The sequence below is a fragment of the Pavona decussata genome, unplaced genomic scaffold (assembly GCF_977016875.1).
Source record: "Pavona decussata unplaced genomic scaffold, jaPavDecu1.1 SCAFFOLD_5, whole genome shotgun sequence".
NCBI lineage: Eukaryota > Metazoa > Cnidaria > Anthozoa > Scleractinia > Agariciidae > Pavona > Pavona decussata.
This window is the reverse complement of record NW_028145429.1, coordinates 234,370-377,017: the sequence shown is the minus strand read 5'-3', so window position 1 is coordinate 377,017 and position 142,648 is coordinate 234,370. Positions and strand designations below refer to the sequence as shown.

The 142,648-nt window shown below is 37.9% G+C and overlaps 8 protein-coding genes and 2 long non-coding RNA genes across 22 annotated transcripts in view; 5 read left to right on the top strand and 5 right to left on the bottom strand.

The window, feature by feature from the left end:
* LOC146489589 (uncharacterized) overlaps window positions 1–7,604 on the top strand; it is a 14,677-nt gene extending 7,073 nt beyond the window's left edge. The window contains exons 2-4 of the long non-coding RNA XR_014863704.1: window positions 5,340–5,484; window positions 6,488–6,656; window positions 7,497–7,604. This is a non-coding gene — a long non-coding RNA (uncharacterized LOC146489589). The remainder of the gene's footprint in view (window positions 1–5,339; window positions 5,485–6,487; window positions 6,657–7,496) is intronic.
* LOC146489588 (zygotic DNA replication licensing factor mcm6-B-like) overlaps window positions 1–16,525 on the bottom strand; it is a 28,095-nt gene extending 11,570 nt beyond the window's left edge. Inside the window, exons 1-18 of the mRNA XM_085105219.1 lie at window positions 16,371–16,525; window positions 14,680–14,823; window positions 14,078–14,188; window positions 13,837–13,999; window positions 11,771–11,910; window positions 11,542–11,654; window positions 10,730–10,793; window positions 10,138–10,219; window positions 9,893–10,043; window positions 7,406–7,547; window positions 6,551–6,692; window positions 5,921–6,028; window positions 5,334–5,414; window positions 4,749–4,823; window positions 1,666–1,746; window positions 1,352–1,399; window positions 657–723; window positions 150–244 (exon numbers count right to left, since the gene is read on the bottom strand). Of these exons, the coding sequence (XP_084961345.1) occupies window positions 150–244; window positions 657–723; window positions 1,352–1,399; window positions 1,666–1,746; window positions 4,749–4,823; window positions 5,334–5,414; window positions 5,921–6,028; window positions 6,551–6,692; window positions 7,406–7,547; window positions 9,893–10,043; window positions 10,138–10,219; window positions 10,730–10,793; window positions 11,542–11,654; window positions 11,771–11,910; window positions 13,837–13,999; window positions 14,078–14,188; window positions 14,680–14,823; window positions 16,371–16,462 (1,899 nt within the window). The 5' untranslated portion in view covers window positions 16,463–16,525. The remainder of the gene's footprint in view (window positions 1–149; window positions 245–656; window positions 724–1,351; window positions 1,400–1,665; window positions 1,747–4,748; window positions 4,824–5,333; window positions 5,415–5,920; window positions 6,029–6,550; window positions 6,693–7,405; window positions 7,548–9,892; window positions 10,044–10,137; window positions 10,220–10,729; window positions 10,794–11,541; window positions 11,655–11,770; window positions 11,911–13,836; window positions 14,000–14,077; window positions 14,189–14,679; window positions 14,824–16,370) is intronic.
* Window positions 16,526–22,677: 6,152 nt separating this feature from the next.
* Window positions 22,678–46,686, bottom strand: LOC146489587 (beta-lactamase-like protein 3). 2 transcript variants are annotated; one of them, XM_085105206.1, is made up of 12 exons: window positions 46,532–46,686; window positions 38,537–38,901; window positions 37,655–37,792; window positions 36,892–37,035; window positions 36,192–36,313; window positions 35,632–35,784; window positions 33,192–33,326; window positions 32,611–32,728; window positions 32,061–32,136; window positions 31,078–31,218; window positions 30,555–30,667; window positions 22,678–25,152 (listed from the first exon to the last, which is right to left on the bottom strand). In XM_085105206.1, the coding sequence occupies exons 2-12, from the start codon at window positions 38,864–38,866 to the stop codon at window positions 24,814–24,816; spliced, it is 1,809 nt and encodes a 602-aa protein (XP_084961332.1). In that variant the 5' UTR covers window positions 38,867–38,901; window positions 46,532–46,686; the 3' UTR covers window positions 22,678–24,813. The 2 variants fall into 2 exon arrangements, with proteins under 2 accessions (XP_084961332.1, XP_084961323.1); XM_085105197.1 differs by lacking the exon at window positions 46,532–46,686 and adding an exon at window positions 40,994–41,161.
* A 3,016-nt stretch (window positions 46,687–49,702) lies between these two features.
* LOC146489586 (beta-lactamase-like protein 1) lies at window positions 49,703–61,083 on the bottom strand. 3 transcript variants are annotated; one of them, XM_085105318.1, is made up of 11 exons: window positions 60,831–61,083; window positions 58,095–58,229; window positions 57,255–57,398; window positions 56,778–56,899; window positions 55,921–56,076; window positions 55,448–55,576; window positions 54,339–54,453; window positions 54,135–54,216; window positions 53,137–53,274; window positions 51,539–51,639; window positions 49,703–50,765 (listed from the first exon to the last, which is right to left on the bottom strand). In XM_085105318.1, exons 1-11 carry the CDS (start codon window positions 60,984–60,986, stop codon window positions 50,421–50,423), a joined length of 1,623 nt encoding a protein of 540 aa, XP_084961444.1. In that variant the 5' UTR covers window positions 60,987–61,083; the 3' UTR covers window positions 49,703–50,420. The 3 variants fall into 3 exon arrangements, with proteins under 3 accessions (XP_084961444.1, XP_084961452.1, XP_084961461.1); XM_085105326.1 differs by having other exon boundaries at window positions 49,704–50,765; window positions 60,855–61,067; XM_085105335.1 differs by lacking the exons at window positions 58,095–58,229; window positions 60,831–61,083 and adding an exon at window positions 57,477–57,752 and having other exon boundaries at window positions 49,704–50,765.
* Window positions 61,084–64,810: 3,727 nt separating this feature from the next.
* Window positions 64,811–70,708, bottom strand: LOC146489585 (uncharacterized). The gene is made up of 3 exons (XR_014863715.1): window positions 70,638–70,708; window positions 65,299–65,486; window positions 64,811–65,111 (listed from the first exon to the last, which is right to left on the bottom strand). It is a non-coding gene; the product is annotated as an uncharacterized LOC146489585 (long non-coding RNA).
* A 3,826-nt stretch (window positions 70,709–74,534) lies between these two features.
* Window positions 74,535–106,030, top strand: LOC146489583 (uncharacterized). 3 transcript variants are annotated; one of them, XM_085105147.1, is made up of 2 exons: window positions 74,535–74,652; window positions 105,002–106,030. In XM_085105147.1, exons 1-2 carry the CDS (start codon window positions 74,549–74,551, stop codon window positions 105,726–105,728), a joined length of 831 nt encoding a protein of 276 aa, XP_084961273.1. In that variant the 5' UTR covers window positions 74,535–74,548; the 3' UTR covers window positions 105,729–106,030. The 3 variants fall into 3 exon arrangements, with proteins under 3 accessions (XP_084961273.1, XP_084961295.1, XP_084961284.1); XM_085105169.1 differs by lacking the exon at window positions 74,535–74,652 and adding an exon at window positions 77,895–78,007; XM_085105158.1 differs by lacking the exon at window positions 74,535–74,652 and adding an exon at window positions 102,290–102,424.
* On the bottom strand, window positions 78,573–89,026 carry LOC146489584 (uncharacterized). The gene is made up of 4 exons (XM_085105295.1): window positions 88,889–89,026; window positions 83,223–83,521; window positions 81,646–81,957; window positions 78,573–79,963 (listed from the first exon to the last, which is right to left on the bottom strand). Exons 3-4 carry the CDS (start codon window positions 81,911–81,913, stop codon window positions 79,929–79,931), a joined length of 303 nt encoding a protein of 100 aa, XP_084961421.1. The 5' UTR covers window positions 81,914–81,957; window positions 83,223–83,521; window positions 88,889–89,026; the 3' UTR covers window positions 78,573–79,928.
* A 262-nt stretch (window positions 106,031–106,292) lies between the features above and the next one.
* Window positions 106,293–121,523, top strand: LOC146489582 (gamma-aminobutyric acid receptor subunit rho-1-like). 7 transcript variants are annotated; one of them, XM_085105113.1, is made up of 9 exons: window positions 106,293–107,320; window positions 111,851–111,971; window positions 112,668–112,759; window positions 112,901–112,968; window positions 114,411–114,637; window positions 115,202–115,284; window positions 115,832–115,963; window positions 118,119–118,438; window positions 120,278–121,523. In XM_085105113.1, exons 2-9 carry the CDS (start codon window positions 111,889–111,891, stop codon window positions 120,569–120,571), a joined length of 1,299 nt encoding a protein of 432 aa, XP_084961239.1. In that variant the 5' UTR covers window positions 106,293–107,320; window positions 111,851–111,888; the 3' UTR covers window positions 120,572–121,523. The 7 variants fall into 7 exon arrangements, with proteins under 7 accessions (XP_084961239.1, XP_084961248.1, XP_084961250.1 ...); XM_085105122.1 differs by lacking the exon at window positions 111,851–111,971 and having other exon boundaries at window positions 112,671–112,759; XM_085105124.1 differs by lacking the exon at window positions 111,851–111,971.
* A 1,087-nt stretch (window positions 121,524–122,610) lies between these two features.
* On the top strand, window positions 122,611–135,833 carry LOC146489581 (uncharacterized). 2 transcript variants are annotated; one of them, XM_085105089.1, is made up of 6 exons: window positions 122,639–122,670; window positions 123,949–124,043; window positions 127,993–128,562; window positions 129,326–129,579; window positions 131,038–131,103; window positions 132,913–135,833. In XM_085105089.1, exons 3-6 carry the CDS (start codon window positions 128,075–128,077, stop codon window positions 133,230–133,232), a joined length of 1,128 nt encoding a protein of 375 aa, XP_084961215.1. In that variant the 5' UTR covers window positions 122,639–122,670; window positions 123,949–124,043; window positions 127,993–128,074; the 3' UTR covers window positions 133,233–135,833. The 2 variants fall into 2 exon arrangements, with proteins under 2 accessions (XP_084961221.1, XP_084961215.1); XM_085105095.1 differs by lacking the exon at window positions 123,949–124,043 and having other exon boundaries at window positions 122,611–122,670.
* A 3,833-nt stretch (window positions 135,834–139,666) lies between these two features.
* LOC146489580 (MICAL-like protein 1) overlaps window positions 139,667–142,648 on the top strand; it is a 6,508-nt gene continuing 3,526 nt past the window's right edge. The window contains exons 1-3 of the mRNA XM_085105077.1: window positions 139,667–140,066; window positions 141,588–141,636; window positions 142,019–142,163. Coding sequence (XP_084961203.1) covers window positions 139,894–140,066; window positions 141,588–141,636; window positions 142,019–142,163 — 367 coding nt within the window. The 5' untranslated portion in view covers window positions 139,667–139,893. The remainder of the gene's footprint in view (window positions 140,067–141,587; window positions 141,637–142,018; window positions 142,164–142,648) is intronic.

Sequence of the window (142,648 nt, the reverse complement as noted above, 5' to 3'; positions counted from 1 at the left end):
ATGGAAGTCCAAAGTGACTGTTTATATGAAAGCCATTGAGTAATATTTCCAATATAATGTTGTTTGTTTCAATTTCTGCCAAACAGAAATTTTTGATAAAATTTGCATCCACAATTTAATAATGAACAATTAAATGAGATTTCTTTTACCTCATCTTGACAGTATAGTCTGGCCATTGCCTCTGAGAGACGAATCATGCTCTCCAATTGACGCACTGTAATCCGCCAAGCTGACCTTGCCATGCCTAGGAAAAACAAACATAGAAGTATGCCTTTAAATGCAAACAATATATTAAGTGCTTTAATATCAGAGCATTGGTGCCTTCCTGACTAAGTCATTCAAATTCACAACACATGACAGATGCTGCCCTATGGCAGGGGGTGTTTGTACAGGGGACATTTTTTGGCACTGGTCAGGTACTTTTTAAACACATTGTAGACAGTTGCAGAGAAGAGTAGAGCAGAGTAAGTTACATGTGACATCTGTTGCCCATTCTTTGTGCAAAGACATAAGGCATATTTTGTTGACTTGGCAGGCATGTAATTTAATGGAATACACCTTTTCATGGTTTCGTATGCCATCTTGGTTATTTTTTTTAAAATATGTTGTTTTAAACCATTGAAAAAATCTGCGACAGGCTTAAGCCTTAAGCTTACTGGAAGAGTCTCTTTCTCGTAAATGCTTGTATTGTTCAACAATGAAATCCTGTGCTTCTTTATTAATCTGAAAGAGAAAAATGCATATAACTGTCATGATTAAATTCATTTGAGCTCCCATGCTGCTACATGTAGTTTGGTTCTAGGTGGTCTAGTAAGCAGGGCACTAGTTATCAGGAGAAGGGTACTTACTTTGTAAAACATTTTTTACCGTTGTAGTGTAAAAATCTAGTGCTACTAATAAACTAGGCAGTAGCAGAAGTGTGTAATGAGAACTGAACCATATAAGCCAATTAGTGAAGGTGATACAAGAAGTTTTGTTCAGACTGGGGGGATGGTTGCTTTTCGCAAGCAAATGTGAAAAAAGGGGCCAGTAATATTAGGGGCAGGAAATAGCAAATGAGAGACTGTCAAACTGGCATTCATATACGTGAGTCTTAGAATTTCTTAAACTTGCAAAAGAAATAGAGACTTCAAGACAGTTTCACAAAAAAGGGACTGTGAGATCAACAAATTTTAGTCGTGTTTTATAAGGAACATAATTATTATTTTCTAATGGACACTTAGTTAATTTTTTTGTGTGTGTAACAGGTGCATTTATCAAACAGAGAGATATGAAAGACAGTGGCTGAATTTAGCCAGTGTTATAAGTAACTAAGGATTATAACACTTAATTCATCCCAAGAACAACATACCGTAGGTTTGAACTGCCTGGCAAATGTGATGTACCTCTGCACCTCATCCTGTAGAAAAGTTAATACCGTTACTTCCATTACAGGGACTGTTTAGCAAGTGTCTTAGAACACTAATAAACTAAAGAATTCATTACAAGAATTTGGAAGAGATTGAGGTGGACTGCTTGAAAGGTTCAAGACAATAAGAAAAATTGACAGACTTACGTAGCCTTGAGCTACCAAATATGATCGCACTCTTGGATTTCACAAGACTTAACATTTAATGCCATTAATCTGATAAATAAGTGGGCAATAAAAATCTGTGCAATACTGACCACACTGTAAATTCTCTCCACTGCCTCTCCAAGCCTACTATGCAAATCAACAATTCTTCGTGCAATTGCATAATCTGTTACCTGCAAGGAAAAGGAAAACCAATATATTGAAAACAGAGTTCTTAGAAACAGTTAACAAAGTCTAAACTACTGCTCTTACATTGAAATACTGATTCAATTTCTGATTCCATGCATTGAGGTATATTTGTACAGTTGCATACCCAACCCATGGAAGGTCCCTGAAAATTCCTAGGGGGAGGGGGGTCTTAAAAGCCAAAATGTTTGAAGCAAAGTTTAAAGCTAAACTGGAATTTCCTGGGGGAGGGAGTGCAAAACAAAAAACCTTTCATGGGCGGAGTATGGATATTTTCTGGAACTGCAAATTTGGCCATCCCATGAAATAACTCACCAGATATAAATGGGAGAAAACTCTCAACACAGCATTCATTTCTACATTTGTTTCCATGGTTATAATGTTGTTATACAAAATATTAGCTTTAATTCTCTTTTAATAGAGTATGTACTTTTTTTCTAGTTTAACATTATTTTCTAGCTGTATTATTTTAGTAAAGTGTAACTGCCATCAAGCTATTCTTGCCAAAAATCCCCACTACCTTGACACTATTTTACAACTATTTTTAACCTGTTTACATCATATCTTTTGAGACTACTTTTATTTTTAATTTTTTTAAAAAAGTTTTATTATAGCACTGCTCAGTCTTGAAAAATGTGACCGTGCACGGGAAACGTACCTTAACGCTTATCCGTTAAACAGTCGCTAACGGACGGATAGATAACGGATAGTTAACGGCCTGCACAGCATTCTAACGTTTTATCCTAACGTTCTAACGGTTATCTAATTGTGCCTAACGGATGATCAAAGCATGCTAACGCTTTGTTCTAACGTTCTGACGGCTAACTAAGTATGCCTAACGGATGAAGAGAAAGTTCTAACGGTTGCCCAATTTGTTCTAACGGATGACTGGAGCCGTTTAACGGTTGTCTGACGGTTTACAACTAAGGACTTTTAACGAACGAATAGCTTAGCTTTCAGTCCGATGCTATAAACACATAATCAGGCCAAACCATTAGTAGTCTTACACTCACGTTTGTTTTTTTAAAAAAAGAATCGCAAAGTGCCGATTTCGTCAGTCGTCGATGAGACAAACATAAGTATACTTATTTCCACAGAAAGCAAAACTCAGTGATATAAACTATCACTTCCTCATCGAGATAAACAAACGCAGAATTCAAGTCCTTCGATGATGATTATCGTGTGAGATGAGAAGTTAGTCCGCGGCTAACGTCGCTAAACGAGCGTGTAAACAATTTCACTTGCCAGTCGGGGTGAACATTTTTTATTGTTTTACTCAAATGGTTTTGTCGGTTATACTTATTTTACACAATGACTTTGTCTAGAGTTTTTTAAAGTAACTGTTTAATCCAGCTGTGGATTCGCGAAAGATCACGCTTTCAATTTCTTGATAAAATGCGAAAAGCGGTACCTTTAGATTCATGAGTCTCGAAGCGACAGGCGTTTTGTTGGCGCTGGTTTCATCAGATAAAGTTGTTTTTGTCACATACATCTTGTTTAGAATTGGTTTCTTCTGATTCAAAGTCAGACACAACGAGACAACAGGCTATCAAAATATTCATCAAACTTCCCACCGGAATATGGCCGTTTCTCACATCTTGGAAAATGTAAACAGCTTTATGCAAATTTTTGAACCCACATTTTGTGAATTGAAACCTGCCGAATGTACCTTGATACATGTGAAGGAATTTGGATGCCTAGCACGTGACCAAAATCTTGCCAGTGTTTTCAGCGTGGCAATTCCTTTCTACGTCCGAAGGACGGCTTTTGTCAGTATTTTATAACGTTAATAGGAGCTTTAAATCTTGTAAAAGATGGTATTTTGGCTTTATCCAAGCGAACGTACTGAATATAGAAATGCGTCAAGCGTTAATTTGCGGTACTCAGTAGACTCGCAGTGTTTACGTTTGTTCCGGGTAATCGATCTTATCGCTCACACTGGACCCGAATGAAATTTTGCAAAATTGAAGTTTCCTATTTTACCCCAAGCCCTTAACCAACGGAATTGCCTTGCATCTTTAAAGTCAACTAAACGATTACATTTTGCGGCCGGAGACAGTAAATGCTAGAGGTAGAGTGAGGGAAAGTTCATGGTAAGTCAACAAATATGCAAATCGGAACCGAAGCGCGCTGGAGGAGAGAAGTCTGTTGAATTTACTGATTTTATTCCGGGTCGTAATTTATTTTTGTGACTTAATTTCATGGATCCGGAGCTACGATATCTTCCGTTCCTGGTTTACAAAACTGTCTGATTTCGCGGTAGAGATAGTTCCCGCGTTCCTAGCTACATCTCATGATTGTTTTGAACTAAATGGAAGCCAACTACAAGAGCCACTCTCATTTTACACTGTGTTTAGGCGACCACATTCTACTTCAACGCGTGTCATGCCATTCTAACCGAATCGTTACCCGTTTAACGGGTGCTGGTTTATTCTAACGGATCCTAACGGCTTCTCTAGCCGTGCTAACGGATACAGATTGTTTGCTAACGGTTATGCTGTCCAGTCTAACGGTCTGATGCTAACGGCTAACGGATACATGTCTTTTGCTAACGGCTGCACTATCCGCTCTAACGGCCCGATGCTAACGTCTAACGGTTGGGCTTACGCCTCTAACGTTCTTAAGAAAACTTTCTAACGGATGACTAACGGATGCTTAACGCTTTTGCCCGTTTAACGGATAAGCGTTAAGGTACGTTTTCCCGTGCACGGTCACAAATAGTAAAACAAAATAGATTATATATCCACTATTTGCATAAAGGCTATCATAAGTTTGTTGTAGAAAAGATCAATCAAATGCTCCAATGAAATGGGTTTTTGAACCTCCCACCATACTTTCCTACAAAAAATTGGGCTTTTGAGATTCTTCCCCCCCCCCCTCCCCTCCCCCCACCCAATCCCTTCAAATGTCCAATGTGACCTAACATGGAGTAAAAGGAATTTTCTGGAACCGTAAATTAAAAAAGATGGCTGACAAAAATTGGCAGTACCTCATTGCAGTCATCTACAAGGATGAAGAAAAGATCAAATCTGGACATAATAGGAGCAGACATATTGAGATTGTGCTGCAAAGAAAATAAATCAGTTATTAAAAAATTAAGTGAACAAACCTTCAAACACCAACAAACCCAGTGTCAAAATTATATTTATGATTCTCCTGTCTAAAATGTGTCTGGAAATACATTTTTCTTTTTTAATTTTCAAAGTAGGTCAGTTGAAGAATATCTGTCTGACTGTCTGTCTGTCTGTCTGTCTGACTGACTGACTGGCTGGCTGGCTGGCTGACTGACTGACTGACTGACTGACTGACTGACTGACTGACTGACTGACTGACTGACTGACTGGCTGGCTGGCTGGCTGGCTGACTGACTGACTGGCTGGCTGGCTGGCTGACTGACGGACGGACGGACTGACTGACTGACTGACTGACTGACTGACTGACTGGCTGGCTGGCTGGCTGGCTGACTGACTGACTGACTGACTGACTGACTGACGGACTGACTGACGGACTGACTAACTGGCTGAAGCATTACACAAAATTCAATAACCAAAGTAGCAAGTTATAAATAACTCACTTTCAGTGATTTTGTTCTGTCATATCGACCACCCAATGGGTTTGCTGCAGCTAAAATGGATGTTCTTGCATTCAGTGAGGCCTGAGAAAGAAAGATAAACCTCCAACTGACAATCATAATTTTGCATGTCACAACAAAGTTACACAGTAAGGTAGGTAGCATTGCACATAAGTCACAGGCAGACCACTCAACAAGTAGCTTTTCAGTTAACTTCTGAAGCATGAAGCATTTACAACACACTTCCCCTGGATAGAATGCTGTTCCATCACAGGAAAACTCCTGTATTTTGTTAGGTTTCTTTTCTTGGAAAAAAACAAAGCAATACAGAAACCAACACAGATTGACAGGTCTTCCTGCCAAATATCCAATTATTAGTCCTCATCACACATCTAACTACAGTACAGTCGACTCCCAAAAACTCGAACCTCCAAGGGAAATTGAAAAAGGTTCGAGTTATCGGGAGTTCGAGTTATCAAGGGTAAAATTATATAGGAAATGACCTGAAAGGAAAGGAAAATTGAGTTATCGGGAGTCGACTGTACATGGTGCAACTGTCTGAGAAAATGACCAAGGTCATCAAATTTTACCTTGACTCCTGCTTTTGTAATTGAAATAGTTTGTTGCTCCATAGCTTCATGAATGGCAACCTGATCCTTTGGATCCATCTTGTCAAATTCATCAATGCAGCAAACACCCTGTAAACAATCCAGGAGTTGTGAAAACAATTGTAGAACTCACTGTCGCTTCTCAAGAACTTGAACAAATATTAACACTATGGAAATCATTTGAAGTAATTTCAAAGACTTGACTGTGCTTTGGGTTTCATTATGTTCCTAAACACTAGAGAACAATAAAAACACTCAGCCTGCTCAACCTCCTGCTTTCCTCTGTTTTCTTGTTTTTTGAAACCCAATGAAACAAGAGCATCTTGACATTTTTATGTAAAGTGCCAGAAATATTTTATTATTATTACTATTATTATTATTATTATTATTATTATTGTTATTGTTATTACTATTACTATTACTATTACTATTACTATTACTATTACTATTACTATTATTATTATTATTATTATTATTATTATTATTTATCATTATTAAGACTTGCACTCATTTTTGAAATATTGCTTCAAGTACTTGTGTTATCTTTAGAAGATGCGTGTCATACATCTAAGACGCCACGCAAGTCTTCTGTCATTAATGAAGTTAACTCACATTATCAGCCAACATCAAAGCTCCAGCTTCAATGACGAACTCTGAAGACTCTTCATCCTTAACAACAGCAGCTGTCAGACCTGCAGCACTAGAAGCCTTTCCAGAGGTATACACTGCTCTGACGCTAAATTCCTCTATGTGCCTACAAACAGAATTAAAACGTAGTCACATATTGAAGACAATATTCCCAAGCTGATAACTTTCTATTTTCTCATTAGTTGTCAAGCTTACAATGTACTGGTAATGTAAGGAGAAACCAGTTTTTTGTCACCTGTCCAAAGTCCAAGGGTCATTAATGCCTATGTCGCAAAAGGAGGTTGGGTGCCCAGGAGCCACCAACCAAAACCCAGGTAGGTAGAACACCCCATAAGCCTGGCCGCCTGCCCTACCCACAACCCAGTAAGTAATAAGACTAATGCCAATCCCAAACAATAACAAAGTAACACTACCGGGAGGGATGGGAGGGAAAGAAAAGCCCTACAAAATGCGATAAACCAACCACACCACAAAAAATGCTGAGAAGAGTAAAATTCAGAGCATGTGTAAAGGAGCACACCTAAACCGCAAGAGAATACCGCTGGCCACGCATTTACCTGCGGACCTGAACCAGGCCCAAACAGTAATGGAACAACAAACACCCAAATGTTAACGCACCACCAGCACCCAAACTATACGCTAATAAACGCTAACGCCACGCTACTCCACGTTACCAGGGAGCAAACTTGCTCCAAGTCGTTAACTAAGTTAAATTACATTTAACCCTATACAAAACACTATTTGAAGAGCTGAAAGGCTGTATAAAAGTATGCACCTTATGTCATCCATTCCACAGCCTGAAAAGTGTATATATCTTACTTGAGAATTTGGCTTTTGGCAGTGCTGGGGTCTCCCACAATACAAATATTGATGTCCCCTCTGAGGTTAGTTTTCTCTGTTGTGACTTTAGGAACTCCACCAAACAACATCAGGAGCACTCCACGTTTGACCTCATCATTTCCTGGTGAAAGGAAATTGTTTGCAAGTAAGACAAAATACAAAAAAAAGAAATTAACAAGTTTTACTATTTGCAACTGTCAATTCAAAGGTGATCAGCAAATGGATGATGGCACCTGGGATGTCCTGACCCTCAAATCCCAGCCAGCTAATTAACTGTCATCCCTAATAACAACAACCGTTAAGATGGAATGATTGAGAACTTGGTTATTAATTAATTAGTAAATCAACTAAGCTCAGAATCTCATGTTGCTCTATTATATATAAGCCTAGACCAGGTATGTACACAAGGATCATATGCTTACTACTTAAGACTTCAAGTATACAGCATGATGGTCATAAGACTTAACAAGCCAATCGGATGGCTATCTGCACAGGTTACCTAACAACAAATTAGCATTCGGCACTATGCACTAAGTAGTTCAAACTTCAACACCCTCTTGGCACCCTCCCCCCGCACAAAATTCTCTGTCATCATCATCATCACCATCATATTCTTTATTTAAATATGATCTCATATCATTAAAAACAAATGGTCCTCCCAAAAGCCATGTAAAAAGAAAAAAGCACTCAGTGTCTCTCCTGAATGACAAATTTTCCAGTTTTTAACTCGTGAATGCGCGTAGCGCAATGAACGAGTTATAGCGATAGCTGGCTTTTGACTTGGTCGATCAGTCGGTCGGTTTTGTCGTTAACTTTCGGGCGTGCGCAGTGAGTGAGTTTCAAATTCAATTAGTGGGAAAAACACGCGAACATTTATTGTTCACGGCGCATCAGGAAATTCTTATTCAATATGTAGAGACTAATTTGACGATCATTTAGTGCAAGAATGGAGAGTTTCCGTTCAATCTGAGCAAAGTTACAAGTTTTTTCAGTTTTTCAGAAAGTCCGGGGTCGTAAACTCAGTGAAAAAAAAAACGTGAACATTTTTTTTCACGACGCGTCAGAATTCTCTCATTCATTCTGTAGAGAATAATTTGACAATCATTTCAGTGTAAGAATGGAGATTTTTGGTTGAATCTGAGCAAAGTTATAGGTTTTTTTCCGGTTTTTTCTACAAAGTGCGGTTTCTTTTAAGAATTAAAAATAATTTAATTTAGAAATAATTTAATTAAAAAATAATTTAATTTGTCAGTTTTCACGCGAAAGCGGAACGTGCCATGTCACGCATCATTGACGTCGTAAACAAAATTATGCAAATTTCTGGTGAAATGAACACTTTAAGATCTTGTCAGCTTTCATAGAGGTTTCACAGGGAAAAAATGTTTCATTTTCGAAATTTACAACTGGAAATTTATGGGAAAGCAAAAGGACGCGGTCGATAAATAATTCTTATTTAGCAAGAGCTTGTCATAGTTCATTATTTTTACTTGAGGATTGCGTGGACTGAACTCCAAAGGAAAAATTTCACGCATTTATGTCGGGCATGAAATGTAATGCGATACTTTGTTGAACATATTTCCCTTTGTGAGATCGGCTTGCCCTACAGTAATTTTGTAATTTTAATTCCCAAAAAAACTTCACTTGCCCATCAGGCAAGTGATGGTTAGAATCCACTAGCCCGATCGCGAAATCCAGTAGCCCCGGACTATCGGGGACACGAATTTGCATGACGTAGCTGCACATGGCGTGCTCCTATGAACTTTGAATAAAAAAAACACGTGATTTTTTTTAATCGGCGCATCAGAATAATCGGTTTATTCAATCTGTACAGAATAATTTGACAATCATTTTAATAGTACAAGAATGGTCATTTTTCGTTACATAATCGAGCAAAGATATAATTTCTTTTAGCTTTTGAGGAAGTTTCCGTAGCCGTCTAAATTTCAATTACTATGTGTCATCTGCATTCACGAGTTGGCTCACAGGAGCCTTTGATCTTAGACCAATTAAAAATCCATGCATACTCTGTCAGACCAAAAGATTAATCAAACTTCCCACCCCTCAATTAGTTTTAGTCACTTTCCATCTTATCTGTCCTCTCCCCCATCCCTAGCCTAGTAGCTGGCGCAGTCTTGTATACAATAATAGTGTCACTGATGTGAGTTATCAATTCTACAAAACTGTTTGTGTCCCCATTGTGAGCTAATTGGATTGATTTAACATAAACTAGTTATTTTATTGTGTTTCTATTACTGGTGCCAAACATTGGGGAATGCAAAACTTAACAATTGAACCAAAGGGTATACCAGATGCCAAACGTAAGTATTATTTTGTACTTGTTCAGTACAAATTCATTACAGACAAACAAACAGCGGTTGCATTGAAATAAGAGTGAAAAGGGAAAAGGTTGGTTGACAGGAGGGAGGGTACAATTCCCCTACAATGTTTGCTGCCATGTTTACCAACCATGGATTGTAGGAAAGATGCTGTTGATCATATTCTGGTAGAGGTTCTTGTCTTTGCTCATCTGGTAGATTTTTTGCCACTCCTGGTCAGTCATCTGTTTTTTAATTGTCTCTGCTGTGACATCATCACCATCAAGATCTTTCCCTCCAAACTAAATGGCAGAAAAAATAGAAGAAGTCAAGTTAAAACAACATTACATGCATCATCAGATTAAAAAAAAAAGAAACAAAAAGAATCTTTCCTACCCTTGGATTTGTTGCTTGGACACTGCACGCCAAGAAAGCCAGTCGATAGGTCAAGTCACGTACTCCAAGGGCCTTGAGACCCCTGAAATATGAGAATACATTATTAACAAAAAGTAATTGGGAACTGTTCATCAGAGTCAAGACTTAATGAGACTTTAGTACAAGGTATGTACAGTCAAACCCCCACTAAGTGGCCACCTCAGGGAATTGCGAAGCAGTCAGGAAAGTGGCCACATGCGCTCAATATCTAGGCCACCATTTGTTTACAGTATTGAACTGACAATAATTCCAGGACTCTGACAACTGGCCCCTAAAAGGAGGGTGGCCACTTATGGAAAGCTGTTAGAGGTTTAACTGTAAACTGAAAACATTATCCATGACTATCATGACACTGATGACCATGATGAAGCGTAAGCCAAAAACGTCAGCCAAAAGTAAAAAGATTTGTTTTTAATAGCATCAAAGCTTTTCCCAGCTTGTTCACAGACATGCATTGAAAATTATTTCTGAAGTTGAAGAACTTCCTTTAGTATTGTGTTAGATGTCGACTTGTTGAAAACAATTAACATGTTGACACTCATTGATGATGTACCTGACACCTTCTGATTTGTAACCTTCACCAGATGTCTGTCTTCCAGAAGACTCGGCTCTCTGACCTAAACAATGAAACATGGGCATCAGTTTACTGAAAACATTAACAAGTATAAAAGTATGTTAACACTATCTGAGGTTATCCCTATCTGTAATATCCCCCCAACAATGTCAATGAAAATGAACTATCCATTTATCTGCAATTTTTTTATTTTGTGCATATTGAAGAGCGTGGGGACTCAGTAGGAGTCATCAATTCAGGTACTGGCTAACTACTCAGTCAATGAGAAAAATGGCAGATAACCAAAACATAACAAATTATTCTGATGCCCCAATATCAAAGCAGGTGAAGAGAAAAGAAGAACACACCGTGGCAAATGGAATTTGACTTCATCTTCAAGGACAACTAGATTTGAGTTTAGAAAAGTAAAACCAGAACTGCACTTGTCCACTGGATGTCAATATTTTTTTCTACCATGACAAGGTACTCAGAATGAAGTGACTTAAGGGGCATTAGTTATCCCCACTTCTGTGGATGGGATGGTAGTCCATCACAGGACTAAGCATAAATTGCCTCGGAGTATTACTATGTCCTCTTCCACAAAAAAAAACCCTGTCTGTCAAAAATTTGTTGCCACGGTAACATCAAAGTCAATAAACACCAACCCACCGCATTAAATACTTTCCCAGATAAATTTCTGAAAAGGCATGAAGGTTCATGGTATTCGCAAGAATATTTAATAAGTTATTCAGGTCAAAAGTCGCCACAGGCAGAATCCACCCCTATTTAAGAGACAATTAAATATTCAATACCTGGTGTGGACAACTGGGCTACATCTGGAACGACAATCAGTGTTCCAGTAAAGTCACATTTATCTCCAGCCTGTGCCTGTTCCACAGCTTCTGCTCTCAGAATTATCTCCACACTAATTAAAAACACATCAATGTTAAACACTGTTATGACAAATTATGCATGGCAGCCATTAATAAATAATTAATAAAGTCACAAGAAGGAAAAGGCTGATTAAAAATTGTGACAAACCTTCTAGGAATGCTCCCTCTGGGCAACTCTGCTTGTGTTTCCTGTATACGAACTTTCTGGAAATCCACATAGCGTGATTTGTTGATGTCAAGCATAAATCTTGCCCTGTTTTGACATACCGGGTTGCGGCACACTGTGGGCTGTCAACCACAATACAGAAGTTACTATACTTAACTGGGCAAAATTAATAGATAGAAGGTATAACAGATTTACAGACAATACATTTTGGGTTGTCATTAAAATCTGAGCAAGATATTGTAAGGATAACGAGAAACATAATTTATATCATGATAGTGTAAATAATCTTATACATGTCAAAATCAACTTGAAGTATTCTATATAATCACTTAAATTGAACAAATTTCAATGAGATGACCATCACTAGGCATTGCTCATTTTATGAAAATCTGCAGCCAATAAAAGTTATCAGTAACTGGTTGTCAACAATGTATTGTATCATAAATCATATTGTGAAAGTTCCACGATTGGACAAATAACTCTTCCTAACTTACAGCACTCAAAGTCTGGGCAGGTAACTTCAAGAACGCACTCGCACTAATAAATTATTGGTAACCCCCCCCCCCCCCCCCTACAAAAAAATTCTTAAATCAAGTATTGCAGCCCTACATTTTCTGAGCTTCTTCACTGGCAGAAAATCTCTTTGCATTCCAGACTTGTAAACTGGAGTTAAGTTTAACCCTTATCGGACTGACTTTAAGATCCGGTTACAATCCCTCAGAAGGACTTTATTTACAATAGTACTCTTGTACCAAACCGTGGCACCTTTCACCAGCGACGAAATCTTAACTTTTCTTCAAACCCCAACAAGCTATATATCAAATTAAAGCTTAATAAATTGCCTTACCGATTATAGTGATAAAAACGAATTTTGCTGAAAAACTGCTTTCAAAATCCAACTGTGGAATAATATTTGTGTAAATAATTGACAAAAATTATAGAATTACATAAAATAATCAAACGAGTTTCTTCCAAAAATTATCTACACAACTCTAAAATGGCAACCAGAGTTGATCACCAGTTCCATCGGCTTAATGAAACAATTATTGGCCAGCTACGCAGGCTATTCACCAGGCAATAATCGTGGCAAGAAAAGCTTTCATCTCGCCTAATGTCACGCCACGCAATTCTATTAAAAGCGCGAGTGCTGTGGCAAGCGATCTCTTCGCTGTAAAGATGCGATCGTTTCCCTGGCATATTTATTAGTTTGGTTTGCTACCTCATCTACAAGGTTATCGGGGAAAAGGAGATAAAAGTAGTCAGAGAATGAAGGATTGTCTGGAAGCTGCACGTTCAGTCATCGATCAGCTGTGAAGTCAAACCTTCGCGGGACACGTGCTGGCGTCTTCGCTTTCTTCGTCGCTTTCTTCTTCGCTATCGCTCTCTTGCTCACTCCTGTCATCTTCCTCTCCGCTGCTTTCAAAATCACTCGTGTCTTGATCTTCATCGCTATCCTCTCCGCCAACAACTTCAACTATATTTCCTTCGATTCGTCTACAAACAGAATCCTTGCCGCCATCTTTGTTTATTTTGTCGGCAGGCAAAATATATTTTTATGCTAATTAATTCTATTATTGAATTCGGGTCTTCGGAACTCTGTCGGGTACTTTACTTATGTTCCTTGGTTGGGCCCAGAACAGTAACCGACAAAGGTCCGAGGTTTGCCGAGCTTAGCCGTCAGTAAAACAATAGTATTCGGAAACCCGGAATATTCCGGGATCCGTCCACGCGGACGTACACGCGCGTCCGGAATATTCCGGGACCCGCACGACAAGGGTTAAGCTTAATTGATTGTTTATCACCTGCACTAGCTTCACTCAATGTCACTTTCTGCCAAAAATTGTATTTCTAATATCAGTTTACTTGAGAAACAGCTGTTAATGAAAGGGTGCAAGTTAATTATTCAGTCCAAACTCATGGTAAAACTCATACCTGCCACATGATACAAGGGATCTATGAATTGTACGCGTTAAGGGATGAGTAGTACGTATGATTTACTTCCAATCCTTTCAGGTTTATACTGGTGATGTAATGAAATAAGCACATACCTGGGTATATTTGAACTGCTGTTCTACATCCTTGATGACTGTCTGACAGTCGAGGCAGATAAATGTGCCAGACACTAACTCAGGGTGTACTGGATGTGTGCGAACGACTTGTCCACTTATTCTTAACAAACTACCAATCTTCTGACTGGTAAGCTCTCGAATCCTAGGAGAAAGTTATTGTTAAGTAGAAATGGCTCTTGAAATAAAAACAAACTCTATACAAATGCAGAAAGTAACTTACTTGTGTCTGGTAGGCAGGTCTGTGAAGCTGACATAAAATTCTTTGGTAGGGGGGACCTGTCCTCTGTCTCTTGCAAAGTTTCTGACTGCTCGGCACAGAAATGGAAAAACTCTAAAAAAGAGAACATGTGTGACCTTCAGGGAAATATCCATATCCACCAGTTGAAGAGTTATAAGGATTCCAAGGGGAGTAGGGGGAGGAGAGTCGGAGCAGAGTCGAAAGGTAAAGTATGAGGCTAAACTGAAATCTCTGGAGGGGGAAGGGTTTAAATAAAGAAAAAAACATCCGTGGGTCAAGTTCAGATATTTTCTGGAATGTTTTAATTGAATTGTAAGAATAACAATATATAATGACTTGTTTTCTTCCACCTATATATTCTGAAACAATAAAAAAATCACCTCTGTGGTTGATCACATAAGCCCCTTCCCAAAAAAAACTCAAAAAAAGCTTTCCAAGTTTTACAGCATGCTATTGGTTATACATGTGCAATATCCTTTATTTAATCTGCAGCTGCATGAAATGGACAAAATAATCTTACAGACACACAAAATCAATTCTACAGGTAAAAGTGATATTTTAGGGTTGTCCAATTTTGATCTCACCGGTAATACTCCTCCTGGATGAGGGTTGACAACTGAGCATTGTAAGACTCCACATCTTGATAACTAACACTTAATGTATTGCGTTCAGGTCGGATAAGCTCTTGAACTTCTGGAAGGTACTTTTCTTCTCCATCAACTTGAAACCTTGATGGATATATTTATAAATATTATTATAAGAGTTACAATATTAAAAATATGTCAATAACTTCAAAAAATCACAAGTCCAGCTTGCTTATTCCAGCAACTTCATTACATAACCTCATCACTGACTGTAAAAGCTGTGACCCAGTTTGAAAAAGCATGAGGCTTTAGGCTTTTAAAAGCTTGCACAGATACAGTCATATAGGTCTTAAAAAAGCTTACATAAAACTATAACTTTATTACTAGTAGTAATCCAAGATTATAGTGTGTCGACTTAGGCCCCTAGGCTTCTAAGTGGGTTGCATAAATCATGTTAAGATTACAGGAACCTGTAAATTAAATTGTTATAAAAATATATATCAAAAGGTGTCAAAAATGGTTTTAAAAAACATAGACGTTTCTTCAGTGTGGTCATGTCATTTATCTCCGAGGAACTTTCCTTTCACCGTTTATTATGAAAACGTCACAATAGCATCTTGACGTCCCGCGCGCGTTTCGTACCGTTCCTCGTGGTTTGGCTGCGAAAAGTACAAAACGAAAAGTACAAGACAAAGTAAGATCCTTTTCTTTCTGAAATATCTGCCGCATCCTTGGTAAGATGCCCTATAAACACCTGGGACAGGCAGCATAAAACGTTTCTAACGGCTGTTGACAACTGTTCCCAGACAATAACCTAATGTTTTACGACTATACTTACAGGCTCCTGTAATCTTAACATGATTTATGTAACCCTGTTAGAAGCCTAGGAGCCTAAGTCGACGCACTATAATCTTGGATTACTACTAGTTAATATCTATTTTTATATCAATCCCATCCGAAATACAATCCTATCCAATAACCAACCTCTTTTCTTGATTACTCGCGCTCAGGAACATTTACAGCGGTAGGCTGCTGCCGCTGAACATTCACAGTGGTAGGCACTGGGTACGAAACGCGCTGGGCATGATGGACTGTCATATTCATTATGCTATTGTGACGGTGCGATTTTGCACCGACATATTTTCTCGTTTTTTTGCGCTAAGGAACACGCGCGCTGGGCATGATGGACAGTATTGGGACGACTCGATTAGGAAGCGTCTCCTTCGTCGACGCAAAAATGTATTCTACAGCCTCAAAAAATGAAAAGAAACTAAAACAACGACTGAAATTTACAGGTACTCTTCACTACACAAACAATACGCTTCAGAAAGGCGAGAAAGTCTTTGTTGGTAAGCTTAAATATGTACATTGCCGTGCAAAATTTGAACTGTTGTTTAGTTGTGCAGTGCACGTCCGAGCCGAGAAGGTTTGGAAGACTCGCATTTGCAAATCAGTCATAAGGCGACAAAGAAATTAGATCAAAGTTCGCTCCAGGGAACGTGAAAAGCTGAGAGCGATCGATCTTCCACAAACAATTTAAACAGACACCAGAAAACTTACAAAGGGCTTTTGCCTCGAACCATGTGTAATGTCGGCAAATTATTCATGCTGAATGAAATGTACAAGATTGGGCATATTTCTTCCAAAGATGAGAGCATTTTTCGATCTGATTTGATAAAAATATTACTTACTCTTCGAGAAAGTCTTGAAATAGCTTTTGGCATCGTTCTGCAAGGTCATCGCGGACATGAGCCGTGCCAGTTGTGCGATCAGCGACGTCCATCTTGTTCGAGGTTGAATCAGTTGACTCACGTGAAGGGATTTGGCGGGAAAATTTCGTAAAAACAAGATCCCGGATGGCTTAGTAACTAATGGAAACGGAACGTGGAAGAATGGGACAGAAAAAGAGCTATGTGAAAAGGGAAATTATTTAAAACATGGAAAGATAAAAGAAAAAGGAGAGGAAAAGTGGGTAAGTGTGAGAAGACAGAGTTGAGAAAGAAACAAGGATGTGCTACCATGGCCACCCAGGGCCACCAGAGGTTTTTCCTCGCGCTCCGAGGACTCGGGATCGGTCGGAGGCCGACGCCATGAGCGGCGAAGCTTTTCTCGCGGCTCATAAAAATTGTGGCACCGGAACTGGGAACCGCGCAAGTAAAGCCTCTGGCAAGTTGAACGTCTGTCGAAACGTTTGGTTTCAGGCTTGAAATTTTGTTCAGTCGAATAAACTCTTGAGTTGTAAGAGCAAACAGTATTTATTAATTATTTATGTTTTACATGTATGCCATCCGGTTTGGCAGGGCACTGAACTGGCGTGTTAGAATTAAAACCAAGTCGTGCTTTGGCCATATAGCCGCGATGATAGAGCTTCCAGTCTGACGCGGCAGTAGTTTTGAGTGTCATTTTAGTTTAGTCCAGGACGGCAATAACACGATACTGAACGGGCTTAGCTATAATGAGTACACTCTGAGATTAACCAAAATTTTAAGGACGTATTAAGAACATTCCTCAGGCTGAGAGTCGATTCGTTTTTACTTTGCTAATCTGTATATAAAATAGGGCACGTTTTGTATAACATTAACAATGGCGACACACTTCTCGGTTTGTCAGAATCAGCAGACAATGCACGTTGATAGGTTTCCTGGTCACGTCGGCATTGATAGACTGAAATACATGTAGCGTATACCATGTTATTTCAGAACATCTTAAGAACATTTTTAGCCTCAAATCGCAATAAAATATAAGAACGTTCAGCCTCAGCTCCAAAATAAGACGTTCTTATAAAAAAGACAGAGTGTAGTAGACCCCCGGTACTGGCCAAGTAAAGTAAAGTAAATTATTCCCCGAGTCAGTCCGAACTGCGGTTGACCTTCCATGCTCTGAGCTGAAACCTTATTCAATACTTGAAACGAGATATTTGCCTCTTTGAAAAAAAGGTTTAGTATTTTTCTTTTCTTACGAAAGTTTGAGGTGACATCTCTCCATTGAAAAGCTAGTTTTTCTTTACAGTTTGATCTGAATTTCTTAGGTGAGAATTGTCCTTGGAACAGATATTCATCAAAACTAACCGTTGTGCGGTCCTGTTGCGTACATCCAAAATGGCGTCTAAAAAACGTGACTAAGCTGATGCTACAAAAACAGGCGTGAGTCGGTCTGTTGATCAAACATAAGTGTGAATTATGAAGTGACGCCTTGTAGCGCCTTTTTTAAATGCTTGACACTATTATGTACACATGGACATTTTTAATAACTTTTACCTATTATTCGTACTCACGTGTTAAGCATTTTTGGTATACTTTTTGTGATGGTCACTTGTGCTGGCAAACACCCAATCACGTACGAAGCTTTCTTAACATCACTGGCCAAGATCATAACAAGAAACACGTTTGTAACGAATATTGGTCCCCCGTGGCCACTCAATAAGCCCCATGCACTTAAATAACCGTAAATCATTGAAGTCTTACATTATTTTGCGATATTAACATTCATTTCATTTTATTCAAATGCAGATGCTGAAAGCCTCCTTTTTTACAGCGCATTAAATTATAATTTGATTGGGTCGCTGCTGAAATTAATTTTCATTCATTTCCTCGACGTGTTTTCCGTAATTCACAATCAAACACTAAAAGCGATTTCAATTCTCTGTAATGGAACTCTATTATTGAAAAAAAAAATCATTTTCATAAATCTGGAGAAAATTACATAAAAATTATTCGTTGTTGCCTATATTTAAGTTCGCATCTCATAGCTACTCTGCCTCAAGTATCGGCAATCTTTCATTTCCTCAAACAACTCCTCAAGCTCTTTTTCCTCTTGTGTGATATTGACATCATTTTTCATTCCATTTTCTCGATAATGCATTTTCAGAAGTCTTGTGGCTACAAGCGTCGCTTGTCCAACACGCCGCAGATTTGCACGTGTGATTGAAAACTGACTCGTTCGCCGCGAGATTGTTGCTTTGTCCGAAAGTGCCTTGAGTTCACAATCTTTATTTCTCAAATTCAAAGGTGCCAAGGTTTTCTCGGAGACATTAAAATGATCAGTTTCTGGCAGTGAAAGTGAATAGGCAAGACTTGGTTTCAATTTAGTGGTGTCTCTACTTCCGGTAAAATGTTCACAGGAATAACTTCGCTGTCTTTGAGAGTAGAGTGCTAGCCAATTCTCGCCTTGCGCCAAATCCTTTATTGAACTTTTCATTTGATGAGCTACGGAAATTTTTCCTTGTGTTCTATCTGAAATTTTACTATTGTTTCGCTCTTTTTGTAGATCATCAATAAAACCTCTCTCTGTTATCTTGGGCAACTCTATTTCTGCTTTTCTCCGTACGCGCAGTATTTCTTTGCTACTTGATACGTTTCCTCCGCCAGGTTGCGGAGAAGCTTCGGAATTTTTGCTTTCGTGTCCTTCTTGCCTTTGCTTTGGATAACACAAGGATACATGCGGCCTCCTGCTCTCTTTCTTCGCTGAAATACTGAACGGGTCCTCATTTATTTCCTGCCATGCGAGTTTAACTTTTGGGCCGAAAGCCACGCCGTCTAGCTCACGTGTCTTGGTATTTTCTTTGGTCTTTCCATCCAGTTCTTTCTCGCAAGGAATCCTAATTTCACTCACTCGTTCGGGAAGCGTGTTACCTCGCGGCCTCTGACGAAACTGAACTACCTTATCATTTTCAAGCCTCGGTGTTGTGGAAGAGTGCTTCGTCCCCCGTGCAAATTCGTTGACTGATGTCTTGCGATTTTTCAACCTTCTGGGCCGCGCGACAGTTGATTTCACCGGTTCTTCTCCAACTTCTTTGAAACCTTGCATGACAAATGTATATTCCTCAGAACATGGTGAAAGACTGCAATCCTTAAAGCTTTTCAATATCGATTTTCTCCCAGGATAGTAACGAGTGCTGACGGCGCCTAAAAAGGTTGAACTGTTGCTGATGTTTTTAGCTTGTGGAGCCGCATCTTGACTTAAACTTTTTTTGGCTGGTGTTGAAGTCATTTCCTGCTTTAGGAGTAATCTTGAACTGAATTTATCTTTATTACTTGATGGCTTGGGATTCGGCTCATGAACCTGAACACACTCTGTGCCGGTATATTTCTGTGAAGCGCTCTTTGATCTTTCATTTTCCATGGTGCTTATAAAGTAAATAAATAAAATTTCGTGGTCATGAACCGATCAAGTCTTTCTTATTGTCCTATTCACTCTGGTTTTTAAGAGAAATCAGTATAAATCCCACTTAAAACCGTCCATTACAATGATACTTGCCAATTGTCTTTGTCACTAAAACCGGCTGTCTTTGGCTAGGATTCTGCGTGAAAACTGAACTCTCAAGGAGTGTCGTAGTGACGTTGAACATGGATAACAGCGATGATTTTCATAAATATATCTGTCCGTTAAACCGAGCCTATTTTCCCATTAAACACTTGTGCAAATAGCACGGTACTATATCCTTTGAAAACTTGGCATATAAGATAAAGGCAGGTTGAAAGGTTTACATTAGCCTTAAAGCGTTTCCATTTCGCCGATTCGTTAATCAATCACAGGCACTTTTATGCCTCTTTTGTGTGGACTAACCTCAACAAGAAGCTAGCGGAATCAAACGAAAGATTGAAGTTCTTTAACTAAGAAAACCAAATCTGTGTTGCTGTTAAATATCCTAACTAAGGAAACATTAGTAGAAATCTCTCAAGTTTATATTCTCTGTTCAGTGTTGCTAAATACGGATGAATAATGAAATCAAATATTGATTCAGCTTGTCAAGCCGTCAGAATTCATTATCACAAGACTTCAGTTTTTCAATTGATCTTTCCTCGCTTTAGTTAATTTTCCTTTCCTTTAATAGTAGGTTTGTTATTATTGGTCATTACTTGCATAGATTACCTGAATCGGTGTACATCGCTTTAAAGAGGGAGGAGACCAAACTGACGAGCAATCCCGCTTTTCCTTCAGGGAGCGCACTTCACACGCGCGAAACTCGCGTGGAGTGCGAGACTCGACACAGTAACGAAGACGCAGACGATTTTCGCGTCAGTTCAGTAACAGTGCTATTCCTCTACGGTCATTGTGTTACTCCTACAGAGCTTTTTCTTTTTTTAAATAGACGGACCAAAGCGTATTTCTAACAACCATTGTCTTCAAGAACATTTTACAAGGGTAACATTGGACAAGGTATGCTTCAATTTTGTGATATCTTTTCCAGATCCTTTTTTAACCTGAAGTGACAGTTATCAGCTGAGACGTCACTATGTGATAAATTATATGAAGCGTTTGAAGGCGATTTTTGTCTACGATTGAAACAAGCATTCTTTTGCCTAATATATTCAAAAACCTCGAAAAAGTATTAAATTAATTATTAGCCAAACTCCAATATAATGAAGGTTTCGGTCGTGTGGCCGTTTTCCCTTCCTAGGCGCTTTGTTGTCATGATATCGAGGTTCCACTATGTTGTTCAAGAAAGCAGATAGTTTCGGCGATTTAGTGGGCATACGAAGGCTAGTTTGACGTAAAGGGACCATGCGCAGAAAACGGTCATGGTCTGGCCGCCTTGGAGCTAAGAGGTGCTGATTTATAATTTGTTTTCTGCGAAGGAGAACGCTTACCTAATCTTGAGTTGGGCGTCCTTTGTTTTGCTGATGAAACGAATCGAGCTGTTTCCCGTTTTCTTTGTTTTGACGCACATTTACCTTGTATGAAGCGTATTTCCCGAGACCTGTTGCCCACACTTTCACTCGAGAACCATGAAAGCAGTCGTTTTAAAAAGTTAGGCGTCACGATCGTTTTGTGGAATTTCTACGTTCGGGAGGGAGCAGGGATGGCGCAGTGATGAGAGCACTCGCCTCCCACCAATGTGGCCCGGATTTGATTCCCGGTCGACCGGTTTTGACCGTGATATTTGGGTTGAGTTTGTTTTTGGTTCTCGTCCTTGCTCCGAGGATTTTTCTCCGGGCATTCCGGTTTTCCTCCCTCCACAAAAACCAACATTCTTAAATTCCAATTCCACCTGGAAACAGTGAATGACAGAGCAACTCTGTGAAAGCCACCGAAATTCCCATTTATTAATACCTTCTCACCTTCGATGAAGAACACCATGCTGTCGTACTTTGCTAGCAGTGATTGAACACAGCAGTTGGGGACACACTTTGCCTCGTACCTGAACTGAAGTTCAAACAGTTTATTTAATCAGTGATTTTTTTAATCTTTTCCCGTTTCCTTAATCTGTGTATACGACAAACAAAGACCCAAGCGGGATAGGTCGCCGTCAGCAAAACGTCGCGTTTTGTTCATGAGGTTAGTAAAGTGATTTGATAGATATTGTGCTTGCCGAAAACTGGTACATTTGAAATCTAACAACAAACCTCTTTTTGTATTCAAATGAGGTCTCTACATTTAATCTATTTATGGTTTTATATTTACGAAATTCCCGCGACGTTTTGGGAAAATAACCTTAGTCGAAGAAGACTAAATACTACACCTTAAAAAGGCTGTCTGTGAAAACGGGGACAGGATGCGCGCCGATGGCGGATGACAAATTGCGGATGAAAATATAAATTAAAAATTAAGAGAAAGAATAAAAGGGAGTTGGCGACGTTGTGGGAGATAGGGTAGAGGACTAGTATGTTAAAGGTAGTGCTTCATGTTAAAGGATGTCGATTGGGAAGGAAATTGTTTTCATCAAGGGTCATCGCTACTTGAGCTATCTTCCATGATGGACGCACTTGACTGAAAGCCATCTGTGCTCGTTAATGATAGCACATGCACTTTTATAGGCAGATAAGACTAGATGCGTATCCGCCGCTTAGCAGATAGGCAAAAATTCTCGGGCATCAACTACGTTTTACCACACAAATTTTGGCCAGAATTTTGACACGACGATGGAAGATTCACAGGAATAGATTGGTAATCACCAGCACAGGACTACAAATATAAAACGCAAACTTGCAAAGCTGCTATGTTCAATTAGCGAGTGTTACAATTCGCGCAATATTGATTTAAATCCACCATAACAACTTTCACAAGAACTTTAACTTTTATTTCTATACGCTAATACGAAGATACTTTTCTAAACAGCGTTATAACTTGATTTTTAACTGAGTGGTCTTTTAACTTTTCATCTTAAAATAAATACATTCAGTTATCAGACTAGAGTTTTCTGTTTCTATTAATTTGATTTGGGACAAGCGTAGACTAGATACTAGTGTAGCAATGCCTGCTGGGTATTATTGACAGGGAATACAGCGGAAAACTGGACCTGAGCTTCTCTGAGTTCCTCCCAGAAGCCCCTGGTAGTTTATAACCCTTCTCATATCGTGTAATATTAAGGCATTGACACTTAACTTGAGTATCTCATGTCAGCTGGGTCAGCAAACATCTTGTAAAAAAGATAAAAAGTATTTACAGTACACAGAACGCTGCTAGAGTTTACATAACCATGTGATGTAAACAACTACCAGAAAAGCGTTATATTTACTAATGCTATTATTAGCCAAAACTGAGTAGTATATGATTTTACATATCAGATGAAATCAACATTTAGTACATTTCTTTATTACATAGTTTTCGTGATTGAGAAAACTTCTTGTATGGTACTAAGTTAGCTTCTTTTCCCAAAGAGAGATCTCGCCTAAGAATAAATTCTGCTGAAACTCTTAATTTGAATAATTGCCATAAAAACTTGCCTTAAGGTAAGTGCAAGTCACTAAAAATAAGTGTAAATTATTATTTGAGAGCGCTTTTTGACAGTCTTTGTCGAGTTGTGTCTGCTTCCCATGAGGCATGTGAATTTCCATTGGTGTGTTCCGAGCGTGGGTAAAATGGAGGATCCAGGATTCACAAACCTGAGTGAATATTTAGCCTTCCTAAGGGGAGGGAAGGATACAAACCCCATCAGGGCCTGGTTCCTTTGATATCAATGGTGTAACTTGTAATCAGGCTCAATTTTAGCCTCGTTCTTAAATGTGCTTTCATGTCAGCCGCTTGGCAAACGCAGTAATTTTTGTTTCACGTTCCACTTGGCAATGGATTATCAAGCGAATAAAAAATATCGCCTTATCACAGTTCAGATACAGTGGAGGTAGGGTGAGTTATAAAAATAAACCTTGGAAATGAATAGAATCAAACGAACAAGTTTGAACTCTTGATTAGCTAACCTCAATCACTGGTGTCAAAATACATTAATAATTTATAAGCCCATTGACCTATCAGATGGTCGATCAAACATCACGTGCAGTGGTTCTAAAACCTGGCAAAACCTCCTCCTTGTTAGTATGCGGCGTTTAATGTTTTTCTCGTATGCTAATTTCCAACGTTCACAAAAGCATCATTGTTATGAACTCTCTTGACACACGCTTTTCCAGGAATGTTTTTGAAGCCGCTCAAAACTCGCAGCATGTGCTTTATCGGGTCCAAAGCACTCGGCTGCGCCTCGTGGTTTTAAATCCCGATAAAACACTGCTGCTCGTGTTTTAAACATTACCGAAGTAACGTTATCCTGCTACTTTCAATTTGAAAACAAATACGATCTTAATCAAGATATAAAATTCAATTCCGGTCGCTGATCATATGTGAGACTATGTTCGAGGCGGACATCGCTGGATTATGATTTGCGTTAACCGCTTTAAGGCCCAATAGAGACCAGCATCTAATTTCTCTCCACAATATCGCTACGTCTCTAAACATGCCGGTCATGAGAATGAAGGAAATGATCAGCAACTACTAGTACCAACTACTAGTACCATAACAAATGTGTAGAACAAAACCAGGAGAATACGCATTTTGATTTCAAAGGTTAAAGATGAGCATTACATTTCCCGGGCTCTGAGGTTAATTGAATTCACTTCTGGTCATTAGCATACACTTGTACACACAGCAGTAACAGCACAGCTAGTAACATAGCCTCCCACGCAGTCGTTTTTATAGGGTACTCGTATTACCTCCTCCCCACAGAGGTAATCAGAGTCCCCTAAAGACGACTGCGTGTTATCCTTATGTAGACTCAGTAATTTTTGTATTGTTGTATTTCTGTTATACTGTAAGGTTTTTGAAATTAAAAATAAATAAATGAATAATAATAATAATAATAATAATAATAATAATAATAGTAATAATAAAAATGACTGTGTGGGAGGCTACTTGTGGCATAGAAATTCAATTTCGCACCCTGTAAAAGTACGTTCTTCCGCTTGGATGTGCACCAAACATTGTAAACTTATCGGAGAGACCGTCGACCGGTGATGGACTGTCGTAGACAACAAGATCGTTATCCACACCAACTATAAACATTTCGTAGCAAGAAAGACTTGGCGGTAAAACAACTTTGAACCTTAACGGTTCAGTGTAGTTTAAAACAAAGTAATCGAGTACGCGATTCACAAGGAGATGGATATGTCCGTCCTTCATTTTGGCCTCGAGAAACTTCAATGGATCTAGTCCTTCCACACGGAAAACTCCAACATAGGGCTTGATATCCGGGGGAACCAATATTTTCTAGATGAAATGGGAGAGAAAATGAATCAAATTCCTATGACGATACCAAGGTCTCTCAGGCCGGGTAGCCGGAGCGGAAGGAGGAGGAGGAGGGCTGTTGGCCGGGGAAAGTAGAAGAACCATGCACTGTTCCGCTCAAGTAGTAGGGCTTCAGCAAAATTAACCCCGTTAGTGTATAGGTACAGGTATAGGTATAGGTAAATAATTGATATGCATAAGGGTCGAGTCAATGCCGAGGTTTACTAATGAGCGTCACTCTAATACAAAGGAAACAATAGACATGCCTAGGCTTGCCCGCTCTATACCCACCCTGATTGGATCTAAAGATTTGTATGGTCAGTTTGAATAAAAAGCGGTTAGATTTCGAAAGCGCTATCGTTCTTGCAATCGCTTTGCTGGGAAAACTTTTTTCCGATTTTCAAAACGTTAGTACCGTTGAAAATGGCTTTTTTCACAAACGTTATTGATCTTCAAGCTGCCTTGAGACAACACCGTTTTCTCCTATCTATCTCGAGGAAAAGAAAAACTATTAAAGTCACGCACCGTTAGTCAGTTCATTATGCGGGTCCACGAGCCTAAAGTTGCATACAAATTAGTTCAGTTCTGCTGGGAAAACCCAAGGGAGTATCTTGACGCATTAGCATATAATCAATTTTATATAACTTAACAGGGATCAATTAAAACACGCGACTTATAATTGCTAGCAATAGAACCACACAAGAGATACCGTTTTAAAACCTTTATTAAAAAACAATGACAAAAAGAGTCAAATACACAGCGATTTCAAGCGGATGGAAATTAATTAATCTTCATTTCAACTCTCCTCTTTAGAAGGGGAATAGAAATCGGCTTCCAAAGTCTTCGCGTTTTTGTGTGTAACTACTCCACAATCGTGACACCGAAGAAAGCCCTCTTTCACGTACTTTCTCTCCTCGGGAATCTGGTGATCGCATATAGGACAAATCTTGTAGTAATCATGCCAAAAGCATTAAGGACATTTCATGATCAATGTACAGCACACATTAGAGTTCTGGCAATGTTCACAGGGACTTTTAAAGTGACTGAAGGTGGTGGACGTTTCTGGGTTATTACTTTCCGTTTCCTGACTGTCGTTGTCAGTATCGTTGTCGCTCTCTTGGATGCCTCCAGCTTCAACGCCATTCTCAGAACCCACCTCCTCCTCCTCCTGATTTTCTATATCCGATGAACTCTCCTCGTTCTTACTCTCGTTATCGGAAGTATTTTCTACATTGCGGTAGCCTTTTTTCTTTTCTATTAAATCACTTAACAACTTTTTGTTCTTGATTAAACCTTTATCGATTCCTAACTCTGCAAGTCCATCTAGAAACGTATTCAGCGCTCGAGGTTTGGTAATCTCATTGTTGTGAGGGAGTAACACATACTCAACTAGCTCGGCGATGTTTGTGACGGGAATGGTGCGTTTATTTCGAAGTAATTGCCCGCGGGGAGTCCAGAAAAGAATATCTTTGGACGCGGCCATACTATGCAGCAAATCAGAAGCACGCTTTTCCGCCACTGCTCGGGAAAGATGACTGAAAACATCTTTTATTCTTGGTTCTTCATCCTCGCTTTCATCATCAGAACTTTCGCTTTCTTCATGTTCACTCTCGTGTTCTTCTTCAACCAAATCTATCTTTCTATTCATATTGATCAGCACTCGTTAAAGGCAAGTGTAAAATGAATGTACCAGGCCTGTGTGGTTTCTTTTATAACATTAGCAATCCCAAGCTACTTATAACAGGGGCTAATACATTTTCAATAAAACCACTACCCTCTTGTACAAGAACTCGCTTTTTTGTTTTGTAAGGGACATTTGATCTGGCCAAGTAAAGTAAAGCATCCTTATATGGCAGCAACATCCACCTATTTTCTTTGGAGATGGGAATGTGTCCCTTGAGTATATTGTATAAGACTTGGACTAGTGCATGTAGTTGCTGTGGAGAAGCTGTCTTTAAAAGAAATTGGCGCTGATAAGCAGGACAGTGAGCTAACAGCTGAAGAAAACCACGTTTGTTGTTCACTACACGAAACATACATGTAGAGTGAGCTAAGGCGAATGAGTTGCTTACATTTATTGTGGTGAAACAATGGAAATGTGGTGGTGAAGGCGGAGGTGGTGGTGGAGGGAAAACAATAGAATTGAGGAGGAGGAGGGAAAACAATAGGGGTTAATTCTATATAAATGTGACACATTCGATGTTTTTTTCAGTTCACGTTAAGTCTTCACTGAGTTGACATGAGTTGGTTCTGTTCTTTTTGCGAAAAATCCTTTAGTAGAAAAGATAACATGCAAAGACATATGTTTAATAAGCACAATGAGTCGCCGAGTTTCACTCCATTCAGAGCTATGCCGTTTTCTCCAGAAAAATGTCAGCGGTTTCGCTTCCAGCATCCTTTTACTTCCGTGATTGCCGGGATGACTGGGTCCGGAAAAACGGCCTGGGTTCGATCTCTATTGCAACAAGCTTCAGAGACAATTCACCCTCCCCCGGAGAGGATCGTTTGGTGTTATTCACAATGGCAGCCTGCTTACACAGAAATGCTAGTCGCCATGTCACATATTGAATTCGTCAAGGGAATTCCTAAGGCTTTGGAGCAGGATTCCTATTTTAATGTAAACACACGGAATTTGATCGTGTTTGTTGATCAGATGATTGACGCCAGTAAAGACAAGCGAATTGTGAACCTCTTTACTCGTGGTTCTCATCATCGCAATCTCAGTGTGATTTATATCGTGCAGAATCAAGAGAAATTTCTCTTGGCAGAATCTATTCCATCAGGGAAAAGGTAGCCGCAGCATAAGCCTAAACAGTCATTATTTGGTGTTATTTAAGAATCCACGAGACAAATTGCAAATCTTGACTCTGGCGAAGCAAATGTATCCCGGCCAAACGGATTTCTTTTTAAATCAGTACAAAGAGGCTGTGAAAAGACCTTTTGGTTATCTGTTAATTGATCTGAAAACCACCGACCTAAGACAACTGTAGATTGCGAACAAACATCCTCCCCAGCGAAGAAGGCCTTAACCAAGCAAGATTTCAAGAAAATATTCCTCAAGAGCTTTTAAAATATCTGAAGCAGCAAAACATAGCGACACCCCCAGTACTTCCAGCTATGGAAGAAATAAAGGGCAGTATGGATGGCATGCTTTCTCGAAACGATCTCCGGGAAGATGAAAAAGCTAAACGATACTTTCAGTTGCAAAAGAGATACCTGGCTTTTAAAGAACAATTAAATTCAAGAACACGACCGGAGAAATAATCAGCGCTGTTCCAGACTTAACATCAAGGGCACTAGATTCTTCGACAGCAACGGCAGCATTCTCCACTCCCCTCAACCTCTTTAACGTAACACCTGAATTAACACAAGCGGCCATCTCTCAAAAACCATACAAAGAAAGCCTCACCCCTGCACTACCCTCAAACCCTGCTTTCCTGACCCCTCCTCCCACAGTAGAAACCCCATCACAACAAGCCCCGAAGCGAAAAAGGCGTCGGATTCAATTTGTAAATTACTTGGATGATCATGAAGCTCATGGCAAACGGCTGAGGAAACGTCGGCATAAGAAATTTAATCCATACAAGTACTCCATGGGCGAAGAAGATGAAGATTAATTAATTTCCATCCCCTTGAAATCGCTGTGTATTTGACTCTTTTTGTCATTTTTTTTTCTTAAATAAAGGTTTTTAAACGGTATCTCTTGTGTGGTTCTATTGCTAGCAATTATAAGTCGCGTGTTTTAATTGATCCTTAAGTTATATAAAATTGATTATACACTAATGCGTCAAGATACTCCCTTGGGGTTTTTCCAGCAGAACTGAACTAATTTGTATGCAACTTTAGGCTCGTGGACCCGCATAATCAACTGACTAACGGTGCGTGACTTTAATAGTTTTTTCATTTCCTCGAGATAGATAGGAGAAAACGGTCTTGTAATAGTCAAACAAACTTTAAATATAGAGTTTTCAGCGCCACTTTGTGTATATATGTGTGTGTGTTTTGTTTTTTAACTGTAATGATCGATAATCGTCACGAATAACCTGAGATAAATTTTCCCAGCAAAGCGATTGCAAGAACGATAGCGCTTTCGAAATCTAACCGCTTTTTATTCAAAACAAACAATATAAATCTTAAGATCCAATCAGGGTGGGTATAGAGCGGGCAAGCCTAGGCATGTCTATTGTTTCCTTTGTATTAGAGTGACGCTCATTAGTAAACCTTGGCATTGACTCGACCCTTATGCATATCAATGATTTACCTATACCTACACCTGTACCTATACACTAACGGGGTTAATTTTGCTGAAGCCCTACTACTCGCTCAAATGATCCTTTTTTCGATGGTACTGAAATCATTAACCATCTTACAATTCTAACAATTTCTCGAAATCAAAAACAATATAATTAAATCAAGTCTATTTAGGCTTGTAGAGGGTATAGGGTGCTGTAGACCATACTGTACTGCAGTCTCGGAATGTTATAGACTAAAGTGGTTGTCTTTCATTAAATTACCGCGCATCAACGATAGAGAGGATCATCTCTCGGTAAACATTTCCATTTCTTTTCTGATGGTTATTTTTGGCGGAGGAGGGGGGAGGGGGAAGGGGGGAGTGGGAACGGTGACTCTGCTTAGCCTTGCTCACATACATCAGAAATACAGCTGTTTCGACAAAGGTTGTCCAAAAAAGCGTAAAAGCGTACGCGACAATGCCGAAAGGTAGTCTGGGAAATACCCAAATAAATTTCATTAAAAGCGCAGAATCCATAATGCCTCGACCGTACAGCGAAGACTTGAGATGGCGGGAAATATGGATTCTGCGCTATTATTGAAATTTATTGGGTATTTCCCAGACTACCTTTCGGCATTGTCGCGTACGCTTTTACGCTTTTTTGGACAACCTTTGTCGAAACAGCTGTATACGCACACAAAAACGTTTATGCCGCTTAGCGCCCAAATACAATGGTGTGTATTAATGACATTTGCGTGTCTGGATATAAAAACAGCCAAACGTCAGTCTCGGTGATAACCTCTTCGTTGTTCCCAGAAAACATACAAATTCCATTATTGCGCATCCTCATCCTTTGAGTTACAGATTGGTGCTCAGACACGTAAGCAGCTTTATATTCACAGAACTGGCGCTAAAGCTTAATACCCCGGCGTGCCATCCCCTTTTTCTTCGTAGTCTTCACTGACGGCTTTTAATGGTCAAGTTTTACATAAGACCGCTGAAGTTCGCGGACCGTGATGCTCTGATAACATGATCCGATGGGTAATCTTTGGCGATGATGTAGAAACCTTACTGTTCTCCCAGAGTGGTGGGTGAGGGGGGGAGAGGAGTAAATTGGCATTTTTAGACATTTTTGAAAAGCGAATGCTCTTACCTGCTGTGCAGTGGTTCTCAAGATCTCTTTAAATGCAGGAAGGAACGTGTTGCTAAAATAACTGTCAATTCTTTTAGACAGAACTCGACAGTTGGTACACAAAAGGTTGAAGGCTGTTAAAAAAAAGGAAGAAGGAAAAAACAGAAGATGCTTTATTTCAAGAACTCATGGAACACTGTTAAATTTAATTAAAGGGGTAATATATAGGATTATTTTGAGAAATTATAAAAGTTTGAACTGTTTACAAAATTTACAATAACATATTATTATTTGTCTCACGATGTAGTTCCTGCTAGTCCTCATTAGGCATAGCCTCCAACGCAGACGTCCTTAAGGGTTCGTCACGCGTTTCCTCCCCTTGGGAAGAAACGCGTGACGAACCCTTAAGGACGTCTGCGTTGGAGGCTACATTAGGCATTGAGGTCGACTGGTTCATCATTACTATTTATGGTCCTGCTATGGTTTCTGCGCAGACGTTTTGTAAAAGGAAACACATCAAGGTAAGTGTTATCAACTTACTCACCAACTTTCATCTCTGGTAGAAGCACTATCACCGAGTCGTACCCATAAATGTAGCCACGTTTTCGTCTTATGAGCAAATCATCAACGATTTCCATTTCCCATGGTGTGCCAACAACATCTTTCCCATTTGGAAGAATGTAACCTTGAACACAAGAAGAGGACGCTAAAAGTCGTCTACGTACCCAAGTATAATACAAAAACGATGCATTAATAGACAAAGAGTATGGTCTTATTGTAAACTGATCTAAACTCACAATTGACCAAAAGTTGATCTGGTTTTTGGGTTTAATTTCAAGCAAGTATAGTCTTTCTTATTGCGCTGAAGACATGTGAGATATAAGTGGAGATGACCACAGAGTTTTATAGGTCGCTACACTGGATCTTACCAAAAGGAACGCAACTAGATTGGATCGCCTACGGAAGGTTCTTAACGCATGCGCACCGACATTATTTGAGCGAGAGTGGTCACCGATAGGAGAAATCCCAACATCATCATCATCATCATCATCATCATCATCATCATCATCATAATAATAATATTACAGCTAGCGAGATTTTAGGATTAGAACGTTTAACATTCTTCACATTTAGGATTAATAGGGGCTTTTGAATTTTTCTCATTTTAGTGTATGATTGGTCATATGAATGACTTTTATTTCTTTTAAATTTACTATTATTATTTTTTTAAAAATTGTAATTGAAAATAGCTCTGTTGTGCTTCGAAATACTCTCTTTTTTTAATCGCAATTGAATTGTAAATAGGTTTTTAATAGTTCTTTTTTCTACTTTTAACTTGTAAATCAGACAAATTCTGCTTAAATAAAGAGATTATTATTTTAAATAATAATGATAATAATAATAATAATAATAATAATAATAATAATAATAATAATAATAATAATAATAATAATAATAATTTATAGTAGCGCTATTAGAGAGACTCAGGAGCAAGAACCAATAATACAATAGTGATAAATAATATACCTGGTGCAAAAAGCACTTCCGTCAGGGATCTGGAAAGATATGGATTTGATTCTTCCTTGAACAGACCCATCTCAACCTAAAAGTAAAAAAAGCATCGAAAACAAGGACGAGATTTGTTAGTTTTCACGAACCTGTTAGCCTTGGTCCAATGACAGATGGACAAAACATTTTAGTTTAGCAATAAAATTATCCTTATAAATTGCCGCACATTGGTGTTAAAAATATACCGCTGATTTTGAGTAGTTAATTGTACACCAACACATTAAAGCATAATCATTCACAAGTTGCTCCCCGACGTAATATGACATGTTGTAAACGGTTGTGGACAGTGAAGGCAAGATGGTGTTTGAGAATAAAAATATCGCGGGATCGGGAGAAGGGAATAGGATAAGGAGCGATAGAGGCTGGAAGGAACATTTTCTGAAACCAACATCATGTTGTGTTTGCTTTACTTGCTTCACGCCGCCTTTCGTTTTTCTCAGCCTTACAATCTGAACATCTGGAACAAAAAAGGACGACAACAAAGAAAAGTTTGCGTCTTCTACGCAACCTTTGCTAGATCTGCAACACTGGAGAAGGCTCCTCCAGTTGGATTCAGCCAACCCCACTCTTGAACATCAGAAAATTCTGTATTACTTGTGTAGCCAACAGGAATGCGCTGTTTTATGCTGAAGAAAAAACACAAAAACAATTCAAGTATCACACTGGTTGGTTTACACACACATACTGGCACACATAGCAGGGAAACAACGGTAATCATGCCCTCACGAAAAATGACTGACCACCCAGCCCACGGGGGAGGGGGGAGGGATCCAACGGCAAAGGACGTAACCTGAAGGAGTCTTTTCTTCTTCGCATACAATCCTCCCTACCAAAATGTTTTCACCCACTCGCTAATTACAAACCCCAGAAATGGCAGTTTGCACCTCCCCTCACTGATAAACCTTAATACCCCCTGCTACTCTCCCCCGGGACCGAAATGACTGCATGCGCATATTGATGTAAATTTAGCGCGTTATGGGTTGTGGATGGCACTACTTTCAGGTAAGAGGCCCAGATGCCCGCTTGTATAAACGCTTAGAAGTCAGGCTCTGAGGTCAAAACATGAAAGAACATTTAACTCTCTGATACCTTTCATCTAAAGTAAAAGTAGTGTCTGTCATTCCAAGAGTGGAAAACAAATTTTCTCTCATCCATCCTTGAAAACCGCGGCCATTTCCAAATCTCTGACCCAGTACTTGGCCAAGCAGTGCAAAGCCCAGGTTGCTGAGCAAAAATAAAGTAGAAAGGCAAATAGTTTTTCTATGTATGAGTAGTGGCCGAGCATAGGTCAAACTAAGCCAGCCAATTTCACAGACCGGTACATTAAGCTGTTGCCGCGCATGTAACTTGTGGGGTTCCAACCTGTTCAGAAGTGCGAAAGTCAAACTGATTACCGGTAGCAAGGGAACCAAGTTTACGGGTGTCTTTGCATCCGTAGAAATATTTACACTATTCCGGGTAATTCAACTTAAAATCAATCCACCCAGGTGTTGTTCACACCCTACTGATACGGATCCAAAACTGTACTTGCTTCTGAAGGTCCGTCTACATGACAGAAACAAAAAAATGAAAAGAACGGCTCCGATAGATTTTGGAACGGTTCTGATGATTGTTGTACGAAGCAGTCTTGTTTTACAGGTTCCATTTCAGGATTATCAGCACTTTTGGTCCAAGACTTCATTTGTATTCTTTGTTTTCTGTGCTTTTAAGATCTAACAAGCGATTGGTCTGATATAAAACAATTTGAGTATTCCAAGAATAGTTTCGGCGTTCACAGTTTTCCCGTACACGACTCGATTTTGTCGAATAATCGTTTTATTATATAGACGGCAATTCTCCTGTCATGAGAAATGCTATTTCAGTTACCAAAAGAAACTTTTCTCATATTTTACTGCTCAGATTTCTCACTTCTCTTAGGATGCAAGCCGATGGTCTACTTGTGAGAAGCCAATCACAGTGCACGCTTGCTCACAACCCAAGGGACTGGCTACATAGGAAATTTTTAAAAACTGCAAAAGCCGTGAACGAAGATCCTGCTTGCTTGTACGTTGGATCTCACAGGAGATCTAATCAGCCAAACTTGAAAAATAGACGATGAGAAGTCCAAAGACTACTGCAAAGCTGACACAACGTAATATATTTTAAAACAATATTTCGGCTGGCCAAACCAGCCTTCTTCAGGTTTAGATGTTACTAAATCATATAAATGAAATTACAATATTATATTATGGAGGATGTTGCAATACATGGGAGCAGCGGAAATGACGTTTACAAGGTGGTACCAAAGGATGAGGAAATAAGTAAAATAAAATAAAAAAAATTACAATTCATCACGTCTATTCAAACCGTGAGGTTCCAAGGTCCCCGCTAAATCTATAAGAAAAGACTCTCTGGCAATACATGTAAATGGCAGCGGTTACATTGTACCATGTAGATTAAATTTTTTTTTTCACCACCAGGATCTTTCCGCTGTGGACAAAATTGCGCCACTTGTCCTTACATTACTAACGGTCTTAAACATTACACATTTTCTTCCACAGGCGAAACCCGTCACATCACTTCACACATAACCTGTAACACCAAAAATTTAATCTACATGGTACAATGTAACCGCTGCCATTTACAATACATAGGTGAAACTAAGCGACGTCTCAAAGACAGATTCAACGAACATAGACGCCCAGTTGACAAAACTAACATTACATCCAAACCAACCACTGTTTCTGAACATTTTCTTTCTCAACCTAACCACTGCCACACTGACATGCAACTAATACCACTTGAAGTTATCCACTCCTCACCTGATTCAATCAGAAAAGCCAGAGAGTCTTTTCTTATAGATTTAGCGGGGACCTTGGAACCCCACGGTTGGAATAGGCGTGATGAATTGTAATTTTTTTTATTTTATTTTACTTATTTCCTCATCCTTTGGTACCACCTTGTAAACTTTATTTCCGCCGCTCCCATGTATTGCAACATCCTCCATAATATAATATTGTAATTTCATTTATATGATTTAGTAACATCTAAACCTGAAGAAGGCTGGTTTGGCCAGCCGAAATATTGTTTTAAAATATATTACGTTGTGTCAACTTTGCAGTAGTCTTTGGACTTCTCATCGTCTACATAGGAAACCCGTTTTGTCTCTAGTTAGGATCATGCCAGCAAACCATTCTTACAATAGAACGGCAAACGTAATTAGTTAACTTTAATTTGAATTGTTTTACAGACTGTTAAAGCCAGTTTAATCTAACGCACACACTTTTCCACTCCATAGGTGCATGTCAGCCACTGTCAACTGGCAGGACCAAAGCGTGGCTAGACTGAATCCTTTGCACTAGCAAAATCGACGGTCAAGGTATGGCATAACATTAATGTGCTTTTTAAATCAAAATCTCAACAATTTTTCACGATATGTCTCTACAAAAACGAAATAGTTGGTATAAACTTTTTGAAATGAATATACTGGAAAAACGAGTTTTACAGTCACGCAATCCGTGACATGCGTGGTGCGTTATTCATTCCAAACCTGTATTGTGGCTCCTTCCCAGGCTCTCTCAGTAGGCTTAGATTCCTGAGCCTTTGTATCATCTGGTCATGAGTGAAGGGACAGAGATTTGCTTTTGTGTGAGGAAAACATGGTGCCTCCCTTTGAAGGCCGGAGCGATGTGACGCGAGGTCTCTGTTGTGAAAGAAGAACGAAAACAATTCATAAATATGAAATACCCTTAGGGTGAGACCCAAGAATGTAGTGTAAATATGCCACGCTATCCGTAAGATCAATTATCGGTATAGTAAAAGAAAGTGTGATAGTTCGCTAAGCGCTTTGCTAATGCACACCTTCATCCTGTTAATTTTTCTTATAGAACCATATCAGCGCTATTCATCAAGTAATCTTTTATATATAAGTGAGATGTTTTTGGTGAATTGCTTATGCACTAGACCGGCCGACTCTTGTGTCTTTCGTGGTGTTGCGGAAACCCAACCATTTCTGTGAGCAATTACGTTTTGGTTTACATGTCATTGAAGTAGTTTGTTTTAAGTCATTGGTGATCGATCTTTATAACCTAAAGCTGGTGTGGAGCTCACCTCAGAGTTATTGGCGTGTTTCCAAAGGGATTCTTTATGAAAAAGTCGGTTTGGTAAGAAGTCACCTGATCATCAAGGGAGTTGACTAGGCGATTGCTGTACAGCTTGTACAGCATTAATACCTGAAACAATAAAATAACAAAACTATAGCATCAGAAAACGAACTTGCCAAACGTAAATGACGAATTGAGGGAATATAAACATTAAGGAATAAAGATTTAGAGTGACCCTATTTAGGCCTCCATATTTCACCGCGGTCAAACTGTTTCAGATCACGTCGGATACGTCATCGACGTGAATTGACCGTGAAGAGCTGGGGGAAAGCCATACAATTCAATTCATACAAGAAATGCCAGAGAAAGTACAGTTAGAACTCAACTCCATTGTAGCATAAATCAGTCCGACCGGTCTCGCAATGAGGTAACGGTTGCTGTGGATTTGCATTCACTCAGTTCGTGATCACTTTTTGATACTGGAAGAGCTTTATTCTAGAACTTTCAGGCTTTCTTTTCGCAACTGCTTAAGTTAGAATCATAACTGGGATTTTTTTTTCACCTGTCTTGTTACTTAACAAACTAATAATCACGGACATGCAGTCTTACCGTGGCGTTAAAAAAGTTAAATTACTACGTATGAAGAAGACGCGGTTTTGGTGGGGGAGCATATCTTTATGAGTTGTCATGGCTACCGGAGTTCTTACCGTGAAAACCTTGGAAACGCTTGCAATCGGAAATATGGAGTTTGATGTTGGTTTTCGTTTGCGAACTTCTGAGTTGTTCATTACTCCAAACTGTGCTTCCCAAATCACCTCATCTCTGTACACTATGTTGGCAGTTACCGCTGTCTAAAGACAAAAACAGTGACCGCATTAACAATTCGCAAGAACCCTGATTATCACGCACAACTTACAGGTAAACAGAGGCGTCCAGGCGTAAGATGAAGTGAAAAACAAAAATAAAATTAAAAAAAAAAAATGGAAAATGACCTACACACATTATTTAAAACAAACCACTGAATTATCATGCAAATTTTAAAAAGATATCACTTTCCGAAAAGAATAAACAAATAAAGTTAGCTGTAGATTATCAATTTTCATCATGCTGCAGGATACTCAAGAACTCTTGACACAAACAACGAGCAAATGTTGAAGTTAGGATCGTAACGTCCATCCCTGATGCCATTTCTTTTGCTCAGATTCTGGCAAAGTTTGATCTTTGAGCCCAGAGATTCGCTGAGCGCTAAATCGCCCCTATGGTTTGTGACTCTGAATTCTGTAGACCCCACTGCTCATATCCATACAGATCACAGATGCTACCCCTCATATCCATGCGTACACTGATCCCCACCCCCCCCCCCCCCCCTCCCCGCTTTGATCAACACAACTCTAATCTGTAAATGAGAGTAGGGTGTCAGGCTGAAAAACAGTCATAGCAACAGCAAACCATGACACTACCACCACTAACCGGTCCTTGTGATTCCACTTCTTCTTTAATTAAAGACTCCAGGGAACTTAGCTCAGTTTGAAGTCGTTTTGGTAGCGAGTTGAAAGCGACTGGCCTAGGAATCGTATGGCATTCCGTCGGTGATGGCGGAGCTTGTGTCTGTCGATAAAAAGTCCTGATATCAGTTAGCACAGCCCAGTGTTCTGTCGCGTTTCTCGTACATCCTCAGTAAAGTTCAAATTACCCTCTATCTAGCACAACACATCCGCAGGTAGTGAGGGCGAGGACACTTGAGTCGGGGCGGTGGGAAAAAATTCGACGACGAAAAGTAGAGAGGAAAAGTTCTACTGAGATTTCTTCGTCGAATTTTTTGCCAGCCGTTTCGAGTATTTCCTCGTCCTCGCTGATCCTCACTATTTCGCCCTTTGTCTCCGCGGATGAGCCCAACGGGATTTTAGAACATTTGATAACAATACGAAAACTTTTAACTGAAGTAACGTTTAATTTATTTCAACTAAGTTTTTTAGGGCGTTTTCTAAGTTGAATGATTAACTTGCATTAGCAAGGGAAATAAGTTTGTTTAAGCATCCATATGCAGCTTCTTTGCATGACTCTATCGGTTTTGTCTCCCCCGCCAAACTAACTTCAATTATCAAATAATAGAAGCACCTTCAAGCCTCATTACGCCAATCCTGGGTTAATTAACGTAAACTTTGATATGAGTTTAACTACTAATGATTCTTCAAAACGATTTTTGGCCCTCAGTTTTGACTTACGACTTTTTTAAATGTCAGGTTAAAATTAGACTTTAAAAGCATGTTTTACAGGCAACGAGCGAGATGGAAACCTCGGTTAACTAATCATGGATTGGCGTTCAACCGGGCCCAGGTCGGTGATACATACCGTTTTCTGAGAAGTGCCGTCATGATTGACGCTCGCATTTTCTTGTCGATTCTTGAATGGTCTGGTTAAGTACAGCACTATCATTACAATGGACAGAACAATAAAACATGCCAGCAGTATGACAACACCGATCTTGCTGCATTTATTTTTTCGTTTCTTTTTCTTTGAAGGTAAGAATCCCACTGTGCTTGCACTTGTTGACATGATGGTAGTCCGTCTCTCTGTTTTCTTCCCATAAGACGCTTCAGGCTGGGAATCATGAAACGATGAGTAACTGCCTACAAACGAGGGGGTCTGGGGCCTTTCGGGGATGTCAAAAGCTCTGTTCATGATCCCTTTTGATGTGTGGGTCGGTTGTCCTGTGGCTGTGAGAGAAAAACAGTTAAAAGTTCAATTCTAACACTGACTATACACCGCCCTGTGTTAAATCGCGCTTTGTGAAGGACAGAGCTTTTATGTCCAGGCCAAAATTTTCAGCTTATAAACCAGCAAGGGAATCTCTTTGCTGTCACGGATACTTCAACATGAAAACTTTACTGCAGAGGTGTATTCCAGTTCTTCCTTAAGGGCCAGTGAATTTGAACTTATAGTTTCTATGGCACTGCATGTCCTTTTCTCTAATGTGGTCATCACCATCTTCTCATTCACCTTTAACTAACAGCATAGCGCGCTTTAAGGTATCTTCATTTCACATATCAGATAATAAAGAAAATATAACCCCACTGTTGTGTTTTGCATTAGGGCATCAGAGATATGAAGTCCTACGTGCTTCAGTTGGTTACATAACAATGACCAAATTTACATACTGTTTACACAAGATACGGTTTGTCCATCTGAGACGGATAATTCGTTTTAGCGAGAACGGTGATCCGTCTGGGAACAAATTCAGTCATAAGATGGAAAATGTAAATGCATTTAGATTTTATCAAGTTATGCCCTTTCTCTTTAGAGTTGCATATTATTTTGGTAGTTTCGTGACGTATATAAAAATTGAATGCGTTGTCATGCGCTGTCATGATTGCCGCTTTGGTGTTTTGCCTCATTTCTTTGCGCCACTATACTAAATCAACTTTGCTCATAAAACTGGGCAAAACACCTTAAAAGTGGCTAATTCGAAAAATAAATTAAAATAAGATAAGTGTAACCACTGCGTCTCTTACGGGGCACCTTTTTACAACCAGCTACTTTTATATCCCCTGTGCAAAAATGGCTGACAATTTAATATTCTTTCCTTTGCATTCAAATTAGCCCTATTAACCTCATTCTTGAACTAAACAAATCTGCCTTGAACGAGGCTAGTGAGCCTAACTTGAACGCAGACAAAAGAATGCTAAAATGTCAGCCATTTTTGCATATTAAAGGTCCATAAAATACACACTGAATGTTTATCTTTGTAAGGCTGCATATGTAAAATTAAGTTGAATGTTTCTTTCTCTCTTCTTCCCTGTTTTGTAGTTCGCAGACGTTCAATACGGGGCTTACCGATCAATACATGGTTGACACACCGAGCTCGGGGTTTTTATTTTTTTATTTATTTTTTCGGCGCGAGGTGAATGTAGCGGAATTTAGATTGTTGTCAGGTCTAGTTCAGTGATTAAAAAACACTGCGTCGTTTTACTTCTGTTTTTTGCAAAGTTGCTTTATTTCTTCGTTAATATTGGTGTTTCTTGGTAACAGTTGTGTCTGAGGAAATATGTTGTTGTAGATAAGGCACAATATCGCTTTTGTCACACATTTACTGAAGCGAAAATAATCTACTTTTGTTGTTAATGTGATAATACCCCGGCAATGTTGGTGGCATTTCATCTCTGCCTTAATTGGATCAAGAAGGATTATTTTTCCATGTTGAAAAGTGTTTAAAAGAAATCAGTACTGAGAATGATTCAGTGCTGAAATTGATGCGACAGTTCATGTACAGTTTATAACACTCAGTTCGAAGTATGTTTTGCTGTTGTCATAAAGCTAATGTCACGAACCTTAGGGGCTTTATCGGCCGATGGTAATTTAAATATCGTTTGCCCACACTGAGAACCAACGAATATAAGACTAATCTTTGTTGCCTTGACGTGCGAGAATTATCGCCTTAACAGTGTATTAGTGACAATAATGGGGGGAAGTATTTATTCTAAGAACAAAGATATACATTGCGATAATCACGCAAAGTTACTCTAGGCATGCCGCTATGAACTGATCGAGATATGCAAAATAAAATTAGTTAACTGACAGACTAATTACACTGAACAGTGTAGAAAAGTACCAGTTACTGATCAATTGGGTCAAAACTAGAGTAACTAACGTTACGTAATTTAACAGCCGTTTGAATTCCAGTTTTCCTAGATCGATGAAACACTGAACTAAGCTCGCGCTCAATAAATAAACAACAAACATTTGCAAACTAAGATCACATTCCTGTGAAGAGAAGAAAATTGAGTACGTAAATCACACAGTAAGGTGTACCTGCGTTATACTGCTTCTCAAGTCTGGGAGAACTGAAAAAAATTCCTTGCAAAGCCATTTTGGTTGATGTCACTCTCAAGAACAAAGTATTCTTCAGCGTTAAACGACTCGTTTCATCGAATAAAGACTTGCTATTCAGGCGCGCTATCGTATTAAATACGGTCTAATCGGGTAACGCTAACGGCTAACGTAGGGGGTGGGGTGGGATGAGTGAAAGCCCCTGTGTTGTTATATAATCTGGCCCTCAACCAGCTCCTCCCCAATGACACAGGAACATTTGCTGCACACATTTAGATCACCTCCTTGAAGATTCTTGTGAGTTTTTAAGTGCTGTGCAGTCACGGTAGGTGTCAGTAAAAAAGGATAGTCATAATTTAAAGTCTTGAATGTGCAAGTGCTAAAAAAAATCATTGACATAAATGACAGAGCCAGTGGCACCACGGCCAAGGTGGTACCACAGCCGACCGTTAAAGGCTTCTAGTATGAAAGGCCATTCCATGCATTGGCAGATGGCTCTCGGAGAGAATGACATTTGATGGTAGCTTGAATCGTGAGAATGGTATCTTGTATGCCATGCAGTTTACATGTCTTGTTGGTCTCCTTCGGTGGCGCATCAGGTCTTGATTGCCCAAATTAACAAGACCGTTATAGTAGTAATAATAATAATAATAATAATAATAATAATAATAATAATAATAATAATAATAATAATAATAATAATAATAATAATAATAATAATAATAATAATAATAACAATCTTTATACAGGGAGCCCACATCACGAAAGTGATATTCAGTGGGGCCCTGTATACAAACCCGGCCTTAACTTTTGGCTTGTTGTTTCATTTGCATTGATACCCTGCCAAGTTACTCAGGCATCCTTTTACTGACATTAGATATGTTGTTATGGCTGCCGCGGGCAAACCTGGCATCCCTGGGCTGGGCCATCTCGAGCTTTTCGATTGTACCCAGGGTGTAAGGGTGCCAGCCAGAACAGTGATACTCCACGTATAGCGAACAAGCCTGTTATGAGCAGTAGTCTTGAGTGGAATGATTCTGACCCTCAGGTTCCTTCTCACTGAAGCAAGAGTTAATGATCTTTACAGCACAGACCATGGGTTAAGACATTTTCCAAATTTGTTAAAGAGGTAAGCGTTTTCCTATGCAGGACATCGTCATAACGCACCAGAGCTCGCTTCCGCCCAACCCTCAGAACTTCAAACCTTTTCCGGAGGCTGGTTGGCTCATAAGGTGGCTTGTCACTTGTGGTCAGGCTCGAAAAGAACTCATGGTCGTCGTCACGACACATGCTTTTGAAATGGTTTATTAAACAATATGAAATACTCTTATAAAATAAACCCTTCTGGCGGCGGTATATCGGGAGATAATGCCCATGCAAGGCTGAAAGATTGGTCGAAAAGCGAAGCTTCGAGGATAACTGAAATTTTGAGGACAGTCTTTAAGCCGCGGGCATTACCAGCAAGCCGGAAGGAGGTTTATTTAGTTTATAACCCCGCGATTAATTTCTGAAACGTGAGCGCTTTACAGTCGAATGAACAAAACAGCCTGGCAGTGATGGCCTCGGCGTAATTGTAGCCAAATAAATACAAGCTAACTAGTTTAATTGATTTTATTAAACCTTAATTGGATTAAAACAAGGCCCAGTTCAGACGCCGAAAATCCCGCCTTTTGATTCAGACGCCGAACTTAATTAGCCGAACTTAATTTACTTGAAGCAAAACCAATCGAAATGTCAGCGTTTTATTGTTATTTTTAATTTTTTTTTATTTGAAACATGTTGTAATAATTTGTATATTAGGTTCGGCTCATGAAAAGTTCGGCGTCTGAATCAAAGCCGTTCTAAGGCCATGTCCACACGTATCCGGAAATTTTTTTTTCCGCAAATATTTTTTTGCGGATGCGAAAATTTTCGCGTCCACACGCAGCGTATTCGAATCGTTTTCAGCCGTCCACACGTATCCGATTGTATCCGGAAATTTTCTGATTTGCTCTAGTGCCCAGTTCTAAAATTCTCTCTCCATTCTTCTTCGATCGTTGTGCCATTGATAAAATTGTCCCACTATGCGCTTGTCCTTCCTGGTCGCGTCCAGAATAACAATCTCAAAACATCCTGTCGATCTCTAATGTATTGGTTGTGTAAATTTATCACTGCTGCATTTATCTGAACGCATGATATCAAGCTAGAAATCAGAGCAACTAACAAAGAAGCTACAACCCGGTTTGCTGTACGCCATGTTTGTTTATAATGCTCGCCGTGAAGACTGGATCCAAGAGAATGACGAAAGCGTATTCAAAAATTTCCGGAGACGACCGTCCACACCTATACGTATTCGTATCGGATAAAAAAATTTCCACTCTGGAGAGCGTTTTCAAAAATTTCCGGATACGGCCGGAAAATACGCTGGATACGTGTGGACGCAAGCCGTATTCGTAAAAAAAAATTTGCGTTTTCACAAATTTCCGGATACGTGTGGACGACGCCTAAAGCCGACCGGCTGAGAACGGCTGAGCCGTTCCAAATTGAAACAGCCGTTCTCAACTGATTCAGACGCCGAACTTTTCATGTACTTAATATGAAAAGTTCGGCATCTGAACCGGGCCTAAGACCTTAAGCTGTGACGTTTATGCTTTGTTTTCGCGTCGAACAAAATCGGGCGACTGTAATCAAGTTCGACGACTGCTATCATCTGATTTTGGACCACGTGACGTGTTTGATCCCACGAAAACGCGCGGAAATCAATCTGTGGGTTAATCGTCTTATTGCCGGTTCACCCTTTCGGTCATTTGTTATTTTTTGTGTTGTTTTTAACCCTTTCACCTACTTGTCCAAGCATTTTAGTCAAAATGGTGAAGAACTATGGCTCTTGGAATGGTAGATAAGAGAAAATTTGGTTTATCTTCAATAAATCGCCGTATTTTAACCAAATAAATTCAACAAAATGGACTTTTATTGAACATGCAAGCGTATCGAGTTAGTTGCTTACACATACAAAGCTAAATACTCCCTCAAAAAAGAGTTTGTCATACAAAGTAACAAAGTGAAGACAGCGACTTTTCAAATCCGGTTTAAAGACTGACGCTGCAAAGTGTTGTGTTGACTGCCAATTGAATGCGCATAGCTTCTTGTTTCTTTTTCAAAACGATAGGACAAGAAAATTAATGATCATCGAATGGACAGCTTACGGTTGGCAGAGCACTGCATAGATTCAAGCAGCCCAAACGCTTAAGTTGTCTACGCAACTATTAAATCTTTCATGCGCATCTCACATATATCATGATATTGGGTCGTGCAAGTCACCGACTGGCTTCCAGTAAGTTGTGATTGGCTAATAGTAAGCTTGCGCTGTCAGACCAATTGTTAACGGTGTAGCCAAACTAAGGTTCTGAGCGGATGGTTGAGGACTGGGAACATTTCATAATACGGGCTGATTGTTCGCAATCTTTCCCTTAGGAGATACGGCGCAAAAACCATAACTTGGTTTGCCTTTACGTGCCTGTTTGAGAGAAAAGTGTTTACGTTGATACAGAAGGTGGTGTGATATTTTTTACACACTCGCCTAGCATACGTACCAGGTAGGAGGACCCTTTATTGTGGAGCCGTTGGTGAAGGAGGATTTTGAGCCTCTCAAGAGAGAAATTTAGCTGGTCAAAAATGTACTTTTCACCAGCTCGTACAACATTTGGAAATGAACACCGAGCCGGAGAAGATCTAGATAACTGAATCCACAGCAGCTTTCTCTTCCTCGATCATTATATACTAAACTACTGGTCATTATATCTCCAAAGACGCAAGTCAAGACAAACATCCGAAATAAGCCTGCGTGGCAGGCGCTAGAAATGGGAAGATAGGCTGGAGGTAATCGGGCTCCTCGAGGGTGTTATCGGGCTTCTCGAGGAAGTAATCGTGCTTTTCGAGAGTTATTATTAGAGATTAACTGTTTTGTTATATAGGGCTTGTTATACAGAGCTTTAATTCCTTCTTTAATGCGCTGTATGCTGCCAGCGTTTCTCATAAAAGTAAATTTCTTCGCCTTATCGTTGTTTCGAATCCCGTTTCTGCATCTTCACTGACGGCTCCGTTTTGAAAATTCATCAACGCAAACCTAACAACAGCACCAAACAAATACAAATAGTTTTCAAATAGAAGAAAGATCCTCGCACTTACTTCGCCACTTAAGCAGTTGCGAAAAGAAAGCCTGAAAAAAATTCAGGCTTGAACGGGATTCGAACCCATGACCTCTACGATACCAGTGCCGTGCTCTACCAACTGAGCTATCAAGCCAACTGGGAACTGATCATATTGTGAGTTTCGTAATATACCCGTGAATAAATAAATATAAATATATGAAACATATATTTTGAACTGTGGATGAAAGATCTCGCCATTCGCCTTCGCCGGCGATCGTGCGAAAATTATGTCACCCCTTTTTTAAATTTTTTAAACACGTGCATGGAAGCCAACTCTGGTGAGCTACATTTTTGCCCTTTAAATTAATTAACACGTGATCACCAAGCAACCAATCACAGCACGTTACATTCAAAGAAACTACAGCTGTACAACATTACAATTCTTCTTATTTATTGTGTTGATAACTGTTAGCTCTGATTTTTTATAGCAATTGTTATTGAGTCACGTCATGTTAATAACCGAGATGACCCAATGATATAAAAAATTAGAGACATGAGGTATTGCTTGCTGAAATTAATAATTCTTGAGGTGGTCAAAACACAGCCGCTAGTTAATTAAATGACTTCACAAATAGTCCACCTGAGAAAATAACATCTTACGCCATTTATTGTGTTTCCCTGACTTCAGAAGATGTCTTGGACCACTCAGTGTATTCAGTTTATTCAACGTCTGATCCTTCCGTGCCTTAGCTGCGTTACCAAACCCTGTTTAGCTTGCCAGCATGATCATGAAGGATAGGACAAGAAAACAATGTAACTTGAATGATTCAAAGCCGGGCTTCCGTAGCAAATTGATTGTCTTATTACTTTTTGAATAATTTTTCCGATAAAATCATCTTGTTTACCAATTTTGCCAAGCTCAACTTGGGGGACAGGATACGTCAAGCTGTTCATCTGACCTTAGGAGCAGTGGTTTGTCATAACAAAACATCCTTTGCCTTTATTTTACACTTCTGAAACAAACCCAGCACTTAACCTATTCAAAGCGGTAATGCGCTAATAATGCCTTTGTGGGTAGCCATGTATTTGGCCTCGGTATAATATTTGCATAGTAGTGTTTAACAAAGAAACGTATCACATGCAGAAAAACAGACGGAACAGTTTATGTAATAACTTAAAAGTCTTAAATAGCATGGAGTTTCAGTTGCTTAGTTCGATTGACGGACACTAAGTGATAAGCTCACGCGTTCCTAACCAATAGACCACAATGAACTATAACACTACGATTCAACATGACTATGTAACCTATTGATTGCGTAAACTGTTTAGTACTGAGCCTAAAGGTAACACAATTAACAGATACACTGTACTGATTCCCTACAATACATACCTTAAAAGATGGCGGCAAAGTGTAGAAAAATGTCAGTCTGTGTGTCCGAACTAAAACAAACCAAACCAAGAACCTCATATCGAGTGTTATTTAGGGCGAAGAAAGATTAATAACAAATTACGCCTAGCGTGAAATCATATGCACAGAAATTAATGAGGCAGTGACGACTTGAGGTACTTTGATCACAGCAGTCGCACCAAACAGAAAAAAAGTGAGAATTCCAGATCAAACCATTATGAAACTGATGATTACATTTCTGTCACGTGGAAACGACATTTAAACCCATTTCATTAATAATCCGTTCCGTCCTTCCTTTCTGATGAAGTACATGGAAGATAGCAGTTCTACCATCTGTTGGCCGCTTCTTTCGGGCAGCAAAAACAAGTGCCGGTATAAATTGGTGGTAAATGTGTATGAATCATTGCATGAGTTTGTTTTAAACTGTTAAATCAGATCAGTAACACAAAGGGAAGTCGTAACCCACATATACACCAGGCATACCTAACTATTAATAGCTCTCTGAACGCCTGGGTAATAGTTTTTTTCTAAGAATAGTGCTGGATGAAATCTGAGACCTGGCGGGGAAATTCATTAGAGCCAGGCGTTGTGAACGTTTAATGTCTTCAAATTGAGTTAAAGTAGTTGAAAAAGATGTTTTTGTCAGGAAGTGACACTGGTATGTTCAAATTGTAGATAAGAAATAATCAAATCTACAATCTGTTTCAATTTGAGACCACTGACTAGATTCATAGAACCAAGTTTAAAGTTCGAATAAGTAAATAATTTGATACATTTAGTAACAAAAACTAGCGCTAAAAACGAATGTCATTTCGACTGATCATCAGTCAAATTTCATTTTCAAGTTACAATCCTAGTGTAGAAAATGAGCATATGATTTATACAATCGTAAAAGAAAGGACTTTTAAACAACGCCGGAAGGCGTCAAACATATGACCATAACTGAAAAGGTAAAACAAAAACATCGGTTTTTTTTACACTTTATAATCACATTTTTGACGCCTTCTGGCGTTGGTTAAAATTCCCATCGCATATGTTAATTTCTTACACCAGGACTCGAACTTGACAATGATTGATGATCAGTCGATTATTCTGAGTATTACTCACAAGTCTACAATTTCCCTGTAAAATGTATGGGCTCCTGCACCAACTCTGTCATGACATATGACCGAATGAATAATTAAATGACTTTGTTTACCCTCGGGACAGACTAGGGCCGGCAAGACCCTTAGCTAAACATACTTCAGAGGCACCCAACGTTTCGATTCGGTGGATATTTGTTCAGAACGCCTTAATCACCTCAGAAATTTGGATCTAGTTGTAAAAAAAATCTAAAGTTTTCTTCGGAAACTACATGTCAACTCAAAATTTCGAAACATTCGACTGTAATTCGGTTCGTTTTTGAGGGGGCAGAAGGAGGACTAGGAGTTTAAAAATGCGAAAAACGGTAAACTAGCATTTTCGTAAGGTCACTGAACCCAGCCGGTAATGTTGGGAATAAGATTCCATTCCTAAAACTTTCTGAAACATAAATTTTCAGCTAAGGCATCCGACAGATCAAACTGTACTAATTACGTACACAAATATATGTCTTTAAAAGGCAGAAAACGTTCTGGAAACACAGGAGCCAATATTTTAAGTATTGATCCAGATGTCTCTATACGCAAAGCTAACTGTCACAGTGTACCTTCCTTCGCCCATAAGCATCTTAAACTTGCTTTGCTACTTCTTCCTTCTCTCGTTGTGTGTCAAAACGTCTTGTATTTACAACACTGACATTGGCCATTTTCAAACTGAAGACGGATCATGCGTCTAGGCAAATGAAAACAGTTTTTCATACATGACGAATTATCCGTCTCAGATGCATAATTCGTTCTCAAAATCCATTTCAAGAGACGGATAAAATCAGACGGATTATTCGCCTAAACTTGTTACCGTCCCGTTTTCACATTGAATAATCCGCGTCAGACAGATAATCCGTCTCTAGGGTGAAAACGGCCAATATCATAAAAAAGTTGTAATCATCTGTCAGCATTTGTCATTTTTACAGCAGAGGACTAACACTTCGATCGATTCATTCTCGTGAGGTGACCACTCACTGAAGGCGTGAAGTTACTTTCAATATCAACTGTAATTTACATTACATTCCTGAGGCCATCAAAGCTCGTCGTAACTAGTTACACTGCCAAAAAATTAAACTAATCATATTATCTCAAATCAGAAACCGAAATTTTCCTTATGGCAACCCTCTAGCCGGGCCCTAACACTGTCCGATAGTGAGCTCTAAGTTGTAGCGGCCGAGTATGACCCTGCCTTGAGGCTCAGTGTTCCCTGGGAATGGTGTAGGTACATTTAACTCTCGCCTTGCGGACACCTCGCTATTACGGACACCCCGATAATACGAACACCAGCTAAATCCCCGGCAAAAATAAACCACAAACGATTGGCTGAAATAAATTCCCGCTATTACGGACATCTCGCTAACTTGCGGTCCCGAAGGTGTCCGTAATAAAGGAAGTTGACTGTGTATAGTTATTCCTCTTAATATTTATTGTCTTCTGTCTGTAGGCTTTATTGCAGCAATTTTACATTTTGATTTTAGGCCAGGTAACGGAAATCCATTGGCATTACTGGAAAAGATAAAGATTGCGCTAAAATTAATAAAAAGGAAAATTTCGAGAATCTTGTATTTAAAAATTGCGAAATTCGATGTAGTTCTGTGAAATCAGAAAATTTTGCAGATGTTACTGGGGGGGGGGGGGGCAAAAATTGCCTGCGTCTTCATACGAACGTCTTAGCGTAAAGAAATCAAGGACAAGACTCTTATTGATCAGGTTTGGCCATTTTGCTAATTCTCAGGAGCTCTTTAATTTCCAGCATTATCAATTGATTTTTGTCTCCTTTTACTGCATCAAAATATGAAATTATGGCGATAAAGAAAAATTGCTCAAGAGAACAGAAGTTGTCTGATCATGGCTGTTGATTCACATTTTCATTTTCTAAAAAATTAACATAAGTATTCATCGAAAGTGGAAAACGTTCAAATCGTGTTGTTTTTCGTGACCCAAGGAACAGAACGAAACAGCTTTGGGGAGAAGGAAAATATTTATAAATATATTAAGGCACGCGAGACGGCTGACATTTTAGATTAGTGATGCCGGCAAGGTTATGGAAATGAAGAACCATTATTGGTAGTTTGGTACTGCTTTATTCAATCATTATATTTAATACCTAACACTTTCAAGCTCATTACCACTTTCCATGGGATCCTATGGGCTTGATTAGGCTCGATTCGGTGCTATCGGTTTCGCGTGTCTTGTATCTTTGGCAGGTAAAGATGGCTTCTGAATGTAGTGCCAGGTGAAAGTAGCAGTCCATAATTAGTCGCCTTTCCAAAAACGTATTAAGACATATTTACAATAGTCTAATATATTTCAATACAACTCACTCCACTATAAGCATCAAAAAGCAACAAACTAATTTTCCTAGCTATGCAAAGAATCAACTCTGAAATCATCATCGTCCAATCAATCTGTATCTGGTAACTAAAATTGCCACGAATGATTATAACAATGAACAACAGGAAATATGTAATGTTAACAAGGAAATCGTAACCACTAGTCAGAAAATTTACAGAAAAACCTACACTGCGCAAACTCCACGGTTTGGCCATAACCTTACGTGTCAGGCTAACTGTCATTGAATACCTGGTGAAGTGGCAGCCATGTAACAGCTGTTTATAAGATTAAAAGACTTCGTCAAGTTATAGCCAAAATATTTGCTTTGGCCAAACCAAATAGCCGTAACTGTACATTGTTCATGATTCATGAGATTATTACACATGGACTTGAAATCATGTCCATACCACTAATTAGCTTAACATGTTTCTTTTCCTGTAAAAGTATGCTTTGCCTTGCAGATTAAATCCAAATACTGTAAAACCCGGTGAAGTAGTATTTCTGCCGGATGGGTCAAAGTGCACCTTCTCGTGATTTATCCCCATTACTACTATTCGCAGACATTTGACCTTTCTCCGGTCAATAAGTTCAAAGGTCAACCCTGCGATGTGGTTCAGATGAAAGTGATATTCTCCTACGGAAAACTGTAGCTTTCCGTCACGGTAATTAATCGAGATTTTTCGTATAGTCGGTACGTCATCCGTGTGAAATTCCCCCTCAAATCGAGCTGCCTCTTCAGGTGAAAACGTTCGTTGTTGCTGCGAATTGAAAACAAACAATGTTACATGCAGTTCAATTCTTCCAAATACTGAGTAGCAACTAATACCAAGTATCGAATGACTGGTGAGTTGGTATCTTTTTGTGGCGATATGAGAAGTTTGCTGTAATTTGCAATTTGTAATTTTGCACGCGGGAGGTTTCAAGAGAGCACAAAAGAAGCGTAAGAGTTGCACGGGTCGATTGCCTAGCGGCGAGGAACTCTAGCTTCTCAAGTGCAGCATGGGAGATGTCACACTTCTAATTTTATTAGCTCTGATTACAGTTCGCCCGTAGGCGGATCAGATAAAGCAAAAAGTCTGATGAAACCAGTGTTTAATTTTCAGAACGACATGAAGATTTGATCAAGCAAATAAAAAAAATCTGTCATATACACTTTAAAACACGAGCAGCAGTGTTTTATCGGGATTTAAAACCACGAGGCGCAGCCGAGTGCTTTTAGACCCGATAAAACACGTGCTTCGAGTTTTTTGAACGGCTTCAAAAACTTTCCTGGAAAAGCGTTTGTCAAGAGTTCATAACAATGATGCTTTTGTGAACATTGGAAATTAACATGCGAGAAAAATATTAAACATCGCATACTAATAAAAAGAAGGTTTTATCGGATATAAAGTCACTGCACGCGTGATGCTTTATCGAGCATTTGAGAGGTCAATGGGCTTATGAATTATTAATGAGTAGGGTCTTTGACGTTGTCTTCCAATTGAGAACTGGTTTCCAAACATGAACGATCTCATATGATCCAGCAGATCACCTCACTGTCTTTTGCCGCTAGCTCTTCGTGAAACGCTGTCAGAAGCTTGTGTGCCATGAAAAAACATCCCTTAAGGCCTCCTGTGTTGAAGATGTTGAATGCTGAAAGAAATGACAATGATTGTTTCTGAGATGCATTCGTAAGTAAGATTACTGTGGGAAATTGAAGCTTGAAGGGTGTTGAAAGAATGCAAAGCTGATCAGACAGCTGGTATTTTAAAAACATTGCAGTGTTATATACTGAAAATACTAGCTGTTTGAGAAACGCTAATTTAAAACGAATTTGATATGGAAAACGGGAAATCATCCCGAAAGTGAAACTAAATTTTCCCACTAAGGAAATAAACGCTATTTTTGGTCTTGTACTACTTTGAGGCCAATGCCAAGTTAAAAATTCCAAATCATATACTATTTATAAGAAGTTATTGTTTTGTTGTTATATTGTATTCATCTCAAGACTGTTTTCCGAATTTTAGGGTAACACAAATTGTCGTTGCTCTACTTCAGTTATAAGTGCCGCGAAAAATACTGCTTTCAAAGACATTTAAAGACCGGCGTCACAACTAAATCTAGACTACACCGTTACCGCTCGATCTTCTGAATAACCATAGTCAAACCCTTTATCCTCTCTTGTCATATGTAGCAAGAAAACTTAATTGTACACGTACTATACTCTAAGCGACTTAAAACTTTTATTTATTTATTTATTTATTCTGTCAACATCTGACTCTTGACTTTTAATAAAGTGTTTCTGAGTAAAAGACTGAAGTATTAATTTTAGAATAATAAAGTTAACATAAGCGATAATTTTTAGAAGTGATTGTCATTATATTCACTTCAACAAGCGGTAGTTATAGGGTTTTAAGGCGTCGCTACTATGCAATACTACATTTTGCTCTTTTGTTTTTCGGCAAGTGGCGTGGCAGGCAGTTTTTGGATGAAACATTTCCTTATTATTTACCGCTCGCTTTACGTTGAAAATTGTTTAAAACATTAGTAATCTAATTAATCGAATGACTAACACGACGTTTGGATCGAAATACTGGAAAGAAATTGTTTGCAAATTTCTAACCTCATCGAGAAAGGCTTCGGAATCTTTAGTCATCAGGAAACCTGTCTGATCGATTAACGGAGGCGACTTCACTTTCGATCAAAATCACTTATCAGACGATTTCTATTAGTTATTATGTTGTCAGCAAAAAATAAAATAAAATAAAGGTTTCTAACAATTTATTTCAATTTATTCTTTTGGTATACACTGAAGCATCTCTCCAACGAGTTTTAACAAGTGGCTGGTTATTTTTTGTCAGTCATGATTAGCTCATTTTTTTTTTTTGTAGTTTCAATATTCAGCTCCAAAATTAAAATTATATTAAAAAATGTTCACAACCAGGCTCAGGAAATATGCAGTAATATTTTCTTTGTTCAATATAAGGGAAACTAACGAATTACCATTTACTATACTCGGTAGGAGTTTGTTTCAAAGTACAATAGTTTCTGGGTTATTAATATAGTTCTTATAATATAAGTTGCATTGGGTATAGCCTTGGCTTTTAGCTTCGTGCCAAAGGATGTCCTAGGATGTGCAGTTTTCCTTACCTAGTTTAAGATCAGGGAAGACATATATATTGGAAGAGTAGCCATAAACGAAGCCATTTTTCATTCTTACAACGTAACCATCCATAAGCTGCATCTCCCATGGAGAACCGATGAACTGATTTCCGTCTAGGATAAAAGCTAGGACAGAATAAAAACAACAACCGTTATAAACTCTCAAGAGCAGTCAAAGAAAATCCAACACAAGAGCCTCTTCAGGGAAATAACAATTTACAGACTGTAGAGTGTAACATGACAAACCGATGAAAAAGAATACCACAGGAATGTACTGCCAAATAGCTTTCCTTTGAAACTGTATCCTCAGACTTAAAGCCAGAATCAGCTTGTTTTAGATATGTAGAGTAACAAAGAAAAGTACTGCTCAGTAGCGTTCATTTGAATGGTCGTCTCCACTGCTTAAGAGCCCCCATTTGAATACAGTCGAAGCTCTCCACCATTGTAAAACCCGTTTGAATTGTCACTTAAGGTCTGTAATCAAAAGTTCTCGTAAGCGACCGCTCCCACAAGCGACCGCGACCACTTTTGAGAATTACCAATGGGTCTTTTATTTTGTTTTTAAGCTCTCAAAGATTCTGATACATATTACCGCAAACTCTTTCATAAAAGTATACACTTCGTGATCACATTTACAGCAATATAGCACTGCCTAATAATGTTCGTAGACTAAGATCTCGAATGTAAAATTCAAAGATGATTTGCGACTGGATCGAGAGTGTTACCCTGAGACCGAGGTAAAAAGCTTTATGCTTAAAGCTCTGGTAAGTGACCAGTTTCTATTGTTTCAGCTCTTGATCGCTTTCGAGATTCCATTCTAGTAGGTGACCAGCTCTAGTTGCAACCACTTTTCCAATTCCCGAAGTGGTCGATTTCGAAAACTTCGACTGTAGTTATTTTTTTATTCTATCCTCTGTGTGATGCAATACCTTAGAACTCCAACTTGTTCTTGTGTTAAATGGAGCAAACATCTGATATTTTTTTACCTGGCGAGAAAAATTCCTCATTGATGACAGGAGAAAGGAAGTCGTCATCTTCGTCTGTTGAATTGAAAAGTTTTATCTCCAACTGGCAAAAGCAAAACAAACCATGATCAAATACAAAGTTAAAAGAATACAAAGGTAAAATAAATCAGTCCTATTCAAAGATTCATGTTCAGTAGATCTGTAATGGTGAGCGTTACCAGTTACCTTTGCTATGTCCTCTAATGAAGTGAACATTCCTCCAGCAGGACTCGCCCAGCCCCATTCAAGAGGCTCAAGCGGAGCTTTCTTAAGATAGCCCACGGGGATCTTTCGTCTCATCCTGCGGAGGAAGTTATACATTACATTAATATTTCTTCTAAAAGCTCGCTACTGGGAATAAAGTAAACAGCTTTAGTCCCCCACACCCTGTCAAACACCATTTTTACGGAAACTTTGATGATGGTCGTTACAGAGAAACTCACAACACGTAGCTGAGTAATAAAGAATCAGTTACCGCAAACTCTAACAACTGAGGAACAACTATGTTAGATGACTATTAATTTTATCCAAGATGACGTTTTTCTGCGAAAACACTATGTTTGTGTCGTTTGGTCAGCAATCCTTATTCCTTCCATCTTGCCGATTGTTTTCGAGAGGTTCAACGTATCTGCATTATAGATAAGTTTCCGTTGTAAATGAACTCATAGACACATTTTTATTAGTTCGATTCTGACAAAAGCAATACTCAAGCATTTTAAGTTTACATGGTTTTTGGACATACAATACCATAATATCAATTTTTAACAAGTCTTTCTCCAGTTAGGTATGCCCAAAGTGTTGCAGGTGATTTTCCCGGGCTGTCCTAGTGTTTTAATATAACAAAGGGATTTAATTTATTTTAACAATTGTTAACAGGTTGAGGATAATTTCTTCTCAAACTCATTAATAATTAATCAAGCCAAAACAAAGCATATCACTACCGTGAAGGAGGTTTAGAAATGTGATCTTAATTATCATAAAATTTTGTGAACTTTTGCTTCGAATCAGTGTTCTCCAAGAATTTTCATAAAGTTTGAGAAGCTATATCAAACACTCGAAAGAGTGTTTCCTTCTTTTTCCAAACACCTCGAAGTTGGTTAAAAAAACTCGGCTGCGTCTCGTTTTTCCAACCTACTTCTCGGTGTTTGCAAATCGGAGGAAACACTCTTCCTCGTGTTTGATCTATTACATGACACTGTTGTAAAGAGAAGTGAAAACATGTATTCATCCGAAAGCCAGTTTTGTTAAAATGTTCAAGATCACAATTTTAGATGACAGCTAATCTTTAGACTTACTCATTAGTTAACTTGAATCCAGAGTTATGCATTCCCAGCGGATCAAGTATATTTTTCTTCATCCAGCTTTCGTAGGACGCGTTTTGAGACACTGCCAATCCTTGACCAAGCAGACTAAAACCTAAATTACTTAGCAAACAACATTATTGTCGTTAATATTATGGGCCGATTCAATTCAGTACTTTCGAAGAGTAGCACATGCAAGTGTTACAGAAGTTTTAATTCGTCCTGTTTTATAGTAATAGTAGGCTATACAGTTTAAACGCCTTGGTGACAGAGACGATCCCAAGAAGACTGCTGTTGACAACTAAAATTTCCGGACGACAACCTGTGGAAATCTTGACGAGAGACAAGCGATTTGCTAATCTGTAGTTGATGGTTTTTAGTCTCTGGCTCATGACTTGATTGGTCAGTCTGATGTCGACTAGTCTTATGTTATTCGTTCGTGTGATTCGTTTTGTCATACGTCATACCTGTAACTGACTTTTTTCCCTGGCTGTACGATAAGTGAAAGATTTTTTACTCTTTGTAGCATAACGCTGTTGTTCACTTGACAAATAATTGACTCGTCGGTTTCATGAAAACAAGGAGCTTCCCTTGGCAAACCGGACATATGAGAAACCATTTCCCTGGAAAATAGAACATTGTTGAAGTGTTAAAGAGAACATTAATTAGTCATCAATCTATTCGTATGCTCATCCATTCATCAACCAGTCATTCATTCATTCATTCATTCATTCATTCATTCATTCATTCATTCATTCATTCATTCATTCATTCATTCATTCATTCATTCATTCATTCATTCATTCATTCATTCATTCATTCAATCAGTCATTCAATCTACCATTCAATCAATTAATCATTCAATCATTAAATAAATCATTGAATCACCTACCGATCGATCGATTGACCAATCAATCAAGCAATCAATTAATCAATTAATTAATCAATCAAGCAAGCAATTAATCAATCAATCATTCAGTCAGTCAGTTGGCCAACCGGTCAGTATGTCAGTCTGTCCGTCAATCAATCAGAATCAGTTAGTCGTCAGTCAGTCAATCATACATTCAATGAGTCAGTGAGTCCGTCAGTCAATTATATTTATTATGGCAACCAACGTTGCAACTCAATTGGGCAATTCAACAAACAGAACCATTTACATGTAGAATTTTAGACAGAACAAGTATTGGTACATCGGGTAACCCCGCCCTAATCTATCTTTTGGTCCTACTATGGAGCCTGTTCCCGTTCTGGAGCAGCAGGAGAGTCTTTCAGTTTAAAAAATGGGAGCGACAATGGAAGCCTGATCCTTTGGGGCTGCACCTACCGTAAGGTGATGTCGTGAGAATCAAACGGATCCTTGACTGCAAATTTTGGCACGTACTTCTTGAAGGGATCGTCCAGTGTCTTGACCTTCTTTTGGTGATAAAGTTTGTAAAGCATCAACGCCTAAATAGCAAAGAAAGCCAAAGAGCTAAACGACCACGAATCCCAGTGAATCATGGATCATGATCATTTTCTGTTGATTTAAATGAAATCTTAAATTCCGGAACGAGATTTGAGGCAGGCTTGCTAAAGTGTCTGCTGTCCGCAGTAACTTTCGTCTGTACTTTACACTACTTCATTTGAGAGGGTATCGCTTGGGGTAATTCATTTTCTCGCTGGAAAGTCGAACTGAAACGAGTATTGGATACAAATGGATACGAAAAAGTAAGAAATAGCGTTGAATCATTGTGTAAGGAAGCTATTGCCTTCACATTTGTTCTCTAGCTTTGAAAGTCGTGGAGAAGGTTGGAAATCGTACCGTTAAAACCTTGGTAACGCTTGCAATAGGAAACACTGTTCCATTGGAAAGTTCTGATGCTCCGGGATTCGACCGGTTCATTTTCCCAATTGAACGCTGCCAAATCACTTTATCCATGTAAACAATGTTTGCCAGAATAGATACCTGGAAGATAATAATTAAAAAAAAGTGATTACATTGAACAGTTTGTTTGCTGTTCAGTGGGGGGAAAGCATTCAGAACCTTTTATAGTTATTGTCACGATAGCTGGCATCCAAAGCGTCTTCCAGGTATCAATTATTAGTGACTTTAAGAAACCACGACGGCGGCGGCAACGAGAACATCACAAAACAATAGGATTTAATGAGCAAAACAATGGCCGTGCACGTGCATTTTGAATTTTGGTACATTTTTTCCCTGTATTCGGCCAAGCAACAACGTGAAATGACCAAATTCAAGGTTTTGTGGACAACGTGGGCACATGACGGTAAATTTTTTATCCTCTATTTCAAGTTGAACGCCGTTCTCACTTGTTCTGTTACTGAATAGTTCAGCCACATTGTACAAGTTGAACGAATTGGAATAATCGCTAAGTGGTACAAGTAACGCGAACTTATATTTTCAAGCGACGTTTTCGTTGGCGTTGCCGTCGTGGTTTCAGAGTCCCTAGTTATTATTATTATTATTATTATTATTATTATTATTATTGTTATTATTATTATTATTATTATTATTATTATTATTATTATTAATTATTATTAATATTATTATCTTATTAAAAATGCTGAGTCAATGCGAGTTCGGTTGGGGTTAGACAGGTAGAGGGGAGTCATAATGAACTCCTTTTATCATCCATCCTACCGTATCCTCATTAATCTTAGATTCCAGTGTCCTCTCAATTTCTGTCAGCGTGTTTTCGATACTCTTGGGCAGAGTGGCCAGCGGCACTGCTTTTGCGCGAACTGGACATTCTGGTGGAGTGGCGACGACTGGAAGCTGAATAATATCGCATAATTATGTCTGTGCTTGTTTAACGGAAAACATTTAGGTAAATCCCACTCAAAAGTACCCAAAACTGCTAAGCAAAATGGCTAAATTCTGTTCATCTAATTATCATACTTAGATATTTCATCGACAGACTTAAAAGTACATAAACAAAAGAAAGAAATGAAAATATAAAGGCACGAAAAAAGTGTGTTGTTTGATGACAAATAATAAACTAACTTTCCATCGATCTTCCCAGCTTTTGTTTAGTCTTTTTGCGAATCTGTGTTAGCCGTGAGTCAACGTCCGTATTTAAAATTGATAAGAGAGCCAGATCACTTGGAATGTACCGATCATTCTCCATGACTGACTTATCAGAGATGTTTTCAAACAATAATATAAAATTCGTTCGCTATACTGCTTCCACTGTAGCAAGTAATGGTGACCGTCTGGCATGTAGAGTTCCTATTTAGTCTACTACACGAAATTGCTATTCTACAGTTGAAGATGCAGGGGTGTTTCGTCAGTTTACACTTTGGGAGTTTCACAGATAAAATCTAAATACAATTTTTCTTTTCAACTAGGCAAAGGTGAAACGTTTTTCTATTAAAGCGAAAACTAAACCTTTTGAATTGAACCGGCAAGTTAAGCAGAAGTTGTTTCGTGCTAACTTTGAAAAACATACATTAGTATTGAACACCTGCTTGCACACTGACCACTTTATTACTACACTTCTTGGATTGGAGTGACAAAAGAAGCTTTAGAAATTAATTTCCACGTAGTTTGTCACATGCCTCTGTGCCTTCCGGGCTATACTGTAATAATGGAGTTATATTCTTAAGTGGTGTTTGTATATGGCCCGCTCAGAGAATACATTTTGATCTCAATTGAAAACAATGATTATGACAGTGTTGATTTCTAATCAAACAGAGAATTAAACGCATAATCGGGTTTCCAAAATGACAAAATCATCAACGACCTTTCAAAAATGAAATAAAAGCAAATTGCTTGGAGAATTTTATAAATTTTTCCAGAATCAAGAGAAAAGACAGATATTGTTTATATGCTTTTTGTTTTGGAAATTTTCTGAAATATTTGAGTCCATTAACTTTTATTTAAAAGCAGCGCTTCCGTCTCCATTCGTAAATTTGTTTTTCAAAAGAGGCGCTTGCAAACGAGTAGTGTAAATATTGCAGACGTCTTTGTTCACTTTTTCAAGAGCACCCAAGGAAGGCTTCAATCACCTCCGAAATTCGGATTTAGTTGTATAGAAAATGTAAAGATTTCTTGGGCAAAATGTCAGCTGAAAATTTCGCAACACTGAAAAACTAATTCCTTTCGTTTTCGAAGGGACATATATGCCTTTAAAAGTGCGAAGTCAACTAGCATTTTCGTGAAGCCAACAACAGCTAGCTAGTAAATTAGGGGAATAATATTTCGTTCCCTAAACATTCTGCAATTTAAATTTTCAGCACAAATATGTCTGGGAACACAGGACACAACACTTTAAATATTTTTCTCAAATATTCTCGTTAGGTGGCCTTAACTTTACGATCCAACTGGAATTAAAGTTCACTTCACTGGACATTGCCGAAGGTTGTTGACATATGCTTTACCAAAATATACCTCCATAATCGGTTCTTTAATTATTTTAGTATTAAGATCAACAATTTTTCATTTGAAAATTACTGCCGATTATTTAGTAATTATATTTCATTGCAAACCATACCACATGAAACTCTCTAAAAGCATTATACCATTGTTCATCCTAAAGATGAAAAAAAGACGAGATACAAGATTTTCTGGACTCCATCTTCGTTTCTCTCTTAATCCTAAGTTAGATTGATGCATGTGCTTTTATTTCAAGACAGCTGTTAGGGCTTTTAGTTGAAATACACTCCTCGCTGAATACAGTTCATAAGGTGTATCTGTACTCACTACACACTAACAGAACGCCAATACGATGATAAAATATTTGGATTATAGAATAAAGGATGCAAAGTTTGTACTTTTACTGAAAAAAAGGAGAATCGACATTAGAAAGAGAGAAGTCGCAATGATAACAATGACATAAGAGTGAAGGGTGTGTCTGCGAATGCATTCTGAATCTCACTGAACATGGTTCGAATGATATCCGCGTAGATTCTTACAAGTGTTAATTTTATCTTAAACTCATCGTCTTCACCTGCCTTTTTCAATTAAATGACGAAAACTAACTTTAACAGCAAAAACCACCCACTCAAAATGTTTCAATTTTTTGGTAAATTGCCAGTCTTATATCGACAGTTGAAATGATAATACTTCGAAAATGATGCCGCTCGAATTTCACTCAAGATTAACCAAAAAATTCGATCAAACGGATAAACAGAAAAAATGCGCAATCACCACGAGAGAACACAATTAAAATTTGTAAGTACGTGTTGGAGAAGGGTGCAAAATAATTATTAAGGAGAAAGGATAATGTATATATTATACCTTATCTTTCAGCTTCAGCTCGCTTGCATTTCAACAGGAAAAATAAATCTAACCATTGGGCCAGGATAGGGGGCATGCACTAAAACATTATAATACCTAAGCTAGAAAGAAATGAAATAAATATTATATGGAGTTTACCTCGGTGATATGAGAACTCTCTACGGTAATTTCGTCATCATTACCGTAATATATAACTCTCCATACGAAAAGCCCTGTCATTACAAGAGACAGCAAAATGAAGAGGATTAAAAAGGCTGTCAACATTCGGATTCTTTTCGAATACCACGGCACCATTTTGATCTCGTTGCAGCGATCCCGCAGGAAGCTGTTCGCGTTTGCACTGCTGTGCGGTTCGCCCAAGCACGCCTCACTGCCTGACAGTTTGCACTGGTAAACACTGATGGACATCTGCCAGTCTGCGGCTGGGGACTGGGATGAGTTGAGGTCCACTCGACCCAGTCTCTCGTGGTTGTCTGTGTTCATGTTGCTGCAGCCTGGGTGCAACCGAAGTCCAGCCTTCAACAAAAGCGTTGACATATTTTTGTCCGGTGCCTAACAATATACAAGGATGATCAGCATCAAGGAATTGACATGCGTAGCGGGCATTTTCGAAATAGAGTAAAATGCAGCAAATTGTTATCACTCTAGCTGAAGTTAAATTTAAGAAACAAGATATACGTGATTATTAGCTATGTAGATAGAGGTAGAAATTAATTTGCCTAAAGACTGTTGGTAATACTCACTTTCTAATACTTGCCTTTTTCTTGAACTTGAATAAAATTAACACCTTTGTGTTTTATTGCCAGGAAAACATTGAATGAAACCCGTTCAGCTTGCAAGCCAGGAGGGCCCGATAAAAAACAACCGGTATAAACTGACAATATACTTACTTGTTGGTGGTCACGATGAGGATACCAGAATGATAAGTGCCTTCAGCGTCTGTACATCTAAATTCAGTGCTTTTGTTTCTGAAATATCCTTCTCAAAGGGATTTACGCGTGGTCTTGCGCCCCGGTCTCGCTTTCAGGCGATCCCTCTAGATCTGACACCTGGGAACACTTTCAGTACATTCATTTTTTTTTAACAGAAACCTATTTTTTTATAAGAACGTTGAGGCTGAGATTAACTAAAATTTAAGAACATACTAAGAACATTACCCAGGCTGAGAGTCAGTTAAGAACATTTTTATTCCAACCAATTAGTTTTCAAATGAACAGTATAAATACGGATAAAATAATACATGAAAAAGTTTAGTCTATATTGTCTTATTAACCCAAATAATAGGGGTCTTGGTCACGTCCACACAGATTTATTGAAATACTATAACAGATAACTAAGAACATCTTAAGAACTTTTCAGGCTCAAATTGCCAACACTAAGAGCGTTCAGCCTCCGTCCCAAAATTAGACGTTCTTATACAAAACAAGGGTATATTTGATATAGCAAAGTTCTTATAAGACCGCCGAGGCTGACACTGGTCATGCCTGTTACTTACAAATGTTTGTCGACAAAAACAAATTATGCATCCATAACGCCTTCCGATGACCATAGGTGAAGAAAACTGGAGCGAATTGTATACTGAGACTCTCACGGATCATGGACATTTGACATTTCGTTGACTGGGTTAATAACAAACCCGGGGGGTACTCCCTTATAGTGCGGCCCCAAAGGGTATAGTTTTTCAGCCGTTGTCAGAACTAGGGTATCGATTTTAGCCATTCTACCGCCATTTTGGTAATAAATAGGGTATCGATTTTAGCCATTCTACCGCCATTTTGGTAATAAATAGGGTATCGATTTTAGCCATTCTACCGCCATTTTGGTAATAAATAGGGTATCGATTTTTGCAGTCTAGTCTTAAATTCGTTTTTTTTTTTTTAAAGAAGGTACTTCGTACCTAATAAAAGCAGATAAACATTGCCTTTAACATTGGTCTGAACTAGGGAAATAATTATAAGGCAGGTCTGAAACAGGGTATTGATTTAAGGGTCAGGTCATTAATAGGGTATCAAATTTTTGGTCAGGTCATAAATAGGGTAAGGAAATCGCAGATTTTTGGGAGTACCCCCCCCCCCCCCCGGATAACAAACTGCGGTCAAAAACTAAACTACTTTCATTCAGCTCAACTTGGATAGTTAAAAATTGTTTACTGTAAACAGTATCCAGATATATATGTATAATGGTGACAAAACAGACATTTATCTACCTACCAACTTTTTAACGGATTCTTTTGATTGTATTACTGCGGTGTAAGACAAATGGTTTGAATCGGTTTGACCGACCAGCGACCACGTTTTTTAAATTACAATAGTACTGTTCAAATTTCTTCTATCCCGCGGATCATATATGGTTTGATTATCATTCCTCTTTGTTTGTTTGAAGCTGCATACTTCAAGTTTTATTCCTAAGTTATCGTGAGCTTTGTGTTTCGTGTTTGTGAATCTACAAACAAACAGCGTTACCGTTATCCAGCGGACAAGCAAACGAAGGAGGAGCGAAAACTGCGGAAATCTTTCGGTGCCCAAAAAACTCGAGTTTTGTTTATTTTCGCGTATTCTCTCCATTCAAACGAATTCTTAGAGTATCTAGATTTACGCGTCAACCAATTCCGGCTGTGCCCATTCCCCCGTGAAATATTGGGCATTTCTTCCTACACTGTGCTATCGCGGGGGTAGGGCATTAGCCTTCCACCCAATTACCCCCGGCCGGAGCTTTTGACCCCTCTTATAGCATTGTCGCTTCTTTTAATGACCAATTCATCAGGCAAATACAGTGCGTTTCGTGTTGAACTGATAAGTCTAGATAGGACATAAATGGGACGTTAGAGTTGCAGAATGACCTATTTTACAATACTACGGGAAATAAGGTCTAGCCGGGACTAAATTTGGTCTGAATTAGCTCAGTTAGTTTTTAGTGAAAGTAAGAAGAGAAAAGTAGAAAATCAGGAGCCCATTGAGAAAATAAAACATTTTTGAGCCACAACCCCGGGGCATTTGCCAGTTAGTTTTGAAAAAATTCCAATTCTCCGCCACCCCGGGGAGGGGGTTGGAGATGGGCACTGTTGGAATTGACTGATGCATTATTGGATCGGCAAAGAAATGTTCGTTACACATCAATGCACCAAAGTGTGTGAGGCTTTTATTTTTGCTGTGGATTCCAAGAGTGTGACAGTCGTCAAAAAAAATTCAATTGTCTAACTTTACAATAGATTTTCTCAGGAACAAATAAAAGTATCGAAAAAGCCTTACATACTTTGTTACCTTGTTTTCTCGTGATCGATACAATCCAGTGGATTTCGGGGATAATTCAAAGGCTCTTAAATCACTTTGGCAAACACTGTTAATTTTGCGTTTGCAGGCTTATGCCCTCCTACATAAACAAAAACGGCTTCATTTCATCAGCTTATGGTGACAAATATTTTTTTCAGGATTTATTTTAAAACAGCTTGCATAGAAAAGACAGTTTCCCGAAGGACACCCTCGAATGTATACAATAACATTAACAATGGAACGAATGGCGTTACACGTAACACATGAGGTGACTGGCGCATGGATCTAAGCGAAGACTTTCAAAGTCTGATTGGAAAATGTTTAGGCTCCGGCTTACAAAAAGCACTGAGCAGGGTACCTCTATCAGGGGCACCCAACGACAGCTTTCTCTCAAATCCTTTTAAATACTATTTTAGGCTATGTGGAGAGCTCTGTAGGTTTATTTCAGGCAGCGCTGTAATATTTTTATCTGTTCGGTCATTCTAGGGAAACTTGCTGATCTTTTCGAAATTACTAGCGGGCATTTTTGTCCATTTCCCGAAACTCCTTAGGTCTTATTTCCTTTCTGAAAATCTTAGCTGACCTTTTTTCGGTACCCGAAGCAACATTTTTATCAATACGAAAACAATAGGCCTTAAATTTCCCATATCACGAAAGTTCGTGGTGAAAATTCCCTTTAGAACATTGTAGGGAATAAAGGGCCTTCCGAACAGATAATTTACCGAAACGATCCGTTGGGTGCCCCTGCTCTATAGAGGACTATGGCTCCGACCTGGCTGTAAGCTAGCGCTTCGCAATTAATTGTAGTAAAATACTAGATGAGCCGCGCAAACATGATCCAGATCACACTGAAGTTGACTCAGCTTTATTTAGCACTCGTATTCAATGGGCTAGGAAGCTCTCTCATTAAACCTTACATATTAGATTGCATTTATAGTTCCAATGCTGAAACTTTACTTAACACGTAGTAGACTGGCTCAAGTCAATGCAAATAATTTTTAAAATACAATAGAATTCGTTGTATTTTTAATAAATAATTTTGTTTACCAAATAAACGTAGTCAGACTCAGTTTGCAGTTTGTCTTTTGCATTTATAGTAAGGCATTTTTCCTTTCTGATTCCTGCGCAGTGGTCTGTCCATCCAATTTGTCTGTAAAAATAAACAGGTACAGTTATAAGATAGGTAAGTACCGTGGATTATACCTTGGATTATCTCCAAAGTTTGCTGCAAAGATAATTTACGCCTTAATAATTGTTATCTTCTTCATGTTCGTGTAAATTGATGATTTTCACCAATAACATTCAATTGATATAACCTTGGACATGTTTGCACTTACCATTAATTAAAGCATTGTTGGGTCTCTTGTGGTTCGCGGGGACCTTTCTTCGCGTCCACCGTCGCTCTTTCCATGATCGTCGCCCTCTGCTGAATTCTTCTGAGTTCTTTACAAGAGAAAACAACAATAGCGCGACCAGGCCAAAACGGAGCAACACAGAAGTCTTCATCACAGTTGCAATCTGGAGACTAAAAAAGAACAACTCAATCACCATTCAAACTTAACATACAGAAGTTGAAGTAATAAAGAAGTTCTTAATTTCTCACATGTACGACAGTGAACAGTTTGCCCAGAAACATTATAAAAGGTCGTATTCTAAAATTTGTAAAAGTCTAGATTAACTTCTAACTGAAAGTTTACGTTGAAATTTTTAGATATTAAGTAGGTTTTCTGTTACTTTACTATTAATCTACTCGTTTTGTAGAGCGGGCTGGAACTCCCAGCATGTACACTCTGCTGAAACAGAGACGCCTGCGCAGGCTTGGTCATGTTGTATAAGGATCTGGACGATGGCCGGATCCCAAAGGATCTCCTCTATGGAGAACCAGTGCAGGGAAGGAGCCCCACAGGCAGACCACAGCTGCACTACAAAGATGTCTGCAGAAGGGATCTGAAGGCCTTGGAAATTGACCTCAACAGATGGCAAACCTTGGCCTCTGATCGCTCGGGTTGGAGGGAGGCTGTGCAGTTTGAGGAGACACTTGCCTTACAAACTGAGGCAAAGATGGAAGTTCAAACAGACTACATCTGCTCCCAGTGTAGAAAAGACTGCCACCCTCGAATCGGCATCATGTCTCCAGCCACACCAGATATCGTCCCAGAGCCACCATTCAGAAAGCGACACCATAGCCTCCGAGACTGAAGGGGTGCCAATCACTCTTTTTGTTCAGGGGATTTCAAGGTAAATTTTTAAGAGGCATCTTAAATAATTATTCTATTGCATTGTCTTTTTTCAACAAACCTTTTTATTATATAAACACTAATGAACTACCTGGTGAGCTTTAGCGCGAAGACATGATATCTTGATATAACGTGAAAATAACATGTTAGTTCCGGCTAGAGCTCTTTGGTACTTCGTGGGTAAATAAATTACATTTTTACATTTTTACACGTGAAAAGATCACCGTTTCTATGGTTATATAATAAATCGCACCTTTTGCAATGATTTGGTATTTCATTGGTGTTTATATAATAAACAGAACATAACATGGCCGCTTGGAAATACGAGATTTCTCTTCTCGTGTCGAAAAATATTTCACTCGCTCGTTGCGCTCACTCGTGAAAAATTTTTCATCACTCGAAGAGAAATTTCGTATCTCCGCGCGGTCATGTAATATCCTCTATATATCAAACACATACAACACTTAAAGCCTAAAGCTTACGATACTGACAACACTTTAGAATCCCATATATTCCTATAATCATCCTCTTTGATAAATATTACAATCTAAGAAGAAGAGGAGCTTTCATTATATATATTAAATAATCTTTTCAATTTTATACTTATATATATATATTTTTTTATAAAGTCCGGAAGCAATAGAGGTGGTGAGTGATTCTGGAGCTTTCTGTTATAAATATAACAACGTAGGAAGAGGAGGGTATAATTTAATTTCTTTGTTAGAACACTCAACTCAGAAGAAAGACCAAAAAGAAAATCTTCAGTGATTAAATTAAAATAACAATTATTATCTACATTGAACCATTGTAGCACATCCTGAGAAAAGGATTTTGTAAATTGGCACTCTAAAAAGGTGTGGTCTATAGAGTCTGGTTCTCCGCCGGTATATGCAATTACTATCGATTTAATATTAAATATAAAGAGCTCCTTTTTTAGTAACAACAATTCTGTGAATGAATTTGAAGTGAAATTCTCTCAATCAATTTTCTCTACACGTCTTTGGAACAATTGTAGATTAGGTTAATTAAAACAATTAATTCTTCCTAAAGGCTGGTTTCCATATGATCGCAGATCGCAGACCTTATTGCGATCTGCGATCCGCGATCATATGGAAACCAGCCTTAAGTTGTCGCTTAGGGAATTTTTGATTTAACAATATGCAAGCTCCTTTACTGATGGCGATTGCCATGAGAAAAAAAGATTTCACCTCCCCATTCGTTTTTCCAGAATTACTCATCACACGGTTCGAAATAAGTTTCCTGTAGAAAATAAAAGGTAGTTTTGATCTTTTAGATATGTAAAAATGCTACTCCTCTTTATCGAATTTCTAATACCTTGAACATTTCGGGAGATGATTTTACATATTTGTTTGTTAGACATCACATCCAGTACAACATAGGCTTTAATAAATACACTCAAAAATATAAAAAAAAAAACCCCGAAAATATACAGCACAGAACACTTAAAGTCCGTATTGGTTACTAACCTTTGTAAATGCTCCCACCCATTTCCCTCCTCTCAGAGTCAATCAACAAGCTTAAAAGATTATTTGTAAGGATTACAGTAACGGTAAATTTCCTCTGTCAATTCAAACATTGTTTTGTCGAATAAAACAACAAGTTCGCTCACAGGTTGTCTAAATCATAGTCACTGAAGATTCAAACAGGATCGCCACTCGGCGATGCTTTAACAAAGATTTTGCCATCGTAGTCCAAAAACTCGTCAAAAGCCCATCCTTTTTCATTTCCCTTGCTCTCGTACCAAATCCTCGTCTATAATTCGTCATGTTTTCGTTGAAAAAGATTCGAGGTATATTGTATTCTCTTGATTTTGTGCAGGATTAATATTTTATGTTAATTTTATGTTAATTATTAAGTCAATTAATTTCCGAATCTCCGTTTTTTGACTTTAAAGCTTGTTGAACACGTGTTTTTTATTCTCGTGTCGATGGGACAACATTTTTCACCTTTTTGCTTGACAAGTCTCTTTTTTAAAATGATAGATCAGATAATTAACTCTGCAGTGTATGTTAAAGTGCTAAAGTGAAACCATGAATTTCCTACTGAGCGTTAGCCCTAGTAAGGAAATGGGAAATCCCGCGAGACAAAGAAAATATCTCCGACCTCGGCGTGAATCGAACCCACGACCTCCGGATTTGATCGTCAGGTGATTATGGTGGTACATTATTGAGCGTACAAATGAATGCTGTTTCGCTAGCACTAAGGACACAAATGATGGATCAGAGAATTAACTCTGCAGTGTATGTTAAAGTGCTAAAGTGAACCCATGAATTTTCCACTAAGAGATATTCCATGTTTTGACGGGAGAGGTTCCGGACACAAAAGCCATGTTCCCCCTTCACGCACGAACAAGTCAAAATTGTCAAAAAACTTGTTGAGAAAACCGGCCTTAATTAACAGAGAAATGTTTGAGAGAGGATTTTCTGAACTAACCCTGTCTTGCCTCGCTCGAAAGTAGAACTCAGCAAGTGCTTTTGGTATCCAAAATGAAAATTGCGGGTAACCATGCATTTTTCAGAGATAACAAAGCTTCAATTTGGAAAAAAAACGCCATATATTCCTTTGTATTTTGAGGCTTTTTAGAATAATTGTTGCCTTATTATCTCGAAAAAATGCGTGGTTACCGCCAATCTTCTTTTTGGATTCCATCAGCCCTTGCTAAAATCTGCATTTCGTGCATTGTCCTAAACCGCGCAAAAATACTTCGGTATTAGTAGGCACCGTCCTTAACTTCTATATTATTTCATGTGCCACGCGAGATAAGTAAAAGTACAAGAACCGGCCATGAGAATGGAATAACGCCTGACGACAAATGCGCAAACATAAGCCTAGACGCATGCGCGAGCACAAAATTCAAAACATTTCTCATTTTGCAATGGCGCTTGCGTTTTCTCTCGATTTGTATGGCATATTATTGTCCATTGTATTGTTTGTGAAAACCAGCTCAATTTCCCTTCTTCTACTTGTGCTTACCTTAATAAACCACGTTGTCCACTCACAAATTCAACTCACGTTGCCTGAATTTCAAATATGAGAGCACACCTGGGTCATAAACCAGGATCGTATTAACTGGGTTCAAGTTGTTTTTTTTTTTGACAAGAAAATGACTGCAGAAGTGGCCATAGCAAGATTTGTCTTAAACGCGTTGGTCTTACGGAGGCAGGCAAGTTTCGCGGTTTTAAGCGGGTTGAAGTTGTTTTGTCAGGTGTATAACTGGCTTTAAGGGAGCAAATATACAAGAGAGAAGGTTTATGAACGGCTTGCGAAAAACAAAAAATTAAATGTTGGATCGAAACTCGTAAGTTTTTAATATCTTGTGTTTTTACCTGTCCATGTTTAACACTGAAATTGAGTTTAAGAAGTGCAAATACGAAAAAAATTGACAACAGTGGAAATCGTCCATAAAGGGCTAGGAAAGTATTCGGTTAACACGCAAACCGCAGCTGTTACAAACTTGTTACTAACACGAAGTCTGACTGAAGGGAAAGTTTGGCCCGAATTGTTAACGATGAGTTAAAAATGACATGCCATATCTACTTTGGAGGCGATTATTGAAATAAGAACTTCATTTTCAGATAGGATCAACTGCTGCAATAATTAAACCCAACTGGTTAAACTGTAAAGCTAAATTATGATTGTTTATGCTTTGTGTTTGAAATTGTCGCAATAACTTATTATCTTATCGGAGTAAAAAAAAAAACTTTCTCTATTAAATAATCTGCTCTTGGGTTGATCCGCTGTTTCGTTAAAACATTGGTCTGTCTGAAAAATCCTATAATTGGAATCTGGCAGGGAAAAGCTCTAGGTGGAAATATTAACAGCTTTCTGGAAGCGGTTTTTGAATAAAAATGAAAGCATCTCTCGTTCTGAATCCATAAAAGTGACGGCGACAAACGCACTTAAATTTCAAACAAAGGCAATATGCAACACGTAAGGTTTTTGTGTGGCAAAAAAGCATCGTGAAGCTAAATAGGATGTCTGAAGATTAAGATGACATGGAAACATAACGAGAAAAGAATACTTGGGATCAGTTGTTGTTTGATTTTCCATGTTTAAGGGAAGTTCAAAGTGACCTTTGCGCAAATTAACTTAGTTTGTTGTGTTCGGGTTTTTCCGCGTAAGCTAATGGAGATGAAAACAGGAAAAAAATCCGACCGCATATTGGATTGATTTCTACCATATAACATTACGAAATAAAATTCTAGATTTCCCCCAGAACGATGGTTACATTCTTATATCTTACAAAGATGTCTGTAAAGATAGCTCTGTAAAACATTTGTATCTATATTTTAAAGCGATATTAAAAAAAAAAAAAAGGCTTAATGGTTGCAAAGCTAATTTTTGAATGGCAAATAGACAATTTTTGAAAATCCGAAGATTAACTGAATATTTCTAAGAGAAAATCATACAAAACGTACCTTTCAAACGCAGCGAAGGTCAGCTCGTTCATTCACAATGGCCTTGAGAGAAAGTTCATTATAAATACTTGAAAACCCATTTGATATATTTATACAGTCCTACGCTTTTAACACTTTAGATCAATCCAGTAAATATATTATTTTCGATATTTCCACAATTTACTCGGCCTATTTCCGCCCATATAATGGTTAAAAAAATTTTCGATGTTTGTTTTGAGATGTGAATTTAATTCCTTCATTGTTAAATTTAAGGGGTAAATATATTATTTTCGATATTTCCACAATTTACTCGGCCTATTTCCGCCCATATAATGGTTAAAAAAATTTTCGATGTTTGTTTTGAGATGTGAATTTAATTCCTTCATTGTTAAATTTAAGGGGAGGAATTAAGATTAAAAGGAGTCATTGCCCCCTGTCGTTGTTATTTTGTCAACTTCGACAGCTGCTCAAACAGAAAACGCGGTTTCTAACTCAGCAGCTTAAACAGTGCACAGGGAAGTTATTCTATTATTTCACTAATCATGCTGACTGCTAAATACAATCAATTCAAACTCAGTGATGTTGTATATTCACCGATATCTATCTGATAAAGTTTGTATTTTGTTTACCCAGAATAAAAAGGAAACTAAACTATTGTTTTCATTTCCTTAAATGTATCTAAAGAACTATTTCCAAACTTGATTCATCTTAATTATGTTTAAGAAATCAGTCGTCTTGCGTCACTTGACTGAGTAATTAAACGAAAGTTGTCGTTGTTCCTTCCTACATGCATGATAACTGTGAGAGCGGCCCGATCACGCTAGACGGCTGCAGTGATACACATCCTGATACGGCTATATCGCGGCTGATGAAAGTGATCGTAAAAGTAAAGCTAAGTTTGACTTAAGAACAAACGTAAAGATACCCGTTCTTACAGTAGTTTCACTTTTAACAGAACACTAAAAACGTTCTTTTCTTTCGTTTCACTTTAAACGGAACACGAAAAACGTTCTTGCATTTGTTTTACTTTTAACGGAACACGAAAAACGTTCTTGCATTAGTTTCACTTTTAACGGAACACCATTCGCTGTCAACTTTAACTTATTAAGGGTGCAGTTCTCACTCGAACTAGCTCCATTCCGACAAGACACGGGAGGAGTTGGCCATGAACCCCTACAATAGACCCGGGCGATTGATCCATGGCGTTTTTGCTAACCAGTGTGAAAATTGAAGTTAACTATTAACAACATGAATGAAACGGTAAGCGACGGTCGATTCAATTCTAAAAGCTTCTCATATGTTGTTTTTTCGGTGCTATTTATTCTACTATGCTAAGTGGTTCTAGTCTTTAACTTTAATTATTAAATCCTTAAGCTTGTGTGACCAAATACTTCTGAAGTTGTACATGGTGGCTGGTTTTAACTTATTTCTCTGTCCGAAAAATAATTCATATGACGTGTGGCTATTCTTGAAATCGAACGCTTTTGAATAGTACTTTTAATATACTTTTTTTAAAATTAAAATACGACATTTAGCTACTTTTAGATTTTTTGTTTAACTCCTTCAGAACTTGCTAAATTCATTGCGAGGGTTAATATGATATTTTTCTTTCAGTTTTAAAAGTCAGCATCATGTGAATCAATGCTAGAGGAAAAATTGTTTCATTAACTGAAAACAACCACAAAAAAATCTTGTTAATTTTGACCGTAAGATGATTCAGTGGAAATCTAGTTCTCGGGCATGGTATAATTAACAATTATTCCACGAGCGCACATTGGATATGAGATGATAGATAGCCAACGAGGCGCGTAGCGCCGAGTTCGCTATAATCATCTCATATCCAACAAGCGCGAGTGGAATCATTGTTTCATTAAAAACAATCAAGAAATATTGTAAGATATGGCTGGTTTCGCTACGCTACAACCAGAAGATCGCCATTTCTCGGGCATGGTATAATGGCTCATATCACGGCCATGGTCGCTAAGCCAATCAAATCCCTGGAATTGCATTATACAATGATTCAGTTTTTAATAACATTTGATATTCCATGACAACTAAGCCAATCAGAATCCGCCTTGAACTGTACTGTCCTACATTCCAGTTTTTAATAATGTTGGGCACGAAACATTCTACTATATATTCTAAGATTTTCATTCCATCTCCACTGAAAAAGTGTTATAACCTTAGTTTTTCCGCAAAGCGTCATTTGAGAGTAATGTTGACAAAAATTAATGTTTTGCCTTTAATCCTTATTCTATTTTGTCTGAAATCTTAATCTGTTATGAAAAAGGGTAAGTAGATAATAATTTATATCTCAAAATGAAACAAACCATGCCCAATTTAGAAACCTTTTCCGTTTTTCTGTCTATTCCGTGAGTTTCTACCGAGATAATGCCATCAAACTTTGCTTTTTAAAGTCATTAATTCTGTACCGGAAAATCGTCATACGGGCTTTTAGTTTTTCTATATTAATCAGTTCTTAATATCAAAGTTACTAAAGTCTACATCCAAACCAAAACATGTCACAGAGGGCTCCAAAACATCCCACGAACTCTCTTGAAAATATTTATTCTATACAATTTCCTCTAGCCAAAAGCTAAATCTTTATCATGTTACGCTTCACAGGCGCAAAAACTTAATATTCGTTCGTTTTCTGGTCTCACATAGGCTCGTACCTAAACAATGAAGTACTTCTTTGAATTAGCTAACTTGCGGCTTTGACAAAAAAAACTGTTGATTTCCTTTGCTGTATTTTAATAGCCCTCAGCCACCTATACTCAAACTTAGACAATCTTATCTTTTCTTGGAATGCATTGCGAGATCTTACAACGAGCCTTTTAAAGGGACAAAATTATCTTTACCAACAGAGAAACTGTGAGTATTTGCTTAACTCGTGGCGTTAAACTTGACTTGTGTCATTTAAAGGCTAATTAACATCTACCGATTTGGACCAATATGAGATAGAAAATAAACGCGCGGGGAAAAATCGGTCCGATTTATAAAAATCAGTGGCACTACTATAGAGTTTTTAGAATCAGGCCGATTTATAAAAATCAGTGTCAGTACTATAGAGTTTTTAGAATCAGGCCGATTTATAAAAATCTGTGGCAGTATTATGGAGTTTTTAGAATCAGGCCAATTTTCAACTCACCCTACACCAACAGAAAAACCAAAAGAAAATTGAACTTACTAATCGAGCCGATAAATCGGTGGGCGTGAATTTGCATTAACACTGTCAGTTAAGATCATAAAGGTTTGGCTTAGTGGGTAAGCTGAAAAAGTGGCCAAAATAAAAAGTTTAACTGACGACATTCTCAATCAGAATCGCCTCGACGTGCAACTGTTGGCTCAAAGCTAAAAGGAGTTTAATAATGAGCAGTGCGCATGTCCAATAAGCCGTGTGCTCTGTGCTTGGATTTATGTTCACTTCCTGGTGCCGCTGGCAAAATAACCAGACACCAAAACAGTGAATTTTTCATATTTACCTTAAACAAATCTTGCAAAACTAACGAAAAGGTTGTTTTTAGAGACCTTATCTAACATCTAATACGAACGCCATTAGCCAAAACAAAAAAGAAACGAAAAAAAACGAAAGAGGTGAAATTGGTAGCTTAAGTGAGTGCATTCTTATTTAAACGAGGAGGTAAGTTCAAGAATGACATTGAATGAGTAGTGTATCACGCCCTCTCCATTAAAATTGTTTTTAACATGCCACGGATGCACACTTTAATCAATGAATTTTTTTAAAAATGAAAACGTGTCCTGCAGCTAAATATTCAGTTGTTTTCAGTGCGGTTTGGCCTTTTTATTATCTTGATTTTTCACTGAGTTTCTTTGGTAATGGACAATCTTAATTATGTAAATCATCCCGACATAGCATTAATAGAAAAGAGCACAGATTGCGAAAAATATAAGAGACATGCTGTGAATCGATGCAGCTTTTTAATTTTGCGTGGATACGAAGAGTCTTGGTCAGTGAAAAGGGTTTTTCAGGACATTTATTACATGGAATGAAGAATTCGACGCCATTCCTAAGGTATCTTTGCGTATACAATTCAAGTTTTTTCCTGATATCAATCAATTCAGTCTCAAACTGTTCTGTATAATTCATTTTGATTTTCTACTGATCCATCACAGCCTCAATATTGGCGAATTTTCTGTTTCTTTACAAACGTTATTTCCCATCATTACTTAGTCCTTACACAGAGCTACCTCTGTAGTTAAGCACTTAACAAGTAAGAGCAGATTTCTCTCATGTATTCAAACTGCCTTAGTGTAAACATTTTCCAAGGGAAATCGACACTCAAGCTAAGTAAGTATGCATTGAAGGAAAAGGAAACTACGTCATAAAACTTCAAGAAAAATGTACGACTTCTTAACCTGAAAGCAATGTTATAGAGAGATGTCCTTTTTTAAGAAATAAACTCGGGGACATCAGAAAACCCAGATTTTTACAACTTGGAGACTTTCACCCTTTCACTTCTCTTATTTAATGTACAGCTGATCTTTCTATGTCTCATCTACATTGATAGATATTAAATTTTAAGTAGTTTTAACTTTAATCTATCGCTGTGGTTCGCCGATACTCGACTTTCTTCTTTGGCCTTTGAACGTATGAATGCAAAAACCATACGTCCTTACGGAAATTTAATAAAACCCAATTCAATTTTTGTCTTTAACCGGCACAAAGTATCACGACTTGTGTGAGAGCAGTAACCAAACAATGCCACTCAGAAGAAATATTTTTTCAAAACAAGCCGAATAAATGCTTAACAAATTCAAGTTAAGTTCTTTGAAAAGCTAAAGACACCGCTATTAATATATGCAGCCATGCACTAAATATCGACTTTACTTAAGCTGTTTAATAAAGGTCACAATTCAACCAGCGCGTATACTTAACTCATAGCATAATTTATCGGCCAAATATTTAGTCTTTGAAAAAGGTGTAACTTCTATCACTAAACCATATCAAATCAAAACTTGCGTCTTAAAAAATGAACGGTTTCTCCCTAAAATTCTCCATGAATTTGCCATGTCCTGCATCATCAATAATCGTGATTTGTTATCTGTTCAATTTTGGAATGCTATAGAGTGCTAACACAAAGACAAAATTTTTTAATGATCTCTTGAGTCTACTAGCTCGTTTTTCGTTAAGGGAATTCGCCGATTAAGAATCAGTGTATCAGAATCAAACGTCCTCCGGTATTTTCTTGAGTTTGTCTTATGAAATATTTGAAATTGAAATGCTTTATTCTTATTGTATGCAAATCGTACGATTTCTTATAACATCGCTTGTAAGCGATGATCAAGCTTTTGTTATTGGGTCTGAAAACAAGTGTTAAATTTTGGTACCAATCAGAACGAAGGTATTTTATTGGCCAATCATATTGCCGCCTTTGATGCTGAGTCCTTCTTTTCGCGCCTTCTGATTGGTTAGTTTACGTTTCACAGTGCAGCCAAACTGTAACTCTGAAGGGATATGATGTCAATAAAGAAAAAACTACCAGTTGTTATAAAGAGCGAAAAACTAAATAAATAAATAACCACTAGACATCTTTTCGACAGAGAAACGTAACAGTGCTTTCATGAAACTCAGAAAAATACTTTTGACAGCTGAACTATATATTTTCGCTAGATCTATGGCGATATATCTTATGGTGCTACAAAGACGCCGTATACCGGTAGATATAGGAATAGCACCTCAAGACAACCCCCCCCCCTCAAGTTCTTACCCTTAATGGTGTTAATAGATGTCAGTGTCGTGACACTGCTTTTATGATTCTTATACGATAAAATGCCACTTTCAGTCTGACAAAGTTGGGGAGTTTTGCGAATTCCAAAGGGGAAAAAAAGGCGCAAAATAAACTGATGATCTCCTAGTCAAAAACTACAAATCAAACATGTTTCAGTTTCAAAGGATGAATCTCATAAAGTTTTAGTGTTTTGACTGATTTCCAGGTTTTTTTTACCACTTTCCAAGCCTTGTAATCTTTATGGATCCTATTACTTTGCTGGGTCGGGAAACCTTTGGAAATTCATTATCTGAATTGGCTGCCTTAGCAACTTCAATTCTTTTTGGCTAGCATAGAGGAACAGTGGTCGATAATCTTTTAGATGTGCGTGTTACATTTTTCGTGGTAATGCAGGGTCTAAGCTGTCTATGTAAGCTGTTGTCTTGATAAAATCCGAAATAAAAGAAAAACTGTTTTGCTGTAATGACTTCTTCTGATTACAATTTAACGATTGTAGATGATGTACTAAACTGAATTCTGTCAAACAAGCATAAGCTGAAAAGTCGACTGAAATGAGTCAGTGATGCAATAACTATATAATTTGATCATATAATTTTTAATGTTATTTGCCCTAACTGCCTTGCTTTTAATGCAACTGTGCAGGAACGTATCCCACATGCGTTGTGATTTTTAACATCAACTAATCCTTAAACAACACATCAACCTTCGGCTTACACTTATGTTATTAAAATATTACATGCATTGTACATAACGTTTTGTTTTCGCTTTGGCGAATGGCTTGTGCTTGAAGCATCAACTTTTGAATTGCTCTTCGGTGGCCAATTTTACCTTATCTAGCTCAGTTGATAAAACAAATTTTCGTCTTTGATTATTTCCACCCACGCAATCCACAGTTTCTTTTAAGCTTAGCTCCTTCGTAAATGTATTTACCTGGCAATGGAAGCAAAATAACTGATCCGTCTGATAAATTAGAAAGACCAACCGTGGCGTAACAGGTCATAAATATATAAAAGTTTATCAGATTTTCCTTTTATCAAAACCTTATGAATGTAGATTTTCAGCTTCGTGTTGCTTATTCAAACGTAATTCCAATTACATTTGTTTTTCATAATGATTATTACATTTTCGCAATTTCTTCTTTATGTGCAATGTTTTAAAAACATAAGGGAACATTTATTTGAAAAAGTTCATATCACTGCTAGTAATAAAACTAACATGTAACTTGAAGATCTTTCGTTATTGATAACATTTGAATTTTGATTCCCAGTATCCACATCTTGTTCTAAGAAGGAGATTTGCAACAAATATGTCATCAGTCATAAAAAATAAGGATCTGTAGCTAAGAGTTTGCGAAGTACACTCCACTTTCAGTGAATAATTTTGCTCGGTATCCAGCAATGAACTCTGCGGTTATCTTAATTACGATGAATCTTATCCGAGTACGACGTATAAAAATTTAATAACTTACGTCAACGCCGTTCGAGTAAATAGAGTCCAATTGGAGGTTCTTTCTTTTTTACGGCAACTTTAGGTTTTTAAATTACTGAGGACACTGGAAATACCCGCGCGTAGATTGAAGAAACCAACCAACTTAACCTGCGACCAGAGCTAAATTGTAGGGTTTTGACCAAGGTAAAGGTACGTTTAACACGAAGTAACTTATACTGTACTTGTTCTGTAATAGACAAATGCGCAAATGCTACAGATTATGCCAGCAGTAACTACAAGGGTGACAGGGTAATCAAAATATTCAAGCGTGATTACCCTGACAGATCGTATTCTGGCTACTATAATTTCTTCAAGAAGTACCGACTATTAACGAAGTATTTTAAATTAAAAACTGAAGATAAGTCGCTATAGTGGAAGAGGACTTAGCCACACCAAGGCAAAGTGTGTCTGATTATGTTAAGTATAAGTAAACGTAGCATAGATGCGGGAAGGTATTTGCTAATTTGCCGATTAAATCCAAGCGGGTGTTAACGGCCATTAAGGTGATGATGAGACAACTTTTGTGATAATTCACATCATCCTACCATTGTGTTGACTTAAATACCGTTATTTTCCGTTTTCTTTAAAACAAAAGAAAGCGCAGTGTTCTATTAAGTCTGTTAGTGTATGGCCTCTGTAACATTCCTGTTTGAAATTAAAAAAACAAAACGATGGGCATGTATTTCTTCGTTTTAATATCAAGAGAGAATCTCTACCAGTTTTCTGCATTTGTCCTTAGTCATTTTTTATTTATTTTGATCAAAATAAAAAAAATCAGTTTTCTTATTTTAAGATGATGCCAGTCAACAACATAAGTGTCAAAATTAGGAGGCTTTCTTTCGATGTCACTGTAACAACAATAGTTAATTGTAAGTTAATTTTAGCAAACTAGCTTATTAGCTTATTGTAAAACTACATAAATGATTCTAACAAAAAGCTCTCACCCCGGCCTGTAAAACAGTACTGTGGTAATGTTCGTAAGCAAGCACTCGCATGTGATGTTAGTATCCTCACTTATTAACATAAGTTTGTATCCGGACTGAGGGTTGGAGCCCGGTTAGTATAAAAACTAGATAGGTCATTTAGCTGTGTATTGCTATAAAGAAAGTGTTACCTTTTTTAGATGATGTATTGTGGTATATGGAATTTTGCTCTACACCCTCTTACATATGGTACACGTTGTGTTAACGGATTTTTGTGTTACTGGTAAACCTCGGAGACGAAATTTGGGGGTTAAACCAAATTATCTTGATTTCAAAAAGAATTACTGTTTACAGCTCCGGGTGAAACCTCTTAAACCAAAACGACACACCACTCTTGTTGTATGCTCACAATATTGTTGTCAGTTGGTGCGTTAATCCAGTACAGAGAAGTAACAAAAATACAATTTTATGACGTATCTTTCTCAAACTACATCGAAATGATTTCACTACTTCAATCATACATGTACGTGTTGTGTTTCAAAGCAAAAGAAGTTACAAGAGTTTCATTCTCCTACTGAATAATGCACACGCACATGTAACAATACATAGTCTTCTGTAAATGTTCTTCAAAAACAAACATTTCCGTGACTTTTGAAGTAGATTAACGATTAAAGTAGCGGGGGCATTGATGATATTGATGATATAAATAATTAACCTAGGGGGCAAATGGAGTGATAAACAGAATGAATTCTTTGATACAATTTCTTTAAGTTAAAGGAAACCATCATGAAACTGAGATCCGGTGTATTTTTAATGCTTTCACAAAAGTCAATTCTCAACCAAAGCCGTGTCCTAGACCAAAGACAAGCTGATCAGCCCAAATCGGTTAACCTAAAAATATCATGAATCAATGAATCTATTCTTTACAAGACAAAACGTTCGCACTCGCTCCCTCAGAAATTTGTCTGCTTTCTCGAGAATAATATAAAGTAATAATATGTCATAAAAGACCACCATTGAAAGCCAGAAATTAAAGAAACAGCAACAAATATTTATTACTATTAAATTAATACGCAATAAATTAAAAATGTTTACAAAACTATATTATTTCATACAACAAATAACATTTTTAAAGCGCTCAGTTTTCGTCAGAGTGCAGGTTCAAAAGGCAGGGAAATGTCACCTACAAGAAAAAATAAACCAATAAATTGTTAAAGATTTTAGAAATGCAAATAAATACTTAAATAAACGTTCTGTAAATATTTAGACAAGTTTCTTACATCCAAACGATTCTTATATCCAAATGAACTCCCACAAAACGTACCCAGTAAAATGACTACCAAATGGAGTACGACTTACTGATTGTTTGTTTTACGTGAAGGACCTGGTGTTGATATCTATAAGTGCTGGTGGTCTTAGAAACAAATTTATATTTTTGTAAGTACTGCGACAAGTGGTTCCCAACAGTTCATCTGAAGAAAAAAACCTGTTAATTTTCCTAAAAACAAACCACAAATTTATGCGATTTTTTTCCTTGAATGGAAAGGAAGTTGTAGAAGTCTGGGCTGCAGATAAGAAATGGGAAACGGACCGAAAGGGTTCCTTCACCATCTTATAAACACTGCCTTAGCAGGAGAGCCCCGAACCTTGTTTGCCTTAGAAAAATAAGAAGGATTTTCCTCAAATCAATCCTCTAGGCAAATACTCTTCATTTTTGGACCTACCAGAAAATAGTATTGCTAAACGCTGTCTCAAAATTTCAAAGAATCTTTCAGCTTTATGATGCTATCGGCCGAGTAGGAATGGAAATTTTAAAACAAATTATCATGAATGTTTTGCAAAATAATCAATTTGTTTTGATAAAATCTTATCGATAACTTCAATTCCAAATCTTCCTTCAAAACTTATCGAAGGATTTCTGTTCAATTTATAGAATTGTATTTATTAAGAATGTGCAACACAGACAATCTGTTGCGAAGTTAAGATCAGAAAGTCCCCTGAAAGAAGAATTGTAATGGGTAGATACTGTTTACAGCCCTCTACTAATAATATTCATACAGTTTCTTATTTGCCATTTTTGTTTCAGAAACTGCACTAAAGAGTCTTAAGGCATTCGAACCTCCACTTGAACCACAGACAACTCACAACTCACAAGAGAAACAAAATCTACCCCAGTAACGCACACACCCTGCAGAGAGAGGGTCTAAATTTCTGTGATTTTCAAAGGGTGGCATTTTGCAGGATTTGATATTTGTGGTCACAGACGACATTACTTAATCGCCTTAACTTCTCATCATCAAAACTGGAATTTTACAAAACAAAATGCAGCGGTGCGCACGACAACAGAAAGAGTTTTCTCTTTTTCATTTCAGACAAATTGAAAAAGAAATAGATTGTTATTAATCATAAGCAATCAGTAAAAGTGGTGTTTACCGAGCAATTTCGCCTTTCAATTAAATTCTTGCCTTGGACTGACTGCTGAATAGCGTGAAAGATTAAGACTATACATAAAATAATATGAAATGTCAATTTTCTTAATATCTCCCACAGTAGCAAAACTAACGTGATAAAAGCGGGAGTCGGCAACAAATTTAGGCGTGGTGACGGAATATTCCAATTTCGCTACCGCAGCCGCCCGTTATTCTTTCATCTTCTGGAGCTTTCACTAACAAGACACTGATAGCTTGTGAGAACATGAAAATAGAAACAAGACAAGAGGATTAGGGGGACAGGGTCACGTAATTACATTTTTGTGCTCGCCTTTTTAAAAAACGATCATGACATTGTAATATTGATTCTCAATATCGCCTCCCGGAGTCCCAGTGGAGTAGCTGAAGGTAACAGACAACTTAGATGGCCTCTTACCATTTTCATACAGATCTCTCCAATAGTCATCAACATCTTGGTCGTCATGAAAGTCGTTGGTACCACTCTCAGGTCCGTTTTGTGGGGGTTTAACAGGATTTATCTCAACTTGGATGCTTCCTGTTGGAGGCTTTGTTGGCCTTCTTCGTGTAAATCGTCTTCCGCCGAACCATCTATATCGCCGGCGAGCTTTGTGTCCGTCCGTTAAGAAAACAGCAACGGCAAGCAATGTTAAAATCGCAGCACCAAATAAAATGCGTCTGTTCATCGCAGTTTGTGTCAGTGATGTATCTTAAATACCCAGGAATAGATCTATTGAAAAAAATGTTGAAAAACGATTAACAAACCAAAACGAAAACGTTGATTTTTAATTTATTTGCTCAGACATTAATTCCATGAATTCGAAACTCGTGCACGCAAATCCAATTCACCTCATGTTGAAGGTTTTCCATATAAGAAAGAGCATTTGGTCTGCGAGTGGGTTATTAAAAACTAACATGAGTATTATACACTGTTCTTTAACATAAATGAGTCTAAAATTAAAAATTAAATACTTTTGTAGCCATGGTTATAAAACTTTCCATTTTGACTAAAGGTTATTTATGAGAATTTGTTAAACGATGAAAGGACCAATCAAACTCGCGGTTTTAAAACAGACCGTGCAATATTTTATGGGGATTATTGGCTGTGAGTTTTCCTACAGGAAATACATAGCACTTTCTCCGTGTTTCTTGAAGTCCAATTCCAATTACATTATTTTTTATGAGAGATAGAAACAGTTGTAAAAAAGCCTATGCAGTGTTTATTCTGCCGCACAACAGTAACTTATGTCAGTTTGCAATTGCGTAAACACCCGAAGAAAAGCTTTTTTTCTATTTTTACATGTTCTTTCTTTGACAACACGAACTCTGAACGGTCTAGATAATAATACGTTGATTAATTGAATAATTTGAACGTCGGATATGAGAGAGAGAGAGAGAAAATAAAATGTTATTCTTAGCTTTCAGCACCCGAACATTAAACAAAACTATTGGTTGATTTATTGGACAGCTGGAAATTATCAGATGTAAAAGAGGAATAAGAATTTCTTCTTGAGAAAGATTACAGACACACAGACAGATAATATATTTTTAAACGTGTATAAATTAGCGGCAAATTTTCCGGTTTATAGATTTCGTTCATCATATCTCTGAAAATGAGATCCCTGTGGTGTAGAGCCGCCCGATTGGCTATCTCTGTTTTATCGTAGACTGTTTGCTCAAGTAGTATATATGCTGGCTTGGATTCTGTTATATGCTCCATTAACGACAGGGATGACTGGAAAAGAGATGTAGTTTTTTTGCCCCATCTTCAAAAATACTAATAAAAAAGGCTGTGATCATATCTAATTGTCAGTAAAGTTAACTAATGTCTTCCTTTCATTGCGTTCAATCGAATGAATTCAGGTGTTTAATGAACAACGGTTTAAATTGCAATTGATAGGACCAGACAGGTTCATAAAAGAACCGTGTGTTTAGTTCGTACCATGACCTAAATTAAACATTGTGACTGTACGTATTCAATAAGGGATTAGTTACCTTGCAAGCTACTTGATAATGATGCGCCAATGATTATGTAGTTCCTCTTCACTCCTCGCGAATTTGTTTTATTCGATAATGTCCTTTCCAGCGCAGTTTTATAACGACCCGGCTACGTAGGCATGGAAGTGACGTGTGAAAGATATCGGTTACGTAAAGACCAGCATTTTGTCTTCTTTTCTTTCTACGGCGGCTGTTTGTATCACATTCACGCTTGTTATTCATCCGCCTTGGGAAGTCACTTGTCAATAGCACCTCATATGAACATTCGGCGGTAAAAGCACATTTTGAACGATTATCTAAAAAAAGACAAACACCTTTCATAAGGAAATACGCGGTGGCCAAAAAAGATAGTAGTACAATATCCTACTTTTAGCAGCTGTGAGCTGTTTGGATATTCATGAATAGGACAAAAGATTATTTTTGATTGTCTGAAATGGTACAAGAAAAGGATAAAACCACTATTGGTGATCTCATTTATAAGGGGAATATCACGGATTTTTCTATCTAACTGAGGCCCAAGATTAACGTAAAACATTTAATTTTATAGTTTACTTATAGAGCGGATGAGCTATTAGTTAAGTGCACTTAACAGCAATATCACGATGAAATAGAATTAAATGCTCTAATGGTTTTACTATACTTAAACGCTATGAATACAATATCACTTCCCTTAACTTTGGAACAGATGATAAGAAGAGACGGCTGCTTCATTGTTAAATTAAAGCAAGATGTATTTTATTATTTTTAAAGATGAAATCATAAGAGTTTTAAATATGTTTTAGTTACGAGGATTTGTAAAAATAACGTACAAATACAAATAAAAAGAGTAATCAACTAAATTATGACTAAAGAATTTCAGTTTCTGGACGGAATTCCAATATTTTCAATTTCTGTTTGTTTAATAAATCGTTCCATTAAGATTGCTCTAAAAGTCGCGTCGCATTTTGTGAATGGGAAGTATGGGAAGAGCAATTCATTATACTCGCTTCCTTCGCTCCAGAATTTCTTACGAAGATACCAAAAAGGGATCCTTCATATTCCAAATTATGTCTTTGGTGACCTGTATCTGTGTTTCTCCATTGCGACGTTTTTAATATTCACGGCTTTTGCTTCTGAGCAACGATTTTCATTTATCGTAAAAAAAAGATACCTTTTCAAGCAACTTGCTTAGCGACAGGTATACTTTGTAAAAAGGGAATTAACGCGAATTAAAAAAAATGCGATTATTTTTGTCATCTTATTTTCTTTGAGTTTTTATTTCGGCAGCCTTCACAGAGTGGGACGTCAAATATTTTCTTCGAAGCTAAATCTTAAGTTGAAGTTCTTTAGCCTGGGCAACTCCAAAACCTTAACATTATTTTTCTTTGTTTAGCAAATTCAAACTCTGAATAAATCGTTTTGAATACTTTATGTTTGTTCAAGTTACAAACATTGGTATGAAATTTTCTTGTAATTATCTTGTGGGGCCTCCGTGCCTGTGTTCATTTGGTAATATAGCCTTCTCGTTCGCGTTAATTTCCTTTCTTTGAAGGAATTGCAAGCTTCCCTCGATTCCTTTGATTTAAGTCGCGTTTTGGCTCCATCAGGTTTTCACTAATAACATAGCGTGGGGTATGTTGCACATCGAAAGCCAGTTTTCTCTTGTTTTTTTCCCACCAATTCATTAAAATCCACGATAATCTAAAAGCCAAGAACAAGACTGTATTCTAGAACACTTGGGTTTGAGTATTGTGTCGGTAAAACTACTCAAACGCAAGCGTTTGTCAGTGTGTAGTAGGCTTTCTTTTTAATATTTGTCAATTCCCTTCGGTGAAATCTTCTGAAATTTTCACAGTGGATAGAACCTCGCCAAGAAAATCTTTCAAGGACAAAAGGGTAAGGGTTATAGAGGCAGATTCTTTGCTTTTTGAAAATTATTGGTTTTTGTCACTGTGTGAAAACATGTCTCAATAAATTTTCGTTGAGATTGTGCCCTAACTATAGCAAATTATTTGAAACCTCTGTGCCAGTTTTTAAAACATTTCACCAAAGGAAACGCGAGAAAGTTTACATTTTCACTGACTCACAGTAATTACGTCTTAGAAATAAGAATTCGCCAATTAAGACCGCTATTTGGGCATGCGTAAACCTTAGAGTAGGTGACTTGTTTGCTTAAAGTTTGACGCGAACTAATTGGATGAAATGTACAACCTCGGTTATCTTTGAAGATACGAACAGCAATTGTTCGGTTTATAAAACCATTAAAGAGAATGTTTTCTTTGAAATGCTTTTCTTTTTCTACTTCAGGCGGCATTTGCTCAAAGAGCGGTTATTTTATCCAGTGGATAAATCGCTATCTTGGGGATAAAATGTACTCCAACCAGTACATTTTATTCCCTAGATAGCGACTTATCCGCGGGATAAATTAAGTAACCGCTGTTTGAACAACTTTAATTTGGGCCGTATGGTTGACTTGCTCGCTGTTTTGCATAAACTTGTGTCAGCTCGCGTGCGCACATTATAAAGGTTGCATCATCAGTGCGCCCGCGAGCTTAAAACCTAAGGAAGACTGACATTAATTAATTCAAGCAGCAACCTTAGCTTTAGCCTGCGAACGCAGACGTATTTTCGGCTATCGCTACTCTCCACCGGCGGAGAGAAGCAAAAGCCGGAAATACGTCTCCATTCGCAGGCTACCTTAGCTTTGCCATACTTTGAATACTGCCTTGGTTAACAGGCGTCCGCTGTGTATTAATGCGTTGGGGATTGGGGACGAGCCAACTCTGAAAATATTGTAAAAATTGAAATTGTAGCACAGGACATGGAAGTGACAAATTTGACAATAATAAGGGCAAAAATTACCGGAATAATGCAGCGCAAATCCAGTTTTGTGGATTCAATTACTTAAACGTGGCAGAACGCGTCATGAGATCTGTTACGAGTCTGTTGAAAGATTATGCCAATGGGCGCCTGCGGGGAAACGATCATCGTCCGAAGGGCGTCGTCGGAAAGCGAAGCTTTTCAAACGAGGGGCGAACCTTAAGCTACTTGTTATATGCCCACTTTCATTGATGTATGCGGCTTCTGTCTTGCGGATAACAGGGACCTTCTGATCAGAGTACGAGTACAAGACTGGGTACGAGTACGACTCTCAATTTCACATCAGTCACATCCCCAGAACTCTTGCTCCTTCCCGTTGTTTATCAGCAGATAAGGAGACCCTAGAAACAAGATTGGTGCGACAAGCGGTTGCCTAAATCATGCAAACTACGTTTGAGAAGTCGTACTCAGTCTCGTACTCGTAGTCAGATATGAAAGTCGTTAATCTTTCAACAGACGCGGGCAGGGACGCAAAATAAGATCTCTGGTTTGTTCGGCCACGTTCATGTATTTAAAAATCAACAAACTCGATTTTGCGGTGCAAATTCCCTGTGATTTTAGTTGGAATTATGGTCAAATTTGACTCCTCTACTCCCTTTGATTGTATTGAACATTGCCAACACACTACGACGAAATTATGTTAAAACCTGCTTTGCAAAGTTAAAGCTGTAATTCCGAGTTCTTTCAAATTGTTATTGTTACCGTGATGTCCTTCATTACCGTCTGAAAAAAAGAGAAAAACACCAATGAAGCTAAGCGGAGATGGGTGGATAGAATCTCTTTAACTCCGATATTATTAAATTAAAACTACGACTATCAAAAGTTTTCGAATATTAATACAATTGATAGTATTGGTCGATGACATAATTAGAAAATGTTGTAAAAAAATTAAAATTAAAACTATGACAATGACACTTCGAGGAATATAGTACATTTAAGATATTTCCTTTAAGGTCTGTAACGGGAGGTGACAGCGTCATATAACGTAAGAATTACGTCATTATTTCGAAACGGCAATCATCTTGGATTTCTGAATGAGAAACTTTAGAGAACTACCAACAGTGACCAAAAAGTGTTCCAACCAACACCACTTGACGAAAACTAAAATAGTCTAAAATCATCAAAATCAGGGTAACAAAGTTAAATCGTTTCATTACAGACAAAAGCATTTCTTCTTCTGAAAAACAGCTTGTCAAAATTTGAAAACCAAACTGACCTTGCTGAAACAAACACAAAGTCTGGTGGCGTTTGCTCAAATATTAAAAAAAAATGGTAATAAACGTTCAAAGTCAGCGCGGGAAGAATATCCCACTCGAGTATATCCCTGATATGTACAAGCGTTCACCATATAACATTAAAATGTGCCGGATGGATGGCTGAACAACTCTAACCCACTCCCAGTTGGTTTGATAGCTCTGTTGGTAGCCGGAGCACTGCACCGGTATCGCAGAGGTCATGGGATCAAATTCTGTTCAAGCCTGAATTTTTATACAGGCTTTTCTGTTTACATAACCGTGACGGTCATTTATTTCTTAATTCTTTCACTCGCGGTTCAAATACATATGATTTTAGTAAATAAATTTCACTTCTGCACTTCATTTGTTGGCCACAACTGGAAGCAAAAGTCGACTTAGATAACGTACGACATGGTTCAGTTAATAAAATAATGCTTTTCATAATCACAAAGCCTACTTCATTTTTAATAATATTTGGCAAAAAAAAATGCCAAAACGTATATGAAGTTTTCAAGTAAATTGGCTAATTTTGAAGGGCGTGGTCTATTGGCCGAGAAGGTGGTACCAGTTACCATGTATTTCTCCGATAACAGCAGCCAGTAAAAGCCTTTGCATTAGCTTCAGGCCCTCTGTTTTCGCTCATAATTACTTATCAATGCATGTGTCGCGCCATGCATATTTGTAATTTAAAATTATAAATTGCAAATAGGCCACTGCTAAGTTCTCTTTAAAATCGAACGACACAGAGAGGCAAAATCATTAAATGCAACCGGTCTCTTTCGATTTATTGATTACCTTCATTACTGGCTATATCAAGATTTCACATGGTGACGACAGGGATTTTTTTCACGTAGGGTTGGGAAATATGATTCGCAATAGCGATGAGAAAGGGGAGCATTCTCAGAGCAAGATGGCGATTGATGAACCAGCTGTTAACACATTTTTCAAATAATTTTGAAACAAATTGTACTTGTTTTCCAATTATAGAGGCAGTGTCACCTATTTTTAGTGTCACTATGAATAGAAAAACGTATTTATTTCAATGGAATCGTTAACATAATGTTCGAGATTTGTTAACAATAACCCTTCGTAGTGCACAGAAAATACCCTAAATTATTTTTGGCTGCGGATGGCTAGGATGAAAGTGGATTGCAACTTGAAAAAATTGGCCAACTTTTTCAAGTTCTTCCTGTGTAGTCGCTTAAACTGGTTATAGTTTGTTCTTCCTAGGAGAAAATCCTTAATATTTTCTTCCCGGTGTTGTAAGAGCAATTTCATGTTACAAACCAAGTTCTTTGTCAAATATTTTAGCAGTTTAGACCAAAGTAAATCAAAATCGCCCAGTGATATCTCACTAACATTTGATCTTCGCGAATTGGTAAACATCTAAAATCTGAAATAAACTCCTATTGATAATTTGTATTGTAGGTTAGAACAGGTCAAAAGCAAGCTGGAATGAAAAAATAAAGTATTTTTGAAACCCAAACCCCGAACAAATACGAATTAATTGAGATTCAAAGTGGTTTCCAAAGTCACGCAGTAAACTTGATAGAATAGAGTTAAACTCACCGCTGAATCTCCATCCAGCAAACTAGTAATTCTTCAGATCACCTTGATACCTTCAATCTTTTGATAACTGCAAGGACACTTTCTCCCTAAACGTATGGACAATGGTTCTTTTACGGAACGCTAAAAAAGCGCAGGTGCTAGCAGAAGTAAGATCTCTTTTTTGACGCACAGATCAGTGAGGTGAACTCCGTTAGATATCACCAAAGTTTGCGGTGAGTTAAGGAGCCCTGTAATACCAGTCTCGTGTCTGAATGGGTTGCCATGGTTCAATTAACTTACCTACTATCTAGGTCATACCACATGGTTAATATTCGGATTGTCTGCTGGGCGGGCGGGCATCCCTTTGCACTGTCTGCACAAGTAAGGCGTGCGTGAGGAGTACCTCAGATATGAGTCATGTAATATTTTAGCTATACTTGCCACAAATCGACCTTAGAAAGTCTATATTTTAGCTTGACCTGTACAGTAAAATTTCGGAAGTGTGCCAAAACTCATGATCAAGCAAATGAACAAAATTGCATGAACGAAACGAAAGAAGGCCATATTTTAGACACAGGAAGTTGGGGAGCCTTTTCAACAGGACACGAGGCAGTCAGGTGAAAGTGAATATCCTTCACATGAACACAGACGGGTACAAACTGAACACTTCGGACTTTGATCCATCGTGAATTTTGTTTAAGAGGTTTTGATTATTATAAATGAATCCTAATAAGTATCGTTTCCACAAAAGGAACGCATTTAATCTTAAAATTTCAAAATGGTTTGGTTCATGGTCTCAATAAGGATAAAGACTCTTTAAAAAAAACACCCTGCTGACAGCTCCTACCCCTGTCCTTCAGGAAGGGTTCACTGTGGTCTTTAAAAACGCTTCACACGCCATTTAGTGTTCAAAATTTCATGAAACCGCCTGCTCAAAAGTTACGTATTGTGGAATATTGATATCTATTCTTGTAGAGAGATACTTTTAAACTTAGTCAGTAACGTCTAATAATTCAACGCGATGGGTCGTTCGTTAAAATTTATTGACTGATTTTACTTAAGACCGATGGAAATAAGTTAAACTCGAACTATGTACTTAGAAGTGAGTGTAGTAGGTTTTTATGTTAGTAAGGATGAAATAAAATCCTGATTTTATCATTCTTTTTCTTTTACTATACAGTGGAACCTCGATTTTACGATATGGCAGGAGGACAGCAAAATCATATCGTTAAATCGGGATTGTAATCAAACTCCGGGATTATAAATAACTTTTGCCAGGACAAATAATGTTGATCGTTAAATCGGGAATATCGTTAGATCGACGATCGTAAAGTCGGGGTTGCGCTGTAAAATCTGGCGAAAATCAGATTTTCAAACTTAGAGATCATAACCAGCCATATAGATATATGTTATGTTCGTGCCACCCAAAGTAAAGCATGACGTCACATACCGCAACTAGCGCGGGTTTACGCATGATCCGAGTCTCTAAATACATCCTCTGAGTGATGCAGTATAAGATGCTTGTAACTTTTGAAAAGGTCCCAGCCTCTAAGGTACGTAAAAAAACTGTGAAGGAAATCCTAACATATATGAGAATCCCTGCTGGACAGAAATTTCTTTCACTGCTAGTCCATGGAGGATACAGGGTAGGGTCTAGAGACAAGTTCTACTCGCTGAATTTTTTTCTTTTATTTCTGGCACATTTTCAGTCCTTCACCCACTGGCCCGCCCCCTTTATTTTGTATGAAAGTCTATTATTTTACTTTAGAGAGGGTCGGGGGTGACTACCATAGCCAACACAGAATGCGTGGTCAGTGAAAATGGAACTTCAAACCTCCAATCCGGCAGCGTTTACAATAACCAGTGACCTCACAGGAACCTTAGTTTAGACGGTGTATGCAATTGGAGTAACATTGTATAGCTAACCGAGGGCTTGATTACTAAAGAAGTGTTGCATTCTTCAAATCCGGTTGATTTGATCTGTGTGCGTCGCCTATGCAAAATGGCTGCCCTTTTGATAGTTTTGTTTGCATCCATATTAGCCCACAGGTACCCCAAGCTCTACACGAAATTATAAGGATTTGTATGGGAAAAAACGATTCCTATTTCAATTTAAAAAATACGAACGAATTTTCAATAAAAATATCCCTACCTGAACTCCCTTGTCTGTTGTTCTTTCTCCTATGTGGTTTTTGGAGCGATTGAGCGCGATTTCAGTGAGTTTTAGTTCCATCGCTTTTCTCTCTATATATATAGAGAGATAAAATCAATGGGGTTCTGTTGCATAAACAGAACCCCTTATTCAGTAATGTAAACGATAGTTTCAGTGTCGTCGGAAGAGATATTTTACCAAAGAAGTAATGCTACTGAGTTTTTTCGTCACAAATCCGACTTGTTAAGATCAAGGCCCTGTGAGTAGGTATCTACTGAAAAAAAAGCGTTGGAAGTCTGGCATTAATTCAACACTGAAGTTCTGCAAACAAACAAGATGATAAATCGTTTATTAAAAAAAACCGCAACTTGCAGCTATAAGCTGAATTACTTGTGTTACATACAGCATGTTTAAAATTTCAAACTATAAAAATCCTAACTGCACTAGTATTAATTTCCTATTTACAATTGTTGTTTAATTGCAAAGTGTATTATGAAAGTGTCTCTAAACCTCTTTGTTTTCAAATTCAGGATTGAAAACATACGCCTAGTCCTAAAATTATATCTCCCACTGTCATTGTGCGCGGGCAGCAGGCTAGCTAGTTTATGCTGGTCACTCTCCACTATTTGTTTAAACAGACTGCTACATAATTGCTCACGTCTATGGAAGAGTGTTTTCAAACCCGCCTCTTCCAGGGCCTTGCTATACGAAACCTCTGAGAAAAGGATCCTTAAGACTCTTTTCTGAACTCTCTCTATTTGGTCAGACAAATAGGCTGGCAAATTAGTATGGAAGGCCTGACATGCATATTCCAGAACGGAACGTATGCATGCACAATAAAATAGAATTTCATAGCGACTTACGGTCTATGCCAGCTCTCTTAAGGTTACCGTGTACCTTCAGGGGTGGCTTCACTTTAACGGATGTAGCGCCTCTCGGTTACATCACAGATACCCAAAACCCTATATCAAATTAAAGCTTATAGAACTGGGTATCCAAATATTTCATTGCTTTTTCAAGAAAATAAATTCCTAATTTTTCCGCAGTGTCGAAACTTGAAGGCACGGTTCGTCTTTCTAGAGTTCCAACTCAACGCGATTTTTATATTTTGGAATTTTTTTTTTCTTCTCACGGTCAGGATCCCAAAGGCTAAAAAAGCGTGTCGGGGTTTTCCTTAATTCGATTGCGTTCAAAAGTTACGGAGCATTTTTAAAACTGCAAGGAAAACATGCGGAGTGAACGCACAGAAATGGCTGTCAAGGAAAGAGTTTTAAGAATTATCAAATTCCCCGACACCCTTTTGTTGATAATACATTTTTCTAGCATCTGGCCAAATTTTACAGAAATCGGCCAAATCGTTGTTGAGTTGTAACTCTTGAAAGTGTCTCCTCGAAGCGGAAATTAAAGTTCGAGAAAACAGCGCTTGAAAAAAATTCTCTCTACACAAACAGGTACCGCCCCCTAACGCCTTTGCGGAAAATTAGCCAATCATTTTGCAAGCTACTTTTTCTTCCGGTCACCTCCTGTGAAAATTTTCTCGCAGTTTTGCACGTATTCACGTTCCAGGGTAATCAACTCCTTCACCATTTTGTTGGATATCTGCGGTGTTTGTTGTAATCTGTAATCATTATGGGAAAAACAAAACGGGGACTGAAGCCGTCCTTGTCAAGCAAAGCTGTTGGGCCGAAGCAGAAGCGGCAGAGGCGGGCAAAATTATCAGCGCAAAGAGCTACGGAATTATCGGGGAACCACCGTAACCGCATGTATTGTCTCAGTCAAAACGAAAATTCTTGCTACTCTTCGAAAAGCCGGCGAATACATCTATTCGAGCGAAATATTGTTGAGGAAGTTTCGAGATTGTTTATCGAAAGTTTTGGTGAAAATTCGCTCTTGAATGAACGTTCCAAAACGTTTATTAATGCTGCAAATGGGAAACAAGTATCCGTTTGACGCTTGAAAGAAAACGTTTAAACGGAACCGTTTAGAAGAGTTGACTCAGTTTAACGCTTTGGAAATTACACTAATACAGCAAGTCTTTGTGAAAAGGCTACAAGCAAGAGTGGCGACTGTTCGCCTTACTAGTTATCTTGTAGCGACGGCTGACGTTGAGAAAAGATCAAGACAGTAATTATTATGCCTCTTGATTCTTTGTGTTATTTTTCAATTTTTTTATTTTCAGCTTGCCGAGACTTGTAAGGTTTACGCACCCGAACACAAGATTCAGTGATGTGATAACATTCAGCCGCAAATCATGAATAATAAAGAAGCTCATGAAGCGCGATTCACGGACGCGTGAATTGAAACAAGCGCGTCTCCAAATATTCGCTTGGCTGGAAGATTTTAAGGCCTTTACCTACTTTAAAATGTACCTTAAAGTTTTTGTGTTCTTCTATCTTAGTTTCGTACTCGAACAAACGCAAGTTCTTCCACTAAATACAGGATATTCGGAGTGCAGAAACGTGAGGGGTTCAAGACTATAGAAAGACCGTTCGCGCGACTATCGCAATGGGTGGCTTTATCAGCAGCAATATGCTGTCAATCAAAGTAAAGTTTAACTTCCGGTGGAAATCGCTTACGTTCCAATTTCTCGGCAAATAATCACTCTTTTTCTAAAATTCTTTTTTTGTTTGTAAGAGCTTACTGTCAGGTTTATTTTTATCTAAAAAAACGAAAATCCAAAAATTTTCTCTCTGAACGTACACGGTAACTTTAAGTTGCTTAAGCAAGTAAATTCGTCGTAATATTATCTACATGATCGATCCATTTAAGGTCATTCCTTACAGTAACACCTTATATCTTAGCTGATTTCACAACTTCAAAAGCATTACCATTGGCCTCAAGGGAAACAGTGTCCGAGTTATTTTTCCTTCGAAAGTCTATTCTGAGTTCCTTACACTTAAGTGAGTTCAGTTTGAATCTATTGTCGTTAGACCATCGAGGGACATCATGTACTGTATCTTGGAGCACTGAAGCACCAAACTTGGGGACAATTTCCGAGACCTTTTCCGCATAGAAGAGAGGGCATTGCTCGATGTGAGGTCGTTGATCATAGCGGCAAAAAGAGCCATGGGCCAACCCGGGTTCCCTGTGGAATTCCAGCCGGGACTGGTTAGAAATTCGAGAAGCAATCAGATTTCAGCTTTACACGTTGACATCTGCTTCGTAAAAAGTCCGCCACCCAGTTGATAATAGTGGGTTTCACTCCTAGGCTATAGAGCTTGGCGTTCAATAAATTGTGGTCTACAAGATCAAAAGCTTTCTTATAGTCCAGGAGTGCTACTCTAACATGTGCGCCAGTCCCGTCAGTGGCTTCAGACCAGTGATGTAGCATGGAGATGAGTGCAAATGTAGTGCTTGAATCAGGAATAAAACCAAACTGGTTAGGATCCATACACTCGAGCATCAAGGGTTTGAGAGCTCAGTCGATGATATACCCCTCCGCGACTTTAGACAATGTAGATGTTAAGGATATGGGTCTCAGGTCTTTGTGAAAGTCTTCAATAGACACACCCCTGGGAACAGGTGGAACATCCGCTAGTTTCCATATATGTGGGACTTTAGATTCTCGGAATGATTGATTTAACACCTCGGTTAAAGCTGGAGCTAGTATATCAGAAAACTCTTTCAGCACCCAGTTTGGCAGGTTATCAGGTCCACTTGCTCACAACAACAATCTTCAACGACAGAAACATCAATCATGATTAAAACAAAAGAACAAAGATTTCCTTTTTGTTATTCTTCTCTACAGCAAAGCAAGACTAGTACATTGTAGCGTAGAAATGATTTTTTTCTGGAAGCGCTTTTTGTGCTAATAAAAATACACGCCGGATGTTGCTTTGTTTGTGTTGCCAATGAAAAAGGCGCCCAGCTTAAGAAATGAGAGTCATGCTCAATGTTTCTGCTAATCAGTTTAATCCCATTCACACCCGTATTCTCCCGTTCAGCTGTTAAAAGTCTGTATTTTTGCTTTTGTTATCAAGCAATAGGAACTGATAACTTGTTTTTATTTATCATAAAAACAAAAAATGCTTAATGTTGTTTTTGTTCAAATGAAGACGCCGCTTTCCACGCCATTTGTAATTCATCAGCGGTGTTCAAAACGTTTATCATCTTTTAAACATGTCATGCAAACTTTTAGCAGGCAGGTGGAAAAAGTCAATAAAATTACTTCCTAAAACTTTTCATTCCAAGACCAGTTCAGTTTCACGAGGAAAATCACACGAAACGATGATCGTGGAAAGCAAGTTGTTAATTTCCAGCTGAAAATATGTTTGGTCAAGGTAAAAAAAGAACGAAAAACGATGATTGAAAACTTTCATCGTCACAAAGCGATATCAACACATCGTTTTCAAATTGGAACCGTTAAGTGGAATGGGGATCTATAACACCTTTTAATTAAGTGTGTTTAATAACCTTCATTATAACGAACGACGCGCATGCGATGCACAAAGGACGCCAATGCCACAAACACCTTGTCATTTCTACCCACGAATTTAACACTAATGCTACACTGCTGATAGACTACATAAGGTAAAACGACCGCTTCAAGTCACAATCGGTGCTTCTGGTGTTTCAAAACAGGCGGACTTCGAAAATCTAAGAACTTTACACCAGCCGCTTCACCAGCAAAGAGAGCGAGCTAAAAAAAACAACTTATCTGTAATCGCTTCTCTCATAGGTAAGAGAGTTCTATTTCATCAAACTCATAATATTTAAAATTTTAAATAACTCAGTGATATGTTTGGTTGTCTTTCGCTATAAAACAAGAAAGAATGTTCTTCGTTTTCCTTTGGTAAAAAAATGATGTGGATTAGTTTTTCAAATAACAGGAACTGATACTTACTTAAAATGACCCTACCTGATTCAAGCTGAAACTGTGCTTAACTTTTCGCAACTGTGAGTCGCGTAAATAACTTCGAGGGTCTTTCTTCTATTCAGTCTTACACCCAAAGTTCATATATCTTTCATATATTCATATTCATTTGAACATTTATGTGTATATATTTTAAAAAATTCATCCTTAATCAGTCCATCCTGTAGATAAAACAACTCGGTTCATAGCCTCTTTGAGTATAAGTTGACTTTGCCTGTTTTGTTAAACAGAACAAAGCTTAGATCGGAGGGTTGTTCGTGGCCAGATTTAATGAGCCCTTGATTAATCTGGCCTCTCTAAAATCGAAAATTGTCACGTTTCATCAACAATATTTGTTTTCTTTCAAGTTGAGAACAAAGGTCAATTTCGAAACTTTCTGTAAGATTTTTGTAAACGTTTGATTCAATCAGGCATACCACTGTCTGTATTTAATATAATAAAACAGAATAAAATAGCTTTCACGGGACAAGTAAATATTTCTTTTATCACTTAAAAACAATTTTAAAACCGAGGAAATGGTCATGAGCGATGAACGTGTTACGTCTCTTTTCGTATATAACCGGGTCTTGACTGTCGAGTCGCTTCATTTATATATAATTACTCCTTACGGCAATGTTTGGTAAAGCTGTAAAAAACTGATATGCTAAACATAATTCACTAGCCCAGTGAGGCTGTTGTTCTTTCATTTATGATCTTAACTGTTGATTTTTCTTATGAAATTAAACTAAAATATAAACCAAGCCTTTTTACTATAAATGCTGTTTAAAACTTTCGAATTTCGTTTAGTTATAAAAAGAGTAACAAGTTAAAAATTAAAGTAAGAATATCAATATCTGTCTAAGTAAAATAAAAAAAAATTCCTGTGTTGTAGAAGTTGGCATAGAAGCAATCGAGTTCATTGATATCATCATCATCATTATTATTATTATTATTATTATTATTATTATTATTATTATTATAATTATTACTATTATTATTATTATTATTAATCAACATTTTCCCAGAAAGCTCCTTCACAAAGTGGTTTTCAAGGAGGTTCTAGTTTGAAAATTAATTACAATAAAAACAATGCATCAATAAAAAAAAATAAGAACAATAACCGAGAAATGAATAAAAACAATAGAAGTAGAAAGTTGATAAAGTGACTGCTAAACTCAAAAAATAAATAGATTTAAATCTTAACATAGATTTACAGTTTCTAAAATCATTTCTTAATTGTTCCAGTCCTTAACGGTATTGAAAGCTAACCGCTAATAAAAAGAAAAGAAAATCACTAATTCAGTAAAGAACTTGAAGTCTAGATAAACCGAGTGAACACTAATTCAGTAAAGAATTTGAAGTCTAGATAAACCGAGTGAACATGGAGTAAATTCAACGTGACTCTAGCAGCATGCATGATAAAATCTTAAAATAATAGAGTAGAAATACTTCCGCGCGCTGTAGAAGGTCAAGTGCGTTGCAAATTGTGGCTTGTACGTCATGTACATGCACACGATAATCCACACAACAGGAATGGTTCGATATCATAAGTGGGGAACTGACGAAGATATCACCATGCAGAGAAATCATCACTGATTTTTCTTGTATTTTTTTCTCTTTTTTTTTTTTTGGTTTCTTTCTCTTTCAGATTCTAAACCGCCTTCTTCCATTTCACAGATCATATATTTCCATTTCTTATTTCATGTACCCAGAAACAACGACAGCTTGAACACGTGACAAAACAAAGGCAATGTTGCTCAATTTTATAGAAAAAATTTCACATACTCCTGATGTTATTCCATTACCACAGTCTGTATTTATACCTAGTCACAAAGATCCGAAAACATAATCGAAAGAGTTCTTTATACTTCTTGGTCGCTTCCGCGCGCGCAAACTGCATACAGCAAAACTACGAATTTATTTACAGCACTATAAAATGCGCTTTGTTTCTAGTGTTGGGGTCTTAAGTTCACTTTCGACGTAACGAAAGGGAAAACTTATAATTATACATCGGTGTGCGAATCAGTCGCGGAACAAACGAGAAAACAAAAGTGGGCTGAGTTTATTCAAAGCGGTTTGTGGTCATCGAAACAAAGGGTAACAATAGTGAACTGGTTGCATTGTTTAGTTCGCTGCCTCTATCAGACAAATGAGCATTACCGCGCGTTCATAACAACCAATAAATAAGCTCCTTTTGCGCATCTATGAATAATAACAAGCGTCATGGCAGACCTATATAACTGGAAGTAAATGTCACAAGAACAATAGCCATTCTACGCGATGCTTCCATCCTCGTTCCCAGAGCCTACGATCTTCTGGTCAGCAGTTGGATCGTAGGCCCTGGTAACAGCCGTTACCGGATTTCACGACATCCGGTAACGCACGCTCAGTGTGATAAATTACCATTGCGCATGCTCAGTTTTATTATTGCTCGGTACTCCTCAGTATTAGGAAGTAAAGACAAATGCGCAGAAGCGTAGCATTTTTCACCTTATAGCGCATCAGGTTTTCGACAGCCAATGAAAAAAAAATATATTTTTGGATGGACCCAGAGCCACTCGTTCAACAATTTAAAAAAAAAACGTTGGGGCGCTGGGGACGAGAATGTCCATCCTTCCAGTTTTATTCGAGTATCAACAATCCCATTCATATTTCGTTCCCACAGTTTTCTTCCTCTACGTACGAAAAACAACTGAGGAAAAGAGAAATCACAAGACTGGTGTCGTTCTGTTTTCGGTTATTTGACACTTTTGTTCGCCTCAAACGCTGTGGGGAAGAAATATTGATAAGGAATTAATTATTCGGTTTTCATGAGAGAACAACATGAAGATTTGATCGAGCAAATAAAAATAAATCTATCATATACACTTAAAGGGATTTTAAAATTCTTCTCGTTACAGCAAACATGGACGAGAAAAGTTTGATTAATCAATCATGTTTAAGTTTGTAACGTAATTTTCTTGCTGCCTACTTCTCTTAAAAATATCAAAGTGATCAATTTGTTCAACGAGATCAATTAGTTTTCGAACGCTGTTTCTTTTGTAATTCCGTCTCGCAAATCGGTCATATTTATGATAGGCTACTTTACTAGATCTAGTTTTGAAAAACGCAATTCACTTCCAAACTGATACTACAACCTATGGTAACAAAAAATCAACAGTATCATAGGATACCCCACAAAATGAATATTACAAACCTTAACATGAGTTTTATTTTATCAAAGTTAAGGGTATTACCACTCTGTAGCAAGAGGGTGGTAAGGATTTTTATCCTGTGAAATGTGAAACGACTATGTTTTATACACTGATAACGTGAGTTGTCAGTTTGACCAAAAGATATGAGTCGTGCCGGTCCATTATCTTTTGTTATTGTGTGAGAGCTGTCATATGTAATTCACAACGATGCGTAAATAAGACTGGTCATTCTCGGCCTTAGAACCTCGATCCTTTTGGTATCATTTGGTCAGCTCTTCCGTCATCATTGCGTTTAATATTTCAGATATATTTCACACACTAAGCAGAAAGAAAAATCCGGAAATCGGAAATCGGAAATGGGAAATCTGCGAGATGTGAAACGATCGTATTATTTCCCCGCGAAACGTCATCAAACGCCACCCACCCACCCCCTCCTTCCCTGCCTTCTTCTTTACCACGCTCTAGTCTTCGGTATTTATCAATAACAGGAATTGTTATACGACCCACTGATTCGGCGGAACACTGACTGACCGCAATTTGAAACCTAAAAGAATTTTAAACTATTTTTCGCGCTTATACACATTTCCTAGAGCTTAAGTGTGATAAAAAAAATAACCTTTTGTCATCAACATTGTTTCATTGCATACTGCTCCTTACATAACGAAAAACTCGCGGTGATCGTTTGCCAATTTGCTTCGGTTAAAGAACAGATACTGAATAAAACAGCGTTTTGAGCTAATAAGTTGTTTAATTAATGAGTTGTTAAAATATTGTGAAACATAGCACGACGTTTCGACGTTTCCAGAACGTCATTATCAAGTGAAAGTAAAATAATGAAATCGAGTATATATGGTGAAGACATCTCTTCACTATATATACTCGATTGCATTATTTTACTTTCACTTGATAATGACGTTCTGGAAACGTCGAAAAAAAAAATCTGCGATAAAATATTGTAAAACATAGCACGACGTTTCGACGTTTCCAGAACGTCATTATCAAGTGAAAGTAAAATAATGAAATCGAGTATATATGGTGAAGACATCTCTTCACTATATATACTCGATTGCATTATTTTACTTTCACTTGATAATGACGTTCTGGAAACGTCGAAACGTCGTGCTATGTTTTACAATATTTTATCGCAGATTTTTATTGTCAAATGTTTTACCAAATCCTTACTTATTCGAATACCGAGTTGTTACCTTGTAAAATGAAAAATATTTTATAATCGAACGATCCATTTTATTTTCTGTTTTATCCTGGCGATCATTCACCACAAACTATGAGAAAAAGAATTGAAAAAGAAAGTTTGCTAAATTAAAAAAAGTTCAGTGATACGTGAGTCTGTATGTATTCTATTTACATGATTAAGTTTATGATTAAGAAGAGGTTTCTCGCAGCGGATATCAGCCTCTTTTCGCTGCGCTTGAAATATGTACATTTTTCAGTGGATCTGCCATGATCGTCAGTTACAATGGATTTTCTTTGCATGTGTAACTGGCACAACATTCTAAGAATTACTTTACTTGAAACATTTTTCCGTCCTAGAGTCAGAGGTGGCCTTAAAATCACGCGGGCAAAATGTTTCATATCTGTGTTTAAAAATTTTCCAAAGAAATTACATTAGTCGTCAGTAACAAACTCAGTTCTAGTAAGATATGTACCATGAAATGTCACTTGAACAAATCAGTAAAAAGCCGGTGTGCTCTCCATCACGTAACCTCGTTGGTAGATTGAAAATAACGTGAATCAAGATTTTTCATTTATGATAAACAGTAGGCGATAAAATAATAAACAATAATGTTTAAAAATCACTTCCTCTTACAAAAATTATGACAGAAAACATGAACGTTGTCAAATTATTAAACATGATCATTGATTAATCGTTGAATGAGGAATACTTAATATCTTTCCTTTAACATTTGGGAATTTATGTCTAAGAGACACTTTTTTTTGCTTTTTGGGTGTTTATTTGTCAGCCCTTCAGTATGACAAATGTAGTTTTTAGCATTAAGAAATCAAATGTGTTAAATGTGCTTGTCACCCTTCGGGTATTTCTCCAACAATGTTAAATTTCTTAAATTTTAAACACGTTTATTTATTTTTTGAGCTTAGGGGTAATTTAGCCGAATCTGATCTCTCCTCTACGACACACAAAGAGAAAATTTAAGGTAAAATACTCAAACATCGTTTTCTTCTTTATGGTGTCTTTTTCAATCCTTTAAGCTTCTTGAGCTGAAAATTTTTAGTGGAAGAATATTTGACGGAACACTGAACCTCATCTACCGAATTACGAACTGCTGATGGCTTTTTGAAAATTCTAGCTGAACTAATTCCCCATCCTATTAAAAAACAACAGTATTTTTTTGTCCCTTCGAAAACAAGAGGAATTAATTTTCCCATATAACGAAAATCGTAGGTGACATTTCACCAGAGAAAACGCTAGTTTTTCTTCGTAATTAAATCAGTAATTTCTGAGACAATTAAGGCCCACCAAACAGATATTCTACCGAAAAGAACCATGACTATTTTGTTGCAACACAAATAACCCAAAAGGAACGACACCAGTTCTATCTTTAAAAAAAATGTAATGATCTTCTTGATTATGTGCAAAACTTATTTCACTGTTTTGAAATAGAGCATGGACCAAGAAGGACTGTCAGTTTGATGAGTCTTAGAGAAATATAATTTCCTTTATTTTCTCAACCTTTTAACCTTTTAAGGGAAATCATTTAGAGCAGGAAACGAAGGCTAACCAATCTTGAAAAATTCATTTCTAAGATAGCAAACAAACATCATTTTTCGCAGTTTAAGAGGCTAATTAGCAATATTATTGAGCTCCTCCCGGTGTAAAAAACCTAATTGATAAACTCAATCGACCAAGTGACGCACAGCAAAATTGTGTTTTAGCTTTCATTTGGGGCTATGATTCACTTTAAACTTGACGTTCTAATGTCTATATTTGTTAGGTTTGCTATGTTTTTTCAAAATGATAAAATTATTTTTACCCCATCAGCTGGTACAGATGTATAAATATTGTTAAGTTCAACCGCCCTTAATTTGTCCAAATATCACCCCAGGGAAGATTTTTAATTGGCGATTGCAAAATTTTGTTAATTCGTTCGTTCGGCAATATCTTTTGTTAACACGGTTATTTTCGCAAACGAAAGTCAGTTTATGTTTTATATATCGGGTCCATTTCCGCTTGTCGTGGTACTTGAGATATTAAATAAGAATGCCCTTTCCTTTTTCTGCCAAACTTTTTTTAAACCATAGCTTAAAGGAACGTTATGCCAAAGGTCCATACCTTACTGGTTTTTTAAGTAACTTAGATCTTGGACGTTTACTCTAAAAAGGTAAGTACTGCCTTGGGAATTCTATGAAACTTTGCAAATAGAATATGTTTTTTTTTATGTTTTCACCAGCTAGATGGCGGCTTAGTTAAACACTACCTTTTAAACTACATTTAAAGAAATTTCTAACGGCACCACAGCAATTCTCTCCAGTTAGCTGTATGGAATGAAAGGCATAAATGATCTTTATGGCATCTGTGTTAATTTCTGTGTAAGCAAACCGCTTTTAACACCTCTCTCCTTCTTTGAGGATTTCTCAAGTTTTGATTTTATATCGGACGCTAACACGTACATTTCGTAGCCGGCGGTCTTGCTCTCCAGTAAAGAAGTTGTCACGTTCTTTGTCAGATATAACAAATTAAAGATAACTGTGTTTTTGAAAGAGGATCAGAGAGTAATTTGGGACTAAATCAGAAACATCTTATTAATTTTGAGGTGTAAGGCAGGGCGCACGCATTTAACGCTCAATGTTATCTGAAAATCATATGATTCAAAAGATTTTCTTTTTACTTTTAGTTATTTTACAAATTTAACAAAACGCGTTTCCTTTTTTTATTTTGCTTCTATATTTATGACGCCCAAAAAGCAACACACGGCGGCTAATTTGCTTCAAGCTTGGTTTTTCACGTTTAATATTTTAAAAACTATTAAAAATTAAAAGCAAATTTGTTTAGCACGTTCATCAAAGTCGGAGGAAGATTATTTTGTGAAATCGGAAGGATTGAAGTTAAGTTTAATAAAATTTGTGTTGTCTTCACACTTCCCACCAGAGTGACATGCTAATGTTGGAGGACAATGCGTTGTTTATTTGATGAAGGAAATTCGTCCCAACAAATAAATTGAAAATTATAAATCTAATAAACATGGAAATTTGTCTCATTTGAAAAGATGTTTTTTCAGACAGAAATTATCTACTGTCCTATTATTTATATTTGAGCAACTGATTTTTTTATTCGCGTTAAAATGTTCGGCAGAGCAAATGTCTTCCATGAATGCGTCCTGCATTTGAACTCCACATACGGTGTATTAACTTTGGATGAAGTTTGTTTTTGTTGATTCTGGACTTACTCTGAGTTTTTTTCTAAATCAGGTTTTTCATTTCAATTCTTCTCCATAAAATAAGAAAGGCATGTTCAAATTCCAATTTTATTTGTCTATATAAAGAGTCAATATACTCCATGACAACCACATGCTATGGTAGGTCCCCAAGCAAGCTAAATTAATAGGTAAACTTAATTTTGCCATAAAAAGAAAGTTTTGATGTGGAATCATGGAGTTGTCTTGGTCTAGGATGCCTTGAACCCAGCATACTTTGGTCATTGCCCTGAAGCCCTAGTTCTTTAGAATCCCGTGGCCAAAACTCTGGGCCCGATAGCCCGATAAAGCTAATCCTGGAAAAAGGGGAACTTTGTCAAATGTTGTTTATAGTGGAAATGCACTTAGCTACCCGAAGCTAGTTTACAGGCATTCCACTCATTCCACTCAGAAACAACGAGAAACAAATAATAATCAAATCGAACATAACAGGTTAAAAGTCCCAACTGGCAGGAGGCAAACCAGCTGGCTAAGCTTAGCTATTTACAAGCGTGGCCGAGGACCGCACTTGGATCTGGGACCTCAGGATTTCAAGTCCGGCTCCCGCTGGACCACGCCGCCTCCCGTAAACTTTGATTCGAGTTTAACTACTAATCGGTAAAGATTCTTCCAAAAGAGTTTTGGCCCTCAGTTTTAACTTAGACTTTTCTTTACCTTTAGCTTGAAATTGGACATTAAAACCACTTTTAAAGAGCGAGGTGAAAACCGCGATTAACTTTTAATCGTAGATTTAAGCGTTAATCGGCTTTCGAACAACCCGACCCAGAAGTCTATCTCGTTCAAACGGAGTTTCCTGGCCAGTTTGGATTCCGTTATATAAATGATTTTCAAAGTTAACTTAAAAGCCTAATTGTTTGTCTCTGCAAGAATAGTAAACTATGTCACTAGGCCTTTCACGAAAGACTTTCCTGACGACTCATGATATTTCTATGACCAGAGCAGAAGTCATCTTCTGAATGAAATGAACTATGTATCTTCAATTGATGGTTCATCTTTAGTTACTTGCTAAGTTTGTAGGTGCTAAGTAAGGTAATTCGGTAAAAACTCCATTAAGCCCACGGGGGCTTATTTATTTTCATGTCTGAAGAAGTTGGGAAGGGGGTTAAGAGAGAGAGGGGTTTTTTCAAACCACGAGTTTTGAGCGCAACTTAGATTCGCTTTTCCAAAATTTTACCACATGACTAAGTGAATCATATTTGATTAATGGGCTTGCATCAAAATTCCAGTGTCATTTTTACTTTACCACAATAATATTTCTGCATATTAAAGCCCTAGTTTATTTTACTGTGCTGATGTTTTGATCCTTGGTACGCCTGAGGTTTCCAAATTTCTTTTCAAACTCGAACCGTGGAGGAGAATAACTGAATAAATGATTGTCCAAGGCAGGTATAGCCTGCGAATACTGCGGCCTCATAAGAGAACGGTTGTACTGATTATCACTGCTGTTCATCTGCCAGTAACCATCTTCTATTTGTTTTGTTGCAGAATGCCACCGTTTAAAATATCTTTCCTGTTTCTTGTGGTTCTTTTGTCCTTTTCTTACGCTCGGAACCTGGAAAAAACCGATGATGGCGGGGAAGATGAGCTGTCAACTCACGTGCGAAGAGAAGGAACCAAGGTATCCACGGTCAATGATCCAGAGCAGAGGACCGTAGAACAGAGCAAGAAAAGACAGGAGGACATCCCTGGTATATGGGAAAGGTCTGTCCAGCGAATTGGTTTTCCACTAACCCTGGATCCTATTCTGACTGCCCTTCAGAAAGATCAGCAAAATTCCCGAGACAAGGAGAACGAAGAATCGGATGAAGACGAGGAGGACGACTTTAAGCAACCGGGTCTTTGGGGTAGAGAAATTAAATACCATGAATCGGATGACAAAGAATCGGATGACAAAGAAGAAGAAGAGTACGTTAGGCCCCCAGGTCTTTGGGGACGAGGTATCCAACAGAATTCACTGGGGCTCTGGGGGCGAGGAATACAAAACAACCGGCCGCCGGGTCTTTGGGGAAGGGGGATTAAACATCGTCCCCCAGGCCTGTGGGGGCGGGGAATTCAAAACAGACCTCCAGGCCTGTGGGGGCGGGGAATTCAAAACCGTCCACCCGGTCTTTGGGGAAGGGATATAAAAATAAAAACCCCTGGACTTTGGGAAAGGAGTCTCGCGGAGTTGGACACAGAAGACATGGATATCAATATCAACGACAAAAAATGATAAAAATTTATTCACGGTAACTGGAAGACTGGAAACGAATATGAGAATTTTGTTTCCGCTTTTCTGCAAATGAATGTGAATTATAAATGTAAGGCCCAATCGTGTCAGTATCTAAATAATGAACGAGAACAGGCGAGTATAGTTTAAAATGATTTAAGAATCCTTCCTTGTGTCAGAAACTGTAGTTTAGGAACTAAGTGTTATTAGCCCTTAATCACTTCGAAGAGGCCAGAGAAATGCCTCTATCAGGTACAAATTGAAATCAAAAGCACGTAAATAAACATGACACCACTTTCATGTTATGTCAAATGGTAATGATAATTTATTTTTGAAAAGTTAATTCTACAATGCAGCTGACATCACACCTCAAAACCAGAGAGATGACCGAGGCAATGCAATTGTCGCAACTGAAAACACGTGTTACCGCTCTCTCCCCATCCCCCCCCTCCCCCCTCCCCCCTTCTTAGCATCCTCGATCTTTGCAGTTATCTTTTGACACTTGCTATCGGTGAAAACGTTACCCGAACAGAAAGACTTAGCAGACTCTGGTTAATTCTGGCAAAACTGCGAGTAACTATGTTGCAACGGCCCGTTACGTTGCTTCCGTAACGTCGTTAGTCGTAGTTTTCAGGGATTGAACGTAATTCCACATTGTAAGTCAAACAATCTCAGATAGTGCAGGTATCTCAAGACAACCAAAGAGAGAAAGTCATTGACTGAACCTGATTTTCACTGATCTATGTTAGTTTATTGCGAAAAAATCTTCAGATTTATCACTCCTTACACGTTTCAACTGCCCGCAATTGATACTATTAAGTGTCTGCTAATGAATCCGAAAATAACGAGGGTTGTGCGACTTACGGCTTGCACTGTGAACAACCGAGATCGAGCTGAACACAATCAAGGTCTAAAGCAATCGTATATTTAATTGACTACTTTTATACGCTGTACATGTTCTATTTTCAAACTTTTTAGATGGTTTCAAACTGAATGTACGAAGATCATGCGAACGTTTCAGTCGGCTTCTTAACCGTTTCCGAAAGTTCTCGAAGCCGCGGGGCGAAGACTGCCGAAGGCTAACGAAGAGGTGGATGTAATTTGACGGTATACATTTCCGTTAATCTTAATTCAACATTGAACAGAGTCAGTTCAGTCCAGTTTTTTTTCGCTCAAGTTGCACTTTTAAAATGCGTGTGTAAACTATGGGCGATTTCCGCGCGATTATTACCGCGATATGGGCGATTTTTTTTACCCGATTTTTTGCTGCGATTTTTTTTTCCGCGAGTAAGAGAATCGCGGCAACGAGATGCGGTTATTTGTTAATTTTGATTTTTTTATACAACGAACCTCTGGAGCCAGGGAAGCTACGAGATCGCTAGAATTTCGAACATTGAAAGCCTGATGCAAATTTACAGGATTTCCCTGAAAACGTACAATGATATCGTACTAAAATCGCAGCTGGTCAGTACACGTGTTACTTGAAGTCGCAGACGTCTTGCAGAAGGAAAATTCCATTGAAGCTTAAGTGCGACCAAAGTTTCAGCACGAAGAGCAACTCAGTTCAGATCCGTAGACTGAATATTTCACTCACGGTAAGTTAAACACATAATGTTTAACATAGTTTAGCTTATGTATCAGTCTCTTTTGAAAGACACGTAAACTGTTTTAAATCCATATATGACTGGTAGACTGTTTATTTTCAAAAGGAGGAACACGCTCCATGTTTACCTTGGGATTAATGAATATACGAAGGACGAAAACATGCAGGTTTAAGAAAACCACAAGAATTATTGCTCTCCTTGGCACAATTTGAAAGTTGCTTGGGTTTTAGAGTCAAAAACAAGCTGCCCTACAAAAGTTTAGTAAAGCGGCGACATACTCGGCTGAGATTCATTTTACTGATTTTCTTTTGTGAATGTTACTGAACTTATCAAACCTGACATGTTAAAGACTTTCTTATTTTCTTTCTTTTCAATCTTTTTTCTTGTAATAGAGTACATGTTCTCTTAAACATTTTGACAAATGTTGACATTTATGCAAACACAGCAAGTTTTTGTTGCTATAAACATGTGTGGCCTCGTGTTGCCTCAACTTTTCCAGTAAACCATAAACACCGGGAAAACTTCAATTGATTTTATTCCTAGTGTTGTAATATTTTAATATTTTAATTAAAAAGGGTAAAAAATAAGCAAGCGCACAAACTTTCCAATGCAAGGGTTTCTTGCGAAATTAAACAAAGCGGTTAAAAACTTTCCCAGTAAGGCGTCTTTTCCGTGGTGGGGAATTGGCGCGATAATTCTACATTAAAAAGTGTGGTCTTGAGATTATGACGCATATAGACTGATAAAACAGAGTTACCAAAGATGAAAAAGATAGAGGAGTTTTCAATTATAATTTAAAAATAAACTTTTTGTTATTATTCTCGTTTTATCTCTCATTTTGTTTTTAATAATTCGTAACTTCCTATCAAGTCCACCCTCAGACAAAACCTCCAGTCATATCATCGTTTAGTTGGACAGTTCACACTGGCTGGGCAGATTTAAACCTCCAGTCATATCATTTTTAAGTTAGACAGTTCACACTGGCTGGGCAGATTTAAGTCGGTCTTCGTGAGTGCATATACTGACAAAAACTTTACCTCTCAGGGTAGCCCTTGGGAAGTTTGTTTAATTGTTACGGATGCTCGGCTTGCATGGAGGTTGGATAGCGGGGACTACTCAAACTATTTTCCTTGGCTAGAATTTGTTTGTTCGTTTAAAAATCTAAACCGTTCGGCATGTTAAAATAGTATTTTGACATGGAGCGTTATACCAATGAAGGAAGAGGCAAATTGTCATGACTTTTTGGTTTTTATAGCGCGACGTAAATCCTGGCCATAGGGAGACAGACGGGATATAAAATAAGTTGATTGAAAAAACCATTTAAGACAAATTTTAGACTGAACAACTGCTCAAATGTTCACTGCGGTAAATATGCAGTCAACAAGAAAGATTTGTAAATTTCTCTCATTAAAAAAACTTAAAATCACGTTTTGAAGGAAAGTAGATATTGTTTGAATAAATAATAATAACAAAAACAATAACACGGATAGCAAGAAACAGTGATAAAGTGCCAAATTCATAACAGTTTAATGGTGCTTAGCATATTGAACAAAAATTAAAGTGTTCCAAAATTAACAAAAAAAAAAGTGTTTTCCAAAAAAAAAAACAAAAAAAAACAATAAAATAACCGGCAATAAAAATGTAAATTATATTTGTTATCCAGAATGACATCACAGGTCACCCAGTCGAACTATAACTGAACTCATGAACAAGTTAAGAGTAAATTTTATTGGTCCTCCCACGCAGTAGTCACGTCAAAATCTTTAGAAAGGGTTCTAAAACCATGGTGTCTTTAAACAGGCCGTGTGATCTGTTTTTGTTTATTTTTTTACCGATACAGAAATTTTGATAAAATCACTTGATACCTTGCTTGATACCTTCCTCTTGATGTCCCACTTTCGTTATGTCTAGCTACGACTGGAGTATAGGTACTTAGTGGTAACTTCCGCTTTGTGTTGATCAAAAACTCTCGGAAATCACCATGGCAACAGCCCATTTAAGGGTCAGTTGAATCGCGCGAAGTGATTATGCAGAAAGTAAGGCTCTGGTCAAACGCCTATGTAAACGTTGGATGGATTTTATTGGGTCACGGGTTTTGGTAAAAACGTACCAAAATACGTTCAAGGGAGTTGCGCTGATTGCAGATCTTGGTCTTCCTATGATACAGTCTCCATAGCTTGGACGCCATTTAGACATAGTGCTCGGCAACATTCCCACTTAGGTTACACCATGTGACAAACGATTTCGTAAAGTTATTTCTTGTCAGGCCCTTGGATTCATAAAAAGCGGCTTGTTGAACCTTAGATGAATGGAACACATTTAATTTCAGTAGTTTGATCTATAGTTGCAATCCAAGTTGTACGAGTGCCAAATTTTAAAAATTACAAGTTGAGTTAAAAGACTGATCAATGCCGACAGGTCACTTTAAAAGGATTAATTTTCAAACAAATAAAAAAATGGAAAAAAATTAGTGGAAGAAGTGATGAGGGAGACTGAAGAGAAAACATAAGGATTAAACTAAAAGTTCTGATTACGAACAAATTGCTCGCATTTTATATTATTTTAAAAACCTGCATTCCACCAATCAGAATGCCAAATGAATTCTAAACGCGATTTTTTATGAGATTTTCCTCAAGTTATCTTCAATGTTTTTTTTTTATCACAAAAACTAGTAAATGAAAAATAATTTAGCTCTGTTCCGGATAACTGCTTGGAAATACCTTCATTGGACAAAACACAATAATATTGATCATGATTTCAATCTCTAAAATTTTTTCTTGTAAAAAGCCGATTAAACCAATAAATCACCACTCAGGTCGTTAAATTACAACGAAATCTTAATGCCTAAAGCAAAAAGTTCTGTAGCATCTTTTCGAACCCTTAGGAAACGTGTTTCTATGTTGGGAATTTTTAAAAAATCGAATATATAAACTGACAAAAGTTGAAGGGAATTTTTGTTTTTATAATGTTTCCCATATTAAAGTCAAGCTGTGCCCAAACTGTTCGCCTTATGGAAGGCAAATCTTGTAAATCTTGAGTTTTTATTATTTCAGTATATGAATCCGTGAGAATGATTTTCAATTATGTGCTCTTAATTTACCACAAGGTATGAGCTGTAAAATCAACAAATAATAAATTTATGAAGCTGAAAAAATAGACTGTACTGCAACTTTAATTAGAAGCGTTTGTGTGTTCAGGAACACTCCCAGGTGAGCTATCCAGGTAAGCGACAAAACTGACACTGAAAAGAAAAGGAAAAAGTTTTCCAGGTAATACTCAACTAGCGTAATTCTAAGGATCTATCACGCGAAAGTTACTGTGAAGCTAGACTAAACATGTCTTCCAGCCTGATCAGTATACAAACCGAGTGCATTTCACGGCAAACCTTTTTTGTCAAAAAATGAAAAACCTCAACCTCAGTTGCCTTTCGTCGCCTATTTCATGACGCCTAGTGAGAACAACACCTGAATTTGTATTATTGTAATCATTATCCTGACTGAAATACCACATATTTGACAGTTTTTCCCGACATCTTTCTCCAAAGTGAGCGAATTGCTGTTCCATTCTAATTGTCAAATTGTTACTGAAGATTGCAGCCGAGACAGATGACAAGTAAAGAAAGCTTAATTCAAGGAAAAAACATTGCCTCACCAAAGACAAGCTGAACCTCTTTTGGGAAATGATCAAAATGGAGATTAGAGTCTTATGTATTCGATTCCCTAAATGCGAATCGCAAAGAGTAGACGATCAAAGGAATTAGTCTCACTTCGCGAACAAAATGTTCTTCTTGATGAAAATCAAAATCCCTATGACATAACTTTTGGGGATAGTTTGGAACGTGTTAAACTTGAGCTGAAAAAAATCAAAACCAACAGTGCCATAATAATTAAGAAGTAGAACGAGGTGATGCGAACATGACGAAAGGTGTAACAAGTATTTTATGAACTTATAAAAACGCTCACACGGCCGAGAATACATTAACAAACTAGACACGGAACAAATCAACAAAATGAGTATGTAAATGAGCCAGAAAAAAAAATTGAAAAAGCTTTATAAAACACTCTACTCCTCCCAAATGTCAGATAACCTTCTTGAGTACAGTGACTACTATTCACGTTTCTTAGTTCATGAAAATGCACAAAAACTGAGCGGCAAAATATATGTGAAAGCGACACTTCCGCAAAAGAAAGCCTATCTGCTCTCAAGACTTGCAAAAGAAAGTAAAACCCCGGGACTAATGGACATACGTGTTTGAGACCGTCAGTGCAACTCCGTTAATTGATTGTCTAATCGACTGTCGATTCCGCGAGCCAGCTGTTTAATCTCCCAAACGATTCAGTGGCTGGCCAGGTTTTTAAACTAACTCCACAACAAACAGAAGGAAGGTGGCTTTCCCTTTGTGATTCTGATCATGATCCTGCTTTCGTAGTAGTTACCTCAGTATATCGTAATATATGTGTTACTAGTATGAATAAAAATAATGTCTGGTTATGATCTTAAATTTATATTTTATCTTTTTAGATTGAGAAAAAAACTGTGAAGCACTGTAGGAGATAATTATGGTGTTTGTTACCTCGGATATCTTTTCTCTAAAGTTATGTCTTTTAATCTTGAACCTGTCAGAGCAGAGTATTTCTCAAGGGTAAGAAATAACGTATTTGGAACAATTGAAGAGGTGCTTTCATAGGGTTGAAAGAAATCATCTTTTAATCGAGATGTTTCATACGCCGTTTAAGTGTAAATAATGGCCATGCGCCGGGCCTTTTGAGAAAATCAGGCCCTCTAAACCACATCCATACAAGCCATATACCAGACACCTGGCTCACGACAACAAATATACAATTTTATTATTTTACTGAATCTCAAATTGTACTGATGGCTTTCGGCTTAGTATACAACATTGTTAACAACTAACAACATCTCGTGCTTTCCATTTTGGAAACAGTAATAGTGGGTTGAAAAGAATCTTCTGGAATTTGGCACTCCTTGTCATTGACTTACTTTAATATTTAATCAGAATTATTATAAACTGAAAAAGTATATGTCCTAGATAATCAGTACCTTGTAAACAAGGTCGACTCATTACGTCAATACACCAGAATTTATTTATCCGAAAAGGGCGTTTCCTTTATACACTCTTAGTTATTTTCTCGAGCTTTGGTGGGCAGAAAACTCAAGTTAATTGTTTCAAGCAGTTATAACTTTTGTTGTTGGTGTTGTGGTCATTGCTCAATTCAGAGTTGAACGGTTAAATATAAACTGCGCACTAAATAATATTTGGTTGTAATTTATACTATTATGGTGAAACTAGCGATTTTACTGACGTGTTGTGTTTCAGCAGAATTGAGTCTTCTTTGGATAAGAAGATAAGTGAGGATTTGCAATATCTACTTAATGATTATGACACGCGGCTTAGACCAAACTATACAGGTATTTCAAATAGCGAAATAAATAAATAATACGTTTTTTATTCTCCATATTACATGTATGTTGTAGGGATGTAGATATTATTGGCTGATAGCTAGTGGCTATGGCAAATTTTTAAGATTTTTTTTATCTTTATTTTTCAAGGAAGTCCTGTTGAAGTCCTAGTTAGTATCTCAGTTGCATCATTTGCAAATATCAAGGAGGTAGAAATGGTAAGAATCAGTGGTTATCTAATCTCATGCATTCTGTGATTGAATCGTTGACATTTAAACGTTAATACTCAGAATATTGTTGGATTACATAATACTGTTGAACACTCGCTTGGGTAAAGCGTAGAGGTACCAAGACTCTGAATTACATTTTCGTGATTTCTTTACTTGACTTGACAAAATTGTATTTACAAATGCTCTTCTACTATTGCATCGCTCAACAAACTCTAGTTGTACTCAACTAGCAACTTGACTGACAACTAGCAACTCGTCTGACAACTGACTGACTACAAGCTCTAATGTTCACAATTTAATACTCAGATTTGTAGACATGTTTGGGTTAACTTACCGTGATAACTTTCAGAATTCCATTTACTACTCAACTAAGAAAACCCAAATAAACCTACACGACCACACATTAAAATAACAGGTATCCAATGAAAAACTTGGAAAGAACGACAGTTCAACGACAACAAACTAAGAACTGGAATTTTCACGGTGGTCCAAGCCAAGGTCAGCAAGAATTGCGAGGCATGTCTAATTCGTGAGCTATTGTTGAAAGACCAGAAGAATCAATCAACTAGAGGACAACACTTATAAAATACAAAACATTTGTGTAGGACTTTGAATTATAAGATTAACATGACTGTCACAAGTTCTTTTTAAAAGTCATGTAACTAAAATAACTCATTTAAAAAAAATTCCACCTGATAACAATACGCACTTTAATGTAAATAGCTGTCTGAAAAATTGGAAGAACTAAAAGTTCTGAACTTATTTAATCGTCCAATATATTCCGTACTTAATTGATAAATGGCAGAAAATACTTCTTGGTTCCGTAAACTCTTCGGGACCTTCGGGAAACGCCCGCCTGATGACTAAATAGTATGAACATCACTGAGGCCGGTACCAAGTTTCAGGATTAGAATTAACATAAGTATTTCACTCTGTCTATGATCACGCCTTTCCAACTAATTTCTTCTAATCAGCCAATCCGACATTCTCCCATTTCCTAATCCGACAAAAATTTAAAAGAGAAATCAGGTATTGTCAAATGGGAATTAGGAATTTTTTAGTGGATTCCACTGGGTGGCTCTTCCATTCACTGTTTGCAGGTCGAATTGGAATTTGGAAATGTTGGTTTTTGTGGAAGCATTATGTACGATGCTACTCTATCACCGTGTTAGCACACAGTTACACCAGTTTGTTCAAGGTGTACCCTAGCTATCGGGCTTGTGTTCCTTCCTGGCCACCATGCCAAACTGCAAGACAGTGCATACCAATGACAATCATATGGACAGCAATCTTGCTAATGTGAATGATTTTCGAGGAAACTAACATTGAAAAAAGTTGCTTCAAACCACAGAAATTCCGTTCAAAGATCCACTGGGTTCTTAAAAGGTTTATTATGATGTTTTACAGTGTAACGTTTATCTTATCATTAGGAATTCGGACTGGACATGTTTTTTCGGCAGCACTGGCAGGACGCAAGGCTCTCTCATAACATGACGTCCAAACTGACTCTAACAATGGGAACTAAACACCCCGCTGACTACTTCTGGGTCCCAGATACGATATTCCCGGACGCCACCAAATCATACATGCACAATGTACTAGCAACCAATCACAAACTTGATATATCTGCCAACGGAGAAGTGGACTGGGGAACAAGGTTGGTATGTGACAATCTGGGTGGGTTTACATGAAGCTAACACAGTCATTAAATTAAAGGCTACTTAATTAACTTCCGCTTGCTGGTTAGTCAATATTTTAACGCCGTTGCAGCCGGATCTGGCCCCAGTTGTTCAAAGAGAGCGGGTAACTTTATCCAGCTACGCATAAGACGCTATCCAGCGGATAAAATGTATTGGTTGGAGTTCATTTTGTCTGCTGAATAGCGATTTATCCACTGGATAGTGTTATCTGCTCCTTGAACAACCGGGTCCTGATCGAAACATCAGTCAATGTCAGTGGCCTGCCCTCTCAGGACTACACTGATCAGACAGTAATCATAATTTGCGGCTTACTTGGGATATATTAAGTCTGTGCCTGCATGTCTCCTCTAATTAGTGACTCGTGCTTATTTTAGGAAAGAGTTTCTCATTTGAGTAGACCGCTGCAGATAAAGGTTATTCTGACTGCCATTGATAGAAATTGTTGTTTTAATAGAATTCAAAATCGAGCCATGAGTTTTTTGCGTTGTTTTTTGTAACCATAAGACTTTTTTTCACTGTAGAGCAACTGTACTGGCGAGGTGCCACATGCAGTTCCGTACTTTCCCCATGGATGAACAAAAATGTACCTTGAACATTGTTAGTTGTAAGTATCTCTCTGCTGCTGTGTTTCTGACCTTATCAAGAAAACAATAACGTTTTTGTCATTTAGTGTATAAGTTGTCTCGGTTTTTAATCGGACTAAGCAAGGGGAGGCCTGGGAGAAATTTCTCAGTATGTGGGAAGGGTTCGTGTAACGCTGCGAGCACATCCCTCGTTATTACTATTATTTGTTTATGATTCCGAGAGTATGATAACAGTGTGATAAAAGGTTCCTTATGAAGACTTATCTAGATGCAAATGAAAAAGAAAATCTTAAGAAAGACAATTTGCTGACTCAGCCTCCTGATTGGTTATTGTTAACTCACGATCAAGGGAGCAGAAGGCGGGGTTACACATGAGCAGAAGTAACGCGTCTTCATATGGCAAACTGATTGTGACAAATGAACTAGTCTATAAACTCACCTTCTTTCATAGCAAAGCATTTGTCACTTCTTTTTGCAATCTGAAGTCGTCTTATAAACACCCTAAACACTGTGTCAATATGGTTTATAGGCTCTCCGAAATTAACGTCTTTTGTTTTTTCGTTTTAGATGCATACCCCACGCAGCATCTGATTTATAAATGGAAGTCAATTCCAGGAGTCGTTGTATTGGATAAAGAAATGGCGCAATTCTACATGAAGAAGATGACAACCGCTGTACAGCGAGTAGACTATGTAGCGGGTACATTTAAACACCAACCATGTTACATAAAAAGGCTTAGTTATGATATTTGAACACAAAACCTTTGAATCTAACACGAAGCAAAACGAGGGCAATTTTCAATATCGTTCGTTTCCTGTCAGTTGGGATATTTATTTCTGACGACGTTGACTCAATCATTATCCCTGAAATAATAATAATAATAATAATAATAATAATAATAATAATAATAATTTTTTTAATTAAAAATATAATAATTCTTTATTAAAATACTCCACACAAATTGCTATAATAAGTTAAAAGTCTATAAAAAAGAGCTATTAAAAAAACCTATTCACAATTCATTCCGATTAAAAAGAAAGATAATATTTTCAAGCGTAAAGAAAAAGAAAAAAAGACAAATGTCATGAAGTTTTTAAAAAAAATTAAATTCGGCATTTTAAAATCAGTTCCACTTGTCTATGATAAAAAGAAAAGAAAAAAAATAAACAAGATAAGCATCTCTCAAATGGCCCCTTCTGCAGTTTCAATGCCAATGTCCGCGTTCTTGATGTCACGTTGAATTCTTCTTAATGTCCTAGAACCTCTAAGACAGACGAGTGCAGATCTTAACAGTGCGAATGAAATTCGGCATCTGATCCATGACATGGTTTTGGCATATTGCTCCCCTTTCTTGATAGCAATCAGCTCCGCTAATCGACTATGGTATCTCAAACATTCATTGCCCATTCCGCCGGTTGTAGTGAAGACCAAAGGTGTAAATGTTCCATGCTCAATGTCGAGAACTCTCCTTGAGTACAGGCGCTTTTTCTCATTCTCGTGCGTAGGATAGATCTGTTGCGGCTCCAGGTCCTTATACGACTCAGCATTGGGGTGGCAAACCATACATCAAAGAATGCCAATCGTCGTTGCTCCCAGAATCCACGTGCATGGATATCCAATCTCGCATCTTGTGCTTTGTTGGATCCTCTACTTAACGTACTATTTTAAGTTTCGCTTGGCTCACAGGTTACGCTACGCGCCCTGTGGTGCTTTCTTATACTGTGCATACAGATAGGTTTACTGCGCATAATAATAATAATAACTTTGTTATTTACAAGAGTAAAATCTACTAGATACAGTTATAATAATAATAATAATAATAATAATAATAATAATAATAATAATAATAATAATAATAGAGACAATTTTTTTATTTTGAAAAAAGAGACAATTTTTTTTTTAATAATAATAATAATAGAGACAAAAAGAAAAGAAACAAGAAAAAGTATGTGTAAAAATCATAGGACCTAGATTTTGGCGAGGCATCTATCTAATTCAAAGTCCGCTTCTCGAACATTGCTTCTAATTGCTCTTCTAACTGTTCTTGACCCTCTAAGACAGAGTAAAGCCGACCTAAGGATGGCAAAGGAGACTTTAGAACGTATCCAAGAGACAGTGGTGGCATAGTTCTCTCCTTTCTTCACTGCGACTAGCTCTGCCAGCCTGTCATGGTATCTCTTGCACTCCTCTCCCATGCCGCCTGTTGTTGTAAAGACTAATGGTGTAAATGTTGTTCCACGTCCATCACTCTTTGCGTATACAATCTCTTCTTGTCGTTCTCATGCTGCTTGTATATCTGCTTGAGTTCCAGGTCTCTATAAGAATCAGCGTTGGGGTAACATACCCGTAATCTTCCCAGTCGTACCTGAGTTTCACAGCATCACGAAATTCACTCTTGTTTAGGTCAAAGTTCATATCTCTAATTGGCAGAACGGTAAGCCAACTAGAGGCACCTTTCTGGATAACAAGGTCCACAGCTCTCAGAGTTTTTCCAGAAACCGAGCACTTCACCTCATCAAGTTTTTCCTTCAGATATTGATTCTTCACGTGGCACATCTCCCGTTGTACAGTGTGCATTTCATTTTTGTCTGGTGGCTTGTGCACCTGTGATTTTATTTGTTGGGCTAATGGACCAAAGATGTTAACAGATGCTACATACTCTGAGGCTGCTACTTGACTCGGATCATTACAACTCTTCTCACAAAAGCAACCAATAATAATAATAATAATAATAATAACATTACTAACAATAATAATAATCATCATTATCGTCATCATCATCATCATCGTCTACTAAGTTCAGTGTGAATCCTATGTCGTGGAATCTCCTTAAATTTTTGTCGTTCTTTTCCAGGCGAGTATTCGGTTCTTCAAGTAACCTTCACATTCAAGAGGAGAATGGGATTCTACGTCATACAAATATACATTCCTTGTATAGCAGTGGTATTAGTAGCGTGGCTGTCACTGTTTGTTGATAGTCACTCAACACCTGCCCGTGTGACCCTGTGCATTACAACTCTTCTCACCATAGCAACTATCTGGGGCGCGGTAAATTCGACCATGCCGAGAGTTTCGTACGTGAAGGCCATTGATGTGTACCTCATGACATCTTTCTTTTTTGTTCTGTGTACAATGCTGGAATTTATTGGCCTTATACACAAAGGAAGGGCAAAGGTAATAAACTTTACAAAACCTTTGGATGCAGGGGACCACACGACGCAAAATTAACTGTTCTGAATACGTTCCGTCGCCAGATCTCTTGCAATAAACTTTCTTAGCTATTTAAGGTTTTGAATCAACCGTTTGAAGGCTTTCCCGCCATGTTGGACATTATAGTTGGGGAGAAGGCAGCGTGGCCAAGTGGAGTTAAGAGACGTCTTGAAATCTCTGAAATCTTGAGGTCCCAGTTTCAAGTCCCACTTTGGGTCCGGTTGTTCGAAAGCCGATTAACGCTAATCTCTGGTTAAAAAATAACCGAGGTGTTCATCTCGCTCATTAAAAATATTTTTAAAAGCTAATTGTCATTGCGCGCATGCTACTCATTTACATTCCAAAGTACCAGTACGCAGGATGTTTGTCCTATGAACCTAGTTAAATGGCCTTAGCTCCCACGAGTCTCCTGTAGCTCAGTGGTAGAGCATCCGAACTAGTAATCAGAAGGTCTTAGGTTCGACTCCTGATAGGAGCACTTGAAATTTCTTTTTCTGAGTTTGCCTGTGTTATCACTGAAGAATACATAATTCTCAGCTTATTTTAAGTTAACGATAATGAAAAGTTTTAGGCAAACTGAGGAACAAAAATGTGTTTGAAGAATCTTCATTAATAAGTAATTAAACTCGAATCAAAGTTTACGTTAAGCGAGAATTAGCTTCATCGGGCTTTGAACAACTGGACCCTGGGCGCTAGCGAGAGTTGTTTCTCGGTGGCACTAAAGTCAATTGAGGGACTGGTTTGGAAACCTGCTATTTATGTTGGAATTAAGGGCCGTGACCCTGCACAATCCTTTGTTTACAGTAACGTTCACACCATAGTTAAATATCTTCACAGAAACGCTTCGAAATCCAAATTCTATTGTTTTTTGTGCAGGGTTAAGGCCAAAAAGGCAAACAAAAACATATAACAGAGAAGTTTGTCGAGTTTTATAACCATTTCCTTGAATTAAGTATGGTAGCACCGATTTAAACACCTCCTCGGCCGTGTGAATGTGAGTTTAGGGGAGCAGGAGCAGTGATGCATGGGGTGAAAGCACTCGCCTCCTTCCAAAGTGGTGTGATGTGATATCTTTGCTTCAAGAGGGTTTTCTTCGGGTACTCCGGTTTACCCCTTTCGAATCTTTTACCAAAAAGCTTCAATTTTTAAATATAAATTTTTCTAGGGCCTAAGGCCTTCGGCGCGTTTACCATAGTATAAACTACTCTTTAACAAGCGAGTCTGTAAAGCAGTTCTTTTGCGAGTTTCGAAAAACTATCAGATCAAACCGGCAATACCTGGTTAAGAAAAATGGAAGTCTGCATATCCTGCTACAGGCAAAGTAGCTCAAAGCTATTTAGGCTGTATTTAGTCCAGATGGGGGCAAAGAAAATAAGGTGCATAAGGTCATAAGCCAATCCATTCGCAGTGCTAAAATGTGTTTGAAATTAATTTCCTATTCTCTTGTTTTACCTGCTACTGTATTGTAAGTTATTTCTTTTAAATTCTGTACGATTGAACTGCTGTTATTTGTTATGCGTCAAAACCACTACTCGCCTCGAAAAGCTTTAGCTAACTGCGAGCAGTGCTTATCTTCTCTTTGTAGGTGTTTAAATCTTTTAATAAACTTAAACTTAAAACAAGGTCCTTATTCACATTTTCTTTGCCATCAAACCCCATTTATTACGCATGGCATCTTTAATATGAACGCACTTAATATTTATATTTTATTCTACTGAAATTTATTCCTGCCCATTTTCCCCTCTTGGGGTCATGGAAAAAAGAAAGCACTATTGTAATTTATGCCTACTTTTCTGATTACAGAGAGGCATCTTATGGATCAAATCCCCATTTCTTACAAAAAAGCTGCAAAGTTCATCGTCCAACTTAGCAAGTGATTACACACCTTTCATGGGTGGATTATATTCACGAAAAGAAGTCAACAGAGTGCAGGCGGAGAGTGAATATAATTTTAAAACAAACAAAGACAAGTCGCCATCTCAAGATGGCGACACTAAAAAGATTTATGATGTGGAGTTTGTGGCGAGGATAGCTTTTATTGCTGCCTATGGACTATTTAACTTCTTTTATTGGATAGTTTTAATTTATTTTACATAAGATCCTTTCATTTTATTCCATATCACGGTAGTGGACAGTCAGAATATCTCCAAGAGGCTTTTTTCACGCTGCACAGACTAACCATTTTATTGAATGTCATATTCCTGTAAGACTGAAAAAGCCAAAATAATAGCTTTTATTGTTGCCTATGGACTATTTAACTTCTTTTATTGGATAGTTTTAATTTATTTTAAATAAGATGCTTTCACTTTATCGCATATCACGGTAATGGACAGACTCATTCAGGATACCTCTAAGAGGCTTTTTTCACGCTGCACAGGCTAACCATTCTCAGTCTTTTATAATTGCTTTTAAGCGTTACTGAATCAACAACAGTACAAGTTGATAAAGCTGGTAGTATTTGGGGGTTTCTTATTGAATGTCATATTTCTGTAAGAATATTAATAATTGAAATGCGTTTTAGAAATAAATCCTGCCATCTACAATCTATTCGCGCGTAGTAGCAAAAAACCTTTTTGTCACCAAGGTGGTAAACATTAAGCCACGCTTGTAGTCCAATCATCACGTCAACTCAGAAAGTAACAATTATTGATAATTAAATTGGTAAAAGTCAGAATAAACTTACATCTACAGAATGACTAGCATGATGACAATGACAATGGTGACAATAATGCTAAAACAATAATGATTATGCATATTGATACTGAGTATATTGATACTAAGTATATAGTAATTCGGTTATGTATGTCCTTAACATCGACTGCCTAGATTAGCTCGCTATTTGCAGGCGGTGTTCATTTGTAAGTAACGTTTGAAAAACTTAATAAAACTTGAAACTTGAAACTTGAATTATGCTCCATTGCACATCATTGCGTGACAGCCTGGGGCGATTGTTAGAGCAGTTTGTTTACTACACAGGCTAACAATGCCCAGTCTTTGCTGGCGATATTCAGGATTTTGCTTAATGAATGAAATAAAAGTATATATTTGAAACAAACTCGGAGTGGTTGTTGCTTTGCTTCCTAGATCCTTTGAAATAGAACCTACCCTACCCACACTGGGGAGGAACGAGTCAATTCTCTTGTGGTCGCTCGCGAAGAATTAGTTTCTGGCACTCCGGCAATAAACATTGAACAACGAATATACCCTTCGGCCTAAAAGACCACACAGAAAACCTGAAAATTCAGGCTTGAACGGGACTGTGATCGATCCCGAAAATTCCATGTTTTTGACCAACAAATTCGAAGAATCCCATAGGCCACTTTGAGGTTGAGAAAGGGACTGGGTGGAGTCGCAAATTTTATCTCATTTATAAACTGGCACTACCATATAAAAGATCACGTTAAGATTAGTCATTTGACCAAGTCTGGCGTTGTTTAGTCAAATAACAACCAAGTTACACAGGCTAGCAAATAAGTCTCTACTGCTCTATAGCTAATTTTTAGACGGCGTCCCCCAAAACCATACAAATTCTTAAAAAGTTGCTCATTTTTGTTACCCAGTGTAAAATCCTGTCACGGATAGCTATCATTTTGAAAGAAACTGAGTTGAAAATTACTACGTTTATAAAATTTTAAGTATATCACAGAAATAATAAAACTTTTGAGAGTTTATATGGTTTTGGGGGACGCCGTCTCAAAATCAGAGACAATTGTATTGATTTGGGGCATGTTTCAAGGCCATAACTTGGGTATTATTCAACTAAACAGTACCACTCCTTTCATATGGTGGTGTCAATGTATAAGTTGGATAAAACTTGAAACTCGACTCAGTCCCCTGGTGGCCCTGATGGAAAGCCTCCAGTTCAAATAAAGTCTTACCCACAATGTATTGCAACCTGATCCGACTGCGACTACTCAGTCTCGTACCCAGAGTCCTCAGGCTCTTTGGCTAGCGGTTGGTCGCCAGGAGAGACTCTGGGGAACTGGAATTTTATTACCGCAGGATTTCTGCGGTAAAACAATGCAAACTGTTACGGGACAGCCAATCAAAAAATTTAAATTTTTCGACTCTCCTGGGTGGAGCCCATCCGCTGACCAAAAAGCCTGAGGACTCTGGGTACGAGATTGGGGACTTCTGAGAAGCAGAGCATCCGGTAAACATAAGAGGACTCTATACAAAGGACAGGAAGGATGAAGGTAAAAAAGTAGAGATTCTATTTTATGCATCTTATAAGTTGGATGGCGTAAAATATTTAAACTGGAAACTGATACTACATCCAACAGCCTGCACAATAGCAGTGAACCGGAAGTAGTTATATCGGGCATCCGAACCTACTTTCTGAATCGTACTGAATGCTTCTTTCAGAATAGGCGGGAAGATTCGAAATGAAAAGTATTAATCAGTAGCTTTTACCCGAGTTCTTATAAAAGGATTGCTACTGTTTCGCTTGCAGCGATGATTTAGTTTGTTTACATGTTCCAGTCCGACGATAATAGTTCCTCTTCTCCCAGTTTTCCGAAGACTGACTAAATTAGCCTGTGATCAGGCTCTATTTTTGTTTCGCTTCGGTTATGAAAACCATTCTTGGGGAAAACACGAACCACCAATTTTAGTGGGGGATATACGTATCAAACCTTGGAAGGATTAATCTGTTTTTACACTGGAAACCCGTTTTACGGACACCCGCTTGTTATTGACAGTTCTCAGGTTTGTCGGACTAAAAGCTCATATAGTTCTCTTGATATTCGGCCCGCTTAATACGTACATCTGTCAATACGGACAACGGACACAGTTCTGTGACCTGAGTGACACGTTCTCATACAAAGTTAACCATGGACACTGGTTATCCAATTGTCTAATATTCACTCCATCTTGCTGAACCACAAACTGTAAATGAAAGTAGACACATGATTTGAAATGATTGAGTTGTCAGTCGTGTTTGAGCCGGAACATATTAACTTTAGTGCAAGACTATTTGAATGAGCGTTCTATTTCTTTATTTTTTGTATCGATAAAACATTTGTCCTTGCCGTCAAATATAACCCCAGGGACGCTAGCTTCGTCACTGTACATCTTCCTCGTTCCCAGCTTTTCGCAAGCGACGAAAAAGAAACTAAATATTGTAATGACGCTGTAATGACGTGATCTGATTTGTATCTGCTGACAGCGGATGACCAGCACGCGCGCTTGTACTTGTTACTACATGTACTAAATGCGTCGTACGAAGAGGAAGAATTTAACCCCAAAAAAGGAAAACTAAAGGAATACGTAGTATCACACCATATCCCGTGTACTTCAAGAAAGTTTGGACAAGGCAATTTTCCCCGCAATTTTCTCATGGAGATACGTGCCCCGGTGCCCGAAGCCCGGTATTTCCCCCATCCTACCCCTCCCCCGACGTCATTGGGACTTTTCCCAGGCGACTTGTTCGTTTACGATACGCGGATAGTGTTTTATATTTTTGTGTTTACCAGGTACTCCACTTTCAACTTCCACGATAGTTGAAGTCATTTTCATTTTGTGTGAATGAAGTATCCGCAGCGTCACGATATTTCGCCTCAACTAAACGGTAAGGTCTTGTTTGCAACGTTTCTCTTTCAAAATGGCGGACTCACCGGCTTAACCGAAGGTTGTTGTTATCGCTTCCTATCAGAATTCAATATTCTTGCTGTTCAAGCAACTTCTTACACGCTAAATACGATCGATCAATTTATCCTAAATGTACTTTCGTGGGATACAACCAAGTGATTGAAATTTTATGTAATTTGTACGGTGGAAGACTCTACATAAGCTAATGGTACAAGCTTATGTTAAATTAACGATAAACCATTTACGAAATGTTTTTATTACTGATTGTTGGAATTTAAGCTTTTGCAAACATCGGCAGGGAAATAAGGTTAATTTTATGTACGGTATTCGTAATTCTTTGAGTTCACTATATTAGCTTACAAACTGAAGAACAAATTTATCAGTAGGTTAGCTTTGAAAAGAAATGTAAGTCTTATGTCTTGTTGTAAGTGAACTACAGTAGAATGTTCAAGTATACTATTGTGTGTGTTTATAAAATCTTTCCTTTTGTAGCATTTGTGCTGCAATGTTATGACTTATAACTTTTATACGTGTTAGTCAACAGAATCCAAGCTTAGTTTTGTTTCATCATTAGCAAGCGAAATTGGAAGCAACTTTGATGATGATATTGATTTTATCTGCAGATTTACCACATCATTTTCTATGGAATGACTACCTCTTACGTTTTGTGAATTAATGTTTTCTTAAGTTTGAATTGTATAGCTGCTTAGAAAAGTAATAACGTCCATACATGATCAGTTCTATCTTGGTCTAGATAAGATTGTTTTTGCTTTGGGTTAAAAATGTCAAGCCTGTATTTGTACATGCAATTTTTTTCCAATTTTTGTTGCACTTTTTAATGTAAGCTTTTTCTAGCTGAAGTTACAGTTTTAAATCGCATGTGTAAAGTAGTGGCAATTTAAGTATGATTTTATTGCCGTAATATCACAGAGATTTCAAACATGTTTGTCAAACAGGATGCAAATTTGCAGGATTTCTTAGGAAACATACAGTGTTGGCCACAGCTTGTTGAAAGGGGTGATTTTTGTTGTACAAGAAAAGTTGCAACTGTCCTTGTAGTAACATGCTTGTACCAACAACCTACTATCCCTAAGCTGTTATGTTATAGGCCTTTTGTAACAGTGGGTCACTTGACTACTTTTCCATAAACATACAAGCAATCCATTTTGAAGAAATGATTTTATGTAATGTTTAAAAATCGAGCAGGAGTGTTTTATCGGGTTGGTTTTAGACCCGATAAAACATGGTTGCAAGTTTTTTGAACGGCTTCAAAAGCATTCCAGGCCTGGAATTAAGCATGTGTCAACAATATATTTATGCTTTAGTGAACATTGGAAATTAGCATACGAGAAAAACGCTGTATACTAATGAGAAGTGTTTTCTCGGCTATAAAAACACTGCATATTAATGAGGAGTGTTTTATCGGCTGATAAAACACCGCATACTAATGAGGAGTGTTTTATCGGCTGATAAAACACTGCATACCAATAAGGAGGAGGTTGATTGATATAAAGTCACTGCACATGATGTATTATCGACCATTTGATAGGTCTATGGGCTTATGAATTATAATGAGTTTTTGGACAGGGATGGAATGAGCATATGGAAATTAGCTAGAGTATGTAAATTTTCAGGCCTTAAGGGGGCTTTCTACTTGCTGTTTGAACTTAGAAAGATTTGTGTGGGAAGAAGAAGCATTGCCCTCCATTTTGCAAGTATATATCCAAACCATCACAAATTTCAAAATCTCACCTATGTATGACTCTGAAAATTGTGTTTTCACTAATGAAAACGTGCTCTTTCTACTTGTGGAAGTCATTTAGCTTCAGCTTAAAGTTTCACGGCGGTTGATCACATGAACAATTGCTGCAAAAGACCTATTTTGGTTATCAAATTTGAATTGACAAATTTGGCCTAAATTATTTAAAAAAGTGATTTTATTGTTACAGAAATATATATGTATATATAAGGTAGTTTTAAAATGTCTATAATTGCCAAAGGATGCTGGCCAAAATAATAAGTGCAGTAATTGCCCCTTCCCTGTTTGCTATTTTAGACTACATGTAAAAAGTCCTTTGAACAAACCATAGGGGAAATCTACAGCTTGTTACATATTTTGCAAAATTGGCTACTGGCCAATATGAGCTAAAAATTGGATGTACTAATATAAAGGTAATATTCCTTTGGTAATATATTAGAAAACAAACAGCAATTAAAAGGGTTCTGTGCAATTACATGAAAGTGAATGTGAAAGATTTTGATTTGGGAAAATTATGAGATTTACATGTGACAGTCATGTAAATTTTGTAACAGAGTTATGCTGGGTGAGTTAGCTTAGTTAGTAGATGAAGGACAATAACTAAATGAGTATCTAGAAATAAATGCATGCCCATGCCTCAGAAAATAACTAATGCACCAGAAAGTAACTTTAGGTATAGTTATTGTAGCACACATCATGTGCATAATTTTTATGTATGACTCAATACATAACACTCCAAGTTGTCATTAAACTTTGGAAAAGTTAATTGACTCCACAAGGAGAGTAGCCAAAGGTCAACAAAATAAAGTATGCCATGCATCTTGTCATATTTTGGTCACTTTTAAACCCAAAGTAGCTGGCTATCTTCATTGTAGTGGGAGTCACACCAGCTGGCTGCCGGCTACTAATGTGAGCCTCTTCAGTAGATAAATTAGAATCATCCAGGTGAGTGTAGTCCTGAGAAGGACTGTTTGAGGTGACATTCACTGATATTTCAGCAACCTGAGGGAAAATCATCATGGCGAGTGAAGACTGAAATTATTGAGGATCAACATTAGTTGGTACTAAGTCTCTGGTTGTTGACCTCAGTGATTTAATAGTCAGCAAACTACATGGAACAATGTTATTGGTTGTTGGTCAGTAAGCTGTGATGTTATTGGTTGTGAAGACTGTAAGAAGCGATTGGTGCATCAGTCCTGTACATTTAATTTTTAGACCTTAGATTTCTATTTGGTGTATTTTCCATCAATTACTGTGGAAGTAGAAACAGCGTTTTTTTTTTATCTAGTAGAGGAAATGCTTCCAATTTTGAGCATATTCTGTTGATTGAGTAACAATTTGCTGGGCGTAAATCTTAAAATCTTTTTTCTGCCAACTTACAACTGCAGTGATCGATCTCCTCTTAACTGTCTTTAAGGTGTTTTGGATATAGAGTAGGCAACTTTTGAATTAGCTTTTTAACCAATCAATGCCACTGCACTTGTTCTGATTGCAATCATTAAAACTTATACAAGTGTAATGAAATGTCTGCATTCAATCCAATATGCTTTTCTCAAGCAGCATGGCTGAAGTGGTGGACAAGAATAAGTCATTTATAATAATGATAGTAATAAAAGCAATAAGAAGAAGAAGAACAATAATTTGTTTCTAGCACATTACATAAATACCTCAATGCTCTTATAATAGTGAATCATAATGTAAAAAAAAGATTAGATTACAAAAAGAAATTAAATTCAAGATCATTCATGTAAACTCAAAATCCAGTAAAAAGGTTTTAAGTCTGTTTTTAAAAGACTCAACTTGCCATGTCATGCTCATTTAGATTCTTAATGCCCATTATTTGTCATGCGGTAGATGACTGGAACGCTCTCCCAGATGGCATTAGGAACATTTCCAATTTTTTAGTTTTTAGACGTCTCATTAGAAACATGTAGACTCTTTTATCAATCTTATCCTTTTTACTTTTTATTTTTTAGATAGCTATATTTGTAATTTTTTTTGTATTCTTACGTTAGGTTTATGCAGGGCCTCACTGAAAACCACATTTTGTGACGTGGGCTCCCTGTTAAAATATCTTATTTATTATTATTTATTATTAAGAGTAATTAATTTGCTTCAGTAATCTTAATTTACGTAAGTAGTTACAATGTTTGTTTCTTTGTGCCTACAGATCTAATAATTATTGGAAGATTTGCGCAAATGTTCCCAAAGAATAATATTGTTAACTGGTTGAAAACAAAATTGTTGGAAAGATGCATACTTTACTCCATGAACATGAGTTACACCAGGTGAATCCTTTGGAAGTTTACAGTGCTTATTCAGGACACTGGAAATGTGACCATTGTGACAGAGCGTGTAATGCAACTCAATATCCCTATCACTGCACACCATGCTCCTTTGATTTGTGCTATTCATGTGTGCAGGCAAATGTACAACAAAACACTTTAGCACATCAACATCCACTGTTTTACGTCGAAACTAGCAGGCTGTTAAATCAAAATCAGAGTGGGCACTGGAAATGTGAAGTCTGCAAAAAGACAAGTACTGAACTAAGAGAAACGTTTTCTTATCATTGCCCCACCTGCATTGAATTTGACATTTGTCGCAGCTGTTTTGAGCCACGGCAGCACCCTATTCACATTCATGAGTTACAACTAGTGGACACTTCACTTCTCTATACCCAGTCCAGGGGCAACTGGGTCTGTGACATTTGTAGCAGGCAGAGTAGGCCATGGGAAAAGTAAGTGGAGATTTTGTTGTTTTATTTTCAAATTCCTTATCCTTTTTTGTACTAATGTCAAAAAATGAATTTGGCCAATTCTATGACAACTAATAAAAAGACTATGGTAAAATTCAAATTTTGCCTCCATTGCTCAACGGGGCACACAAAATGATGAGATCTGGTCACATTGGCCAGCCAAGCCACCAATTTGCCATTTATTTAGCTTTAATATGCTTATAAAAGTCAATTATGATTAAGGAAAAGTAAGTGCACCAAAGCCGCCTACACAAAAACCCTTAAAAACCAGCAGGTGGAAAAAAATGGGGAACGTGTACCCCCGACCAAGGCAGTGGTGCCACCCTTGGAATTCCAGGGTATCCTATGTAAAACATGGTAATTGCACACTGACAAGTAAAAGGATATGACTACATACAAAAGTAAACCTGGTTTCCACATGAGAACATGCAAAAATTTAAACGAAAACAAAATCTAACAACTTAACATGGCAAAAGCTGGCCAAAAAAGTAGATTGTCTCACCCTCCCAATGGCCACAATTTAAAAAAAAAACAATACTCTGCGCCTAGCACCTGTCTCCAGCCCTCCGATACTTGCAGGTAAAATAGTAATTTATGCTTATTTTTTATCACAAATTACATTAACAGTTACAAAAAAAAACTTTTATTTCAAGTGTAAATAATTTCGTTACAAAAATATTTTTTTTATTATGTGGTAGCCCAGATATTGCTGCTAATAATTTGACTGGTATGTGATTTCGTTTAGGTTAGCCTACCATTGCTTGGAGTGTAGTGATTTTGATGTCTGTACGCAATGTTATTTGCCGTTGACAACTCCACTACATTTGCATCCATTATACAAGGCAAACTCACATAATGTGTATGCTCAGTTTCATGGAGGATGGCAGTGCGACAACTGTGGCTCAGCTCACAACAATCCAACATTAGATAATTACTCTTGGCATTGCCAACCATGTGAATATGATCTGTGCCAGACCTGTGCTGCAGGCAGTATTGAACGTAAGTCTTTATCATATAACAAGTAAACATTCATTTGCTTTTCAGCAAGGTGTGCTGGTGTGATATACGTGTGTGTTCAACACCTGCCTTGCAGAGTCCTGATCACTCTCACAGACGCCTCGTCATTATCAACAAGAGTTGAAGTCTCACAAAAAGAATTAAGTACTAAAAGTAGCTCAATTCTTGCTCATGATGATGTCTGTTGTAGTGAGATTTGACTGTAGTTTAAAAAGTTATTCTCAGACTCATTAATAATTCATCAAGAGAAAACAAAGAAAATCACTACTGTGACTGTGGGTTGGATATGTGTTCCTAATTACCATAAAACTTTGCCAACTTTAGCCTGGAATTTCTCCAAGAATTATTGATCGTTTGAGAAGCCATATCAACCACTTGAAAGTGTGTTTCATCAGATATCCAAACACCTTGAAGTCATTTGAAAAAAAAACTCGGCTGCACCTCTTTTTTTTAACCTACTTCTCAGTGTTTAGCCTCCCACGCAGACGTTCTTAGGGGTTCGTCACGCGTTCCTGCCCCACGAACGTCTGCTGAAACGAACAGCCACTTCCGTTCGTCGACTGCGGACCAATCAGGAGCCGTTTCCCAACTTTGGGTAAACTCGTGTTTGATATTAAAAATATTACCCTAGACAGGATGGCGGACTTAAATGTGGTTTTTGGTCATGTGTACCAAACGTTTGGTATAAGGGAGTTGAATGCGTATCAAAGAGAAGTCATAGTGCAATTTGCGCAGAAGAAAACGGATGTGTTCGTAAACCTTCCAACTGGTTATGGAAAGTCACTTATTTATCAAGCTCTATCGTTTGTTTACAATTCAATTCTTGAAGCTGCTGGTCACTGATTGTTGTTGTGGTTTCGCCGCTTGTAAATCTTATGAAAGACCAGGTAGACAAATTGGCAAATCTTGGAATTCTTGCCGCTTCTCTCAGTGAAATCACTGAAGAAAATGCACGGTGTTATGGAAAGAAAAATTTCAATCGCATCGGAAGCGAAATTATCTCCACGGGTGATAATTTTCGTTGTTTCGCAGTATGTGATTGGCTTTACTTGTCAAAAGGAGTCTATCCTGATTGGTCTGTTTAGACAAAGGCAATTTGCCGACGAACGGAAGTGGCTGTTCGTTTCAGCAGACGTTCGTGGGGCAGGAACGCGTGACGAACCCCTAAGAACCTCTGCGTGGGAGGCTACTCAGTGTTTGGATATCTGATGAAACACACCTTCTCGTGTTTGATATATTACATTAAAGTTTCGCATTTATTAGCATGATTTGCTCAGTGATACACGCTTAGAAGTACCTTTCTGAAAAGTTGGGGTTGGAATGTGAGTTGGATGAGAGGTTTAGGCCCTTTCAGTTAGTTAATGTGTTTAATGAGTCATGGCTTATTGTTGCTTGTAGTCTTGTAGTTGTTATATTCTGTTTGTCTGTTTCTCAAATCAGCTACAGATCAGACTGGCCCACCAGCAGATCAATTCAGTGTAACCAGGGGTTTCCAAAGCCAAGGAGGTATGAACAATGTACTTTGAAACTAGTGTGCAGTGCTGGGCCTAGTTGTTCAAAGCCCGATTAAGCTAATCCTGGATTAACATGACTTTGATTTGAGTTTAATTACTAATCAATAATGATTCTTCCAAAAGATTTTTGGCCCTCAGTCTTGACTGAGACTTTTCTTTACCTTTAGCTTGAAATTAGCCTTTAAACCATTTTGAACAAGCTAGATAAAAACCTCGGTTAACTCTTAATCATAGATTAGCATTAATCGGCTTTCGAACAACCCGGCCCTGATTTATAAACTATAACAGCAAAATGGGTAATTTCAGAAAAAAAAATGCTCACATTAATGACCCCGAGGAGGAGATTAGAATTCCAAAGGATAGAAGCTTCTCAAATGGGGTACAAGGGGGGGGGGGGGGGGGGGGGAGGATGGAGGATGAATGTATTCTGGAACAACACAATGTAGCAAAATGTTGGGGGTGGGTTGGGGAGTTATCAACGCTTTTATGTGTCTCTTAAATTTAAAAATATATATAGAAAGTTTGCTGTTAAAGAATCTGAGGCTGAGATTCATTGTTGCTGTGATTCTAGACCTTCAGTTGGCATTCATTTCTAACGGATTTACTTAAATTATGCTTCTTACATGGCTTGATGGAGACAAATTGTGGCAGTGAAATTAAAATACTTAAAAATAGTGACGGCTGAATGTTATTTTTTTTAATCAATATTTGTTGCTAGACATCATATAATATTGATTGCAGTAGTTCTTTCAAGCCCAGGAAACTGGGCAACCCTACACGACCGTGTTTTGGAATATGGGCTCGTGAAGGCACGCACACAGCCGCTCCTGAATAATAATAAAAAATATGTCTTAAAACTACATATCTTATGTCACAAAACTTCCAGTTTGAAAACTACAGCGCAAAATCATATTCAAAAATATAAAATCACAAATTTAGGTCATATTTAAAAATTAGGCGATTAAAATAGGAACACTTCACGTGATCTGCGTTCTATTTCGGCCGGTGACTTAGATTTGTGTCTTAGATTGTATTCTGTGACCTTCATTTTAGGCAGTGCTTGAGCGATACGATGTTGGCATCACTCATGCTAATAACAATCAATTTATTATAACTATGGTGCACAACCCAAAAGCAATCCGTTTATGTGATATTTTCCTTTGTGGTGTTACGACTGATAGAGATCTCATTTAATCTCGAAGAAAGGAAGTTCGACTATATTTCCTTTTTTAAAAATCATAATCTTCAAACATCAATATTCCTTCGAGTTTGGCGCGGAGCTCTTTTGCTAAATTCAGTATGGCGAATTAATTCGGTTTCTGAACTAATGTAATCTAAAATTACTTTACCCTAAATGCTACTTGATTACTTTTGTTCGACTGCTGATTTTTTTTCTGGTCAGCTTGAAATCACGTGCACAGGCTTATTCGACGAACCTTCAGACCCTTCTCTGGTGGTATTCACGTGACCATGCCAATCAACTGAACATAGAGCCGAAAACCGCTCAATGTACTCAACAAAAACCTGCCTGTTATTTGGTAGATTATGAGCAGTCTATTTTTCCTAGGCATAGTGAAACCAGCTAACCACGCGAGCGAGCGCGAAAATTGCCTCGCGCGAGGAGACGCGACGCGCGCAGGGAAGCAGAAAGTATGAGACTGCAGTCAAATCCAAAGGGCACAGAGGAGTCAAATAAGACGAGAATTCCGGCTAAATTAACCACAGATTATCCAAGCTGTATAAGCGTTTATGCTGACCTTGTGATACTACAATCACAGTGATGATTCCTTGTTCTTTACAGCCTTTGGATTCAACTTCAATCGCCGACCAGAAGAAAACCCTTGGGTTACAAGAAATCGTTTGTCACCCTCTTCAGAGGATGATAATCAGCGATCCTTCACAACAGAGAAGGGCAATGCTGTGGCTTTTCCAGAAGACACAGATGACAATTCAAAATGTATTATCTGCATGGAGCAGCCCAAAAATGCCACGGTTATCCACGGTGACACAGGACACTGTTGCTGTTGCTGGCCCTGTGCACAGGTGCTAAAGCAAAGGGGGGACCCATGTCCAATCTGTAGGGCTCCAATTGAACATGTGATTAGACAGTTTAATGCTTGATGTAGTGTACTGACATTATTGTAGTCAATAGTCAGACTTAGTTTCCCTTAAGAGTGCCCGAACACAATATAGAAAAGAATTGAAAGGAAAAACCATAGGAAAGCGGTCGTCCACGAACTCAAAAGATAGAATAACTTTGTACAGTATAACAAACAGTGTCAGAATAATCGAACGACCACTGCTCAATAGCTTAATTTAACTTACTTAACTTAGCTTTCATATGAATTGTCATATTTTTCGAAATGTTTTAAAGTCAGAGTCTCATTAACTGATTTAAGTATTAAACTGGTAAAGTAGACAAAGTAGTTAGATCTTAAAATATCTTTGACCGTGCAAGTTTTCACTAACTCTGCATTTTTACCCTCTTGTTCTCCGTATCGTCCGTTTCTTTTGAAATTCCTTTGATTGCTGCCACAAAAGCATGTTCTACACTTTCTGCGATATTTGAACTCGAGTATTTTTTAAGTAATAGTAAACCACTAACCAGTGTTATAAAATTGAAAAATTGTATGTGCGGGTAATATGTGTTTGGAACTTTTCATGGACAAACGTAGACAAGAAAAAATAGACTTTATAAAGTTGACTTTTTGTAGAAAGTGTTCAGCAGCTGAATATACGAAAACAATAACGACAAACAAACTGGCTAAGCAAAGCAATTAGAAATATTTTCGCCGCCTCGGAGCAGTACTGGAAAAACCCGTTTCTCTCATCCACTTGAAGATGGCAGCTGTTTACCACTAGTATCCGTTTCTGGTTTCGCAGTTTTCGTATACTGAGTACTAACTGGGAGTATTTCTTCAAACATCGGAGATCTTGGTGATCAGTTCTTGTATTCTCATAACCTGATCATGGTAGTGATTCTCCAAGTAGGAACTAGTTGCTGAGAGTTATGGTCAGAGCATGCGCAGAGAATAAGTAATTAACAGGATTACAGCAGGATCAGTGTCGGTCACTTGGTGTCAGGTTGGTATTAGTTATGGAGCCAGCCTGTGATCTATAATAGTAAGAAACAAAATGAAATTTTACTTCAAAAATAAATTGAAAATAGTGACTGCTTCAAGAAGCTAATGTGCTTTGTAATGGAGCTGTTGTTGTTCCAGCGTTTGGTTTCTGTTTTGTTCTGGTAAGAAAACTCGCATCGGAAGCCAGCTTGAAATGGTTTCAGATAAGAGTTCTTATCTCTTCACAAACACTTTAAAATGTGTTATGTGCTATTTCGAAAACATTTCTTTTTGCCCCTGTAGCAAAAGCACCAAGTTTATTAATGTACTGTTCAACTCACACCTGAAAAGTCGAGTGAAAATTTGCTTTTGTGTGGACAAAAAGACCGAGATCAGCCATCATAAGCTTGACTTATAGTATTTCTCTTCGTTTGTTGTTGTTGTTGTTTTTAATTTTTTTTGTTTTGTGCCCACACTCGTACACCTCAAGATAAATGACACCAAAAACTTTTAAAGAAATTTCTGTACATATACTCGTCAACCTTTTTGTATAATTTCAAAATATATTGTGAAAAGTTATTTGGCACCGTAATAAGAGTTGATTTTTATAGTTATTATAGTAAGATTACTTTATATCTCATCTACAGGGGATTATTGTACAGTTTAACAATCGGATGTACTGAAACAATTTTTACAGAGCTTGTTATTGAACAAGTTAATGGTATATGAAACGATTTCATTTTCATTTTCCGAGTCTCTCTCGGGTTATTATATAGGCCGGGAGCGATGAGAGGAGGCTGTATTCGCAGGCTAGGGTTATTAGGGACGTTCAGAGTACGAGCACGAGATTGAGTACAAATCAGTCATCCCCAGACCTCTCGCTCCCTCCCGTTGTTTACAGCCCAAGAAACAAGATTGATGTGACAAGTGGTTATCTAACCTACGCAAACTAGATTTGAAAAGTCGTACACAATCTCGTACTCGAAGTCAAATCTGAAGGTCCATATTATTTACAACAAGATGAGATCATTTTCAGTATTTCTACTGATGTAGACGTTTCGGTGAACGACGAACTCTATATTAGAGAGCTTAGTACGCAATAGTACTGCACAGGAAAGGAGAAGGAAATATGTCCTTATCAGTAGTAATTTGTGCATTTATATACACTCGATCTTCTGTTCAAATAACTGACCTCGGGCTGCTTGTGACTTAAACGGATTTTGCAGACAAAGAAAAAAAAGCGCAACATGCCTTCTGCTACTAGGCTGTGCCGTTGCTATAATTTGTTCTGTAAAACTCGTTGCTGAGTGCTAATTAACTTAGGGGCCGCCCAAAAAAAGAACAAAAAAGACATAGTTCTTACTATATAATTTAAAAAACAACTTGTTTTCCCAATGCCGCAATAAGAATAATTGAGGCACTCTGTTACTTATGTGCGTTCAGGCGTCCGGAAACAGAAAGACTTTTGGACGCGCTGTTTCTTTGTTAAAGGCTACAAGCAGTTACTCTTTTCTCTAAGAGCTGTTCGAGTTGGGAGAAGCGAAATAATCGGGGCGCTGTCTTACTCTTGACTATGGCCCCGAGATAAAACAGAAACCGTTCGTGGCCTACTTTGGTTATGTCATGTAATAAACGTGTAAATAAAGCTGTTGAAATGTTACGTTTGGTCATCTACACTAAGGGGGAGTTACACCTGAACGCCATTTTTCCCGTCACGTGACATGGCTATTTTAATGAAAATATCTCGCTTCCGTTTCAAGCAATCCAAAAAACCCTCTCAACATACCGTGAATCTGTGTTGTGGGATATTAACTGAATTTTAAGGTGATTTGGGGGTATATTTGGGAGGAGTAGTTTTTCTAGAAAGATTGGTAATATTAAGAGAAATAAGAAATATTGAAGATTTAGTGAAGTTTTAAAATTGGAATTTGTAGTTAATAATTAATAGACGGACTAGCAACCTGGGCCCAGTTGTTTAAAGCCCGATTAAATTAAGCTAAACCTGGATTAACGTGAACTTTGGTTCGAGTTTAATTACTAATCAATAACGTTTCTTCAAAAAGATGTTTGGCCCTCAGTTTTGACTTAGACTTTTTTTTTACCTTGAGCTTGAAATTAGACTTAAAAACCATTTTTAACGAGCGAAATGAAAACTTCGATTAACTTTTAATCGTAGATTAGCCGTAATCGGCTTTTGAACGACCGGACCCTGGGGTGCTCTTGCGTGGGTATCAACTGTCTTGTTAGTGTTCCAAAAATCATTTTCTTTTCCCTATCCCTTCTTAAAAGTTCTTCAAATTTCACTCAAATTTAGGTGTATTGCCCCCTTAAAGGAGGACAAGAACAAAGCTTTCTAAACATTTACATCGAATTTACAGTGCCAGATACGTCCATTTGAGGTAGATACGAGTTAAAACGCGCTTTTAACATGTTAATATAACAATAAAAAAAAAAGAAAAATAATTTGACAAAAATGCTCCCCCGTCTGTGCTGCCCCCTACCCCCCGTCATTGGGGTGGAGTTACTGGGCGCAGAGGCTCTGCAGAGTCCCACCCGCACGAGGGAGCTCTTAAAAACCTGATAGCGTCTTTTCCTTCCATGTGGGACACATTTTCTTAGCTGTGCACGAAGCGCAGCCTCGTTTTGGTGCGAAGCTTGTTTTCGTCCTATAACGCCATAAAATTACTGTTTTCATTCACAACTCTGGTAGAAGTCTTGAACTCGTAGATTTCCTGGCATCTTTTAGGTTGATGTCGATTACATCAAGGATTTTCTTGATAATGTTCATCTTAATAACATTATCAGCCATTCCTTTCTCTCGGCACAAACAAGAGAGAACGTTTATCGTGGAGATCGAAACATGTAAAGACCTCCAATGACACCCACCCCGCATTATTGGGTACGATTCTACAATTATCCTCGATACCTTAGTACTCTCGACCCTCCAACAGGTAACATTGAAATCTGCGTGGGTTTGGCGACGATTGACAACTGAGTCCAGGGGCGATGCTTACCTTGGAGGGTTTAGAAGCGATTCTGACATAACGAAAACTTGGCTATGAAGGAAGTAGAGTAAAGTTGGTAATCCCCGTAAAAGTTTTCCTTACTCAACACCCCTGAGTCGAGAAAGCTTTTCTTACACCTTCCAAATAATCTTGCAATTTTGCAATGAGCCGCTGTCACTTTAGTTCAAAAGCGTTCAAAAACGTCACGTCATTATCGAAGTGATTTTGCTTTGAGGCTTTAAGGCTTATTGATATCTTAATAAAAAAAAAAAATAAAAACAACAACAACAACAACAACAACAACAACAACACGAAAACACCTCAGAAAAGCGTCAGGCAAGTTTGGAAATGCCCTGTTGGAAAAAAGTTGGGTCTTCAGGTGATGGAAACGAACTCGTCTCTGAAGATAGCTCAAAGGCAAGGGGAATTGTGGGAACAGGTGTGACCGATCATCTTAAGATTCCAGCTTAGACGAGTGCCACTTGAATACGAAGGCAAACGCGCTGGGGTTTACTGGTGACAAATCAATTAACTGATGAGACACTAACGCGGTCTAGTGACCTAGTATAGATGTCTCCATTCGGGAGAAAGACAGCTTAGAGAAAGTTTGGAGTCTAGCGGTCCCAGAGGGAACAAATGAACCTGGGGAAAATGAATTGCAGGAATGGGGTCATGCGAGTGAAGGCTAAGCCGTATGCCAGTGGTAATACGTGAGACTTAAGAGCTGCTGAGTGGGGCGCGGAGGAGGGTGTAGCGTAGACGTGAGCATAAACTGCAGTAAGGACGAGGTGACGAAATCATTGTGAAATATCACTCACGAAAATCTGGATATTGGCCCGGGCTTGTTTTTTTGCTATTCACTTCCAATTTGGCAATTTGTTTTTAAGATGTCTATTGTTTCCGGCGCGGAAATTTTAAAAGACATATTTACATGCGTGTATAATGGATTTAATTTGAAACGATTTCAGTCATGCATGATTTTCGTGGCCCGAGGCAAGGAGCATCGTGCCAAATGAAAAATAGAACAAGATCCAGACCAATCTACAAACTTATGTATACAACAACAACAACAACAACAACAAAAAGTTAACAAAGTTAACTGATTGTTAAAAAAATCGCTAATTTCTACTGCAACAGTATTAATTTAGTGAAACGTCACATTAGTCATACACACGCATGATGTATTCCTTAGTAAGCCAATGACGTCAGACGGACATAACAACACGAAACAAATGAGTAACTGGCAAATAATGAATAAGTATTCTTTAATTTGTTACACTGTGTTGAAGCTGAAATGATTTGGTCAGCGCAGATAAACACTGATTCACATTAATTGCCATGAACAGGTCAGGGCACAACCAAATTTGAAACATTACAATGCTTGCAACCTAATTCATATGTATCCCATTATCGTACGATATGCGATACCCGATCGCATGAACTGAATATCCTTAGGCGGCGATATGCGATACCCGATCGCATAAACTGAATATCCTGAGGCGGCTATGCCCCGACTATGCTAAATCTATTTCTTTATTTGATTTTCTAGTGCTCCATGTGCTCTGTGTAGCTGGCAACTCTTAGTTTGAATTTGAATATATATTGAATTGAACTGCGGGTGAAAGATTAAATAAAAGAAAGTTCCTCGCAGTTATTTACTCCAACTATGCAGTTGCGATAAGAAAGCTTGAAAAACTTCAGGCTTGAACAATGCCGGTACAGTGCTCAACCAACTGAGCTATCAAGCCAACTGGGGGAGCTGGTCATGTGAGTTTGTAATATACACGTGGAGGGCGAATAAATGATCAATGAATATACAATTATGAAACTAGTTTGAACTGCCGGTGAGAGATTAATAGGACCATCCTGTGTACTCAGTACAGTGGGGAAAAAATCCTCCTGTACAGTCTTGGCTAATTTAGTCAAGTACTGGACTTAGTTTATTTTGTTTACTTAAGCTTCGTTGCATTTTAACAGTGTATTGATGATTGTATGAGGTGGTCTTGCCAATGACCTTTCATTAACAAAGAGCGATAACAGAAAAAATAACCAAACACGGTATTAATGATCGGGCGGACTGAAGGGCAGTCGGCTTTACGAGTCATTTGCATTCACAAAGCAGAATACAAGAGGTGATTAGGATGGCAGGCGCATTCTAGCTAGCGTGATACGACTACAGGCCCATATACCAGGATGGCAAACAAGAGTGATCATTGCTCAAAATCAGTGAAAGTTACTCTCCGACAGTATTTCCTTGTAGGTGCTATTTGTTTTTCGTTTTATCTTAAGAGAAAATGAATGAAAATAAATATTTTGGCACCGGTTAGGGGGTGATAAAAAGATTAATTAGGACTTGAAGCGCCTTACCAATATCGATTACTGCTAACCTCCGTGAAGTGTAATAAATCTTTCACTGATTTTGGCACGCGCGCGTGATGATGTTTGATGAAATATTCACCTCCCAAGTGACCTTAATTTGAAATGCATCGCTAACTGTACAGGACGTACGCAGTTTGGGTCTGTGTACGGGCATGCATAAATCAGACTTTATATAACTTCTGTCAGGCGTGTGTGTAGCCAGTCTAAACAGGTCTCTGGGTGGTGAACTAGAGCACTGGCCGAACAAACACTGAAGCGAGAAACTTGGATCAGTCATCTTATCTTTTCGAATTTCTGAATACCGTCGAAAAGCTTGAACAGCAAACACTGACCGTGATGTCTAAAGCACAGGCTAAGCCACGAAATATAAAAGGAAAAGAGGCGCTTCTGTTGTGGTGCAAGCAACAAACTGAGGGATACAAGGACGTCCATGTTTGTGACTTGGCTTCGTCATGGAGGGATGGTCTTGCATTTTGTGCGCTTCTACATCGCTTTAACCCCGAGCTTCTGTGAGTACTAAAATCACATTCAGTTGAGTTAAAAATCTGTCCTCTAAGTTGACCCGAAAACTCTCGGAAATTTTCACGTGGAAAACATACGGAATAGGAACAGTTTATCGCAATAGTCATCAGCTTTTTAGGAACAGAAAATTTACGGCTGACAATTTGTCTGTCGATGGTTTTTAATTTATCTAGATCCTGTGGTGAAAACAAATCGATCCCCAAAAAATGTTTCATAAAAAAATCATAAGGCTTTCGGCGCTCAGTATGAGTCATTGAACGTTTTTCTGATATCATTGCATTCGGAGGAATACTGCCACGCTACTTAATCATTACACAGAGAGATTTAAAAGTTTAAACTACGTAACAAGACAATAACAATTTAGAAGAGTCAACCGAGATATTTCGACTGAAATACGCACAAATGATCTGTTATCAAAAACGAATCATATTATTGCTATGTTTTACTTATAAGTAAACTTTCAAAATAGCAAATGTACAATGACTGTAAATCGGTGAAAATCAGAGAAACAGTGTTAAAAGAATCCATAAAAGTGGAAAAAAGTCAGCCGACCTTGAGACTACAAAGAAAAACAACAACAGGCCAGATTGATGGCTCACTGAAGCTCAAGCAAAACAATAAATATTGGATTAGTTTCCGATGAGTTTTCAGTAGGGGGGCTATTAAAAAGGTTCTTTCAAGCGTTTCAATGCTCTCAAAGCACGTTTTTTCTTTCTTTTATTTTTCATCAACGGACGAGTGATCAGCCCGTGTCGCCTCGAGTTAACAAAAGAAGCCTCTTGTATAATCCTTGTATTCAGTTATATTGTATATGGGAAACAGTTTTGTAAACGAAACATTTATTGACGTTTTCCTGCATTTTCATGATTTGGCGCAATAAGTGCACTGTGAAGAGTATTTTGTTGACGATGTTCTTAGAAGTGCTAACAGATCAAGTGATTTTAAAAGCTGTTATTATGCAATAAGTCACTCATGGCATAGATAATACGTTTCAGTGACTCCGCTTGACTGAGTCACGGTTTATACGTGACTAGAGGTATTCTAATTGTCATAATTACATCGCTGTATTACTGGGATGAAAAGGTGCCTATGTGTCTCGTCTATTCTTCTATAATCCAAAACTACAACGCTAGTGTCTTAAAAGCGTGCTCAGTCGTTTTTACGAATGTATGTGGCTCTTTTTTTGAGTGGAAAACAGCTTTATACTGCATGTCTAGTAACGTTCGTTCAGAACAGCCGCTTGGCTATTCAAGTTACTTAGGCTGTATGCTTCTTTTTTTCAGATTCTCCTGTTTGTTTGTTTGTTTATTTAGTTTCACACCGCATGATAACAAGGAGCTCACGAATGTTCATTTAAATAAAAAAAATCATGCTCTCATGGAATTTTCAGCAACCGCGGTTGGTAATGTATCCCTGTAGAGAGTCACTAGTGGGGAGCGTATTATGAACGGACCGGATAAGTCCAATTAATGCATGTTTTTTAAATTTTCGTTTTCTCCTTTTTGCAGTGACTTTCACTCTCTGTCGAAGGAGGATGCCATGAAAAATAACGAGCTGGTGAGTTCATTTCCCAGAATGCTTATCTCAGGCTCATGTCCAGAGGCTGTTGCGTCGGATACTGACATTCGGCCGAGTGGGGACTGGTGGTACGTGATGAACACTAGAAGGAAATGGACTGGGGACAACACTGACCATTAAATTTCATAACAAAAAAAAAAAAAGATTTAATCCAATTGGGTCCAAAACATAGTCCAGATATCAGTAGAGGATTATTTTGCAGAGAGAAAACCCCATATGGGGAAAGGGTGAATTTGTCTCCAGTTAGGAAATGTACCTATTGGTGGAATTCTCTTCCACAAGTCTCTTTGACCTTCTCTGTATCCGTTTTGGTTACTCGGACTGGATTAAATGCAATTTTTGCTTGTTACTTTGCCTTCAGGCTTTCAAAGTGGCCCAGGAGAGTCTGAAGGTTCCAGCATTGTTGGACGCGGAGGACCTGGTATCTGTGCAAGTCATTGATGAGTTAAGTGTGATGACGTACATATCAATGCTGTACAAAAGAATGAACAAGAAACCCCGAGCTGGTGAGTCCTTTTGTGCTAAGTTCACTCCCTCATAACTTTTGATGTCTTCCCTTGAAAGGTTCAACTAAAATTTGTGACAAACTGAACTGATGGAGATCTTACATAACCGGCAAACTCAAATCAACTGGTAACTCGGTTAAAGGTGCATCAATTCAATGGTTGCCACTTTATAAAGAGTTACTATGGCAACCAGTATCCACTTTTCGCAGAGCTTGCTAGCAACCATTACCTGGTACCACGAAAATAGCTGCACGATTTAATATTAAAAGCAGATTTCTTGGACAACTTAAACACTCACCTCAATTAAGGAATGGTTCTCACACAATATCACCATTTTGGGGCACTTTTTGTCTGGCGTTTTTACTTTAGTTAGCCTGGCTTATAGCTTTGTGATAACAAATGGAACAAAATTTTGTGACGATTTACCGTGTTAGCTGTGGTCACATGATCGACCACGCCCTAATTTATGCAAAATTTCATATTTT

What these genes read in the sequence shown, in the direction of transcription:
- LOC146489587 (XM_085105197.1), bottom strand. Translation starts at nt 41,051, where the DNA reads ATGGCTTTGCAAGGAATTTTTTTCAGTTCTCCCAGACTTGAGAAGCAG. An exon ending in AAGTGGAATCACAAGGACCG is followed by an intron (nt 37,036 to 37,654) that starts GTTAGTGGTGGT and finishes TTTTGTCTTTAG; the next exon opens with ACAGCGGTAACTGCCAACAT. An exon ending in GGGAAGGAGCCACAATACAG is followed by an intron (nt 33,327 to 35,631) that starts GTTTGGAATGAA and finishes ATTTTTGCTCAG; the next exon opens with CAACCTGGGCTTTGCACTGC.
- LOC146489586 (XM_085105318.1), bottom strand. Translation starts at nt 60,986, where the DNA reads ATGGTGCCGTGGTATTCGAAAAGAATCCGAATGTTGACAGCCTTTTTA. An exon ending in TCTCACGACATCACCTTACG is followed by an intron (nt 56,077 to 56,777) that starts GTAGGTGCAGCC and finishes TCTATTTTCCAG; the next exon opens with GGAAATGGTTTCTCATATGT. An exon ending in TGAGGAATTTTTCTCGCCAG is followed by an intron (nt 53,275 to 54,134) that starts GTAAAAAAATAT and finishes ATTCTGTCCTAG; the next exon opens with CTTTTATCCTAGACGGAAAT.
- LOC146489583 (XM_085105147.1), top strand. Translation starts at nt 74,549, where the DNA reads ATGCAGCTTTTTAATTTTGCGTGGATACGAAGAGTCTTGGTCAGTGAA. An exon ending in AATTCGACGCCATTCCTAAG is followed by an intron (nt 74,653 to 105,001) that starts GTATCTTTGCGT and finishes GTTTTGTTGCAG; the next exon opens with AATGCCACCGTTTAAAATAT.
- LOC146489584 (XM_085105295.1), bottom strand. Translation starts at nt 81,913, where the DNA reads ATGAACAGACGCATTTTATTTGGTGCTGCGATTTTAACATTGCTTGCC. An exon ending in GAGAGATCTGTATGAAAATG is followed by an intron (nt 79,964 to 81,645) that starts GTAAGAGGCCAT and finishes TTTTTCTTGTAG; the next exon opens with GTGACATTTCCCTGCCTTTT.
- LOC146489582 (XM_085105113.1), top strand. Translation starts at nt 111,889, where the DNA reads ATGGTGTTTGTTACCTCGGATATCTTTTCTCTAAAGTTATGTCTTTTA. An exon ending in GCTTAGACCAAACTATACAG is followed by an intron (nt 112,760 to 112,900) that starts GTATTTCAAATA and finishes TTATTTTTCAAG; the next exon opens with GAAGTCCTGTTGAAGTCCTA. An exon ending in GCGAGTAGACTATGTAGCGG is followed by an intron (nt 115,964 to 118,118) that starts GTACATTTAAAC and finishes GTTCTTTTCCAG; the next exon opens with GCGAGTATTCGGTTCTTCAA.
- LOC146489581 (XM_085105095.1), top strand. Translation starts at nt 128,075, where the DNA reads ATGCATACTTTACTCCATGAACATGAGTTACACCAGGTGAATCCTTTG. An exon ending in TGCTGCAGGCAGTATTGAAC is followed by an intron (nt 129,580 to 131,037) that starts GTAAGTCTTTAT and finishes TTCTCAAATCAG; the next exon opens with CTACAGATCAGACTGGCCCA. An exon ending in GGGTTTCCAAAGCCAAGGAG is followed by an intron (nt 131,104 to 132,912) that starts GTATGAACAATG and finishes TGTTCTTTACAG; the next exon opens with CCTTTGGATTCAACTTCAAT.